Source organism: Perognathus longimembris, chromosome 11 (assembly GCF_023159225.1).
Source record: "Perognathus longimembris pacificus isolate PPM17 chromosome 11, ASM2315922v1, whole genome shotgun sequence".
Taxonomy (NCBI): Eukaryota; Metazoa; Chordata; class Mammalia; order Rodentia; family Heteromyidae; genus Perognathus; species Perognathus longimembris.
In genome coordinates, this window is record NC_063171.1 from 59,114,692 (window position 1) to 59,256,323 (window position 141,632).

Sequence of the window (141,632 nt, forward strand, 5' to 3'; positions counted from 1 at the left end):
TCAGCAGCCTCTGCATCTTCTGTGTCTGGTGTTGAGTGTGAAGTCAGCCATGGAGGGGAACAGAGGACAAGCAGACTGTGATGCAGCCCAGTGGCAGAGCGTTTACCTTGTGTGAACATGGCCTTGGCTCTGATCCCCGTGTGTGTGTGTGTGTGAGAGAGAGAGAGAGAGAGAGAGACAGACAGACAGACAGACAGAGAGAACTGGAGACAGACAAAGAAAAAGGGAAGAGAGCCAGAGATAGAGACAGGAGGAAGAGACCGAGGGACAGAGTTGAAGGAGGACGATGCCTTTCTCCCGCTCCAGTCTGGATAACATAGTTGATGGCAGGACAAGCCCCCACTTTACATAAAGCACAGGGCACTGATGTGCTTGGCCCATGATTCGGAGAAGACGAAGGAGGAGATCCCCAAATCAACAAAAAGAGCCAGTAAGTGACGAGAACCCGTGAAGCCGCGTAACTGTAGCCGCCCTGCATGGACTCCAGAGCATGAAATTCTCTGACTTCACTTCTACTTTCAAAGTCTCATACAAGTGTCTTGACAATTGTAACCAAGGAAATTACAGAAAATGAACTTACAGGATATGTGTCATCTTTACTTGCTTATGTGAACACAGAACGAAAAGCTAAGGATTTATTTAGGACTAATACCTGCAATTCTAGAATGCAGGAGGCTGAGGAAAGAGGATCGTGGGTTCTAGGCTAATGAGCTACAATTCAAAACTTCATCTAAAAAACAAAAAGGCTGGGTTGGGGATATAGCCTAGTGGCAAGAGTGCCTGCCTCGGATACACGAGGCCCTAGGTTCGATTCCCCAGCACCACATATACAGAAAACGGCCAGAAGCGGCGCTGTGGCTCAAGTGGCGAAGTGCTAGCCTTGAGCGGGAAGAAGCCAGGGACAGTGCTCAGGCCCTGAGTCCAAGGCCCAGGACTGGCCAAAAAAAAAAAAAAAAAAAAAAAAAAAAAGGCTGGGAATGTGGCTTAATGGTAGAGTGCTTGCCTAGCATGTACAGGGCCCTGGGTTCGATTCCTCAGTACCACACAAATAGAAAAAGCCAGAAATGGCGCTGTGGCTCAAGTGGTAGAAGCTAGCCTTGAGCAAAAGAAGCTCAGAGACAGTGCCCAGGCCCTGAGTTCAAGCCCCAGGACTGGCAACAACAACAACAAAAATCTACAAAACTGAAGAGTTGTTGGTCAAATTTTCCCTTCCTATTCTCTAGTTTTTCCTTTGAGTGTTAATTCTCATGTTCCCTGCTATTGCCCTGGTTTTTATAATTGGGATAGGAAAAAGTTGTAGAAAAATGCATCTTTCAAAAGCCTTACAGGGGCTGGGGATATGGCCTAGTGGCAAGAGTGCTCGCCTCCCATACATGAAGCCCTGGGTTCAATCCCCCAGCACCACGTATACAAAAAGCCTTACAGCCCAGGCGCTGGTGCCTCACGCTTGTAATCCTAGCTGCTCAGAAGGCTGAGATCTGAGGATTGCAGTTCAAAACCAGCCCAGGCAAGAAAGTCTGTGAGGCTCTTATCTCCGGTCAACCACCGGGAAGCTGGGAGTGGTGCTGTAGCTTAATGTGGTAGAGCACTAGCCTTGAGTGAAAAAACTCAAGGACAGCACTCAGGCCCTGAGTTCAAGCCCCATGAGTAAACAACAAGAATTCCTTTAAAAGCTGGGTGCTGGTGGCTCACGCCTGTAATCCTAACTACTTGGAGGCTGAGATCTGAGGAGCATGGCTTGAAGCTGGCCAAGGCAGGAAATTTCATGAAACTCTGATCTCCAATTAACCCCACAAAGCTCGTAGTGGAACTGTGACTCAGATGGTAGAGCGCTAACCTTGAGCAAAAAGCTCAGGGACAGCACCCAGACCCAAGTTCAAGCCTCGGGACCAGCAAACACACACACACACACACACACATACACACTCTCTCTCTCTCTCTCTCTCTCTCTCCCTCTCTCCTCTCTCTCTCTCTCTCTCTCTCTAAAGATAATTCTGAACTTATTTTTAGACATAAAATAATACTTGTCGTCCTAGCATTTGGGAAGGGGAGACAGAGGATAGCAGGTTCAAGACCAGCCTAGGTGGTCTTGAAGTAAAACCTTGTCTTTAAAAAAAGAATATTTTAAGTAAAGTTAAATAATTGGGAAAGTATATTGGATGGAAAAATATCCTGTTTTCCAAAAAAGAGTTCTGATTGTAACATGGTTCCTTTTGAACTGTGTGGCCTGCCTGGACTCACATATCTTAAAAGGAACAAAGCCGGGATTACTCGGCACGGTCCTGAGCGAGTGTCCTTACTATACGCGATAGTAGACAGGGAATGCAGCGTTCAGGGTGTTTACAAGGCTCACCTGAGCCAGGTGAGCAACTTCCTTCCCCTACTTCCAACTTCCTGCCTCTCCCTTCCCATTCCGCTGCCTCTCAGTCTGCTGAAAGATGCTGATTGTCTCGCTTTCCTCATGAACGTTTATCATCCCTCCCTCTCCCCGTTCCTAAAAGGCACTCCCCACCTTCTGTGGAAAGTCATTAAATGGAGGCTCTCTATGGTAGCTGGGGGAGTCGTTGGGACTGAAATAGAAGTCTCTGACTCTTAGCGTGCTATTCCAAACACGCTTCCACAATACGTAAGAACAAAACCAAAACAAAAAATGACCACATAACAACAAAAAGGAAGAAGCTGAGCACAATCAATTAAAAGTGCTTACCTCCGTAAAACGCACACAGTTTGAACTTTCCATACTCTTCGAATATCTACCAACACAAATAATGGAAACAAAGAGACTTCAGTATCAAGAAGAATCAAAAAATTAAGTCAACAAAAAAGCAGTAGAGGGCCTATAAAGATAACACTATATAGTTCATAGTTATTCCAACCATTCAAATTGACCAATAGTAAGAGACCAAGCTGTTAGGGGGAGCTGAAATTTAATGCCTGCAGAATGTAAGGGAACATCCAGTCTACAGAATTCTGATATGAATTACTAACACCTGGCAAAGATAATCACGTTGCCAAGTAAGATAATTGTACAGGATAAAGAAATGCAAGATAGAGCTGGCAACAAACAGAGACTTAATACGATGAGGAATAATTGAGAAAGATATGTCCAGGAAGTAAGAAATATAGGTAGTGTTTTGCTTTTTGTTTTTTTTCCCCTCTGGGCTGGGAATGGACCCCACAGTCTGAACACACGCCGGGCAAGCTCTGCAACTGAACCATGCCCCTCACCCCTAGACTTGGTTTTGTTTTCTTGATTGTGTGCGCGTGCGTGTGTGCATACTGGTCCTGGGGCCTGGCTGCTGTCCTTGAGCTTCTTTTGCTTAAGTTTCATACGCTACCACTTGAGCCGCAGCTTTACTTCTGACTTTTTCTGAGTAGTTTCTTGGAGATAAAAATCTCACGGACTTTCCTGCCTGGACTGGCTTTGAACTGCAATCCTCAGATCTCCGCCTCCTGGGTAGCTAGGACTACAGGTGTGAGCCGCCGGCACCTGGCTGTTTGTGATTTTTGAGACACCTTCCTATGTAGCCCAGTCCGGCCTCAAACTCAAATCCCTGTCTCCTGCCTTGAAGGGCTGGATTATATGTGTGGTGTGACACCTTTCCATTCAGCCCTGGTGCCTAAAAGAATATGAAAGGGGAAGGCAGAACCAGGTCCTGAGTAAAATGTCTCAAATAATTTGTCTTAAAAAAATAGGTACATTGGGGGCTGGGAACGTGACTTAGTGGTAGAGTGCTTGGCCTAGCACGCGTGAAGCCCTGGGCTCGATTCCTCAGTACCACATAAACAGAAAAAGCTGGGAGTGGCACTGTGGCTCAAGTAGTAGAGTGCTAGCCTTGAGAAAAAGAAGCTCAGGGACAGTGCCCAGGCCCTGAATTCAAGCCCCAGCGCTGGCAAAAATAAATTAAAAAAATTTTTAAAAAAACAATAGAATAAAAAATAGGCACAGGGAGCTGAGGATATGGCCTAGTGGCAAGAGTGCTTGCCTCGTATACATGAGGCCCTGGGTTCGATTCCCCAGCACCACATATACAGAAAATGGCCAGAAGTGGCGCTGTGGCTCAAGTGGTAGAGTGCTAGCCTTGAGCAAAAAGAGGCCAGGGACAGTGCTCAGGCCCTGAGTCCAAGGCCCAGGACTGGCCAAAAAAAAAAAAAAAAAAAAAAATAGGCACAGATGTGACCAATAAAGGGAAAAAGAATTTTTTTCACCTAAAAATTGAGACTGGATGTAACAAGAGCTTCAAGATAAAATAAAAATTAAGTAATAGAATCCATGACCCTAACTTTGGAAAAAGAAGTTAAATTGCTGGCCGTGTATGAGGATGATATAATAAAACGCTTTGAAAGTTGAAAAATAGAGGAGAGGAGGGTGAAAGAGAGAGCAGTCGAAGGGATTAATCAGATATCCAAGTACAATGCATGTGTGTGTGAAATGCAATTAACATTCACAAGTAGAAACAAAATAACACAAAGGTCTGAGGTGGTGGCTCAAGCCGCAGAGTGCTTGCCTAGATTTTCCCTACAAGCTCTAGGCTCTACCTACCACCTACAGACAAACAAAAACCAAAGTCTACATTTTCCTCCTAATACTGTTTTGTTTTTTTTTTTTCCCCTGCCAATCCTGGGCCTTGGACTCAGGGCCTGAGCACTGTCCCCAGCTTCTTTTTGCTCAGGGCTAGCACTCTACCACTTGAGCCACAGTGTCACTTCTGGCTTTTTCTATATATGCGGTGCTGAGGAATCGAACCCAGGGCTTCATGTATATGAGGCAAGCACTCTTGCCATTAAGCCATATTCCCAGACCCTGTTTTGATTTTATTACAAAAAATTTAGACAGTTTTGCACTTTTTATTCTTAAGTAGATAACACAAAAATGACTAACCTTCATCACTAAATTCTTTTGTGTGAATACCGGTCCTCTGGCTTGAACTCAGGGCCTGGGCGCTGTCTTGTTTTTCTAATTCTGCCTTTTCTGTGAGTTTTGTTTTCTTTATATTTTAAAACAATTTGGAAGGGAAACTTACCATTTTAAGTCAATTATTGGTTGAAATATAGAGCATTATTTTACTGACTTTTTGTTTGTTTTTTTGCCAGTCCTGGGGCTTTGACTCAGGGCCTGAGCACTGTCCCTGGCTCCTTTTTGCTGGAGGCTAGCACTCTACCACTTGAGCCACAAGTTCAAGCTCTAGATATCTCTGTCTCTGTCTCTGTCTCTGTCTCTCTGTCTCTCTCTCTCTCTCTCTCACACACACACACACACACACACACACACACAAGAAAGCAAGCAAAACTAGAGCCGCACCTAAGCTAAGCAAGCACAACACCCTGAGTTGTACCCTCAGCCTATATATCTTCTGGTTTAGTTGGTGGTGGTGGTGGTGGTTGTTGAGACTTGACCTCAGGGCCGGGGCACTGTGCCTAAACTTTTCCACTCAAGGCTGGCACTCTACCATTTTGAGTCACAGCACCACTTCCAGTTTCATTGGAGCTAAGAGTCTCACAGACTTACCTGCCCTGGCTGGCTTTGAACTGTGATCCTCGGCCCTCAGCCTCCTGAGGAGCTAGGATGACAGGCGTGAGCCACCAGTGTCAGGCATACCTTCTGTTTTATGTTCACTGAAGACCCTTTAGAGGACCTGTCTTCCACCATCTATGATCAGACACACATCTGTTACAAGCAGCAAGAAGAAAGGCTGAGAGCTTGCCTGAGACTTCTTCCTATTGAATCTGACAGTGACACGATGCTCGGCCCCAGTCCACGCTGGGCATGCGCTATCACGTCACAGCCTCCTTAATGGGACAGGAAGCACCGATGCTGGCCTGCAGTTCTGAAGCAGTGACCCACGCTTGACTCATGATGTTGAGTAAGACTAAGAAGACACTTCGTTTCACCAAATATTTGATTCCTGGGAATTGAAAGAATGTCCCACTATGAGCCTCAAGATACCCTTCCGAGTCACTGAAAGTCGTTGTGCAATTGTTGGTGCTGTTCTTTGATAATGATTCAGGCGCAAGGAAGGACATCTCTGACACGTGACCTGGGTGACGCTGATTGGAGAATTGGTCAGTTGAAGACACACACTGATTTCAGAGAAGTTAAAGTGTGAAAAATGTGTTTCAAATAATGAAACAGAAGTGGGGGAATAAAACAAAATCTGGAGGGAATCTACCCACACTGAAAAAGCTCAAGACTCAATTTTTGTAGCATAATGCAGCACGCATGTTGTAAATCAAAGCCCAGGCTCATTTAAAACTGGGAACACAGTGTCCCACACCAGTGGCTCACGCCTGCTACTCAGGAGCCTAAAATCTAAGGATTGTGGTTTGAACTCAGCCCGGGCGGGAAAATCTGTGAGATTCTTATCTCCAATTAATCAGTACAACACCAGTACTGGAGGTTTGGCTCAAATGGTAAGGTGCCAGCCTTGAGCAGAATGGCCTAATGAAAGCCTGGAGGCCCTGGGTTCAAGCCCTAGTACTAACACACGCACACACACACACACACACACACACACACACACACGGGAATAGACTTTTTTTTCTTTTGGCTAAATGTTGTTAATCAAATCCAGGACCTCTATCACTGGGCTATATACCCCAGCACAAAACAGGGGAACTAGCTGGGGTCTAATCCTAGCTACTCAGGAGGCCGAGATCTGAAGATCACAGTTCAAAGCCAGCCCAAGCAGGAAAGTCTGTGTGTGTCCTATTTCCAATTAATAATCATTAAAAAAAAAAAAAAAAAAAGCTAGAAGTAGAGAAGTAGAGCTGGGGCTCAAGTGGTAAAGCACTAGTCTTGAGCCAGAAAAGTTCAAGGAGCTGGGCGCAGTGGCCCACGCCTATAATCCTAGCTACTCAGGAGGCTGAGATTTGAGAATTGTGGTTTGAAACCAGCCCGGCAGGAAAGGGAAGGAAAACCCATGAGACTCCAATAAAGTACTCAGAAAAAGCCAGGAGTGGCTCCACAGCTTAAGTGGTAGAGTGCTAACCTTGAACAGCACCCAGGCCCAGAGTTTAAGCCTCATAACCAACCAAAAAGGCAAAGCAAAACAACATAACAACAAAACCCTACAACTTAGTTCTGGAGCTAGAAGGGAAAGAGATAATCATCTCTAAGAACCTGTAGGTACAAACCAGTCGTAATGCAGATTTCCAGCCCAAATACCTTTTTTTTTTTTTTTTTTTTTGGCCAGTCCTGGGCCTTGGACTCAGGGCCTGAGCACTGTCCCTGGCTTCTTCCCGCTCAAGGCTAGCACTCTGCCACTTGAGCCACAGCGCCGCTTCTGGCCGTTTTCTGTATATGTGGTGCTGGGGAATCGAACCTAGGGCCTCGTGTATCCGAGGCAGGCACTCTTGCCACTAGGCTATATCCCCAGCCCCCAAATACCTTTTTAAAAAAACTAAAAATTAAAATTCATAATCTAAGAATTAGGTTTCAGTCTCTTTGAAGAAAACTCATTTATATCTCAGGCCTAAAAAACACACCAAACCTCTCAAAATGTAAAAATAAAGTTATTCCGTACTAAGACAGAAACAAAATGCGAATCACCAAGTTGCTGGAGAAAGAAAGCATGAGGAGCAGCAGCCAATGAGAACGACAGCAAAGCCAGAACGACAGGACACCAGATGCTGGAGCTGCCAGGCAAAAATGGGAAAGGAAAGGACTTTTCATAGTCAATTTCTAGGAAAGCAACTGAAGAAAGACCATTGAAAATATGAATAAAAGATAATATATCTATTTCTGGGTGAGCTCAGTAGTTCCATATACACAACCCAAAGCTATCAACTTGAAGACAGATACAAAAATTTACTCACAGTAAGCCGGGTGCCGGTGGCTCACACCTGTAATCCTAACTACTCAGGAGTCTGAGACCTGAGAATCATGGGCAGGAAAGTCCGTGAGACTCTTATCTCTATTAAACCACTCAGAAAACCGGAAGTGGCACTGTGGCTCAACTGGTAGAGTGCTAGCTTTGAGCTGAAGAGTTCAGGGACAGCACCCAGGCCCAGAGTTCAAGCCTCATGGCTGACAAAAAAAAAATAATAATAAATAAATAAAAATACCTACAATAGATAACAAAGAGAAAAAGATGATAAACACACAAAAAAAGGTACTGGAGAACATAATCTAAAGAGTTAACAAAGTACTATTTAAAGTTTCAGAAGGAGGAGAGGAAGAAAATAGGCCAGAGGCAATAACCAAAGAAATGATGGCTAACAATGGTCCAGATCTACAAAGGCCAGCCCAGGCTAGCTTTGAACCGTAATCCTCAGATCTTAGCCTTCTGAATAGCTAACTTTACAGATGAAAGCCACCTTTCCTGGTTAAGAATTGTTATTTTTAAAAAGGAATCGTGAGGCTGAGCATGGTGGCATATCCCTGTAATCCCAGCACTCAGGAGACTGGGGCAGGAGGATGACAAGTCTGAGACCAGCTCATAGTGAGGCCCTGTTTAAATAAGCAAGCAAAAGTTAGAAAGCTTCTTCCTTTTTCCTTTTGATTTCTTGTTGTTTTCTTACTCTGGGCTTTTCTTTTTTCCCTAGCTCTTAAGGTAGAAACTAAAGTCACTGATTTAAGCCACTTTTTTCTTTATAGATAGAGCACGAATGCTAAGAATTTTCTTCGGAACCCTGCTTTACCTCTATCCTACATATTTTCATATGTTGTACTTTTAATTTCGTTCAGTTCAAAATAAGTCCCAGTTTCCCTTTGTGTTTTTGATCCATGGTGCAGGTAGAGGCTCAGAATACGGCCATTCTGATACCCTGAACACTTGGAAGTTAAATGTCAATTGCGTGACATTTGGTGATAGCTTCATTTTAAGTCTTTTACATTGGAATTTTGTTTATCAGTTATTGCAAAGTGTTATTTGTTTTGTTTTTGTTGCCAGTCTTGGGGCTTGGACTCAGGGCCTGAGCACTGTCCCTGGCTTCTTTTTGCTCAAGGCTAGCACTCTGCCACTTGAGCTACAGAGCCATTTCCGGCTTTTTCTATATATATGTGGTGCTGAGGAATCGAACCCAGGGCTTCATGTATACGAGGCGAGCCCTTTACCACTAGGCCATATTCCCAGCCCCTGCAAAGTGTTAAAACATGACTCAGAACTGTTTCTCCCCAGCAGGTCTTGCTTCACACATTTTAAAGCTGTTGTTAGGCATATAAACAAGTTGGTGAAATATGGCCTATTGAATCGACCCTCTGATCTTTCTGAAATGGTCCCATTTTCCCTGATAATATGCTTTGTTCTGAAGTCTCCACTGTTTGATATTATTATTGCCTCTCTAGCTCTTTTATTAAAGGAGGATGGTAGATTCTTTCCATCCTTTTACATTTTCTTTGTGTCTTTAGCAGTTCTCTTGTCAGTAGCACATAATTGGGTCTATTTTTTTTTTTTTTAACTCATTCTGGGGCTGGGAATGTGGCTTAGTGGTAGAGTGCTAGTGTAGCATGCATGAAGCCCTGGGTTCGATTCCTCAGTACCACATGAACAGAAAGAGCTGGAGGTGGTGCTGTGGTTCAGATGCAGGAGTGCTAGCCTTGACCAAAAGAAGCCTGGAACAGTTGCCCAGGCCCTGAGTTCAAACCTCAGGACTAGCAAAAAAAATAAAAAATCCATTCTGATGTGTTTTGGGTGTTTGGGGGTAATTTCCATTATTGTATACAACTTTTTTTCTTTTTTGAGGCCCGGGATTAAACTCAAGAGTTTATGCTTGCTGCGTGTCATTTCTTGATGGACTGCAAAGCATCTAGGAGATTATGAGGCCGTGCCTCTGGGACTGTGAAGGCCTTTCAAGAGAGGATTACCTAAGTGGGAGAACACCTGCCCTGAATGTGTCTGGCACTATCCACTGCTCTGGGGGCTTAGATGGAATAAAAAGGGCAAAAGGAGAAAGCCAGCTAGTCCAATCATTCTTCCTTTGCTTCCTGCTATTAGGTGACCCATGTCCTCCTTCACATTTCATTACCATCATGATTTTCTGATTCAGTACAGGCCCAGAACCCATGCCGTTGAGCAGAATGGATGAAAATTTCTGAAACCATGAGCTAAAAATAAACCTTCCCACCATACAAGATATCAGATATTTTGCCAGTGATGAAAACTGAGTAATGGTCTAGGCAACTGGTCTACCACTGAGTGAAGCCCTCAATACCAAGTGTAACTACGGATAAGGTTGGCTGTAAATGTACCATTTCCCTATGTCTTCATTTTGTTTCAGCTCTTCTCAACTTTTTCTTCTGTTTCCTTTTAAATTGGGATGTGTGGGTGTGTTGGTACTGGGGCTTGAACTTAGGGTCTTGAGTAATTTTGTTCATGACTGACACTCGGTTGCTCAGGCCATACTTCCAACTTTGGCTGTTTTCTGGTTAACTGGAAATAAGTCTTTTGGATTTGCCTGCCTGAGCTGGTTTCAAACCTTGATCCTCAGATTTTAGTATCCTGAACAGCTAAGATGATAGTGGTGAGCTACTGGTACCCAGCTTAAACTAAGGTTTTTGGGGTTTTGTTTTTTAATGATTTAACTAAATCTCTTTCATTGGCTTCTTAGTTTTTCTTTTCCTGGTGATTTCCTTAGTGCTTATCATCTACATTACATATTTACCTTACTACAGTCTACACTGATGATGTGTGTGTGTCATTCCCTCTCATATGCACATTCACCCTGCATATTAAACACGATGTCTTGTCTTCCGCAGAGGGATGCTCCCAGCCCAAGTAATACTTTTTTTTCCTTATAAAATAAGAAATTTTACAGCAATAAAGTTCCATTTCTCCCTTCCTGGAGTTTTTCCTGTTGCACATTTTACACCTCCATATAAACACCATGGTTAATTTTATTATTTTTCTTTTAAGTGGTAGTTATTTTTAGAGAGGGGAAAGCATTTTGCTTTTCTTTCTGTAGATCAATATTTCCATTAGGTATCCTCGTCTTTGTGCCTAAAGTATTCTAACACTTCTTGTCGTAAAGTCTGCTGAGGATGAAGTCTCAGCTTTTGTATATTTGCCTTTACTTCATCTTTATTTTTGGGTATAGGATTTAAGTTTGTTTCTTTTCTTTCAATATTTAAAGACATTACCCTATTGTTTTCACACACGCATTGTATCTGATGAGAAATGCGCTGTCATCCCTGTTTCTCTATAAAAACCTTTTCCCCCTTGCTTTTCACATTTTCTCTGGCTTGAGTAATTTTTTTTGAAGCAGGGTTTCACTATATAGCCAAAGCTGGCCTGAATCATCTCTCTCCTCTCCATTACTCAGACAATGGAGCCTGTATCCATAGAAATGTAATGTATTATTTTAATTTTCTCACATACCTTCCTACCTCCCAGTCCTGGGATTACAGAGGTCACTGTAATGTTGTTTATATTATACACTAATGGCAATAAGCCCTGGCAATGCCTATTCTATGCCCATATCCAGTTGTTCCCGCCTCAGCCTTCCTTCCCAAATTCCCAACATGGAATTCTCTAACTTCAGTCACTCCATAAATCTCACTTTAAACAATGAGTTGTGTGTGCAACATTTTGGAACTGTGCTTTCTCACTTAGGCTACATTATCCCTGGGCCAGTGTTGTCCAATAGAAAGAGAATGCAAGCTACATATGTGATGTTAAATTACCTAATAGACATATCAAAAGGAGTAACTGGTAAAATTAATTTTAATAAATATTTACCCATTATACCAAAATATTGCAAATTAATAAATACAGAAAATGAAGTATTCTGATTCCTACTTTTGTTCATAGTCCTTGAAACTTGTTGTGTATAAGTAGTACAATCAACTGGGATACTAAATTTTTATCAGAAATACTGGACCTTGGGCTGGGAATATGGACTAGTGGTAGAGTGCTTGCCTCCTTTACATGAAGCTCTGGGTTTGATTCCTCAAAACCACATAAATAGAAAAAGCCAGAAGTAGGGCTGAGGATATGGCCTAGTGGCAAGAGTGCTTGCCTCATATACATGAAGCCCTGGGTTCGATTCCTCAGCACCACATATACAGAAAACGGCCAGAAGGGGCACTGTGGCTCAAGTGGCAGAGTGCTAGCCTTGAGCAAAAAGAGGCCAGGGACAGTGCTCAGGCTCTGAGTTCAAGCCCCAGGACTGGCAAAAACAAAACAAAACAAAACCCAAAACTTATAGCGTTAAACACCAACTCTGAAAAAGTAAATGATTCCACAGCAACCTTACAACAAACCCAATCCATACTAATGCATTAAAAAAAAAAAAAGTTATTTAAAGCTGGGCACTGGTGGCTCACGTCTGTAATCCTAGCTGCTCAGGAGACTGAGATTTGAGGATCATGGTTCAAAGTCAGCCTGATAGAAAAGTCCATGACACTCTTATCTCCAATTAGCCACCAGTTGAGAGGAAGTGGCGCTGTGGCTCAAAGTGGTAGAGCACTAACTAGCCTTGAGTGAAAGAGCTCAGGGATAGCATCCAGGCCCTGAGTTCAAGCTCCAGGACTGAAAGTGGCGCTGTGGCTCAGGTGGCAGAGTGCTAGCCTTGAGCAAAAAGAAGCCAGAGACAGTGCTCAGGCCCTGAGTTCAAGCCCCAGGACTGGGGGGAGGAGGGGGGAGGGGCGGGGGAAGGGAAGTCTCCTCCTGCATTGGCTGGATTCAAACCGTTACCCTCAGATCTCAGTCTTCTGAGCAGCTAGGATTCAGGCGTGAGCCAAGGGCACCCAGTGTTCTCTAGCATACTGTTATGACTAAAACCTCAAAAGGCTGACAGTTTGCCAGATGTTGGTAACTCACACCTGTAACCTAGCAGCTCAGGAGGCTGAGAGCTGAAAACTCTGGTTCAAAACCAGCCCAGGTATGAAAGTGCTAGCCTTGAGTGAAAACACTTAGGGATAGTGCCCAGACCCTGAATGCAAACCCCAGGTCACACACACACACACACACACACACACACACACGTGCACACATGCGCTTACCATTTAAAAATACTTAAGTCCTATCTGTCACAGAAATGGACTTTGAGAGGCAGAAAAGAGATACCCCCAAAGATGCTCTCTGCAGAATAATTCACAACGGTGAGAAAGCTGAAATACCTAATGTTTCCTAAATTATTGTTAACCACACACCAGGCCTTAAGGACAGCAGGAAATAGTTATGATAGGAAGTGGGATTATTGGTGATATTTAAAAAAATCTCTGGCTGTCATAAGAAACTGTTTTAGCAATGGAATCTGGAAGGAACAGCCCAGAGCTGGAACAGGGTCTAAGGACTGAAGCATAAAATACCTTTCCTTTTCTTCTGCTGTCTGAAGGACATTAACAATAAGAGGAGAAAAGGAAGTGCCTCACTGACCTGCCCTCCAGCCTTTCCTGCTGTTAGTTCCTTGACACTGAACTCCAGCCAAGACTTCAGAGGCCGCCCATACATAAATGGAATCAGCCCTCAGGTTTCCTCCGTGAAGGGCTGGGAAGGCCATGTATGGAAAGAGCGCGACTGGAAGCCAAGAAAAGATCCATTTGACAAAAATAACTGTGCACCTCCTCAAAAAAGAATGACCTAAAACATTTCCCATCCAAAAGTTGATGTTCATTTTTAAAAAAGAATTCCTAAATGGGACACTTTATTCAATATACAGGTATATTTATGAATCTGATAAACGTCTAAAGCAAAGATAGTAACAATGTATTGTGGGACTTATATCTAAAAGAATGACCAACCCCTCCCACACCTCTGCCTCTCAAAAGCACACGAGGGAGAAAGAAGCTGGGGCCTAAAGCTCATGCGCCACAAGTGAGAGGAGATGACTGAAAGGAAGATGTAGCAAGTTAAAGATGTGTACTGTAACTCCTGGAAAATCTTTTTTTTTTTTTTTTTGAAGGAACAGAGAAGCCAGGCTCTGGTGGCTTCCAATTAGTCACACACACATACACACACACACACACACACACACACACACACACACACACAAAGTGGAGCTGTAGTTCAAGAGGTAGAGCATTAGCATTAGCAGGAGCAGTGCCCAAGCTGAGTTCAAACCCCAGGACCAGCAGAAAAACACAAAAAAAAGTCCCGTGAGGCCACTCAGGACCTTGCATGTAAACCATTCAGGAAATAGGAGACTTTGGGAGAACTGCCTTCCATCAGATAATAGATCCGAACCACTCATATCAAGAATTACCCTGAAGAGAATTAATCTTGGGGCTGGGAATGTGGCTTAGTGGTGGTAGAGTGCTTGCCCAGCATGCATGAAGCCCTGGATTCGATTCCTCAGCACCACATACACAGAAAAAGCTGGAAGTGGTGCTGTGGCTCAAGTGGTAGAGTGCCAGCCTTTAGAAAGCAGCAGCTCAGGGACAGTGCCCAGGCTCTGAGTTCAAGCCCCAGGCAGGACTGGCCAAAAAAGAAAAGGGAGAGAAAGAGAGAGAGAGAATTACTCTCAATACCTTTCCTTAAAGGCAGAGATTCTCAGACTATCTAGACAGCACTTCCAGCCATCTGACCTACTGACCTCACTGGAACCATTCTCCCAACAACAGAAGAACACACAAGCTTTATAAGAAGTTGCGCAACAGTCACCAACCCATACATCACACTGTGGGTTGTAAAACAAAACCTCACACATTTGTAATCATTTAAAGCCCACAAAATCCATTTCTGACTGCACAAGACCTAAAATAGGAATGCGTAAAAATGATTGGACAATCCCCAAATATTTGGAACTTGAACAACACTTTTCTAAATAGCCCATGCATCACAAGGAACTAAAAAGGAGATCGGAAAATACTTTGAAATGAATAAAAATCAAAAGTCAACCTATTAAGTTTTGTGATCCATGGGGTGAAATGAGTGTATTGTAGCTCACAGGTGTAAGCCCTGCTAGTGGAGACGTTGAGGCAGGACAACTGCTATTTGGAGGCTCACTTGGGCAGTTTACCAAGATCCTGCTTCAAAATGTCATGAGAAAGGGTGGGTGCGAGCTCAGTAGCAGAGCCTTTGCCTAGCAAGTGTGAGCTCAAGGCTTGATCCTCAACACTGCCAAAAAAAAAGGGTGGGGCGGGGGGGGAGGGGAATCTTCCCACCTTCCCAACCAATTCACCAAAAAATAAATACCAAACAAAAGGGAAAAGAGAAAATAAAACCATTTTGAATCATTATTCAAAGCTTCCATCTTAGAAACTAGAGAAAGATCCATGTAAAGCCAAAGAGAGGAAATAATAAAGAACAGAAATAAAGTTAGAAATTATAAAATGTTAAGGGAAAGTATGAAGAGATAGTTCTTTGAAAAAAAAATCAATACAAAGATAGACCTCTGGTAAGCTTGACTAATAAAAAGTAAAAACACAAATTAGCAATATTAGAAATGAGCCATGGGGCTGGGGATATGGCCTAGTGGCAAGAGTGCTTGCCTTGTATACATGAGGCCCTGGGTTCAATTCTCCGGCACCACATATACAGAAAACGGCCAGAAGTGGCGCTGTGGCTCAAGTGGCAGAGTGCTAGCCTTGAGCAAAAAGAAGCCAGGGACAGTGCTCAGGCCCTGAGTCCAAGGCCCAGGACTGGCCAAAATAAATACATAAATAAACAAAATTTTTAAAAAATAAATAAATGAGCCAAGTGGCTCCCATCTGTATGCCTAGTTACTCAGGAGGCTGAGACCTGGAAGTCTGTGCTTTGAAACCAGTCTGGGTAGCTAGCAAAATGCTGGACCAGAGATGTGGTTCAAGTAGCAGAGCACCAAGAAAGAAAGCCAGTCAACAGTGTGAGGCTTCCAGTTCAAGCCTTAGTTACTACTGTGTGCACACCCCCCACCTCCCCCCTCCCCCACCCTCACCTCCACCGCCACACAGAAAGGAGCTAAGGGTTTAGCTCAGAGGTAGAATATTAGCCGAGATAACACACATGTGGTTCAGAATCTGATCTCCAGCACTGAAGAGGGAGGGGAAAAAAAGACAGAGATGTCAAATAAGCACATGAAAGGATACACAAAATCACTGGTCGTCAGGAAAATACAAGGTGAACGAATGACCAATTAGTATACTTCTATTAGAATGGAGAGACAATGAAAAAGAAATCTCACAATGCCAAGTGGTACAGGATAACGAATTCTAATCATTTCTAACGGGAATGCAAAAGAACAACGAACACATTCCCTCCTTCCCTGTCTGGCAGTACTTGGTTTTGAACTCAGGGTCTTGATTGCTAGGCCAACACTCTACTGCTTGAGCCCCGTCCCCACTCCTCTTTCTGCTAGACAGGGTCTGACTTTCCAGCCCAGACTGGCCTGGCTCTTACTCAGCCTCATTACACTGCTAGATATTTATCTAAGGAAGTTAAAACAAAGGACTGCACATAAATTTTACAGCAGTTTATGCATAATTGTCCCAAGCTGTAAACAATCCAAATGTCAATTAACTAGTTAATGGATAAACAAGTGGTGGTATAACCATAAAACTGAATAGTTATCTGTAAAAATGGGTCACATTATTGATAAATGCAACACAAATGAATCTGGACACAATTATATGAAGGAAGCCAGACACAATCGGATACACACAGGATCCTGGGAGACTTTACTTACACTGAGATGTGAAAAGTGCAGAGTTCTGGGCTCAGAAATCAGACCTGCAGCTGCCAGCGGGTTGGCGGGGGCAGACTGAGGACAGAGGATCTGTGGCTACAGCAACGCTGCCTTGTAGTAGGTGGCGTGACTGTGCACACTGTCAGATATCATGGAACACAAGCGAAAGCACCAGCCCCGTGCCTGGGAACACCTGGAGAAAAACAAACTCTATTTGCACCACTGGGCACCTTTTACTCATACATTCCTACAAAAATTTTAAAAAAAGACCCACAGAAACAAAAATGTACAATTACTCTTTTTAAATACTTCCTACTTTCTGAGGCCTAATAAATGTTTCATTTGTGTTATTAATTTATTCCAATCACCTACTGGGTGCTGGTGGCTCAGGCCTATCAACCTAGCTCCTCAGGAAGCTGAGAGCTGAGGATCACAGTTCAAGGACAGCGGACAAAACTGTGAGACTCTCATTTACAACCAGGAAAAAGCCAGAAGTGGAGCCGAGGCTCAAGTGGTAGAATGCCAGCCATGAGCAAAGAAGCCAAGCAAGAAAAGGCCCCCAAGCTCAAGACCCAGTACTAGTTTAAAAGAGAAGTAAACACTGTATTCCAACAACCTTCTGTAGCTGAGGCGGAGGCGGGGTGACCGTGCGTTGGGACCGAGACCCAGGCATCTGCATTCCATTTCCTTTCTATTCTTTACCGTGGCCTCAGCTTACCAAGGACAGGGCACCTACAGGTGATTCTTCACTGTGCGGTCCAACCAAGCTCCTGACCTCACCAGGCACAGGACCAAAGGCCACTCCTCAGAACCCCCTCCCAACCCCCGCCAACACACTGCCACCAGGAAGGGCATGCATTTGTCTATTCTCCCCTCCCTCCTGCTATTCCTCCAGGCCAGCAAAACATCACTGACTCCCAGTGACAAATCCAGATATGTCTACAGACCCCAAATCATCTTTCTCAGAAAAATTTTTTCCCTCTTTCCTTTTCTCCCTTCCTCCCAGGAAGTTGTTTCCAGCCCCACCCCCTCTTTTTTTTTTTTTTTGCCAGTCTTGGGGCTTGAACTCAGGGCCTGAGCACTGTGCCTGGCTTCTTTTTGCTCAAGGGCTAGCACTCTACCACTTCAGCAGCCACAGCGCCACTTCTGGCTTTTTCTATATGTGTGGTACCGAAGAATCAAACCCGGGGCTTCATATATACGAGGCGAACACTCTACCATTAGGCCATATTCCCAGCCCCCCCCCCCCCCCCGGCCCCAATCCTTTTCACTTTCATTATTTTTCAAATGCCCAGGCAGGCCTGGTCAGTGGCCCTCTTATTTACACTTGTGTAACTAGCACACAGTTGCCCACCACCATCACTAGCCTTTTATGAGTTTAGGTGAGCTCCTGAAAGCTTTTTTGCCCCAGCGGACCTCAGACTGCAATCCTCCGGACCTCAGCCTCCTAAGTAGTTAGGGTTACAGGCTCTCAGGAATTATTTTCCTAACGAGAGAAGGGAGTAATGTTTACCATTTTACTGAGAAAAATTAGTCACCTCACGTCTTCAATTCCCCCACAAACCCCAAGGTTATCACTTACTTCAACTGTCAACTTTCTCAAATATTCAACACTTCACTATATTTATGAACATCTGATTGATCTTGGAGTTACAATGCTTTAAGCCTGTTAAGTAACAAGAAATACACACAAAACTGGCTTAGACAATAGGGAAATTTATTGCCTCACATAAATAAGTGGCTGTAGGGCAGAGTTGACGAATTCATTGTCTCACAGTCATTAAAGAACAGGTGGTTTTCACACTCCAACTCTGGCCTCCTTAGGAGGCTGGTCATTGTTATATTGGATTCACATCAGGCCTGTTAACATGGAAGAAGCCTCTGGACTGCAATGCTGATAAGGAGGAAGACCATTTTTTTCATTATGTAATTTAGAAGGCAATTTAGAAGGACATACAGAAATATTTACTTAAATGCGCAGTCTTTGATTTAGCAATTCCACTCCTATGGATTCATATTATAAAAATAGATCAAGGGTTGAGAATGTGACTTAATGGTAGAGTGTTTGCCTAACATGCACGAAGCCCTGGGTTCGATTCCTCAGTACCACATACACAGAAAAAGTTAAGTAGAGTGCTAGTCTTGAGCAAAAGAAGCTCAGGGACAGTGTCCAGGCCCAGCAAATAAATAAACAAACAAATAAATAGATTGGAAGTGGAACTGTAGCTCAAAAGTGGTAGAGTGCTAACCTTGAGCAAAATAGCTCAGGGACAGTACCTAGGCCCTGAATTCAAACCCCACGACCAAGAAGGAGAAGAAAAAAAAAGCAGTTCTTATAAGCCAGTCACTGTAATCCTAGCTATTCAGACCCTCAGATTCTACTCAGAGATCTGAGGATCATGGTTCAAAGCCAGCCCGGTCAAAAGAGTCCAGAGGACTCCTATCTCCAGCTAACCACCAGAAAACTGGAAGTGGTGCTGTGGCTCAAAGTGGTAGAATGCTAGCCTTGAGCAAAAAAAAGCTCAGATATCATGCCCAGGCCCTGAGTTCAAGCCCTATGACCGACAAAACAAACAAAAAACCGATGAAGCCTGCTGGGTGGATCTGGGGAGTGGGATGAGGAAGAGTGATGTAGGGGCACAACTAACAAGTGCTAATACGTAAAAAGGATGTGTGGAGGGAGAGGCATGGCTCGGTTTGTAGATCAGAGTAAAAAAGTGTCAGGTACTGAGTTCAAGTCTTGGTCTTGGACCTCAAAAAAAGAAAAAGATGTGTGCATTACAAAATTCTTTCTTTTTTTGGTGGTGCTAGGGTTCAAACTGCAACTGTCGCAGCCCAGGCAAGTGCTCTACTGCTGAGATATTACCCCCCCTGCCCCCAATCCACAACACTTTTTTTTTTTTTTTTTGTCATGGAACTTGAACTTAGGAGCTGGGTGCTATCACTGAGCTCTTTAGCTCAAGGCTAGCACTCTACCACTCGAGCCACAGCACCATTTCTGGTTTTTTGGTGGTTAACTGGATATGAGTCTCAAGACTTTCCTGCCAGGGCTGGCTTTGAGCAGTGATCCCCAGATCTCAGCCTCCTGAGTAGCTAGGATTACAGGCATGAGCTACCAGTGGCCACAACATGCTTTAATAGTTACAAGTTGAAACATCTTAACCCTTCGCTAAGGAAAAGAGTGATACTAAGTACAGCATGCCATAGCTACTTGGCATAGGATTATATCTAAGTTCATTGGCTGGCAAGTAAAAGATGTGGATAAAAACAGAGGGCAGAACAGAAGTCTTAGTCTCCATGGCCACCCACAGAAAACTTCTACCAGCCATTATTCACAGAGCAGAAGAGCTTCTTGACAACTCTACTACTTGGAAACAGACCTGAGACTCGCAGGAGATCTGCAAAGCTCAATGAGAATGGTGTTAAAAGTGTAAGAATCATTTGTCTTTGTGCGCACTGTTCCATCCCTGCCCAAGTCTAGCTGCAGGTAGACAGGATTCCCTGGTGTCTCTGGCTTCTATGGGAGAGAAGCAGTGACAGTCACAGAGCTTCCTGCTTTCCAGGAAGCCCACTCAGTCACCTCCTATCAAACACTGGGGGCGATGGCACAGGCAGACTGCTGGGGAACAGGTACAAAGATCTGTGCGCTCCCAGCAGCTGGAGAGGCTGACTGGAGGGATGAGTTACCATTACGGTCCCATCTGCAACGCAGAGCTGATTCTCTTCAAAAGGGAGCTTCCCTCCTATTACCCTCCTGTGCTTTGGCTTCTGTGTGCACACTTCTCAATTTAGCTTGGGCCCTAGGTGGTGGGTTTCCATGCCTACCTTCAAAGGCCACGGCGAGGACCCCACCGAGGCAGGCAGAAGTGAAGGGACTAGACCGCCCTGACCCAGCAGTCAGGCGATTCCGCCAGTCAAAAACTACCCGATGGCAGCACGGCGAAGCTCAGGGAGACCATCGCCTCCGCACACCTCTGCCCACTCAGAGATGGGGGCACAGACTTGTCGACCTCGGCCAAAACTCGCCCTCGTGGCTCTCCCCTCTGGAGCCCCGTGTGCTCTCCCTCCGCCAGCCCGCAGCCCTGCCCAGCTGCAGATCCCAAAGATCAGCATTTCCCAGCCTACCCAAAAGCCGTCGCAATGCCATGCTGCGCTGGTAGCACTCAGGGCAGTGGGCACAGCCGGCTGGCCCCACAGGGCCTCAGTGCAAATGGAGCAGATTAACCAGGCTGGAGAACCCGCTGCAAGCTCTGCTTCACCAGGAGGGTCAAGGATCCTGGAGGGCCCTTCCTCTTCCATGTTCAGATGAAGGAAGGACACATTAAAAAAAAATTCAAGGGGCTGGGAATATGGCCTAGAGGCAAGAGTGCATGCCTCCTATACAGGAAGCCCTGGGTTCGATTCCCCAGCAACACACACACACACACACACACACACACACACACACACACACACACACACACACACACACCGGCCAGAAGGGACGCTGTGGCTCAAGTGGCAGAGTGAGCAAAAAGAAGCCAGGGACAGTGCTAAGTCCAAGGCCCAAGACTGGCCAAAAAATAAAAATAAAAAATAAAATAATTCAAGGAACCCTAACACCTTAGAAAAAAACTAATAAAGCTCCAGTAATGGACTCCAAAGAAATGGAGATCTGTGACATAACTGCTCTTTTTGTACTGTTGTTGGTTGGGGGGCTTAAACTATGGGACTGGGCGCTGTCCCTGAGCTCTTCAGCTCAAGGCTAGCACTCTGGTTTTCTGGTGGTTAATTGGAGATAAGTCTCATGGACTTTCCTGCCCAGGCTGGCTTTTGAACAGTAATCCTCAGATGTCAGCCTCCTGAGTAGCTAGGATCACTGGCGTGAGCCACAGAAACCTGACACATAACTTCTCTTGGAGAACAAAGCACAGTGGCTGCGCAACAGTGCACCGCTGCAGTCTTAGGTCCTCGGGAAGCTGAGATCTGAGGATCACAGTTCAGGGCTAGACCGGCAGAAAAGTCCCTAAGATTCTACCTCCAAAATAACAGATAGGGCTATCTATATCTTTATTACACAAAATCAATTTTCTAAGTCAAAGTCTGTAAAAAGACACAAGGAAAAATACCTTACAGGATCTCAAGAAGCAAACTGTAACAGAACAATAGTACGGGCTTCAACACCCAACTTTCAGCAATGGACCCATCATGTAGACACGAATGAATAAGGGTATTGTGTTCCTGAATATCACTTCAGACCTGGTGGACTTAACACATACTGAACACTTCACCAGCAGGAGTAGAACAGACATTTTTTGTTGTTTGTTTTGTTTTCAGTATCAGAGCTTGAACTCAGGGCCTAGACACTGTCCCTGAGCCCCTTTCACTCAACTTTTTTGGTAGTTAATTGGAGATACGAGTCTCGCAGACTTGCCTGGCCTGGGATGTCCATAAACCATGATCCTCAGATCTCAGACCGCTGGGTAGCTAGGATTACAGGCGTGAGCCACCAGTGCTCAGCTTAGATGTGTTTCTAAGTACACACAGAACATTCTGCAGGAGAGATTGTGTTAGAACACAAAATGAGCCTTGGCAAACATGAGAATACTGAAATCCTGCCAAGTATCTTTCCCAGTGACAGTAGGATAAAAGTTGGAGGAAGTTTTCTTTTTTTGCAAAGCTGAGACTGACTGATGCAAAGGCATTGCTGTATATTAAGCACATAGTCCCTGAGTTAACCCCCAGCCATTACCAGGAGAAAATTTGAAAAATTCAAAATTTTTGAAATTAAGCAACATGCTCCTGAACAGGATTAATGAAGAAATAAAAATGAAAAAAAAAAGGGGCGGGGAAATGAAGATACAGTTGGCACTATTGAATCATGCTCATAATGCTAGTTACCTAGCTGAGTCGGAGGATCTTAGTTCAAAGTCAGCCTGGGCAGAAAAATCCATGAGACTCTTATCTTGAATTAACTAACAAAAAGCCAGAAGTGGAGGTATGGCTCAAATGGTAGAGTGCCAGCCTTGCGCAAGCATACAAGAAAGACTCTGAGTTTAAGCCCTAGTACAGGCAAAAATGAAAACAAAAGAGAGAAAAAACAAACAAAAATGGAAACACAATGTACCCAAACTCAAATACTACAAAAGCATTTCTAAGAGCCAAGTTCAAAGCAACAAATATCCATATCAAAAGCTGACAGATTTCAAATAAACAACTATTTATTCTTTGGTTAGGGAAAGAAAGTCACAAAGATGAGAGCAGGAACAGATAAAATAGAGCCTAGAAAAATCTTAAAGACCAAGGAAATTTTTCACTTTCTTTTTGAAAGTGCAGTATGACAGCATACACCTGTAAGTCCAGCACTATGGGCTGAGGTAGGAGAATCCTCAGTGTGAGGCTTGAGCTACTGTGAATCATTATGAACAAATTGGGTAATTTGTAAGAAATGAGTAAGTCCTAGACAACCTAACATAACTGAATTGAGAAAAGTCCAGGGCTAGGTTGTAGCTAGGGTAGACATCTGCCCAGGTTCTGGGCAAGGTTCTGGGGTAGCACTGGAAAAAAAAAAAAAAAAAAAAAAACAACCAAGAAAAATCTGAACAGACTAATACTGAATAAAAAGTCTCCTAACAGGGTGGGAGTATAGCTTAATGGTAAGCATGTGCTTATTAGCATGGATGAAGGCCTGGGCTCGATGCCCGAGGAATAGCCTATCACATTTCCTGGCCCATATCTTAATCCTTATCTTTTTTTTTTTTTTTTGGCCAGTCCTGGGCCTTGAACTCAGGGCCTGAGCACTGTCCCTGGCTGCTTTTTGCTCAAGGCTAGCACTCTACCTCTTGAGCCACAGCGCCACTTCTGACCGTTTTCTATATATGTGGTGCTGGGGAATCGAACCCAGGGCTTCATGTATACGAGGCAAGCACTCTTGCCACTCGGCCACATTCCCAGCCCCTTAATCCTTATCTTAATTAGGGAGATCGGAAAGTATGACCCATGGAAAGCTGACAGGTGTGACTTAGTAAGAGTTGGTACCCATAAGCATGAAGTCCTAGTTTTCAGGCCTTTCCTTCCTATCTTCTACTAATAGAGTATCAGGCCACACCACCTCTTCACTTTTTTTCACCCTCCAGTTCCCTCCCCCTCTTTCAGGAATGTTAGGAGTTAGTGGGTGGTTAGCAAGACCCCCTCAGAAACCAATGGCCATTCCAGAAAAATAATTGCTCACATTCCAAGGGCTGCCAACAAGAACAGCTTCCCAGTAGCATGTTTTAGTAACCTTAATGAAGCAGAGAGCAACGCCCCCCTCTGCAATAGCAATTCTGGCTGGAAGAAAGGATCTACAGATTGTGGAAAAGTACAACTTAAAAAGCAAACACCACAGGCGCCAGCAGAGCAGGAAAGCAAGCAGAGATTTCTAAATACAGAGCTCCATTTTAAGACTTCACTGTACCTTACTTCTCACTATCATCGTTTGCTTGTCAAAAATAGAACCTTCCATGTCTTGATCCATTCAGAATAAGCCACAGCAGGCCCAGCTCTGCTTACACAAGACAGCCAGGTCAGAAAGGCCGCACAGGGAAATGGAAAAAGCAGCCAGCAGGTTTTCTTAGGGATTACACTGCTTCGGCTTTTATCCTTCTCTGGGAGCTGAGCTATTCCAGCGCCAAGAAAGCTGCATGGAGGTCTTTGCTCTGCTCCGCAAAAGCGTCAACTCTCCACCAGTAGGGCTGAAAGGGTCTCAGGGTTGCAACTCCCTTTACTGCCCAGTGTTGTCCTTCTGAGCTGTAGGCAGTTCAGTGAGGTTCCTTCATTCCAACATCACCAAAAAGGCACAAGCTCAGAGAGGATGGTAGATGGAGTGCACAGTTCTGACAAGAGCTGGGCTCCTACATTTACCTAACATCTTAGAAAGGGCTTCTTTACTCAGGCTAATAAAGAAAGACCTCTCATAATCATATAAAAAAGCAGGACTGGGGCTGGGAATATGGCCTAGTGGCAAGAGAGCTTGCCTCGTACACATGAAGCCCTGGGTTCAATTCCCCAGCACCACATATATGGAAAACGGCCAGAAGTGGCGCTGTGGCTCAAGTGGCAGAGTGCTAGCCTTGAGCAAAAGGAAGCCAGGGACAGTGCTCAGGCCCTGAGTCCAAGGCCCAGGACTGGCCAAAAAAAAAAAAAAAAAAAAAAAAGCAGGACTGCCAGGAAATGGAAACAAAGAGGTTTTCTCTTTATTGCGGTTTTTGTTTTCTATCTTGTTTGTTCATTTATCTCTCTGGAAGGGCAAAGAAATGGAGAGACAAAGGGTGAACAAATGCAGCAATGATACTCACTGGACACTGTCAAAAATGAACTATAAAGCTTGTAGATGGAGACTGGAGGGAAATACTGGTAGAGAACAAGGGAAGGGGTAACACTGTCCAAAAAGATACAAAATCTTTACCTAACTTACATAACTATAACCCCTCTGTACATCACCTTTACAATATTAAAAAAATGAAAAATAAAAGTAGGAGCTGGACTTTGGGGCTATCTTCACTCAGTTTCGGGTCTATTTGTTCTGCAATGCTGACCATTGAACCCAGGGCCTTGTGCACGCTAAATAAGCAAGCACTTTAACACTGAGCTGCACGTCCCCAGCCCCTTACCCACTTGTAATACGTAGGGAAGAGGTTGCAGCTCAGTGAGGAAAGCTTGCCTAGCCCTGGGCTCCTCCTCCAGCACCATAGAGAAGAAAATAGATAGGCTTTATTCATTTTTTAAGATCAAATAGCATCAGAACACTTTTTTTTTTTTTTAAGCTGGTACAAGGGCTTGAACCCAGGGCCTCATTCTTATTCAGCTGGCACTCTTACCAGTTGAGCCACAGCTCCAGCTCTGCTTTTTGCTGGGTGAAAATGGAATCTTATAGATTTTTCTGCCTGGGCTGGCTTCAAACTGCAATCCTCTGGACTTCAGACTCCTTTTTTTTGTCTTTTCTTTTTTGGCACTGGGGATCGAACCTGGAACATTGCACTTGCTGGGAAAGTGCTTTGCCACTGAGCTACATCTCAGCAAGGGATTTCAGACTCTTTAAGTAGCAAGAGGAGATGTGAGAGACAAACATCCTACAGGTCACAGTAATACTAAGTTAAACTGGGTGTGGTAAGCCTGTAATGTCAGCACATGCAGACTGAGGCACGAAGACTTGGGTTTAGTCAGCATAGGCTGAGTGAGATGCTATCTCAGGAAAAAAGAAAACCTGAAAAGTTAACCTGCTTATTTCACTTCATTTACTTAACTTTGTGCCTAGATAACAGCAGATGCTCAACAGCCATTTAACAGTTTACCACCGTGAGCTACTTGTTCACATGAGTTAGGAAAGAGGGCTGGGCATGTGACTTAGTGGTAGAGTGCTTGCCTAGTATGCATGAAGCTCTGGGTTCAATTCCTCGTACCACGTATACACAGAAAAAGCTGGAAACTGGTGCTGTGGCTCAAGTAATAAGAGTGCTAGCCTTGAGCAAAGGAAGTTCAGGGACAGTGCCCAGGCCCTGAGTTCAAGACCCAGGACTGGCAAAAACAAAAAAGAATTAGGAAAGACACAATCACTGGGAGAGGAACCAAAACTCTGAGGTTAAGAATGAAACAGGTGGGGCTGGAGATATGGTCTAGTGGCAAGAGCGCTTGCCTTGTACACATGAGGCCCTGGGTTCAATTCCCCAGCACCACATATACAGAAAATGGCCAGAAGTGGCGCTGTGGCTCAAGTGGCAGAGTGCTAGCCTTAAGCAAAAAGAAGCCAGGGACAGTGCTCAGGCCCTGAGTCCAAGTCCAGGACTGGCAAAAAAAAAAAAAAAAGAATGAAACAGGTATGCCTCTCCAATATGCTATTATTCTGGATTCCAATATTATTATTCTGGATGCAGTGTGCTACTATACTTTACAATACCATTATACTATCAATTCATCAGCTCTGTGATCCTTAAAACTACCAAGCTCCCACCTTCCTGTTAAATCCTAAGGCCTTACTTTTAATGTACTTTTGTATATGTCATGTACTGGGATCTGAACTCAGGGTCTTGCCTTTTGCTTAGCTTTCTTACTCAGATGGAAGTGCTACCAGGAGCATACTTCCAGTCCAGCTATTTTGCTGGTAATCTGGTGATACGGTCTTGTGGGCTTTTCTGTTCAAGCTAGCTTTGAACTGTGATTCTCAGATAAGTCTCCTAAGGAGTTAAGCATTACAGATGTAAGCCACTAATATCCAGATTTTTAACGTACTTCAAAAAACAACTTATTCTTCATTTACACCCAAATAGCACTTATATTCTGATCTTTTTTTTTTTTTGGTGCCAGTCCTGGGGCTCAAACTTAGGGCCCAAGTGATGTTCCTGAGCTTTTCTTTTGTCCCCTCAAGAGTAGCATTCTACTACTTGAGCCATAGCTCCACTTGTCTTTTTCGGTGGCTAAAGGTAAATCTCACAAACTTTCCTGTTGTGGCTGGCTTTGAACAGCAATTCTTGGATCTCAGCTTCTTGAATAGTTAGGAGGGGCTTGTGCCACCGGTGTCCAGCTGCTGTCTTATTGTATGTAACCTAGTTGTAATCCAACTTGAGATTCTGGTGTTAGTTACCAAGTACTGAGTTTATAGGCATGTACCATCATGCCTGGCTTCTCACAATTCTGTTTGTGTATTTTGGGTGCTGGGGATCAAACAGAGCCTCATACTTAAGCGAGTACTCTACCCAAGCGAGTTCTCCAACCTTTACGCTGTGATCTTAGTTCCCAGAAGACCTCATAGTGTAGCAGTAAGTGGTGAACATACAATGTGAGCTCTCATGCCCTCTGCCTATTTCACTTAGGCTAATTCTGGGATGTGACACATCAGTCAATACCCTCGTTTATTTCTGATCTCTCCCCTTCTGTCACCCAACATTGGAAGCTTACCTGTCAGCTCCAAGTCCCACTCTGCCTCACAAACATGTAGCGCTCTGCTACTAAAACAACATATTCCCAGAACAACTGCCAACCCTTTTGTCACCTCCTGAAAGTGCCATTGTAAAAGTCTTTACCACTGATACAAAGAAACAATACGAACTTAATAAAAACAATCCCAAGGCATTTATTGTCACCTGATGATAACACAAGGTCATCAGAATTGTGCAAACATCTTAACAAAAGGGCTCATCAAACAATATGAATGGATGTTTTCTTAGATTCCCGGCAAAGAACACTAAAAAAAAAAAGACCAAAAATAAAAAAAACAAAAACAAAAAGCAACTGTGTAAGATTCTTAACAACTTCTCACTTCACGGATGATTTCTAGTTGGAGACACTTTGTAGTAGAGTAATATTATCTCCTTTTAGCATGATCCGACCTGCAATGACAAAAAAAGTTATTAATACCACACCCGCACACAGTAATCACCTTTACCCTCAGAAACTTACATGCATTTTTTTTCCCCCAGTCCTGGGGCTTGAAACTCAGGGCCTGAGCACTGTCCCTGGCTTCTTTTTGCTCAAGGCTAGCACTCTGCCACTTGAGCAACAGCGCCACTTCTGGCCATTTTCTGTATATGTGGTGCTGGGGAATCGAACCCAGGGCTTCATGTATATGAGGCAAGCACTCTTGCCACTAGGCCATATTCCCAGCCCCTCAGCACATCTTATCTTGCACTTTTACACAAAACCAAATTAAACTTTAGGCTTAATATTAATAAAAGCACTATTTGACCTCAGTTCTAAAGACAAGAGCAGAGACAAACATATATGGCGGAGCATGCCTGGATCAGGCCAGAGGAACTGAGAATGAGAACTCAGAATGAGGCCAGCTTGGGAAAATACAGGACAGAGCATGCCTGTGATCCCAGCACTGGGGAGGCTGAGGCCGGAGGACTGAGAATGAAGCCGGTCCAGACACATGCCAAGATCCTGTCCAAATAAAACCTAAGACCTGGGCCTGGGAATGTGGCTTAGTGGTAGAGTGCTCGGCTAGCATGCCTTTATAAAGCCCTGGGTTCCATTCCTTAGCACCACATACAAAGTGAAAGCCGGAAGTGGGCGCTGTGGCTCAAGTGGTAGAGTGCTAGTAGCCTTGAGCAAAAAGGGAAGTTCAGGGACAGTGCTCAGGCCCGAGTCCAAGCCGCAGGACTGGCAACAAACAAAACAAAGACATAAACCCTGAAATATGGTGGGGCAAAGAACCAGAGGAAGGCAAGTGTTTTGGAAAGCTCAGAAAATGAGCCAGTGTGAGCGAGATGAGCAAAGGCCGACAAGGCCGTCTGACGCGGGCCCTGCAGAACACACGCATGGGTTTCTCACGGTTATCTCGTCGTTGGCATAACAGCAACAGGAAGCCAAAGAACATTTCAAGCAAAGAGATGCTGCAAAGTGTTTTAAAAGCCTGGATAGTAACATGGAAGGGTGAGGGAGCCGCAGAGCAACCAATGATGCATGGGCTACATGAGAACTGGTGCCGTCCTGTGAGTCGGCAAGCAATGAAATGGCCCCAACAGGACACAAGTAGGAGCTGGATTTGATCCGACTTTGCCTACTCTGGAAAAGTTCTCACGTAGACACGCTAAGTAGGTACAGGGAGAGGCCGGGGCCTCAGACATAAACATGGGAGTCAATACACAGATGACAATTGAAGTGAGGTCTTGAGTGCCCAGGAAAACAATCCTGAGGACCAAGCCCTACGCAATTCAAACATTTACAGGCTTTCTCAAGGGATGAATATACAAATGCCTAAAAAGGAATGAACAAAGATGAAAAATGAATCAAGCCGATCAAAGCATTTCAAGAAGGGAGTGGCCAGCATTGTCACAAGCTGTTTATATAGAGTCTGAAATGAACACTACCATTGACTATCAGACTTAATACCATTAGCCCTTGGTGAGCTTGCTCAGAGTTGTCTGGGTGGAGAAAGAGAAGCAGAAAGAACAACTTGGCATCGGATGGCTTCCCCCTCAGAAGCAATCTCTCAAAGGAAGACTCAATTTACACACTAATTGGGTTCAGGCCATTGGGTTCTCCAGCAAAACAAATACCTCTACAATTCTGTAAAGCCAACTATATACTTACCCAGTTGTTTTCTTGACTTGGTTTTAGAATGAATTTCCTCTGCATCATCTAACACAAGGTTCATGTATTCATCAAAACCCTAGAAAAATAATTTCAATTCAAGTAAAATCAGATCCAAACCATTCTAAGAGATTATATAACCAGATACAGAAATGCCAACTAACTGCATAAGTTGTCCATGGATCTTTTAGCTGAAACATACCTTTTGTGGGTTTTTTTTTTTTGGTCCAGTACCAGGGTTTGAATTCAGAGCCTTGTGTTTGGCTTTCTTGCTGCGCTGGTGCTTTATGCCTTAAGAGAGGTCTTTAGCCAAAGTTTTTACTGGTTAACCAAAGATGGAATCTCCCAAACGCTTCTACCAAGGCTGGTTTAAACTGTGACCCTCAGATCTGAACCTTCCCAGCAGCTGGGATTACAAGTGTGAGAGACCAGTACTTGGCTCGAAGCTTCTTTTAAAGAACAAAACGCAGCAAGCAGGAGCCCCTACCTTCAATCCTCAGTGGAGGGAGAGTGTGGGGTGGGATTGGAGGGGGCTGGCCAGAATGGGGTCCCGATTACTTCTTCAGCCTTTCGGACTTGTACATATGCAAACGACAAGTCACTACCACTGCTCTTGCCGTGTGCTCCACAAACACTAGCACCTCACTCGCCATGCTTTGTTTTCTATCTGGATGGAGCAGGGGGAGATTACCGATGGAATTTCTGACACCAAAGCGTCCTAACATTAATGTGTCTAGCTATGTTTTAATTTTCTTCAAAGCATTAAGACTAGGAATGGTGTAAATGCCTATAATCCTGGTACTAAAGAAGCTGAGACAGAAGACCTACTGCAATTTCAAAGCCAACCTGGACTATATTGCAAGACTTTGCCTCAAAAGGACAACAACAATTCCCGAGCTGGGGGATGTGGGTCAGGGACAGAACAAACGCTCGGCACGTGAGAGGCTGAGTGTGACTCTCAGCAGAAAAGTAAAAAATATAAAACCCAAGCCATAGCGTACCACCACTGTGCTATCCTGGAATTATTACCTAAGTCCTCTACCAGTTCTGTTCAGTAACACCTAGCCCGGAGTCTCTACCTTCTATTGTTTACATATCAAGTTCAATTTCCCTCTCTTCCCCCAATTATCCAATCCACAGCAACCAAAGCAAGGAGAAAAGGTCAAATAGGGGGCCCTGAGAAGCTCCCTTAAAAAAAATAATACAATGCTTAGCCGTTTTCTGTAGAATCTTTTTCTATTAACAAACTGCTTAAAGAAAAACAGTGAAGGTACTTACAATGATGCAGCCCTCTATCCGCATATTCACTTGCTCATAGAGCCACACCTGAATCCGAGATCTCTGACATAAACAAGCAAAAAGAAAGTTTTAAAACAGTACACAACCATTTTGATTAACAGAAAATGACTCCTTTAAGAGTTTACTAAATATAAGCCAAGATATTTAAGTTTATATTTAAGAGTTAGTAACCAAACCAGTTACCTCTTAAAAAAGTTTCATTTAATGAATGCTATCTTGACAATGTCCAAATGAATAATTTTCCTGAGATCTTGGCAGTTAATCATTTCTTCTCTTTTTTTTTTTTTTTTTTTTTTTTTTTGCCAGTCCTAGGGCTTGAACTCAGGGCCTGAGCACTGTCCCTGGCTTTTTTTTTTTTTTTTTTTTTTTTTGTCAAGGCTAGCACTCTACCATTTGAACCACAGCGCCACTTCTGGCTTTTTCTATATATGTGGTACTGAGGAATTGAACCCAAGGCTTTATGTATACAGGAAAGTACTCTACCACTAGGCCACATTCCCAGCCTCCAGTTAATAACTGCTTCTCAACATATTTAAATGAAAATTGGTGGCAGTATGTGTCTGTACAGACACATGCACACTTACATACACATGTATGTATAGGTCACTAAGCAGTAATTCCTTTATTTTTCTTCTGTGGGTCCTGGGGCTTGAACTCAGGGCCTGGGAGCCATCCGAACTTTTTTTGCTCAAGACTAGTGCTCTACCACTTGCGCCAGTGTCGCCTCAAACATTTTCTGAAGTTTATTAAAGAGTTTCATAGACTTTCCTGTTGGGGGTGGCTCTGAACCACAATACTCTAATCGCATGAGCCATTGGTGCACAGCTTAAGTAGCAATTTCTATTGACCAAAGGCTTATTATTTGCTGTAGCAAAATCTAGGTCCAAAGCAGAGTGTGTAGGTTCTGTGTTCCATGACACACACCTAACCAGCTAGAAGAAGACACTCAACTCTGGTCATTAAAAATTGAAATGGCTTAATTTTCACATTCTAAATTTAGGCTGCTAAAATTCTCCCCAAAGAGCAGCTGCAGCTCATTTCTCTGAATCTACTCTTTCCTTTCTTCATTTAAGCTTTCCCACAGGTGGCAAAAACTCATCACTTTACGACCTGGTTTAAGGCGACTGGGGTTTGCTTTCAATGTTTCATGGTAGAGGATCTAACTGGGAAAGTCTCCAGTGATGACTATGGACACCACCCACAAGAGCGCCACTTTAAAAAATGTGCAATTATTCATCGTGGTCCTACAAAAGCAATGACCCGATTTCTTTTTGCATGCTTGGGAGTTGGCAGAGAGCTGCACGTCACTTTATTACATTAGAGCATTCTCTTTACTAATAATATCTTAAGTCCATCAGTTTCTGACCGATCAGGAAAAGTGGATCAACTCGCCAAACTTAAGTTCTACTTCATAAACGGCGGCTGGTTACGCGGTTTGCAAACGTACTTACATTTTGCAGGTATCTGAAGATGAGGTTCTGCATCACAGTGGTTAAGGAGAGAAACAACCCAACAACACAGGAGTTCTACTCCCGGCAACTAAGTAAGGTGCTACCCAACTCTCCTCTCGCTTGCACTGGGGGAGCCCCAAAGCTTGGATGCCACCGCCCCCCATTCTCCCCTGGCCACTAACTCCCGCTGCTGCCCCCCGCCAGGGTCGCCGCCAGCCCGCAGCCCGCCAGGCCCGCCTCGCCCGAAGCCCCCTCCAGGCCCGCACTCCGCGCCCGGCGTCGCGGCCCCGGCTCCCCGGCCACCCGCAGCCCGCCGCCCGCCGGCCGTCCTTTCCCCCGGCCCGCGCTTTTCCCGGGCTCGGCCGCCGCCCCGGGGGCTCACGGGAAGCGGGCGCGCACGGAGCTCCCGCCAGCCGACTCTCCGTCGGACACGCCCGCCCCGCGTTCCCTAGCCCCTGCTCCCCGGCCCCGACACACCGCGGAGGATACGATGGGCTGCACCATCACCTTCTGCACCTTTTGGCCCTGGCCACGGTACGCCATGGTGGAATCTCACAAAGGCCGCACGGACCAGCACGCCACCCCTGAAAGCAACTTCCGGAACCGGGGACCGGAAACGGATGTGCCTGCGCCTCCGCCCCGCCCCCGACCGTGACCAGAGCGGCTCCTGGGAAAATGCCTCTCTAGCCTCCGAGTCCCCTGTTCTCGGTGCTCCCTAAGCATCCGAGGGAGGCCAAGTGGAGGCGAATCGGCGTCGGTCCTGCAGCGCCCCCTGGAGGGAGGTGGGAGGATCGCCGAGGAGCTCGGGCCGCAGGAGGCCAGGCTCCCCGCCCTGGGCTTACCCGGCAGCGGGCAGCGTGGAACCATTGCCCCGCTATTCTCATTTTCCTAAGGGAACTTGGTCCGATCTTGCTGGGCGAAAATCCAGGTCACTTGCAGTTGTGTGAGAAGTTATTCAGCCTCGCCACGTGGGGCTCCCTTTCTCTTCTTCCACCCCACCCCCCCTTGATTCAGGTAAGGTGTATAATGTGGTTTAAAGAACTGACAATAGGATTAGTAGGACATAAGGCCAAGTTTATAATCCTGGCTATCCAGGAGACAGGTCTGAGGATCACCATTCGAACCCAGTTGGGTAGAAAAATCCTCAGGAGTTTATCTCCTGAAAAAAAAAATTAAAGCAAACAAAAAACTGGAGACATGAACGCATGGTCCAAGTGGTTGAGTGCCACAACTCTGAATGAAAAACCAGAGTAGGAGGAGTACAAGTATCATGGACTTTTCTGCTTGGGCTGGATTTGAACTGTGATCCTCAGAGCTCAGCCTCCTGAGTAGCTGGGATTACAGGTGGGAGCCACAGGGGTTGCACTTGGCTCACTTGTTTCTGAAATGGACATTTCAATGTACTTTCTTCCAGAAGTTTGTTTTTTTTGCCAGTCCTGGGCTTGAACTCAGGGCCTGAGCACTGTCCCTGGCTGCTTTTTTGCTCAAGGCTAGCACTCTACCACTTGAGCCACAGCACCACTTCTGGCTTTTTTCTATATATGTGGTGCTGAGGAATCGAACCCAGGGCTTCAGGTATACGAGGCAAGCACTCTACCGCTAGGCCATATTCCCAGGCCTTCAGGGAAATCTTGAAGACTCAATGAAGTCAGTAAATAGATTGCTCCTGGAACTACATGGTGGTTGTACTCAGATAAACACATGGTGAGTGGAAAATGAGTTGAGGCACATCTAACCTACCCACCTCCACAGTGTGTAGCCCTGCACACAGTAGAGTGTCACCCTTTGTCATGATGGTGGAGTTGGCCCACAGCTATAAGTGTCCAACGGCTCCAGAGCATGGTGGGGCACAAGGCTAACCCGGGGAAAGGCTGTGGAAAGAACACGGAGCTCTTGTCATGGTTAAACATCCTTCCCTGGGGAGCACCAGCAAGAGGAGGGGCTGGGCTTCATTAGGATGCTTGAATTTGTAGGTAAGACCACCCAGCTTTCTTTTTTTTCCTTTTCTTTTCTGGTTGGTTCTGGGGCTTGAACTCAGGACCTGCATGCTGTCCCTAAGCTTTTTTGCTCAAAGCTAACACTCTACTGCTTTGAGCCACAGCACCACTTCCAGTTTTCTGGTACCTTAAGAGTCTCATGGACTTTTCTGCTTGGGCTGGACTTGATCTGCAATCCTTCGATCTCAGCCTCCTGAATAGCTAGGATTATAGGTGTGAGCCACCAGCACCTGCCCCCCCCCCCAGCTTTCTAATACCGTAACTGCGGCCTAACTGAAATTACACTGAATTTGAATATCCACTTTATTTTATTTATTTATTGCCAGTCCGGGCCTTGGACTCAGGGCCTGAGCACTGTCCCTGGCTTCTTTTTGCTCAAGGCTAGCACTCTACCACTTGAGCCACAGCGCCACTTCTGGCCATTTTCTGTATATGTGGTGCTGGGGAATCGAACCCAGGGCTTCATGTATACAAGGCAAGCACTCTTGCCACTAGGCCATATCCCCAGCCCCTGAATATCCACTTTATAGATGAGGAAACTGAAGCTCAGGATTGAAGAGACTTACCTCTGGGGATAACACCTAGACTAAATAGTAAAATCAGATTTTGCTCAGCAGAGTTCTTTTTCTAACAGGAATCACATGAATGCGAGCTTTCTGAAGGTATTGAGGGGCTCCGCTCATGGGGTAGCATGCCTGCATCGCCTACGAGAGGACCTGTGCTCACTCCCTACTACCAGACACAAAGACATTGAAATGAAAGCTGTTTTTTGTTTTTGGCCAGTTCTGAGGGCTTGGAACTCAGGGCCTGAGCACTGTCCCTGGCTTCTTTTTGCTCAAGGCTAGCACTCTACCACTTGAGCCACAGCGCCACTTCTGGCCGTTTTCTGTATATGTGGTGCTGGGGAATTGAACCCAGGGCTTCATGTATACGAGGCAAGCACTCTACCACTAAGCCATATCCCAGCTCCTCTGTGTTTTGTTTTTTTTTTGGGCCAGTCCTGGGCCTTGGACTCAGGGCCTGAGCACTGTCCCTGGCTTCCCGCTCAAAGCCAGCACTCTGCCACTGAGCCACAGCGCCCCTTCTGGCCGTTTTCCATATATGTGGTGCTGGGGAATTGAACCGAGAGCTTCATGTGTAGGAGGCAAGCGCACTTGCTACTAGGCCATATTCCCAGCCCCCCTCTGTGAGATTCTTATCTGCAATAAACTATCAAAAAGCCAGATGTGGTGCTGTGGCTCAAAGTGATAGAGCACTAGCCTTGAGCAAAAGAGCCCAGGGCCTTGACGCTGTCCCTGAGTTCAAGACCCATGACCATCACTGCCACAGCAAAGCTTAAGACCTGGATTATCTCGGTTTGAAACCATCCTGGACTGGGCAGAAATGTCTGAGACTCCAGCTGTACCTAACTAGAACATGGTAGAGTGAAGAAGGCACGGCTCAGAGCAAGAGCTAAGGCCCTGAGTTCAAGCACTGTACCAGTTGATTCACAAAAAAATGACTTTTTTCTTTGGTGGTCAGTACTGATACCTCTAGCTCTGATTTTGCTTTTTCACATTATATGCTTATAATTTCTAGATGTCTACTCACAATTACCATTCCATCACCAGTCCTAAGCAAAACCCCAGGGCTCTAAGCATGGCTCAAGTGGTAGGGTACCAGCCTTGAACCAAAGCCTGTGTGTATACGTGTACCAGTACTGGGACTTGAACTCAGGGCCTGAGCATTAGCTTTTTTGCTCAAGTATAGCACACACCTCCACTTCTGGCTCTTTGGTGGTTAATTGGAGATGGCATTACAGGTATGAGTGGCTAGTTCCTGGCTTCTAACACTGACTTCTAATACCATTGTATTCGCATGGTGCCATTCCATTCTGAAAAGGAAGAAAGGTTGGTAAACAAATGTGGAGCCTTGTACTTGGCAGCCATGTGCTCTTCCACTTCAGTGGCGTCACTTCCCAGTGTGAAAGTGAAGAATAGAAGATTCTGGGGTTTTTTTCAGTGTGTGTATCAGCTTGGAATTATGAAGGTACATGTAAACTTGATAAAACCAAAACACAGTTTTTTTCCTATTTTAATGTTACGGGTTTGTAACGGAGCCCAGTTATAAGTCATTTACCCATTGTGCGTGAGGCCTTTCAATCCTAAGCAAATTCCAACATGTTATTAGTAAGAAGTGGATCCAAATGTCACAATTTGTCCATATCCAGAAATAGCTAGGTGACTTTATAATTCACATATTTAGCTCAAAACTAGTACCTGTAAAGTTCTGACCTAAACACACACACACAAAAACAACCCTCTAGCAGATCACTTCTGATACAGCCAGGAGAACAAAATTTCACCCAGACTAGTCATGGGAGCTATGCACTATGACTAGCGATAAAAAGTGAACGTGAATGATTTATCTTGACTAAGAGTTCTATTGCATCACTGTGCCAGTTATTCTATAGTTCTGTAAAATCCACCATTGCTTTAAATTGGGCTGTGATTTAAAATTTTTTTTTTTTAATGTTCTAGTAGTAGTGGGCCTCGTTATTTTAGAAAGCTCAAAAACTTTGAAAATTCTTAACACACGGATATGTGAATGCAGTGAAGATTAAGTCTCTAAACTGAAAATTTTGTGCCAGTACTGAAACTTGAACTTGGGGCTTGAGCATTGTCGCTTAGCTTTTTCACTCATCACGGGCGTTGTAACACTGGAGTCACACCTCTTATCTCCAGGTAACCACCTTTTTCTGATTACTAAAGATACTTTCTTACCCAGACTAGCTTCAAAGTGTGAATTCCTTATTTCAGCCTCCATGATAGAAGAGTGCGCGAGCCACCAGCACACTGATGACATTTTTAACTTGCAAAAATGATGTGAATGGGCATGAACACAAAGAAAATACTTGATCTTGACAACTGTCTACTATAGGATAAAATGGCCAGAATTTAAACAAGATGACAAGACAGCAATCTAGTAGTTTATGTTTTTTTAAAAACTTAAGATGTAGAGTTGGGAATGTAGCTTAGTGGTAGAGTGCTCACCTAGCACTTGATTGATGGTGTGTTTGCATGCCAATACTGGGCCATAAACTCAGAGCCTGTGTGCTACCCCTTGGCGCTTAGTGTGTGCACATGCAGGCACACGTGTGCACACACAAAATACTTTCTCCCCTACCTGAAGCATGTGCAGTTAAGACTGCGCACATTGGTAGACAAGTTTGGCAAGCTCTCCTTGTAAAAGACTTCTAAGGCCAAATGAAAATTGGGGTCTTTACAATAGGCCGACAACATGGCGACCGAAGACTCGTCAAGACATATTTAGACTGAAATGATATCAAACCACTTAACTCACAACATCAAGACTTTCCTACACCAGTTTTATTAAAACACAAATAAGTATTTCTCTTTCTGTAATGGCAAATGGTTCCAATAATGCTGAACATGAATCATTGACTAATAATACAAGGGCTTTAAATATAGAAACAAAAATTAACCTTTCAAAAAGTCGAAGAATAAGGTTATATACAAACAGAACTTGGGATCTCTATGCGGATTCCCAAACTGCAATGCGTTTGTGAACTCTGCATTCCGCCCCTGCTTTCGAGAGGGGCTATCACACAACATTCAGTCGGCTGAAGATGGACTGGTAGAGATGTGTCTATACATATATTTCAAGTCATTTTTGCTTGTGCAGAATCATCCAGATCTTCCCAAGACTGAATGAGCAGTCCTGTGGCTTTCTTCCTTTTCCATATTCCCAACAAGGCTACAATGAAGGTCAGCTCTCGATGAGCCGCTTACAACAGCAGTTCCTTAGGAGCCAACGTGACAGGTGGTTCAGATTTCCCCACGAGAAATAAAACCGGCCACCTACAGCACAGTATCAAAATGGACAGGGCCTTCTTTCCTCTTCCAGGTTATGTACAACACGTCTCCTTTCAAGACCACTACCCCATCATATTTGTTCCTTCACAAGTCTAAACCTTGAGGTGATATGAAGGAGACCAATATCAACAAAAGAGAAGTCAATTGCCAAATTAAGAAAACTGGAAGGCATACAATACACCCCCCAGAGCTCAATATCCCTGCTACAGTACAATTCAGTGTACTGGCGAGGGCCAGAAATATTGGCAGCTTGAGTTCACTGGTTTTCTCCTCCAGTGCTAAAGGGCACCAATGAAATACTGGGCAAGCAGAGTTTTCTGGGAGACTTCAAAATAAAAACATTTATTACTTTTTGTCCCTGTGATGATTCCATGCCAGTAGGAGGCAAGTATTGAAGGGACAGTTCTCATACTAAAAAAGAGATCCTCTAAATCCTATCGCCATCTCTTATAAAGAATCCAGCGGATCTCAGAAGTAGAAAATCAGTTTAGGACCCTGGAGGCACTTTAAAGCCTTTAAAAAATTACAGTAATAATAAGTTAGCTATTGCTCTTCTGGGGCTCTCAGAGCAGCTGACGCATTAGAACCAGGTCATATGCCCATACTGCAGGTTCTTGAGCTGCTCAGCCCTCTTTAAAGCTTGGACGAATCTCCAAATACCTTTAAAAACACATACAATTTAACACAGACTTGGTGTTTTTCTTTCTTTTTTTTTTTTTAGTGGTAGCATGAAATTTGGTCCACAATGGTAGCAGCCATCTTCATCCATTTCAAACTCAGATAACATTAAATATGTTAAGACAACACAAAAAAGGAAAAATACAATGAAGGGAACAGGCAGAACTAACAAACACCTCAAGGAGTCACCAAGTTCTCACACCCTTTTCATCCGGCTTGCCTTCAGGCTGTTGCTGTGGAGAAGGGCACTGCAGAACTTCTTCTCTAAGATGCTCAATGAAATGCTTATCAAGGGACTTGGAAAAACTGACCCCATGGAATTCAGAACACATACAGACAGTTCAGAGGTATACTTCTGATTAGGGAAAAGTTTGAGATTAAAGAAATCATCTCAGGTAAATGATGTAATAGATGAAACCAAGTCCAGTTTTTGGTGACTTTTTTTTTTTAAGCGTCACACACCACCTTCAGCTGTCAATCATCTCTGAGAGCTCCAGCAGAAGGTCATCTTCATCCTTCCCGGGATCCAGGTCAATCTCTGCTTCTAACTTGCCACCAGAAATCTCCCATATCAGTTTCTCAAAATCATCCTCCACACAAAGAGGGGGCTTTCCTGAGGAGGTAGAGCTGAGTCGGCGAGTCTTTGTGGCTACCTGGGATGACGAAGGGCCAGATACTTCTGGGGGTGAGGGCTCTGAAGAAGACTGGGTTGGAGGCAGCACGAAACTGTAAGAAAGAAATGGAAAAGACTGTATTACCTAGCAGTGCACCCCCTTTCCTGGGTGTGTTCACCCAGCTAGTAGTAGTCTCAGTGACACAGTTAACATAATGTTGTTTCCTGAGGACACAGATAGAGAACTGGTTTACTGGCTTGGGGCAAAGTATTCTTGTCATTTAAGGCAGAAGTACGGATGTCCAGCCTGAGGCCACATAAAGCCTGATAAATCACTGGGTACGTGGGACAGACATGAATGCTTCTCCTTGGCTCTCCTTGTATGGCCCTTAATGTTATAAATATCAATGGCCCTTGGCAGAGAAAAGGTTTCCCATCTCTGATTTACGAGTATAGCTTGGGTATCTTTCTGACAGTGTATCAACAAGGGCTCTAAAGGAGAACAGCAGTCCTCAATGCCATGCTTTCTTGCAATTCATCTGAAGGTCAGCAGACTATTTACAGTTGTTAGTTACATTCTAGGTGGGAACTTTGGTGAAGGACAATCAGAAGGCTTTACTTACCTGTCTTTAGGTTTTTCTGTCTCAGGTATGGGGACAACAGTGTCCTCAGGAAGGAGCGGGACAACGGCCTACAAAACAAGTTAGGTTTACAGAAATTCAGTGCAAGACTTGGGCTTCTCATTTAAACATACTCATTTTCTTTTGCTGCCATCTTCTTAAAATCATGGCTATCTTTTTTCTGTGTGTGCTGAAAATAGAACCCAGGGCGTTGCATATGCTAGGCAAGTACTCTTAACATTGAGCTATATTTTCAGGTCCAGAGACTATAATGTTTTAAGCTTGGAAATAAAAAAAACAAGTTATCCAAAGGTTGAGTATGTAAGGAAGCAAAGTATCTTGCTACCAAAAGCTTGGCTTTTTTTCTTTGTACTGATACTGGCTTGGATGCTTGGTGCTCTTAGCTTTTTTTGCTCAAGGCTGGTATTCTGCTACCTGAGCCACAGCTCCTTTCAGTTTTTGCTGTTTAATCTGATACATAAGTTTCTTGGGGTTGGGAATGTGGCTTAGTGGTACAGTGCTTCCCTAATACTCTACCTGGGTTTGATTCCTCAGCACCACATGAACAAGAAAAAGCTGAAGTGGTGCAGTGGCACAACAGGTAGAGTGCTAGCCTCGAGCAAAAAGAATTCAGGGACAGCACCCAGGCCCTGAGTCCCAGGACTGGCCAAAAAAAAAGCTTCTTAAACTGTCTACCTAGGCTGGTTTCAAACTGTGATCCTCAGATCTCAGTCTCTTGAGTAGCTATGATGTGTCACCAGCACCCAGCTCCAAATCTCAGCTTTAAAAAACGCTGTTCCTGGGCTGGGGATTGGCCTAGTGGCAAGAGTGCTTGCCTTGTATACATGAAGCCCTGGGTTCAATTCCCCAGCACCACATATATAGAAAATGGCCAGAGGGGCACTGTGGCTCAGTGGCAGAGTGCTAGCCTTGAGCAAAAAGAAGCCAGGGACAGTGCTCAGGCCCTGAGTCCAAGGCCCAGGACTGGCCAAAAAAACAAACAAAAAAACCCCCGCTGTTCCTGCTGGGTGCCCGTGGCTCATGCCTATAACCTAGCTACTCAGAAGGCTGAGTTCTGAGGACTGCAGTTCAAAGCTAACTTGGGCACAAGACTCAGTGTAGCTGTGGCTCAAGTGGTCGAGTGGTGTCTAGAGCTTTGTGCACAAAAGCTTAGGGATAGTGCTCAGGCCTTGAGTTCAAGCCCTAGTATTAGTACTTGTACATGCATGTGCACATATGTGCATGTAAGCACACACAATGTTTCACAAAGGCTCACGGGAAGAACATACTAACAATCTAAGCAACCAAAATACTTAGGAAATGGCAGCAACTGGCACACACAGATATATGCAGTCAAAAAAGAGCTCTTTCCTCACGTGAGGCAGAGCTGCTTCTTACCACGGCTGCTTTCTTGGCTGGACTCTCCTGCAGGACGCTGCTTGAGGTGAGCGGCTTCACGGCGGCAATGACGGCAGGGTGGACCTCTGCTGCCTTGCGTTTCGGCGCCAGCTTGGGAGGTGAAGTAACTTTGACTACAGATGGCTTCACGTTTACTTTGGGTTTAGCTACAGAAGACAAAATATATCTGATTAATAGCCATTTTTAAAATATAGAAATATAGGAAAAATAAAAACTCAAAGCTGGGGGACTCAAGTCTGTCATCCTAGCTACTCAGGAGGCTGAGATCTGAGGATTGCAGTTCAGAGCCAGCCCAGCAGTAAAGCCTGTGTGACTCTTATCTCCAATTCAGCACTCAAAATCTGGAAGTGGAGCTGTGGCTCAAGTGGTAGAGCCCTAGGCCTTGAACAATAAAGCTCAGGGACAGTGCCCAGGTCCTGAGTTCAAGCTTCAGTTGTGCACATGTGCACACACACACTCCCCCAAAAACGCGGACAGAAAATGATCCACTACATGTGGTTACCATCTATAATACACATTCAGCCTCTCAGATGGCTCTTGAATGTGTTCCCCTTTTATACGTTCTTCTTCAAAACCAGAGGGAAAGCTTCACATTCCTGTAACACCAGCCCTTGAGAAGCTGAGGCAGGAGGACCAAAAGTTTGTTTGGGCTATACAGCAAGTTCCAGAAATATATAGCCCCAGTTCCAGACAAAGCTTTTGTATTTTTTATTTTATTTTAGTGCTGGTTGTGGGGCTTCAACTCAGGGCCTGGGCTCAGGTTCCTGAGCTTTTTCTTCTCAAGGCTATTAGCACTCAACCCCTCAGGCCAAAGCTCCATTTTTGGCTTTTTTGGTGGTTAAGACTTTCCTGCTTGAGCTGGCTTGAACTGTGATCACCAGATCTCAGTCTCCACAGTAGCTAGGAGTACAGGAAGGAGACACCAGCACACCTGGCTCCTTTTCCTTCATAAAAAATTAGGTTAATTTCTTTTAAACTGATAGCCCTATAAGTGAGAGGTCATGATTTTTACACACCGATGTGACTTACTCTGGGAGTAAAAAATTATAAAATTGAGCAACTAAGAACCCATAATAGAGGATCTGAAGGTATTTAGATCTGAAGGTATTTTGATACCCAAATGAAGCTGGGAATATGGCCTAGTGGCAAGAGTGCTTGCCTTGGAGAAAGCCCTGGGTTCGATTCCCCAGGACCACATAATATAGAAAGCGGCCAGAAGTGGCGCCGTGGCTCAAGTGGTAGAGTGCTAGCCTTGAGCAGAAAGAAGCCAGGGACAGTGCTCAGCTCAGGACTGCCGAGTCCAAGCCCAGGACTGGCAAAAAAACCAAAAACCCAAACACAAAAAACGAATGAAACTTACACAGTTTCTATTAATACTGTACAAAGACTGAATGAAAATACCACAAAGAATTACGGTTATTGTAACCGGAGTCAAGCCATTGCTCCCACTGAGTCAAGCATTCTGATTGACACATTTGTAAACTGTAGACAAAGCTTTTGTAACAGCAATTTTAAGTTCTGAGAAACTCATCTAGTTTCATCTTCGTATAATCCTATCAGAAATGTTACTGGAACTGGTTACTGGTGGCTCATACTTGTAATCCTAGGTACTCAGGAAGCTGATATGAGAATCATAGTTCAAAGGAAGCTCATGCTAACACATATCCTAGAGACTCTCATCTCTAATTAGCTAGCAAAAAGCTGAAAGTAGAGGTGTGGCTCAAGTGGTAGAGCATCATCCCTGAATAAAAAGCCTTGAATTTAACCCCCAGTAATAGCAAAAAATAGGCAGTTGGAGGCATGCCTCCAGTGCCAGAGTGCTAGCTGAGTTAAGTGAGGCACGGCATGAGTTCAAACCCCAGGTTCCGCTCCCGCCCCACAAAAAAAAGAGAGGCAAATGTAAGCAGTCACCAAATGAGTAAAACTCCACCTAACTGCGGAACACTCACCTTTACCCCTTTTCTCCAAGGTCTGTGCTGCGCATTTCACATTCAATATGGAGTCCCCAATCCCAGAGGTTTCTACCTCCCCTTTCTGGGATGGCTTTGTGGGAAACCGCTTGGTCAGGTGCCGGCCGATGCCTACCGCAGCAGTGAGCACTGGCTTCTCCATGTGGGTATTGCAAGAGGCGACATCGCCCCGGAGGGGCGTGAGGACAGACTTCTCCTGGTGTGAGGCTCCCCTCTCCTGCTGTTTCTGCACGAGTTTCTCTCTCAGGGTCTCACATCTCTTGGCCGGAACTCCAGTGGAGTCATCTGGTGCCTGTAGACACATTTAAATGACAGAACTGAAGTCCAGTATCTTGCAACAATCTGGGATTATCACTTTACCAGATCATGGGAGAAATTAAGTAGAAAGTATGCTGCCATATACAGATGAGAATCAAAGGTGCATGTCATGAAAACAATCCAGACTCCACAGGATATACAACCATGACCCTCAGCAAAGATGTGTGCAAAGATACTCATGCTGATTTGTACTGTGAAAGAAATCTAAATGTCCACAAAGATGGGAAAGTTAAAAAGCAAAACTCTCAATTGTTTTAAACATGAAAAGGAGTCACACAGTGCATATATAAAAACAAGCTTGACAGAAACCCATGAAAAAACTAATAGCAGCTATATACATCTAAGTTGTAGACTAGAAGGGTTGTAATTTTTTTAAGTTTTCCTTCTTTTTTAGATATATTTCCCCCCAGAGCTGAGGACCAAACTCGGGGCCTTGCGCTGGCCAGGCAGGGGCTCTTCTGCTGAGCTAAATCCCCAGCCCCTCCTTCTTGTTTTTTTTGAAAGATTTTGTTGCATATCCCCGCAAATCCTTAACAATCCTTTTGCCCCCTTGCTTCAACCTCCTAAGTGCTGGAATTATGGTTGTGCCAACATGTGTGATTTACTTTTTTTGTTTTTTTTCTTTTGGAGACAGGGTCTTGTTGTATAGCTCAGGCTGGCCTCAGTCTTGAGATTCTCCTAGCTCAGCCTCCAGAGTACTAGGATCACAGGCACGTGCTACCATACTATTTATTTATTTATTTATTTATTTATTTATTTATTTAACGCATGCCACTCCTGGGGCTTGAACTCAGGACCTGAGCACTGTCCCTAGCTTCTTTGTGCTCAAGGCTAGCACTCTACCTCTTGAGCCATAGTGCCACTTCTGCCTTTTTCTGTTTATGTGGTGCTGAGGAATCGAACCCAGGGCTTCATGCATGCTAGGCGAGCACTGTTGCTAAGCCACATTCGCAGCCAAATAAATAGCTGAGTTTTTGTTTTTTTCTTTTCCTTTTTGTCATCGTGGGGCTTGAACTCAGGGCCTGGGCACTGTCCTTGAGCACTCTTCAGCTCAAGGCTAGAGCTCTTCTACTTGGACCATGGTGACACTTATTTATTCTTTAAAAATAGAAAGTTCTGTGTGTGATGTATAGCATTATGTATAAAGGCAGGGGAAATCTAAGTTTAAAAAAATATAACTTTTAATTTAAAAAAATTAGGAAGGCAACGAACACAGAGAAACACTGCTGAGCTGTCTAAGTATAATGCTGATCACACGCATAACCAGCATTAGGGAGGATCATGGTCAGTCCTTTTCTCTCTTCCCCACCTCCCTCTCACTCTCACACACACCCCTAACAAAACAAAAACAAAGCACAGCAAAATCCCTGCAACAAAAACCTCAAAAACAGAGAAAGACTATTTACTGATCAGGGAAAGGTTTAACAGACACTTAGCTTACAGTTAAAAGGCACCTTTTACCATTCACTTAGCTTTCCTTTGTCATGAACACTACACCGTGATCTTAACTCACCTCATTAGCCTCTGCCACAGTCACACTGCTCTGAGAAGCAGCTTCACTTCCTTCCTGAAGTCTCTTCTCTTCTTTTGTACCTATACTTGCAATGAGAGACATCAAATTATTTCATGTAGACTACACTTCATGAGGATAAGTGACATAGACTTTCTTGTGCTCAGAGTAGTGACAAAAAAAAATGTTGGGGGCTGGGGATATAGCCTAGTGGCAAGAGTGCCTGCCTCGGATACATGAGGCCCTAGGTTCAGTTCCCCAGCACCACATATACAGAAAATGGCCAGAAGCGGCGCTGTGGCTCAAGTGGCAGAGTGCTAGCCTTGAGCGGGAAGAAGCCAGGGACAGTGCTCAGGCCCTGAGTCCAAGGCCCAGGACTGGCCAAAAAAAAAAAAAAAAAAAAAATGTTGGGGCTGGGCATATGGCCTAGTGCTAAAGTGCTCGTCTCATATACATATACATGAAGCCCTGGGTTCGATTCCTCAGCACCACATATATAGAAAAAGCCAGAAGTGGCGCTGTGGCTCAAGTGGCAGAGTGCTAGCCTTGAGCAAAAAGAAGCCAGGGACAGTGCTCAGGCCCTGAGTTCAAGCCCCAGGATTGGCAAAAAAAAAAAACCAAACCAAAAAAAAAAAAAATGGGACAAAACTGTAGGTAAAGCCTACTGGTCCTGTGGGATCTCAAGGGCACCATGCACAGTGTAGAGTGCTGCTGTTAAGAAACCACATTAGGGAATCCAGTGGTTCCCAAGTGATGAGTAAAGAAATTCTCAAAGAACCCCTAAGAAGGCTGTGCTTACAAAGTCCTTTGAAAAGTTCCCCGGGGCAGTGGTAGTACAGACCTGTTCTTTTGGTGATTCGGAGCAGACGCCTGGCTGTGGAGGTGGCCTCCGGTAGAGGTGGGGAGCTGGCACTGCTCTCCGAGTTCTGTTGCGCCCTCAGTGCCTTCTCCAGCTTAATCTCCTCCAGTGTCTTAATGTGCACCTCCTGCATGGACCGTGCTCTCCCTGCAACCTCCTCCGATTGTCCTGTGCTGACAACCACCTGTGGCAAAACCACTGGCTTTTTTCCGTCAGTGTCAGTCTTTAGTTTGATGCAAGTTGCATCCTTTTTGCATTTTTGTCTCTCTGTTTCCTGCTGCCGATGCTTTTTTTCAGCTAGGACCTCAGAGAAAGTTTTAATTCGGACAGCGGAGGAGCTTCTTGTTCCTGAAGTAGAATCATCAGCTTTTGAAGGCCCTTCTGTCTTGAGCTTAGTTTGTAGTTCTCCACGTTTTTGACTGGCTCTTTCAAGAAGAATTTCTTCTAATGTTTTAACATGGATTTCACCAGCTTTACTAACTCTCTCTGTTTGGGGAAGAAACATCATTATAATAGGAGTTATGATGGTTCTATTCTTCTAACAGACCAGTAGGGCTTGGAGCCTTAGGAGGGCCAGTAAAGTGCTCCATTACACAGCTTCACGCTCTACTGTAGACTACTACTACTATACTTGGTTTCCTAAAACTCTAACGAGACAAAACTGATCACCTGCATTTCTATTCAGAAGCTTGTTCTTAATGAATAGGAAAAACATTTCCAAGTTGGAAATGTTAAAAATGTTATAAATCTTATCTATGATAAGATAGAAATAAAATTCTTCCATTCACTAACAGATATGAACTTATGAGCTGGACATCTATTGGTAGAGATCTAATGGTAAGCAAAATATCAACAATGCCCACATGTAGTCTACAGTCTAACAGATCAATAACTAAACAAGCTATAATAAAGTTTATAATAATATACTATATCTAATAAAGTCTATAATAGGATTAAAAACAGCTTTGAAGTCAGGTGCTAATAGCTCACTCACACCTGTAATCCTAACTAAAGATCGAGAGGATCATAGTTCGAAGCCAGACAGGGAAAAAAGTCTGTGAGACTTTTTTTTTTTTTGCCAGTCCTGGGGCTTGGACTCAGAGCCTGAGCGCTGTCCCTGGCTTCTTTTTTTTTTTTTTTTTTTTTGCTCAAGGCTAGCACTCTGCCACTTGAGCCACAGCGCCACTTCTGGCCATTTTCTGTATATGTGGTGCTGGGGAATTGAACCCAGGGCCTCATGTATATGAGGCAAGCACTCTTGCCACTAGGCCATATCCCCAGCCCCTGTGTGACTATTATCTCTAAAATAACCAGCAATAAGTCAGGCTGAAGGCATGACTCAAGGGGTAGACCACCAGCTCAACAATCAAGTCCAGTAAGCTCAAGGCCCTGAGTTCAAGCCCTAGTACCAACAGAAACAAACCCTAAAACTGCCTTGAAAAAGATGCATGATGCTATGGTAGCATACAGCAAGAATGGTCACTATTGTCTAGGAACTGGCAGAAGGTATATTTCAGTGGTATTTAAAGCAGTAAAGGGTGATAAGATAGGAAAAAAATTGGGAAGGCCCAGAAGGTGGCATGATATGTCTATAATCAATGAATAAAAGCTTCCAGTAATCCTAGTTACTCAGGAGGCTAAGATCTGAGGATTGTGGTTTGAAGCCAGCCCAGGTAGGAAACTCCATGAGACTCTTACCTCCAATAAACTACTCAAAAAAACCCCTGGAAATTGCCTCAAGTGGTAGAGAGCTCACTTTGAGCAAAAGCAGCTCAGGGACAGAGCCCAGGACCAGAGTTCAAGCCGCAGGACTGGAAAAGGGAAAGTTTCCAATACAGACTAAACACAAAGGTATAAAACAGTGTAAGGCAACAGTCTAGAAACGTCATACCACTCCATGAATTAGAAGAGAAAGGGTAACAAATCAGAAAACAATCATATTCATAATAGCTGCAAGCAATAAACCTAACCAAGGAGGTAAAAGACCCCTACAATAAAAAAACTATCGAAGCCTGAAGGAAATGAAGACAGAAAATGGAAAAGCCTCCTATGCTCAGGGATTAGCAGAAATATTTAATGTTGTAAAAGTGGCTATACTACTGAAAGCAATCTACAGGTTCAATGCAGTCTTCCTCAAAACCCAAAGACAGACTACAAAGAACTAGAAAAAAAAAATCACGGCAAGACAAAGGATGGCAAATAACCCAACCAATACTGAGCAAAAAAAGCAATGGAGAGGTATCACAAAACCTGACTTCAAATATTATTACAGGGCCATAGTAACAAAAACAGCAAGGTACTGGCACAAAACCAAACACAAAGACCAATGGAATCGAACAGATACAAACTCACACAACAACAGCCACCGATTTTCAAAAAAAGGTGCCCCAAACCCATGTTTTAGAAATGTTAGCCTCTTAACAAATAGTGCTGGGAAACCTGGATGTCCACATGTAGAAAACTGAAAACAGACACCCTCTTACCCTTGATCTCACTGCACAAAAACCAAAAACTAACTCAAAATGGATTAAGGACTTTAATGTCAAACCTGAAACTTCAGAACTGTTATGAGAAAATACATGAAAATATAATAGGCAACAAGTTTCTGAACAAGATGCCTGTAACTCAGGAAATAACTAAAATGTAGGACTGTATTAAACTAAAAACATTCTGCACAGCATTGACTATCAGAATGAAGGTAGAGCCTACAAAATTGAAGAAAGCGGAGTACTGTGGCTCACGTCTTAAATCCTAGCTACTCAGGAGGCTGAGATCTGAGGATGTGGTTTGAAGCCAGCCTGGACAAAAAAGTTGGTACGATTCTTATCTCCAATTAACCAGCATAAAGCTGGAAGTGGTGCTGTGGCTCAAGTGGTAGAGTGCTAGCCTTGATACCATGCAATTAAAAACCATTATTATTGTTCAGAAAACAACTTTAAAAAATGACTTTTTGGTGCTGGTCGAAGCTTAGGGCTTAGGTACTGTACTGTCCATTTTTGATACACATCTCTACTTTTGACTTTTTTGGTGATTAATTAAAAATAAAAGAGTCTCACAGACTTTCCTGCCTGAGCTGGCTTTGAACAGTGATCCTCTGATCTCAGCCTCCTGAGTAGCTAGGATTATAGGCACAAGCCACTGGTGCCCAGCTAAAGAGATAGTTTTCTTGTTTTGTCTTTTTTTTGTTAGTTGTGTAGCTTGAACTCAGGGCCTAGGCACTGTCCCTGACCTTTTATGTTCAAGGTCAGCACTCTACCACTTTGAGCCAAAGTTCTTCTACTTCTTATAATATTAATTTCTTTCAAACTGATAGGCCTAAAGTAAGAATTCATGATTTTTACATTTGTGACCTATTAGCAAATCTTGAACTCAAGGCCTGGGCACTGTTCCTAAGTGTTTTTGCTCAAGGTTAGCACTCTACTACTTGAGCAACAGTTCGACACTGGCTTTCTGGTAGATAGAGATAAGAGTCTTACAGACTTTCCTGTATGGGCTGGCTGTGAACCATGATCCCTTAGCTCTCAGACTTCTGAATAGTTAGGATTACTGGTGTGAGACACAGACACCAAGCCAATGAGACTGGGACTCGAACTTACTATCTGATGCTGTACACTCATTGGCAGACACCCCACCACTTGAGCCAAGCTTCCAACCTCCCAATGACTTCTTTTTATGTGGAGGACTGAACTTGGGGCCTTATGTAGCTGAGCACTGATCTATACTCCTAAACTATTAGAACATATTAAGAGCATATTATTTTACTTGAGCAGTTACTTTAGCACATAGCAATCATAATTTTTATTTAATTCCTTTTTGTTGGATGTCCTATAAACTATGATGAATAAGTTTTGCCCTAATTACAAGAAAGGACCAGCAAGTACCTATCAATAGTTAAAACCAAGAGAACTCACAAAGAACCAAAGCCACAAAACCTAAGTGTAGTAGGCAAATTGAAAAACAGAATAGACATTAAGGAAAATAATACCAGACTGAAATACCTGTTGTCTCCTCGCTGTTTGAACCAGCTGACATGCCTAAACGTTCCTTTAGAGACTTGGAAACTTGAACTATGAACAGAAAGAAAAAAATCAAAGTACAAAGGTTAGAAAAGAGACTTTTTTGGGGGAAAAAAGTGGGAGAGGGCTGGGAATATGGCCTAGTGGCAAGAGTGCTTGCCTCCCATACATGAAGCTCTGGGTTCAATTCCCCAGCACCACATATACAGAAAACAGCCAGAAGTGGTGCTGTGGCTTAAGTGGCAGAGTGCTAGCCCTGAGCAAAAAGTCAGGGACAGTGCTCAGGCCCTGAGTCCAAGCCCCAGGACTGGCAAAAAAAAAGTGGGAGGAAACTGAGGGAGGGGGGTACCAAGTACAACAAGAAATGTACTCACTACCTTATGTAAGTAACTATAACCCCTCTGTATATCACCTTGACAATAAAATTAAATTTAAAAAAAAAGCAAATAAGAGACTTTTTGTTGATCGAAGTGTTTTTTGTTGTTTTTTTGTCAGTCCTGGGGCTTGCACTCAGGGCCTGAGCACTGTCCCTGGCTTCTTTTTGCTCAAGGCTAGCACTCTGCCACTTGAACCACAGCGCCCCTTCTGGCCGTTTTCTACATATATGTGCTGCTGGGGAATCAAACCCAGGGTTTCATGTATATAAGGCAAGCATTCTTGCCATTAGGCCATATTCCCAGCTCTCCAAGTATTTTTTTAAGTTCATAAATTAGACTATATTTCTTCCTTTTATTTTTATTTTGGTCAGTTGTGTCCCTAAGCTTTTGCACTCAAGGCTAGGGCTCCATCTACCACTTTGAACCACAGTGCCACTTCGAGTTTTGTGGTGGTTAACTAGAGGCAAGTATCTCATGGACTTTCCTGCTCCAGCTGACTTCACACCTTGTCCTCAGATCTCAGCTGCTTGAGTAGCTAGGATTACAGGTGCCACTGGTGCCCAGCTCTTTTTCCTTTTGTGGTACCAAAGTGAGAATCCAGGGCTCCTCTCACACCCAGCAAAAATACCACCTACCTCTTGAGCAACCTTTCAGCTCAATGTGTTCTGACATAGTCTCTTCTTAACTTTGCCACATCCAGTCTGAACTCACAACCCTATGGTCCGCATTCTCTTGAATAGTTCAAATTGGGATCACAGGCACCAGCCAGTTTACCCAATTACACTACACCTGGCATGTAAATGGTTTTGCTTTGTGTTTTAATCTTTAAATCTCTTTTCTTCTCTACAGAACACACTTAGGTGAAACATAGATTCTCTAGAGTACTCTGAAAAGCTCAGAAGAACAAACAAAAACCAAACCTATTTAGAGGGGCTGGGAATATGGTCTAGTGGCAAGAGTGCTCGCCTCATATACATGAAGCCCTGGGTTTGATTCCCCAGCACCACATATGTAGAAAGCAGCCAGAAGTGGCACCGTGGCTCAAGTGGCAGAGTGCTAGCCTTGAGCCAAAAGAAGCCAGGGACAGTGCTCAGGCCCTGAGTCCAAAGCCCAGGACTGGCAATAAACAAACAAAAACCTACTTAGATCAGAAACCAAAAATGCATCCCTCACCAATGAAAAGGTTTGGTGTCCTTCCTATATGTTTCCATAGCACTGTGTGCTTTCTCTATCACAGAACTTACCACAACACCTGTAAGATTTCCTACCTGCCGGGAGTCTATTATTAAGCTCTTGAGAGGTAGGATGGTGTTAACTTTATTCAACAGTGTCTAGTCAGAATCTAGCAGAGCAGACACTCAAATGGCTGTCAAATAATAATACAAATTAAAAGATTAACCTAATTTGCATCAACAAAAGAATGATGAACTTCAGTTAACTTAAAAAAAACCCAAGTGTCATGCTTCTAACAGACACACATAGTGTTAGAATAAATGTTAGAACAAACTTACCTTTCTTTTGTGTTTTGTCAGGGTTAGTGTCTGGCACCTCCACTTTCTTCCCAAGCCTCTGTGCTAAGCTCCTCTTTAATGGGGGATCATTGTCACCACCTATAGATATGGGAGACTTAAGTTTAAGACTGTAGTCTTTAGCAAGGTCAAGAAATACAAGCAAAATCAGGACAATGCAAAATAGTCCTGTAAGTTTTCTGCTTCCACACGGTACATCTGTCCACTAGTTTCTTTCTTTCTTTTTTTTTTTTTTGGCCAGTCCTGGGCCTTGGACTCAGGGCCTGAGCACCATCCCTGGCTTCTTCCCGCTCAAGGCTAGCACTCTGCCACCTGAGCCACAGCGCCCCTTCTGGCCATTTTCCATATATGTGGTGCTGGGGAATCGAACCAAGAGCTTCATGTGTAGGAGGCAAGCACTCTTGCCACTAGGCCATATTCCCAGCCCTGTCCACTAGTTTCTTTAGAACTCAGTACTAGTGAGTAAAAGTGCCCTGCCAAGAAGCATACTGGAAGGGACAAAATTTAAATGCACAAATGAGCATTTGTCAAGTTCACTAAAAAACTCCAAATGGAGACCATAAGCTAACCATAAGGTTGAGTTTACAATTAAGAATGTGAAAAATAATCAAACTTAAAAAAGACTTTAACTCACAAAGTGCTGAATTCATGTTACATCTACCCAAAATAACAAAATTATAAAATTTTATGAAATTTACATTTATATAAATATTACCTTCCTTCAATAACACAGGAAATCTAAGGTTTCAATTTTTTTTTTTTTTATCCTGCTAGGTGCTGTGTCCCTTACTGCGGCAGTTGGGAGTGTGCTGGCAGCAGGGGGCATTGTTCTAGCAACTAGCTTACATGAACAAATAGAGATTGTAAAATACTGCTGTCTAAAATTGACAAAACTTTTTTTCTATATATGTGGTACTTGGGAATCGAACCCAGGGCTTCATGTATACGAAGCAAGCACTCTTGCCACTAGGCCATATTCCCAGCCCAGGTCATGGTCATTATCTAGTTGAACTCTAACCAGTAACTTTAATGAAAGGTTTAAGGCTCACATGAAAACCATGAGGAAAATTTACAAGTCAAGCATACCAAGGGAGCAGTGAATCAGTACTGATAGGACGTGTACAGTGTGGAGAAGAAAGCATGTTACTGCACAAACAAGCAGAAACAAAAGGCATGCAGAAAACTTCTTACCTGAAAACTTTCGTTTCCCCAATCTTTCAGTAAGACTCAATCTAACCAAGGGCTCTTCTCCTGAAATGGCAAGAACAGAATTCCTCTATTGTTAGCTATGAGAATTTCCCTATTGTTACATTTCTGTAAGTATTATTGAGTAGAAACCATGTGCTAACACTAGTATGAGCCACCTAGGAAACCTCTTATAATTCAGGTCTTAAGACTACAAATAAGGAGAGGGAGAGAGGGAGAAAGGGAGGGAGACGGAGAGGGAGAGAGGGAGAGTGAGGGAGAGAAATAAAGAAGTCAAAGAAAAGCAATAGTACAGTATTACTAAAAGCAGACAAGTATAAGTCAGTTTATGTTCTTAACCAGCTGGTTATAAAACCCAACCTGTACCTTTTGCACTTTGAGAAGTTACATAACTTTCTTTTATCACTTGAGCAAGTGAGCTTTCTTCTGATTCTTTGTTGTACAAATGGCACATTTAAATATATACAATTTCGGTGGCATATTCCTTATTAGATAAAAAACTAGTGAAATGGCTGACATTTTTAATATGGGTTTAATGTTTATTATTAGTTTATTAGAGTTTATTAAAGTGCTTTACTCACAACAGGCAGCCAATAAATTTGTTGAATGGATGAGTATAAAGAGTACATGTAGAAACTCAATATACACAAATAAGGGCTGCTTGAAAACGATTTCAGCCTTTTCCTTGTCAGTTGTGGGGGCCTGAGCTTGAGGCTTGGGGCACTGTCCCTGAGCTCTTTTTGCTCTACCTCTTTGAGCCACAGAACCACTTCTGGTTTTGTGGTGGTTAACTGCAGATAAGTCTTACAGATTTTCCTTCCTGCTGCCCAGGCTGGCTTCGAACTGTGACCCCTCAGACCTCAGCCTCCTGAGTAGCAGCTAGCATTGCAAGTATGAGCCACCAGCACCTGGCGCAACTTTTTAAACAGAAGAGTTAAATGTACCTACTTTTACTTGTATCTGAACAACTTATTAAAGCTTTCCTGCAAAACCACCAAAGGTTAGACAAGAGACTAACACAACCAATTACGTGGAAGTAGGAATGAAGCCCTGCTCATCCCTCACCTTGTTTGCTTGACATAGTTACTGTCCTCACCACAGTCCGAACATTCTCTTTTTCAGGACCTGGAATGGGCTGAGGCTGGAGTAAAAGACTGGAAACTCCTGAAGAACCTTCTGGATAAGAAAGTCAAAGAACAGCAAATAACTTACAGGAAAAAAAAAAAAGCTATCACAAGTCAAGGGATTTTGTTTCTATAGCTAGTCTACACAAACGGTTCTATGACTACAGTAGATCAATCTTTCTGTATCCCCTTATCTGAAGTGAAGGGGTAATGGCCAGTTTGAAAGACTTATATGAAAACAAGCAGCAAAATTGTTTTGAGTAATTTAGAGACTCAACCCCCTTTTTATTTATCAGGAAGATTAACATTATTCTAAAGAGAACCTTAGAAGTATATTAGCCAAGTCAACTGTCCCTATCTACATTAATCCTGTGTAAAACAAAACTCCAAGGGTCCTATAGAATGACTTTAGTAAAGGCCTTAGAGGCTGGGGGAATGGGTCAAGTGGTAAACTGATGTCTATGAGGAATACAGTCCTCAGTTCAAACCCAGTAATGGCCCCCAGCAGAGTTCTTAAAACCAACTGACAACACAGAGAACATTACATTCCCTCATAATTTTAAGAGTTAAAAATATACATTAACTAGGTCTAGGGAAGTTCCAGAAGAAAAGCCTAGAAGTAGCCTCATGCTACAACTCTACTTTCACAATATGGTTCTTCAACAGGAGGAATGGTGCATACCTATACTGTCAACACCTGGAAGGTAGAGGCAGGAGGACCACAAGTTCTGGGCCGGCCTAAATTGTCTATGTACATGTACACATACAAAGGTTCTTAGTGTTCTGTAGTTGTATTTTGCAAGATAAAATGTTTATCATAGAGCTGCAGGAAGTCTGTATTCACTTCCAACAAGCCACAGAAATCTCTATTAACAAATAGATATTAACAAATCATTTTGGTTGTTGCTTCCAGAAGTGTCTTTGTTGTTCTCTGGTAACATACAACCATGTGTGCCAAAAAATGATGACTTACCACCTTGCTTCTTGGATTTTTCCTTCATTTTCTTTGATTTAATTTCCTCAAGAGTTTTTATTCCAAAATTCAAACATTCACCTGAGAAAACCAAATAAAAGCCACCTGAGGAACTAGAGCCTTTGTAATTTTTTTGCCTTTTATCTGCTCAAAGCAGGCATTTTATATTTTGAATTATTAAGAAAACATATAGGGGCTGGGAATATGGCCTAGTGTTAAGAATGCTCGCCTTGTATACATGAAGCCCTGGGTTCGATTCCTCAGCACCACATATATACAAAAAACCAGAAGTGGCGCTGTGGCTCAAGTGGCAGAGTGGTAGCCTTGAGCAGAAAGAAGCCAGGGACAGTGCTCAGGCCCTGAGTCCAAGCCCCAGGACAGGCCAAAAAAAAAAAAAAAGAAAGAAAGAAAACATATACCTAGATATGTGTGCGAAGCATGAATGAAGCAAAAATAAAATCAGTGACTGTGAACTACATTTCAAAAGTAGTTAAAATGTTCTGGGCAAACTGAATAGTGCTAACTATAAGACTTAGTAACAATACACAGCATCTTTTCTTACCTTGCTTCAAATTTGCTCCAGGTTTCCGGGCAGAAGCCATTCGTAATCCATTATGGACTTCAGGAGTTGGCTGCATGGGGGGTGTTTTGGTTTCATCGCCCTCCTCAGAAAACTGATCTGTATACCAACATTTAGGGGAAATTGAGCATTAAAAAGAGCTTTAGTCTCAACTTTTTTCTATTTACTAAGAGATCCTGTAAGAAGCAAGCTCAAACTTACCATCATCATCTTCATCATCATCTGCAGCATTGATGACCACTGGTGGATGTGTAGGGCTTGGCACATTTTCAGAACTTTCTACTTTCATCACGCTCCTCAGCTGAGGGGAGGGGTTAGACTGCACAGACAGTTTGTTCTGCTGAACTGTGAGCTGACTAGCCTTCACTTCCTCTTCTGGTGACTCTGGCACAGTGGGCAACACAGCTACACACACACAAATCCAGACAAAAACAAAGAAAGCACAATTTTTCAATAAAAATCCATTTCTTAATGGTTGTTTGGTACATTTTCATTATAATCATTTACGTTTTTTATTTAATTTTCCTATTTATATTCTAAATTCCAAGGAGGGAAAAAGTGCTTTTAGACAACCTAATTCTTCATGGTACAAAAACCACAATGGGTCCTCAAAATACAGAACAAACACAAGGCTTTGTATAGTACAGTATCTGCAAATTTAGACATTTAAGTTGTGAATTGTAGGGTTTCTACTCAGCACAGGTGCTTAAAAGTTAGATAATACTCATTTGAACTAAACCAGAAGAGTAACACTTTGTGCATGTATGCCTGTCTTAGGGCTTAAAATGAAGGGCTGAGCGCTGTCCTTGAGACTTTTGCTCAAGGCTAGCATTCTACTATTTGAGCCACAACTCCACTTCCAGCTTTTTTGGTAGTTAAATGGAAAGAGAGTATCTCACAAGCTTTCCAGTCAGGATTGGCTTCAGAGATCCTCAGATCTCAGCCTCCTGAGTAGTTAGATTACAGGCATGAGCCACTACCAGCACCCAGCTTCAGATATGGTTTTCCTTTCCTTTCCTTTTTTTTTTTTTTGGCTCATTCTGGGGTTTGGGACTCAGGGCCTGAGCACTGTCCCTGGCTTCTTTTTGCTCAAGGCTAGCACTCTACCTCTTGAACCACAGCACCACTTTCAGCCTTTTCTATTTATATGGTACTGAGGAATAGAGCCCAGGGCTTCATGCATGCTAGGCAGGCACTCTACCACTAAAAGCCACATTCCCAGCTCCCAGATGTGGTTTTCTAAAGAGCCATAATTCCACTAAGAAATTATCTTAAAAGAGACTTCGGAAATAAATGTTTCTTTTAGAGTACAAGTTATATTTTAGATGATAGCCTACAGTAAGGCTGTCAAATTTTTCTGTAGAGTTAAGACAGTTATGGGCCATAATGGCTTCTCAGAGGTAGCACAAAAATGGTCATAGAATGGGCTAAGGATATGGCCTAGTGGCAAGAGTGCTTGCCTTGTATACATGAAGCCCTGGGTTCAATTTCCCAGCACCACATATATAGAAAACGGCCAGAAGGGGTGCTGTGGCTCAAGTGTGGCAGAGTGCTAGCCTTGAGCAAAAAGAAGCCAGGGACAGTGCTCAGGCCCTGAGTCCAAGCCCATGACTGGCCAAAGAAAATTTAAAAAAAAAAAGGCCATAGAATATAAAGACAGGAATGGGAAGATGCTGCACTTCAATAAATATTTAGTTTTAAAATATGCTAGGGGTAGGGCTGGGAGTATTGGCCTAGTGGCAAGAGTGTTTGCCTCGTATACATGAAGCCCTGGGTTTGATTCCCCAGCACCACATATGTAGAAAATGGCCAGAAGGGGCGCTGTGGCTCGGGTGGCAGAGTGCTAGCCTTGAGCAAAAAGAAGCCAGGGACAGGCCCTGAGGCCAAGGCCCAGGACTGGCGCAAAAAAAAAAAAAAAGAAAAAAAGCTAGGGGCATGACTCAAGAGGTAGAGTACCCCCTTAGAAAATCTAAGTCCTAAACTCCAGGAAATAGGGAAATGAGTCAAGGTACAGTATAATCTTGCATGCCAAGAAATATTTGATTCTATCATTGTACACATATCATTTCACCTTAATAAGGTTTCCTCATCTATGGAAGGAAAATACTACTGCTCTCACTTGAGTGAAAGCAATGTGAAAAAAGTACTTAGTACAGTGTGCAGAGGAAGTGTTCACTTAAAAGCAGATCTCACTTTTGCTTGGAGGTAGGAAGAGGCCTTCAACATAGCGTCCTCTGTTGTGATGGAAAGCACAATTTAATTTTTGACATCCCATAGGCTGATTTTCCCAGTAACAAGGAATTTCACTGCGTTTTTTCTGTAAGAGAGAAAACATGTGTTCAAAATTTAAAAAATGCATTAATTGGGTAATGGTTTTCAGATGTAAAAATCTGAGACATGTGAGGTAATTTTAGCAAAAGGAGAAGGTGGCTGGAGGTGACATAGTTGGGCAAGGTGGGCAAGGTGGAGGGGAGTAGACTCGCTACTATTCTTTCCCCTTTGCCCTCATCCAGAAACCCTAAATGTCTACACTTAGAGAGGCAACATAATACAGTATTTTAGATGATAAGCATCAACAGGTTTTGTTATACTACTTACTGGCTTCAGGCAATTTACTGCCTCTCAGCTTCATTTTCTGTAACTATAAAATGGGTTAACAATAATAACTCTAGTTTTATTACTTATGATACATGAAATACTATTAACAGAATGGACTCAATGAATTGTAGATATTATCTGAAGCTGTAATTCTATGTGTTTAGAAAACGTCTCCCGTTCCTGACTTTCCAAACTAAGGTACAGATGACACCCAATGGTATACAGTTGTCCCTCACTGCATCTTAGTTCACTTAATGTAGCTTCACTGTATCATGGGTAAAAAAAAAAAAAAAAAAAAAAAAAAAAAAATCAACATAGCAATCCCTCACCTATCACCGGGAATTACCTTCCAGAGACCCCCGCGATAGGTGAAAATTTATGAAGTAGCAACAAGGCAATAAGTGAGCCGCAATATAGTGTGGGACATCTATGTAATACCGGTACTTTGTGGATTTTCACTTATCTCGGGAGTCTCTGGAACGTAACTCCTGAGATAGGTGAGGGATCACTGTATGCCCTTCTGGAGCTACCTATTGAGAAATAAAAATGACCTGAAAAATAGGTTTGAAAAGGAGGGAGGGAGGACATCTGTATACATCTATCAGAGGTGGGGCAATTTGGCCTGCAGGCAAAATCATTTTTTACAAGTTAGGACATATATGAGTCTCTTCTTCTTGCTGGCTGCCTGTTTGCCTGTATTTGTATTTTTGTATGATCATGTTAAATAAAAGACCTAAATGGCCCTTGGCAAAAAAAATGACTGTCTTTTCACCTCAAAAGGTATGTAGTATGTAAAAAGAATATTAAATAACACTTGTCTATGTTTGTAATTCTAGCACTTGGGGGGTGAGGCAGGAACATACTAAGCTCAAGGCTAGCCTAGAAGGGTAGAGAAGATGGGCTGAAGAGAGATGAGGAGGGGAGGGGGGCAGTAAGTGCTCTTCTAGGTTTGCTCCCCAGAACACAGAGTACTATCCAGTAATGAGAAGGAACAGGTGATTTATACTTAATTCCACATAGGAGAATAAAAGACTCACAACAGAGGAGACTATATGATTCTAATTATGCAAAGCTTAGAATAATCACAATTTCTCTGTAAACAGGACAGTATGGGCTTTGCAGATGTGGTTAGTGATCATAAAGGGGAAGATACAAATGCTACTCATGTTCTATTTCTTGAACTGGATGCTGTTCAAGAAAGTACATTCACTGTGAAAATCCTTCAAGTTGTAATAAGATTATTAGATATACATTTTTTCTACATGAGTGCTAATAGCTCAATAAAGAAAAAAGAATTCTAAAAAACATTTCTAAAAAGCAACTGTACTATACGGTCCTCATCATGGTAGAGGCAAACTTTGATTACAGAAATGGAAGTGTGGCCCAACTGGTAGAGCTTTAGTCTTGAGAAAAGCAGCTCAAGGACAGCACACACAAAACAATTACGAAGCCGGGTGTGCCGGTGGCTCATGCCTGTAATCCTAGCTACTCAGGAGGCTGAGATCGGAGGATCGTAGTTAAAAGCCAGCCTGGGCAGGAAAGTCCATGAGACTCTACCTCCAATTAACCAACAGAAACCGGAAGTGGCACTGTGGCTCAAAGTGGCAGAGCACTAGCCTACCACTATTTTACAAAATAGCTGCCCTATAACCACAAATGTCAAGTCCACTTGTACCTGGGCTTGTTCCTTTGTATGATAAAAAGTATCACTGGGTCTGTTGGCAACAATATCTGCATGGAATCTGAGGATTAGTTAACAAACCACTGTTAGTTGTCCAGTTGTGTTCTGTTTTTGGCCAGTCCTGAGGGCTTAGAACTCAGGGCCTGAGCGCTATCTCTGGCTTCTTTTTGCTCAAGGCTAGCACTCTACCACTTGAGCCACAGCACCACTTCTGGCCTTTTCTGTTTATGTGGTGCTGAGGAATCGAACCCAGGCCTTCATGCATGCTAGCCAAGTACTCTACCACTAAGCCACATTCCCACACCTTAGTTGTCTAATGTTGGTGGTTGCATTATCAATATGTAGAAAAACTTCCTTCTTGAGAAGGGGTGAAGGACAGTGCTAAAAGATGAGGTTAAGCTAAGTGCTGGTGGCTCACACCTGTAATCCTAGCTACTCGGGAGGCTAAGATCTAAGAATCCTGATTCAAAGCCAGCCCAGGAAGGAAAGAAAGTCCCTGAGACTATTATCTCCAATTAGCTACCAGAAAAGTGGAAGTGGCTCAAGTGGTAGAGTGCTAGTCTTGAGCAAAAGACTCAGGTACAGTGCCTATGTCCTGAGTTCAAGCTCCGTGACAGAATAAAAAAAAAAAAAGTTTAAATTGGGATGCATTGTATGCACATATGGAAATGTCACAATGAAACTTCCTTATACAAGTAACATATGCATAGTGAAAGATAACATAACAAAAAAGAGTATCTTTCTTATTGTAGGAAATACTTAAGCTGGATGTCATGGTTTATGCCCTTTAATCTCAGCATTTAGGAAACAGAAAGAAAGAAGTTTGAGGTCAGCCTGGGCTACAAGGACCATGTCTCAAAAACAGAAACAAATAACAATAATCCGCACTCCCCCCCGCCCCACATACACAAAAGCAAGCTTACATCAATCTCCATGTGGCGAAACCTGCACACCTGTCGAAAACAGCGCCCTTCTTGCCATAATGTGCAAACAGTTTCATTTCCTAATGCAGCTTCACAGTGACGGAACGGGCAGCTGTCACCCTGTTAACAAAGAAAACACAGAAATGAACTGTGGCACTGAAATATAGCCAAGGTAAAATGTTCACAGTAAGTTTCCTAGAATCTGGATAAACACAAATTAGCAAGGAAAGGGTAGAGAATCAGTGAGATGCAATAACAAGAAAAATCTGGACCAACAAATTTACAATATCCTGTAACCTACTTTTTTTTTTTGGCCAGTCCTGGGCCTTGGACTCAGGGCCTGAGCACCATCCCTGGCTTCTTCCGGCTCAAGGCTAGCACTCTGCCACTTGAGCCACAGCGCCCCTTCTGGCCGTTTTCCATATTTGTGGTGCTGGGGAATCGAACCGAGAGCTTCATATGTAGGAGGCAAGCACTCTGGCCACTAGGCCAGCTATTCCCAGCCCTGTAACCTACTTCTTGACAGTATGCTTCACCTGATTGAACAACATGAGTGACATAGCTGACAGGTGTGGAAAATACAATGATTGCCAAGTAGATATTCTCTAAGAATGTATTTTACTGGTCATCTTCATAACTGCTTCAGACATGCTGACTTCTGTAATTCCAGCTTTTGATAACCAAAAAGTTAATTAAGTCTTAAGTGCAATTAGTGTGTAACTGATTATGATTCTCTATATACTTTATCTGAAACACATTATAGTGAAAATCCTACAGGCAAAATAGGTAAAAATATCGGATCTTTAGTTAAAACTTAAAATATATATATATATTTTTTTCCATCAGTAGTTGGGGGTTAAATCCAAGGTTTCTCACATGCTAGGTAAGTGCTCTCTGCCACTAAGCTACTCGCTCAAACACAAGCATCAATTTTATTTATTTATAGTGCCAGTAACTGGCGCTTGAACCCAGGAACTAGGTGCTGTCCCTTATCTTTTCTGATCAAGGCTGGCACTGTATCACTTGAGCCACCGTTCCACTTCTGACTTTTTGCTGGTTAACTGGAGATAAGAGTCTATAAACTTTCCAGTTTGATTTCAAAATTTGATCCCCAGATAACAGCCTCCTGAATAGCTAGGATTACAAGTGTGAGCCACTGGTGCCCAGTAAGACGTTATTACATCAAGATAATTAAAGAAAGTTATTGTTTGCTACACATGCCTATAATCATAGTCTGAAGGTAGAAACCAGAAGATTGGAAGTGGGGCATAATGATAAAACCTGTCATCCTACTTATGTAAAAAGCATATAGAACTGTGGTTCAGCCCAGATCAAGCATAAATATGTGGGCTATTAAAAAATGAACAAGAGTGAAAGTGAACAAGAGTAAAAGTAGGGCTGGTGGTGTGGCTCAAGCAGTAAATAAAGCAAGGCCCTAAGTTCGAAACCCAATACCAGCCCCCCCCACACTTTAATATACAAAGTCATAGAATTAGCAACAAAGTAACAGGGTCTAAGGATGTACAGTACTTACCTAGCATGTACAAGGTAAAAACAGAAAGGAAGGAAAAAAAGGGAGACAGGCAGGCAGATATACAGGTAGGCAGGCAGATATACTAAAACACAGCTTAAGATAACTCAATCAGAAATACGGGGCATCTTGACAAAGAAAGTAAAAAAGCCACAAAAGCATACTTTTAGAAAGGCAGAAACTAGAAGGAATTGATTTAGTGATACCAAGTCTTACTTTGGTACACGTCGAATAGAAAAAAAAATAGCAGTCTTCTCCTTGGTTAGGCATGCTGGGTACAATCTTGACCAGAAGTGGCTCCTTGAAATAAGCCACTGCTTCCAAAAGTAAGGACCAGCTCAAAGTTCTCTTGAAATGGGTTTAATCTTCCGAATGACAACTCAATCACAGAAATCGTCTTTAAACATAACCCTAAAACGAGAAAACAGTGAATTAAAGTATTTTAGGCATACAGTTCCAATTTCCTCCTCCAAATCACTGAGGTCACAGTTGAAAAATACCTATTAACATGCACCTGTCTATACAAAGAGTTATGAACAAGCTGACTGTGAACAATGTACAGTGCCATTTACAAAGTAAATTTCTGTTAAGGACAGCCATGCCCTTTTTCCTTCTGTATTCTCTGCGTGGCTTTTATGCTGTCTCAGCATATAATCTAAAGAGCATTGCTAAACATAATCTATATTTTACTTTAGTGGAACCTGGACTGTTTTACACACGATACTTGCTAAATGAAAAAATTCAAATACATTTGTTATAACAAAAGAACTCAAAATATTATTCAGCTAGAATAAAACTGTTAAAACATTATGGAGCTAGATTATATACTAAAGCATCAATTATAAACAAAGAACAAATGAAGTCTTCAGGGCTACTCCTGTAAAACAGTAATTCAAGAGAATAACCAATATTGAATAGCCTGAACACTGCACTAAAACCTTGAAGAAAGCCTTAAAAAAGCAAATACTTAATAAAAACACATTAGCATAGAGATGGGTGACTCAGTTTCATGAACAGTGACCTACCACTTGAAATCAATTTAACCAAATCCAATCTCATCTTCTACTAGTAACTCCTAATCTTAGTAATTCCTAATCTAAGAATTGTATGCCTTGAAGTCAACATCTTAAGTAGGAGTAGGAATCCACAACTAGCCTTGCACCAAAATCTTTACTTTTTGATCCAGTTAGCCCATTTTATAACTTATCCTAAGGTAAACTATTCCAGACAATAATGCATAAGCTTATCACTATCTTATTTTTAATTTGACTACCCAGAAACCTCAATGTTGAAAACAGAATTTTAAAAAATAGCACTTATCATGTAACTTGACAGTATGTACATATAGCAGTCTGGTGGCTTAGTGGTAGAGTGCTTGCCTAGCATGCATGAAGGCCTGGGTTTGATTCCTTAGCACCACATAAACAGAAAAGGCCAGAAGTGGTGCTGTGGCTCAAGTGGTAGAGTGCTAGCCTTGAGCCAGAGACAGTGCTCAGGCCCCGCATTCAAGCCCCAGACTGGCAAAAATAAATAAATAATTGTAATAAAGTATTACGATTGTATTATGTTGCATGGAAGGTAGAACTTGTAATCAAAGAATATGGACTTTGTTGTTGCTGGTCGTGGGGCTCGAATTCAGGGTCTGGGCACTGTCCCTGAGTTTGGTTGTTTTTTTTCTCCTCAAGACTAACGCTCTACTATTTTGATCCACAGCACCACTTCTGGTTTTTCTGATGGTTAACTGGAGTTAATAGTCTCACAGACTTTCCTGCCTGGACTAGCAGGACTCGACCCTCGATCTCAGCCTCCTGAGTTGCTAGGATCACAGGGGTGAGCCACTGGCGCCTAGCTAACATGAATATTTTTACGCAAGGAATTTTTAAGCAAAATGTGTAAGGAACAGTTTGGTTTCTCCTTGCTACTTACAGCAAAATACAAGAAGAGATAAACCAAGAAAAGAACCATTAGATACAATGAAGTAGAATTAAATACCTTAGAAATTCTTGCTGGGGGGCTGGGAATATGGCCTAGTGGCAAGAGCGCTTGCCTCATATATGAAGCCCTGGGTTCAATTCCCCAGCACCACATATATAGAAAATGGCCAGACAAGTGGCTCTGTGGCTCAAGTGGCAGAGTGCTAGCCTTGAGCAAAAAGAAGCCAGAGACAGTGCTCAGGCCCTGAGTCCAAGGCCCAGGACTGGCAAAAAAAAAAAAAAGAAGAAATTCTTGCTGGGTGCCGGTGGCTCAGCCTATAATCCTAGCTATTCAGGAGGCTGAGATCTGAAGACTGTGCTTCAAAGTCAGCCCGGGGAAGCAAAGTCCATGAGACTCTTATCTCCAATTAACCAACAGAAAACCAGGAGTGGTGCTGTGGCTCAACTGGCAGAGAACTAGCATTGAGCTGAAGCTCTCAGGAACAGCACCCAGGCCCTGAGTTCAAGCACCACGACAGGAAAAAAAAAACTTCAGCATACTGGGTCACATTCAAAAAACAAAGAAAAGAAAAAGAATGTTCTATAGAGAACATCAACAGGATGGCTAGACAACAGCTGCTGAGATAAGGTGTATGCCTGTGGATACAACCAAACACCTCAGCAGAGATGCTGTCAGCTTGGACTGAAAAGTGACAGGCATACTCAAAAGGACAATATGAAGATACAAGGGAGAAGATAACCATATATGCATTTACAACAAGGAGTGCCAAGGACTACCAGCAAACACCAGAAGCTAAGAGAAAAAAGAAAGGACCACTCCCTTAAATACTTCAGAGGCAGTAGAGCCCAACTGACCCCTTTCAGACATCCAGCTTCCACAACTGTGAGATTATGGTAAAATTGTTGTTCTAAAATACTCAGTTTGATGAAAGCCTTAGGTTACTAATGCAGATTATAAAAATGAGTCAAATGATCTATGATTTAAAAAAGTAAACAATGCTGGGCACCAGTGGCTCTATCTTAGGATCATGGTTCAAAGCCAGTTCATACAGGACATTCCAATCTCCAATTAACCACAAAAAAAAAAAAAAAAAAGGCAAAAGGGGATCTGTGGTTCAAGTGGTAGAGTGTCTTGAACACAAATCTCAAGGACAGTGCCCAGACCCTGAGTTCAAGCTCTAGGAACAGAACTAGCACATACACATAAAAAAGTAATCCGATGGCTCATGGCTATAATCCTACCTACTCAGGGGACTGAGACCTGAGGACCATGGTTCGAAGCCAGCTCAGGGACTCTATCTCCAATAAACTTACTGAGAAAAAGCCAGAAGTGGCACTGTGGCTCAATTGGTAGAGTGCTAGCTAGCAATGAGCACAAAGAGGCCTATTAGGGACAGCACCCAGGCTGTGAGTTCAAGCCCTAGAACCAGCAAAAAAAAAAAAAGGAACAAAAAACCTTCTTCAAATGGAACTAAGTCTCTAAAGGACATTCAAATAATTATGATGACAAATAAGTGAAAAAGGGAAATAAATTTTAATAGAAAAATATTTTAAAGATAAAAAGATTTAAGGTCATTTTCACTCAAGACAAATATCCCCCCCAAACTATATTAATGGAATTTGCTAGCTTCAGAAGTCACTCTACAAACTGGTTAAACAATAAAACAGGTATGAAATGTCAACTAAATAACATGAATTCTAATTGTCTGTGGGACTCTGCAAAATTCCCTGGAGTTTTAGGGAGAGGAGAAGATTTTATCCTCATTGCTGGTGCTTCAACAGAAAAGATCCCTCACACACAGGGCTTCTAGAATTATAAGTAGGAGACAAAGACCTACAAAACCTAGAAATTAAATTAAAAACTACCCCAGAGCTGGTGGCTCAAGCCGTAATCCTGGCTACTGAACAGGATTTCAGTTTGAGGCCAGTCTGAACAGAAAAATCCAGAGACTCAGTCTGTATAGTGGGAAGCTGAACCTGGCAGCACACAACTGTAAACTCAGTGATAATGTGAAGCCTGAAGTAGGCAGATCCAGGCTCAGGCACATTACACCGAGAAACCAAGATTCTGTCCTAAAAATAGCTGGAGGCATGCATCAGCAGTAGTGTACTAACCTTCTTTGTGCAATGCCGAGTTCATTCACACCCTAGTACCACCATACATACATACACGCACACACACACACCCTCAAAAACAAAACAAAAGCTGTCCCAAGCAAAAACCCAAAATCAGATACATGCCAATAATTTACTTTTCTTTCCTTTTCCTGTTTTTGCACCAATTCCCAGGCTTGAGGTCAGTACTTAAGCCTTGCTCACCTTGACACTACCACTTAAACTATACATATAGGACAGCTTTTTGCTAATTAGAGATGGAGTATCAAGACTTTTTCTGCATAGGTTGGTTTTAAACCACTGAGATTCGCTGATCTTAGTCCACTGAAAAGCTAGATTACAGGAGAGCCACTAGTGACCCACCCATAACTTAAGTCTTAAAAGGAAAAAAAAATGTACTCAGGCACCACGTAAAACCTTAGATTACTTTTTAAAAGAAAGTAGCTTGTTCAGGGCAAGGCACTGGTGGCTCACACCTGTAATCCTAGCTACTCAGGAGGATGAGATCCAAGGATCACAGTTTGAAGCCAGCCTAGGCAGGAAAGTCCGTAAGACTGTTATCTCCAATAAATTACTCAGAAAAAGCCACAAGTGTCCCTGAAGCTCAAATGGTAGAGCACTAGCCTTGAGCAAAAAGGAGCTGAGGAAAGTGCACCCAAGCCCCTGAGTTCAAGCCCCAGGATGGGCACCCAAAAAACAACAACAACAACAAAAATAGCCTCTTCAAAGTAGGAAGCCAAGACAAGCAGCTGCCTCCTCTTAAATTAATGTGAGAAAAACAGACACTCTTTCAAGGATATAGAATTGATACATGTGAAATCACTACTATGCCAAGAGTGGAAAGAAGAAAAACATTACAAAATAAGCAAACTTGGGCTGGATGTGGTGGTACCTGCTTATCACCCCAGCTATTTGGGAAGTGGAGATCAGGAATATTACAGTTTTCAGACAACAAAAAAAAAAAAAGGCCATAAAATCTCTTTCCAACCAAAAAACCAGTGTTTTGGTGTTGTGGTGATCTGTAGACCCATCTATGAGGGAATTGTGTAAGTATTTGGATTATGGGCCAGCCCCAGGCAAAAACATAAGATTCTCTGAAAAACAAAGCAAAAAGGAAAAACAAAGCAAAAAGGGCTTGGAGTACAGTGCAAGTGGTAGAGTACCTGCCTATATGCATGAAGTCTTCAGTCAAATCCAGTAATGTAAGGCCAGGTGCTGATGATTCACACCTGTAATCCACTCAAGTGGCTGAGAGCTGAGGACTGGGGTTCAAAGCTAAGCCAGAGCAAGAACAGTCTGTGAGACTTATCATCAAATAATCAATAAAAAGTCCCAGAGAGAAAGTGGGGGGGGGTAGGGGGAAGGAAATCAAGGACGAGAGATACAGACATAAATATAGCATATAAATAGCAGAACGAATGAAAAATACAATTGGATTGTAAAAGAGTCATTGACAGGACATCTTTCAGAAACTGAAGTGCAAAAAGATGTATTGATATGAAAGAAAAGGTGTATGACAGGAAAGTAATACAAATTCAAAAAAGTAGCAATGGAATTGATAAATATAAAGAAAACAACACAAGAAATTTTCTCTAAGCTGGATAGCCTTGAGTCTTCAAATGCCCAGCAGAAGAACTTGTCTTTAAAGACATTACTACTACACATAGATATTTAGCAGTACTGGAGTCTGTAAAGCAAGAGTTCTATGACTTGAGCCCAGTCCCTTTTCCTTCTTTTTTGGGGGTCAGTAAAAATGAGCCGAGTGCTGGTTGCTCACGCCTGTAATCCTAGCTACTCAAGAGGATGAGATCTGAAGACTAATGTGGTTCAAAGCCAGCCTGGGCAGAGTCTGTGAGACTCTTATCTCCAACAAACCACTCAGAAAACCGGAAGTGGCACTGTAGCTCCAGTAGCAGAGCTTGAGCTGAAGAGCTCAGGGGCAGCACCCAGGCTTAGAGTTCAAGTCTCATGACCAACACACACACACACGAAAATAAATTTTTTTCACATATTTAAAGACTAATCAAAACATATCAAAATAGTCTAGGAGTTAGAGATGAAAACCATGAGAAACCTTTTTTAAATGGCTTAAAATGGGGCTGGGGATATGGCCTAGTGGCAAGAGTGATGCCTCGTATACATGAGGCCCTGGGTTCAATTCCCCAGCACCACATATATAGAAAATGGCCAGAAGTGGCGCTGTGGCTCAAGTGGCAGAGTGCTAGCCTTGAGCAAAAAAGAAGCCAGGGACAGTGCTCAGGCCCTGAGTCCAAAGCCCAGGACTGGCCAAAAAACAAACAAAGAACAAACAAAAGGCTTAAAATGCTACACTAGACTGTGACCCTCTTATTTATATTCCCCACGTAGGTTTCAAGATATGTATATGTAAGCCACCATACCAAGCTTCTCATTGATGAGAAGAGTCTCATGAATTTTTTGCCTGGACTGGCCTTGAACAGCAATCTTCCAAATTACTGCCTCCTGAGAAACTAGGTTTGTAAAAAACTAATACCAATGGTAAAGATTTCCAGGAAAAAGCAGAATGATGAAAGAAAAAAAAAATCAGGACTTTATATTATTAGACTTCTCATCTGAAACTCTACCAAAAGACAAAAGTCCACATATCCAGTGCCAGGAACCCAGAATTAAAGGAAGATTATCACTCAGTTTTAACCTTTCAGTTTAGGACCTGGAATATGTTCTTAGACAAGAGAAGTCTCAAAAAGTGTACCATTAGCTGGGCGCTGGTAGCTTGCACCTATAATCCCAGCTACTCAGGAGGCTGAGATCTGAGGATCATAGTTCAAAGCCAGCCCAAGCAGGAAAGTTTGTGAGACTCTTTATTTCTAATTAACCACCAAAAATCCAGAAGTGAAAGTTGGCTCAAGCAGTACAGCATTAGCCTTGAATGAAAAAGCAAGGAAAAATGCCCAGGCCTCAGTTCAAGTCCCAGTAATGGCACCAAAAGAAAAAAGAAAGCAAAACAATGTAATGTTTATGTACTCCTTGCATTCTGGGGGGGGGGGGGGTTGGGGGGGCGGGAATCACTCAAGCAAATATTCTAACCTGTGAAAAAGTATTTAGAAAACTCAGTGAAAATAGAAAAAAGAACAAACCATGTCACTGATACTATGATGCTTTTTCAATAAGTTGTAAACAACTGCTTCAGACAATTGTGACAAAGATGAAAAATTCCATATGCAATGGTAGTTCACACCTATAATCCCTAGCGACTGAAAAGGCTGAAATCTGAGGCTCTTCGTTCAAAGCCAGCTAGGTCAGGAAAGGTGGCTATCTCCAATTAACATAAAAAAATTACAAGTAGAGCTGTGGCTCCAAGTAGTAGAACACTAGCCTTGAGCGCAAGGCCCAAGGACAACCAACCAGAAAAATAAAATTAGAGGTGTACCTCAAATGGTAAACAGTGTCGGCTTTGACTGAAAAGGATGAGAGAGCATGTGGCTGAGTTTTAGCTCCAGTACTAAGAATTCACATGAGTAAATCCTGATACACCATGAAACAGAACATTAAATGTTTGTAGTAAGATCACACATACCTGAAAGAGAAATTGCGAATTCTGCTTCCTCTAGCAAGTCTGAATAAAGTTTGAATTACACAGAGCACATCCTCAGGCCGTAAGACAATTAAAATCAGTAAAAACAGCTGAGATCTGAGGAGTGTGGTTCACAGCCAGCCTGGGCAGGAAAGTCTGTGAGACTACAATAAACCACTGAGAAAACCAGTCCCTAATTAAACCACTCAGAAAACCGGAAGTGGCCCTAGCCTTGAGCTGAAGAGCCTCAGGGACAGCACCCAGGCCTAGATAAGAGTTCAAGCCCCAAAACCAACCAAAAAAAAAAGAGCGAGAGAATTTTTTTCACATAGTTAAAAACTAATCAAAACATATAAAAATATTCCATGAGTTGAAGATGAAAACCATGAGGAATTTTTTTTTAAGGCTTAAAATGCATTTAAGTTTCTTGGTTTCTCAAAGTCGAAAGAACTAGGTGCTTTTGTCACTCTTGAGGCACTGTGTGGGGAAAACAGGTGCCATTACTGGTAGATAAGGGACCGGAGGGGAGAAAGGAGGAGAGGGAAGAGAGGAAATGGAAGCCAAGGGGGCAGTGCTAGGACACACACAGATGGGAGAACCACCAGGATACAGAACAGGTTCTACTAAGGCTCTGCAGGTCACCTTGTGATTTCTACCAGCTCCATCCTGGGAATCCACAGCCTTTCTCACTGCTCCGATTAGATCTGGTATAATAGTTTTATGCACTGATTTCACCCAAATCTAAAACTTAGACTGAACTCTTTGAATTTAAGGAGCATATATTTTGTGCTGAAGTACTAACCATTTAAGAATCTATTGTTTCCAAGTATAGTGGAACATGACTGTAATCTTAGCACTCAGGAGGTTGGAGGCAGGAGGATCTAGGCTAAGATTATAAAAAGCAACTGCCCAGAAGCTGGGTATGTTTCCAATACAAAGTAACAAAGTAGGATGACTAAAAAGAAACAAGATAAAATGCAACATATACTCCAGATAACACAAACAAAACCCCTCTGTAAATTTCAAAGAACTCAAACCACTAGCATATAAGAAATACAATGTAAGTTCAGTCAAAACAAAGACTGTTTCACTATCATTCCACTTATCCAGTGGCCCTAAGTATGTGCAGTAAGGGGGGAAAGCATAAATACTAAACAGAAAAAAGAATCCTCTTATCTACAAATAATGTATTTGCCAAATACAAATCTAAGAGTCAACTAAAAAGTACTTTAAGGCAGAAATACAAAAAAAACCAAAACAGTAAATTCTACATCACTTGGGTAGTGACAGATCACACACACAATAAAACTACAGAATATGAAGGAAATGCAAGAGCCACAGTTAAAAACAAAACTGAAAAACTATGTAACAACAAAGTCACACATGGACCCATGGAGTACAGAGTAAATGAAGCTACTTCTTTTCAGCCAATAATGTACACAATGAATGCCATTCAGGTCAAAATCGCAATGAATTTCTAAGTGGAATTTGACAGACCATAAAATCTTCTAGAAAAAAATAAATGTTTGAGAAAAATATACTTTTAAAAAATAGAAGTTTTTCTCTACCTGACTATAAATATTGTTTAAATATTTGCAAATGAGTAAACACATAGATTAGCAACTCAAGTGAACTTACAAGTGTTATTTGTGAAGGTGACATTTGAAATTGGCCAGCACCTAAAAAAAATCTTTTAATATGTAAAGGTTCTAGGGGAATATGCAATCATAATTGTGCTTGCATGAGGACAATACTGATTTGACAACATCTCCTATGTCTGCATGATGATGGTGATGTCAGATTAATCACAATGCTTAGCATTTTCAAAAGAAAATCACACAGATACTGGAGGGGTGTGTGTGTGAAGCATGGTATTTTTCATAAGCTCAGAGTAAAAAAGTCCTTCCCTATGACACAGGTTAAAACCCTAACAACAAAAGTGACTTTATAGAGCAAAAGCTCTACCTTCAACATGACCAAAGATTTGTAGTGGCCCACATATGGGGACATAATTGAGACCTTTCGCCAATTTGTTCAGTAAATTGTTACAACCTCTTTAGAGTAACCTAAATGTTTATCAATGAAGGATACATAAAATTATGGCACATCAATACAATGGAACATAATAACACGGGCACTAAAAAGATGAAGCAAAGCTACTGTGTACGGACAAGAACTATGTATTTTTCTCCAAGGAAACTGAATTACAGAATTTCATCTTGGATGTGTATGTGTGTGTGTATACGTTCTTACTTTTTTTTAAACTTTTTTTTTTTACAATGTGTATGTCCTATTACTCAAAAAAAGGGAAAAGAAATCATATTTCCATCTCCAAGCTTTTTCTAAAAGCTTATGAACAATAACCTCTTATGGTTATCTGATGACTGAACGGTAGCTTTTAAATTTTTACTAGTTGAAGAAAATTATGCCTTTCATTATAAAACATGTTTATTTCTTTAATAAGAAAAAGCCCACTTCCCCACTTACATTAGCTGGTTGCTCTCAACAGGAACATCTGTGTCTTCACTGAGTTCCAATCTATTACGCCTGTAGGTCGAACCAACACTCAATCCATGAATTAATAATAATGAGGCAGAAAGCACTTTCCTCGTCACACTGCCAAGGACCTCTCAGCCACAATTGAAACACAGGGTGTGTTTTAAAACATCTCCCAACTACTGGAAGATTAAGTCCATTTGAATAACCTTTGTCAGACTGGAGACAGCTACCATTAGTTATCTCCTCAAAAACAAAAACAAAAAAGTTCATTCAAAGATGAACTTGCGATTCAAAGCATTAAAAAAAAAATCCATCTTCCATAGCCGAACAATATAATTTGAAAAGAAAAAAAAATGCAAAAAGAAAAGGAAAAAAAGGGAAGAAAAAAAAAAACACCAAAATTCAATAAGATCCAATTTCTGGTCTTCAAGATTTCTTCACCTATTAAGAAAAAAACAGAAACCTTCCCCCATCTTTATTATCTGTATAATAAGAGCATACTATATGTAAAAATATAAAGCTTTTATGTATATAATATACACACACACTAATTGGCTTGTACACACGCACACATATACACACAATTGTGTAGAAATAAAACATCTGGGTTAAGTTTCCTCCTTTAAAATATATTCTAAAAGCCTTTAGATTTGGATTCATTATAAAAATAGTGAATATAGTTTTATACCAAAGTACCATAAGGTTAATGTGACACTAAATTTTGCCCAGCCCACAAAATAAAGGAAAATCCCCCACATCTATCAATGTGCATGACACAGATGGATGTACTATCACTATCATCATCATAATCATCACCATCATCATTGGGTGTTTAACCAAAACAGATATAAACGTATAGTTACAGAGTAACTACAGAGTGGTGCAGTCAACTGGAGAAGGCAGAGCAGCGTTATAGCCATTCTGAGGAGACACTGTGAATCTAAAGGAAGGTTTTTCCTATCTGTGGGACACCTTTCCTCTTTTCTATCAGCATCAGCATCACTGGCATGAAATTTGATACTGGCCCTGCAAAGGCCTGTCTATGAGGTCTAGATCCAAATTCTTTACTATGGATGGCTATAGCTAAAGACTTGGAAATTATCCATTTACTTTAAGTTGGTAAAAGGGTAAACTTTGTGATTGAAATTTCACTTTATAATGGTACAACTACCATTTAAGAATCAAAAAATTTTTTAAAAATTAAGGTATGATACACAGAAATTACTTTTCCAAATTTTTGAAACCAGCCCAATAACAAAGCAATTTTGATTTTTATGTAATAATTACTACATAATTTCTAGGCTAAATCTTGCCAAATACTATCCAAGACAAAACTAAAGTCAAAACTTAAAAAAAGTGGACACCTTTTACTCACACTTAATACTAGTCAATTTTCCAGGAAATTTTTGGGCAGGGAATATCCCCAAATCTAAAATGAAAAACAGGAAAAATTGGGATCTTATATTAGTTATGCAGTCTGAAACTTTTAATAGACCTTACTAAAAAAGTCACCATTTTCTGGCCTCCACTCAATCACAGAAACGTAACTTTCAGAGCGGTAGGAACTTTATAGGTCACTGAAATTAGCTCATTCTTTTCACCATAAAAATACTGACTGCTTATTTTTAGTTAAGACTACAGTGTTCAAACAACTGCTAGCTATGAATATAGTATCATGAACCAAGTATGCTTTTTAAAAGACCACCTAAACTAACGTAGAGAAACCTTTGGGAATTCATACTGGGTTTGTCAAAGTATGCTCATAGGGCTTACATTTCAAATCTCACTGAATCTTTTTCAGTTGTACAAATGTTTTATTGCATTATTAGCCATAAAACTATACAAAGAACACCTACATAATCTTTATTACTCTATATTATAAGGGTTGAAAAAGGCAATTCAAAGACTAAAATTCTTTTTCCTGTTTTCTTTTTTTTTACCTTTTATACAGACCTAATCCTAAATATAAAGGGTAATTCTACCACACTCAGCAATTAGATATTATAAAGCTGACCAGTATGAGGAGGTAATTCAAAATTTCCAAATACAAAACAATTTCATGGATTTTCTTCTTGCAAATTTGTAAGCAAACATGATGGTTTTCAAAGAGCTTAGTAAAATGAGGAAGGGGAGGAATAGCAGCTTAGTATGGTTTCAATTCATTGATTCTAATAATCAACCTTCCCAGTTTGGGGTAAAGTTTTATTTCAAACTAATTCAGCCTATACCACACGCCAGGAACAAAGCCTTTCAATGCTGCACTATATTTTTTAATAAAAAAAAAATATTTTCTCTCAACTGATATAAATATTTGTGAGTGCTACCTTCATTGAGTTATAACTGAAAAACTTAGTTAACCTTCATTTGATCAACATTATACTGTCTCTGAGGAATTTTCAGGTTCCCCCAAGCTTTTGTCTTTTATTTTACTTTTATCGCTATGTTGCCCAGGCTGGTCTCGAATTCATGGGCTCAAGTAATCCTCCTGCCTATGCTTCCCAAATAGCTGGGACTATAGACATATGTCACCATGTCCAGCTTTATTTTTAAATAATTAGTATACCTATACATTGGAACTATAGTAATAGGGATATAGTAATATAGCAAAAGTTGCCCATTTTAAATAGAGAAAGGAAAAAGAAATTAATGTACTATTTCTTTTTCATGGCTTTGAGCAACCTTATTCTCTGGATAGCAGCTCAGAACCAATGTAGAGTAATCATAGCTAACATTTTTCAAGTTCATTTTCAGAAATATCAGCTGTTCTACATTGTCAAAGTCCATACTCACGATCTGCTTTGGATGAAAGTGGCTATTTGTAGTAAACATACATTCAGACTGCCAACTACACATAGGGCAACTTAGATATTGAATGGCAACTTGAGCCAAAGCTGGCCATATGCTCACCTTCCTCTGCCAGTAAATCAAAGGGTCATCACCTCCTGAGAGTTCTGAATACTTCTCTTTGAAGTACTCATCCACTACTGCTTTAGCAGAAGGGAACATGAAGCCTTTGCTTCCAATGGTAACACTGGCTGCAGCTGAGCTATCCATGGAACCTGAACTGGAGGTGCCTTCTTTTAAGGATGAGGTAAAGGAATCAGCTCCTACTGTAACTAATGGACCAGATGCTTCTGAAGTTGCAATTTGGCATGCCTCTGGTGAAGATTCCATATAACTGCAAACCTCTTCTGCAAGAATCTGTTTGTATGTTTCAAAATCAACACCTTGAGGAAAAAAGTCTTCAAAACTGTTTTTAAAACAAGGGTCTAACAAAGTAGCCAAGATACAGGGCTTGGATTTGAGCATGGCACTTAGTAGGGTATCTGTCTCCAGTTTCAAAGATAAACTGTCCACCAGACTGAGGGCCTGAGTAATACCTCTGACTTGAAAATCTTCTCTGAGTTTCTGCAGAGCATGGAGTAGATGGTGGATTAGGGGTAACACCTGATTCAATCCTGTGGTCTTTACACTCACTTTCTGGGCAGCTTCCTCAAAAGGTTTAAGAATATCACAAACATATGTCATTAGAGTCCACTGAAGGGAAGTGAGAACAACTCCACTAGCCCTACCAAGACTGTGATGAACTGAGTAGCAATGCTCCAAGAGCCATTTTAACATATAAAACGTGGAAATCCAGTGGCCAGTTTCATCCTGCTTCAAATTCTTCCACGGAAGCTGGTGATCATTTTGAAACTCTTGCAGTATCTGACGGGCCTTGACAGAATGACTAAAATGGTGACAAGTTTTCCTAGCAGCCACTAACATATTCTCAATGCTTTTGTGCTCACAGAAAAAATCCTGAATGACTATATTTAAACAATGCAGGAAACATGGCACGTGAGTAAAACCACCATCTTTGATTGCATGTACCACATTAGAAGAATTGTCAGAAACAATGAAGCTAGGAATAAGAAAATTAGGAGAAAGCCACAGACCAATCTGGTCATTTAATTCTTGTAAAATGTTGGTTATCAGGCAGTCTTTGGCCAAACCTGTGACACAGAGCACTGCCCACTTTCTAAAATCAGGGATCCCACCATTACTGGGAGATGAAGCTTCTAAAGAGACCCAGTGTACAGTGACAATAAAATAGTCAGTAGATGGGTCATGGGTCCATATGTCAACAGTGAGATGGATCTTTTGACTTTGAACATTCTCCAAGGTTAAGAAAATTTTTTCTCTGACACAGTCATACAACCGAGGCACAGCCTTAGTGAAAAAATAAGTCTCTGATGGCAACCTGTAGTCAGGAGCCACAATCTGTAGGAACCTCTGAAAAGCTGGAGTTGAAAAGTAGTTGTAAGGATGCATATCCTCCACAATCATTTGAATAATTGCCTGACTTATTTGACTGGAGGTTGAATTTTCACATGCTGGCTCCCTTTCTTCTGTACGCATCAGATTATCTTGCTCTACAATGGGAATAGGACTCTCAGATCTATTTTCAACTTCTAAAACAGGAGGTTCGTCTGAATCAGAGTCACTGAGGTCCTCAGCTGTCAAATCTTGGCTGCCGGTAGACTTTTCTCCATGCAAAGTGTCATTCAAGAGCTCATTGCTCTCACTCTCAGTGTCATCTAATCCATTTCCAATAGCGCCATTGTCTTTGTTGGCAACAGCCCAGTGGATGGGATGTGTGGCCTGCAGGTGTCGTTGAAGTGTTGAAGTTCCTAAGTGGGAACCTGGCCTACCCCGGCTCACGCTTCTTTTACATATATTGCACACAGCTCTGGAGATATGCTGAGGATCGGTGTAAAAAAAATTCCAAACTGCAGATGTCTTGGCTCTGGTTCCAGGAATTAAGGCATGTTTGACAATGTTACTTTTAATGAGAAATCTCCCTCTTTCTGCCCTTAGGGCATCGGATGTGGATTTATCACGTTTCTTACCCATTCTATTATCATCTAATGAATCAGTAGGAATATATTCAAAGCTTCCATTGCTTCCAGGAGAAGAGGGAGATAAAGACAAATCCAATGTAAAGTCCTCTTCCCCACTAGTGACTCCGAATTTGTTGGCCCTGGTCCAGTGAGGTGAATGCCTTGCCTGCAGATGACGTTGAAGAGTAGACGTACCAAGATGGCTGCCAGGCTTACCCCTGCTGACACTTTTTTCACAGAGGTTACAAATAGCCCGCCAGGTGTACTGGGGGTCCACATGAAAGAAATGCCACACAATGGAGGTCTTGGCTCTGGTACTAGGAAGGTAGATCTGCTTTTCGATATTGCTCTCAAAAAGACTCTCTTCATCTGGCTCAGGAGCACTGGAAGCTGTCAAAGTAGGGGTATCGGCACCAGGCTTCCCAGATCCCAAATCCTTATTAAATTTTTTGGCAAGGATCAATTTTTTCCGGCGCCTTTTTCCTTTAATTCGAGAACCCTTCTTTCTTTTCTTTTTAGCAGGCAATTTTGCCTCTTTATCCACTCCTGCCACCATCTTTTCCTCTACCTCATCTTCTTCATCTGTATTAGAATTAATGGAAACACAGCCCAGAACCCCAGCACCACTAAAAGATCTGCATTTTCTACCAGGAGAGAGTGAGGAAACTGGGACACTTAGAGTGCATATACTCATTCTCTTTGTGGCTCCAAAATGCAGACCAGAATCTGTTAGTGGCTTTACTACTCATGCAGAAATACAGTTGTTCCTGTCTACTTGCATCACCTTTTCTCCAACTTCTAGGGAGAGTCGAATTCCCTTGGGACCAATGACTTCCAGGGCAGGTTATTTTTGGAGGAAAAATAGCAGCAATGGAGAACATCCCTAAACTCTTTCTTAGAGGGCTTTAAGATCCCTTCTAACTTTCTGAGTTCTGAATTTAAGCAGTCCAGTGCTCTCATGTTATAGAAAGAAGAACCGAAGCCCACTTTCCCACAGTCATAGAGTTGGTTAGAGGCAGCTAGAAAAGCCAGGTCTTCCAAATCTCAGGTTCAAGTGTTCTGCTTTACCAACAACTCTTATCTGCTTGAAATGCCTTCAGTTCTTAAAATACATTATTTTTATAATCCTCCTGACAGCAATATTGATTTTTCCTTAAATCCGAAAATTAATTATTTTCAGGAAATTTCATTTAAACAAAAACATAGTGCATCATTCAACATTCATCATTTAGGACAGTGGTTTGCCAATACAACTCAAAAGTCAATTCTGGAAAGCTAAATCAGACTCCACATACTGGTCATTAACAGTAACTGCTAGCTGAACCCTTTGAATTCTGACTACAAGTAATACAATTAAAAAATATAAATGGCTGAACCAAAGTTCTTTGGAGATAAAAACTTTACAAGGTCACAAGCTGCATTAAAAAATTCATTCTATCAAGTTAACAATACTTTAGACTGAAGCAAGCTTTAAAACCTGTAAACAAAACCTGTAAATAAGGTAACTCACAAACTGACCATTAGATGAACAGCAAGAACTGAAATAGAAGCTTCAACCCACCTCCATTTCTCTTTCATTGCTCCCTCCCTTCTCCCCAATACCTACACACGTTTACCCTAAAAAGCATGGCTATCTCTAGTTCCACAGGCTCTTTTCTCAAGGTCCAGAACCAAAGTCTGGAAGATGTGGACCAGTAAAGGCCTTCCCCATAGAAATCCGCACCAATCTGAGTTTAGGGGGTGTTCTTCATTACCGTCTCTCCAATCCTACAAGGAGAACCAGGTGTCCCCCGTAGCTCTCGACTCCGGGGCTGGGGCTGGGGCGGGGGCGGGAGGGGGGGGAAGGGATGCGTGATTAGGGTGGGAAGGGGTGGAGGGCGCTGGAATAAGGTAACTTTTTATCAGGGAAGTAGGAGAAGAAGCTGCTAGATGGAGGAACCTTGGGAGACCAGCAGGTCAGAGTGGACCAGGCCCTGGCACTAGGAGAATCTGCCGCCCGCGAGTCGGCCACACAGTGCTAAATCCCCTCCGGGGACCGGGAAGACGCGGCTTTCCGGGGCTCCCCGCGGGGCGGGAGCCGGATGTGGGGGGAGGGGAGGTGGGGGCTGGGGCGGAGCGGGCGACGCGGGGGTGGGGGCGGGGAGGGCGGGAGGGGCGGGAGGGGGGGAGGGGGACGGGAGCGGGGTCTCGGGCCCACCCCGGCGGGGGGCCGCGGCCGAGAGGGGGAAGGATCGCTACAGCTGGGGCCCAAGGATTTCCCCGCCCCCCCCCCTCGCCCGCCTGCCCTGACTTCCCGGGCTAGGCCGAGACCCAGGGACCGGAGGGGCCGCGGCCACTCGCCTTGCCCCCTTCCCACCTCCCAAGCCAGCCGGGAATCAAAAAACGGGTCTAGTTACCAGAGAACAGAAACTTTACCGAACCGAGGACACTATCTCCGATTCCCGGCCTGCTGCCACGTCTCTCTTCTTTCCTCGGCCGCGGCTGCCCGCCGTCCTCACGCCAGCCGCAGCCAGCAGAAATCCCGGACTGCCAGCGTCAAAGATGGCGCTCGGCTACAGGTTGAGGTCTAAGGCCCCCGCCACGAAAAGTGCCAGCGCGACGCGGTGCGCAAGGGGTTCTGGGAAATGTAGTTTCGTCTCGGGGTAGACGATGCTAAAATGGCTGCCTGCAGGGCGCGGAGTCACGTGAGCGAGCGGGGCGGCGCCGGCGCCGGGCCCGCCGGGTCGCTTCGGATGACGTTTCGTTGTTGGTTTAAGTCAAAGGAGGGGGGGGGGGGGTGGGAAAGCTGCCAGGATTTGTCAGCCCACAGCCTCTCACCAGAGCTTCTTTAAGGACTACATCTCCCAAGCCGTGTGTAACATTTAACTTAGAAACAAACTACTTCTCCCCCTGCGGTACGGTAACGTGGAGGCATTCGGTTGCCTTCCGGGACGTGAAGTGGAGCTTTTTTAGGCATTCTATTTATTCCTTAAAGCAAATTTGTGCATTAGGAAAGTTGCTGGAAAAGGGGGGAAAAAAATGAGCAGTTGCCTCTGGATTTCATTGTTGATATCCTGTAGTTTCCGATGTGAACGTTCTCATCTTTTTTTTAAAGAAGAAAGGGTTATTATTATTACCTCAGTTGTTATTATTACAGCCTCATGCTTGGTAAAGGCAGGCATTCTACCTCTTCAGCCACACCCCAGCCCGTTTTTAATCTTCCTTTTAAAAAATAAATGACAGATCTACAGAGATTAGAAACTTAAAATCTGTATTAAGCTCATTCGTAGGGAACGATTTCATTATTCTCAATCTCAGTACATATCCTTTCTTAACTTCCTAAACTAAAACACATTTAAATATATTACATCGCTGTATTGTGAGCCTAAAATATTCCTGGAATAACAGAAAAAGAACTTGCCTAGGAGGCAACATTAGACCTAATTTACCTACAGAATACATTCCTGCTGAGAAAGGGTACGCTTGACAATAACAGAGAGAAGAAAGTCCAGGCACCTTTCATTTCCTCTTGTTTTCCTTACCCTAGTCAGTGACTGGGCATCTGTCAATCCGAGGGGGTCTCCGGTCTCCTTAGAAGTAGGCTTTTTACCTTCTTTGGAAGTGAGAAGCCACAACTTCAGAATTCTAGCAGTATCCTGCCTTACACGACAATACTCTGATCGCTGTGACAACTGTACCTAACAAGCAGGCTCCAGGTAACCAGGTTCTGACTGTGCCTCACCTGAGGATTTTTAAGTATTGCTTTCCAAACAGCTTAGGAATTTTATGGCCTAGGGTTTTCCAAGCTGCAGGTGTGGCCTGAATTAGCACTTTATATAGTTGATAGAATGATTGGGATTTAGTAGAAAGTAGGCAGAGAACTGAAGCCAATCAAGCTGCCCGCCTGGCCTCAGTTAGTACTTTACATTGGATTTAGTAGAAAGTAGGCAGTCAGAGAACTGCAGCCTGTCTAGCTTACAGATGGCAGCATAAAATGATAAGCCAAAATTTGCATGAGGGATTGAGGCTACAAAAAAATAGGGAAGTAAGAAGGACTGAAGGTTTGTCACCTAGACCCTATAGGGAACTAGAAGGAGGCCTACCAATCAGAAAGCCATCTTCAGAAACCCCACTTCTTCTAATTTAACCCAAGGCCAATCTCTGTAACTGGGATGATCACACAAAATGGCTGAGACAGGCTGGAGAATTGTATTCCTTTGGTACAACTATTCCTCCTGCTCACGTTCTCTGCCATATTTCTATTCTGTTTTTTTTCCCCAGTCCTGGGGCTTGAACTCAGGGCCTGAGCACTGTCCCTGGCTTCTTTTTGTGCTCAAGACTAGCACTCTACCACTTGAGCCACAGCGCCACTTCTGGCCCTTCTATATATGTGGTGCTGAGGAATTGAACCCAGGGCTTCATGTATACAGGCAAGCACTCTACCACTAGGACATATTCCCAGCTCCTGAATTCTTTTTTTGCAGGTTGCAACTTAGCTGCCTTAAACTTTTGGTAACAAAACCATATTTTATCAAATGTAAATTATCATTGTAAAATATACTCCGATTTTATGGACCTGGTGTGTGTGTGGGGGGGGGGCTGCTAATTTCTGATAGGCTATTGATCCGAGATGCTAGAATTGGAAGGGGAAAAAGCCAGAAGTGGAGCTGTGACTCAAGTGATAGAGTGCCAGTCTTGAGCTAAAAAGCTAAGAGATAGCACCTAGGTCCTGAGTTCAAGCCCTAATATTAACACAAACAACAACGAAAACCTGAAATGGCTTACTGATACACTTAGAATTAAACTCTATCCAAGATACCTTTATTGTGGGCTATTGAATACTGCGTGAGCCTGATGCTGGTGGCTCAGGCCGGTCATCCTAGCTACTCAGGAGACTGAGATCTGAGGATGAGGTTAGAACCCAGCCCGGGCAGGAAAGTCCATGAGATCTCCAATTAATCACAGAAATCTGGAAGTGACACTGTGGCTTAAGTGGTAGAGGGTTAGCCTTGAGCAAAAGGAGCTCAAGGACAGCATCCAGGCCCTGTGTTCAAACCCTAGTACCCCCCCGCACCCCCCCCCAATATACTGCCTGGCCTGGTCACCCTCTCATCTTTCTCTCCCCGTTATTCTCCATCATCCATCATACGACAGCCACAGTGGCCTCCTTTCTGGTCTCCAATTCAGTCTTCAGTCTTTACAATCTACCCACTTTGCAGTCTTTGCAATCTACCCACTTTTTTTCTTTCTTTGAATATATCTTTTTTTTTTTTTGGCCAGTCCTGGGGCTTGAACTCAGGGCCTGAGCACTGTCCCTGCTTCCTTTTGCTCAAGGCTAGCACTCTGCCACTTGAGCCACAGCACCACTTCTGGCCTTTTCTATATATGTGGTACTGAGGAATCGAACCCAGGGCTTCATGTATACGAGGCAAGCACTCTTGCCACTAGGCCATATTCCCAGCCCTACCACTTTTTTCTTACATTGTAATCTATTCACATTTTTACATTGTAATCTACCCAATATTTTTACATTGTAATCTATCCACTTAAAAGATTTTGTGTACCTGATATCTCTACTTCAGTTTTAGTAAAAAAAAAAAAAAAAAAAAAAAAAAAACAGGGCTGGGGATATGGCCTAGTGGCAAGAGAGCTTGCCTCGTATACATGAGGCCCTGGGTTCAATTCCCCAGCACCACATATACAGAAAATGGCCAGAAGTGGCGCTGTGGCTCAAGTGGCAGAGTGCTAGCCTTGAGCAAAAGGAAGCCAGTGACAGTGCTCAGGCCCTGAGTCCAAGGCCCAGGACTGGCCAAAACAAAAACAAAAACAAACAAACAAAAAACAAGCCATTTAGAAATGCACAATCCTTTGAAAGTAGCACAGTTGTAAATTAGCAAGTAGCAAGATAGAAATTGCAATTACACTTCAATGTTTTCTTTCCGTTTTGACTGGCATAGACAGGCTTGCTTTTAGCTTACTGATACCCATGACTATGATTACTTTGGATATGTCATACTTCCACAGAACCCTAATTACTATCTGGTTTTCTCTTTCTGAACAGTCCAGAAAGGCAGTTGAAACAAATTTTCTCTAGTTGACTTGAGAGATAAGAGGCCCCTACTTGAGAAGAACTCCATTCTGGATGTCCCATGCCTTTGCTTTGGGTTGGCCTGTCTGCTTCCTACTTTTCTAAGCCTACCTGCTTGCATGCCTGCCTTTCCCCTTTCTTCCTCCCTCCCTTCCTTGCTCCCTCCCTCCCTCCCTCCCTCCCTCCCTTCCTTCCTTCCTTCCTTGTCCTGGAGCTTGAACTCAGGGCCTGAGCATGGTCCCTGAGCTTCTCTTGCTCTACCACTTGAGCCACAGCGCCACTTCTGGATTTTTCTGTTTTTGTGGTGCTGAGGAATCGAACCCAGGGCTTCATGCAAGGAATCTACCACTAAGCCACATTCCTAGCCATCTAAACCTCTACTTGACCTAAACCATGAAGCCGCTGGGCCACTAGAGTGCTCAAGGATCTTCACTAGGCTTTGCAGTGGCCGGGGACCCAGCAGAGTGTGTCACCCCGTTTGGCTTTCCAGCTGGGTACTTGGGCGCTCCTTCATGCTCCTGGTTCCCGCCTTCTGAGTCTGCAGCTAGTACATTCTCATAGTCATGAGAGTTTTCATCTGACATCTTTCCCCCACATGTCACCTGACTGTTCCCATTCTTTGTGGGTGGCTGAAAGGCCATATAATTCCCTGGAGACAGGGATCTCTTGGAGACAGGTTGGCTGTGGGTCCCTGGACCTGGTGTGTGGTCCTCTCTGTGGTCCGTTTGTGCACAGACAACTTCTTCCACGGCCTGCTGCTGGCTTCCATTGGGAGTTGCTGGTGGAACATTTTCATAATCTCCATAGCACTGAAAAGCCACCCAGGGCTGTATCTCCTGGGTATCTCCAAGATCTAAGCCTGTCACATTGACATAGTCATCTGACGACTGAGAGGAATCTTCTCCACAGTTGTGTGGGTCACTGTCTTCAGTGCTTGGAGCCTCAGGGCAGCCATTGGTGTCCCCATGGCCTGCATACCTTTCCTCAGTCAACTCCCGCTCCAGGGTACAGGGAACAGCAAACAGATTTCCAAGCAGGTTGTTGGTGGGAGTTAGCGTCTCAGCAGCTTCTTCTGCAGCAGTGACATTGACATAGTCATTGGACTCCTCTGAAGAAATGCTCACGCTGCCCCTGGATGCTGGGATGTAGTATGTGGAGGGAGCAAGGTGTCCACACCTCTGGGGCACGGTGGTATTGTCATAGATACCCACCGTGTACCCGACAGGGGGGATATGGGCTCTGTCCAGCTGGTGGGCGTCATCCTCTTGGGAGAGCTGTCAGGAAGAAGACAGAGTGACTGGATGGGATGCAGTAGAAACAAAGCCTGTCCTTTCCTGCCTGGTTCAGCTACTGGAGCTCATTCATTCAGCTTCCTCCCTACAGCAAAGCTCCATATCCGGTCTCAGACCACAGCTCTTGAGACAAGGTAGGGTACAAGGCTGTGAGTGAAAGCGGGTGGCGATTAAGAAAAGCAGTCACGGTCCAGGTACCATGGATGCACACTTGCAATCCTAACTGTATTAACCGTAAGTTGAGCTCAGAAGACCCAAATGTGAAAGCAGCCGAGGCAGACAGATCTGTGAGATTCTTATCTTTAATTAATCAGCAAACAGCTGGACACAGAGGTACAGCTTTCATGGTAGCATCAGCTTTGAGCAGAAAAGCCACGTAAGAGCACGAGGCCGTGGTGAACGCTAGCTCCGCAGAGCTCACTGAAAAGCAATAAAACATGGTAGCAGGGGCTGGGAATGTGGCCTAGTGGTAGAGTGCTTGCCTCATATACATGAAGCCCTGGGTTTGATTTCTCAGCACCACATATGTACAAAAAGGCCAGAAGTGGTGCTGTGTCTCAAGTGGCAGAGTGCTAGCTTTGAGCAAAAAGGAGCCAGGGACAGTACTCAGGCCCTGAGTCCAAGCCCCAGGACTGGCCAAAAAAATGTTAAAAACCAACCAAACAAACAAAAAACCCATGGTAGCAGAAGGTAGAGGTTCAGGGCTGGAGGCATGGCTCAGGTCCTAGAGCACCAGCCAATGAGTAAAAGCAAAAGTCAAATACTGGGTTTGAGTCCAGGTCTGGGACACACAAAAGGTAGAGGTTTAGATTCCAAGCAGGGCTGCAAACCCCAGCCTCCCACCTTGAGCTGAATGTGTTTGAGCCCTTTACCTGATCTCTCCACCCTTCTGCTTCCTGTCTAAACAGGTTTCTCATGAGGAGCAGATGGACTGTGTACTTAGGAAGTGTTTAGAACAGCAAATAATGCTCACTGGTATTATGAAAGGACAGCTTTTATACACAGAATCAGGTGATTCCTACCATGTGGGGATGTTGGACTACCCCTCCCCGAATTCCTGAATTTTCTGATATGGACGGAATGAATGCTCCCACCCTCAAGCCTGGGTCCTCAGATCTCAGCCTCCTGAGTAGCTGGGTGTGAGCCACTAGCACCCTGCTTGGAGCCAACTTTCTAACTGGGAGTTTCCTCTGTTTGCCTCACAGCCACTCACATCTAGCACCCCTGGAACAGAGCCAGGCAGGAACAGAGCCAGGGAATGGAAAAGGGAGGAGGAAGCAAAGACTGCAACCTGAGGTGACTGGACTTAAACCTCTGGGTAGCAGGGGATTACAATAAGAACAGCATCTCCATCTCTGGCAACACCCACCTAGGCAAGGCTGAGGGACTTTTTACCAATCAACCAAACAGTGAAAACCATCTCCCTCATCTTCTCTGTACTATCCCACTCCAACGCCTCTGCACCCGGCTGTTGCTAGACTCAACTTGGGCTCTGACTTCAGAGCCCATCATAAGACACACACAATTATTAATTATTGTTCATTGTAGCTCTTCTCTCGTAGCCTAGGACTTGAATGAATCTCCCCAAATTCATGTGGTGGAATGATCATTGAAGTAGGTTTGGTATCCTCCTTCCCTCCTTCCCTCCCTCCCTTCCTCTCTTCTTTTCTCCCTCCCTCCCACCCTCTCTCCCATCTCTCTTCCTTACTCTCCTTCCCTCTCTCACCAGGTTATGATGTAGCAAAAAGACTCTCCCAGATGTAGATCCCCTTGATTTTGGACTTCTCAGCCTCCAACATGATGACCAAAATAAGTTTTGCTCATTATATAGTACCCTAAATGGAGCTCAACATTCATCAGTGCCCTTACACCTTAGCTTTGGTGCTAAAATGACTCATGGAGTGCTCCACTACTAAGGATAATTGGGATTTGACACAGCCCTAGAAGTAACTGCGGAAGCTGAATTTTCATTGTGTTTTGACCCACAGTAGAGTTGCTAGAATATTTGTGTCCTCTCCTGGAGTAATTACTGACAGCGTGGTTCCTGCCTTATTCCCCCAGGTCAAGCAAGACACCAGGCGCATACGAACAGGCGTGACCACATACCTGTCTGCTGGCAAGTTATTCCAATCTGGAGGGGGCCAAGAGCACCACCCTTGGTCCCCAGGGGACAATAGCCCCTCACTCCAGGTGGAACATTCATTCCACTATGGGCCTGGCCAAGGATATCGCCCTGGGCTCCCAAGAGACCGTACCATTTTCTATTTTCTGCTTCCTTGTTAAGCCCTGTATAAGCCCACCCCAAAACCCAGTCCCTCGCACAACCTCCAAACCCACAGGGAGGTCTGTGCCCCTTCCTGTTCCTCAATAAACAGTCCTTGCCTGTTGAGGATCGAGTCCGGCCTATTCCTTTTCAGTTCTCCATTTTCCTAACCATTACTTCAAAGGGAACAGCATTGATTTGAATAGGCACTTTATCATGTCTCTGCTAAAATGACCCATTTTGGGTTTTGATATCATGTGCTTGAATACACGTGCCTTCCTAAAAATCTTAAGCACGTGGCTCCAGTTCTTCTTAATGTAAATTAAATTCTTAAGTATTTCTCTTTGGGAAGTAGGGAGGTCCAATTTATTAATAGGCTCTGCAGGGTGTGGGCCCCAGAACCCATGGCTTATCTGCTGTGAAGCCAGATCTGAGGCCTCGAGTTCATTCCCCCCAGCTCTCCAGCCAGGGGCCCTGTCATCCTCTCTTCCCTGGTGTCTTACCGTGTGCTCAGGGCTGGGGGAGTTTCTGGAGAGGAGGCTCTCGGCACTGAACACACGGCTACTTCTTAACTGATGTCTCCCTGGAATGACAGAGATAGCTGGCCAGTCTTCAGAGCGCTTCGGGCTGAACGCTTGCTGCACGGTGGGAGACCTGGGTTTGCACAGCCCCTGCTATTTCCAGCTTGGTATTTGATGATGAGAGTCAGGGCTATAGGTGTGATGTGCTCTGAGATCCAGAAGCTTCCTTGGCACTTTCTGCTAAAGACTCCCCCCATCCCTTGTCAGTAGTCCCCAGTCCTAGCCATACCTGGCTTTTCCTCTGTTGTCTTAGCGTCAAATAAAACCAAACCCCTTTCAGAGCTCTCCAGCCCCACACTGGAGGTATGGCCTAGAGTCTATCTAGTCTCTTCTCCTTGCCACTACCAACAGGGAAGAACCATCTGGAAGCTTAGAAGAAACACACTTCTGAGCGGCGAGAGGTGCATTGTGGGAGCAGAAGTTTAGAACATGAGGAATCTGTGGTTCAGAAGGAGAAACCTACCTAGATCATCTTGCTGCCGAGGCAAGAGGTCATAAATATTTTTGGCTCGTTGTCTGGCTGGAGGCAGAGTCAGCGAGCGTATGTCAGTCACTTGGAGGTAAGGAGATCGCCCTGAAAGGCAGTCAGACAGGCTCATGACAGAGACCAGAACACCCAATGTGGAGACTGGTAGGGCCAGATGGGCCTTGGAAACATTCCCCAGGCACCATAAAAAATCTAATTTTAGCCAGGCATCCGTGGCTCACGCTTGTAATCCTAGCCACTGGGGAGACTCAGATCTAAGGATTGTAGTTCAAAGCCGGCCCAGGCAGGAAAGTCCAGGAAACCCTTAACTCGGAAGAGCAATTCAAGTAGCAGAGCACTGGCTTTGAACAAAAATGCTCAGGAACAGGGCCCAGGCCCTGAGTTCAAAACCCCAGGGCCAGTGTGCGTGCACACACACACACACACACACACACACACACACACACACACACACCATCTGTTTTCCAGACTTGAGCAGGGGGAGCAGGGGCTTCCGAGTGGTCCCAGGACCTGCACCGCGGCTGAGGTTCAGGATCAGTGTGTCAGTGAGGAGTGCGAACCCAGCACTCCCCCGGGCCTCACCCCATCTCAACTGGGGACAAACAAGTGACTCACGTTTCTTCCACTTGCGCCTGCTCCACACGATGCAGAAAGGAGTGACGACCAGGAGGACAGCCAGGACTCCCGCATAGCCAGAGAAGATGCTGCCGCTCTGATCTTCATCCCTAGGAGGAAAAGCCAGTGTCCTGTCTCAGGTGACTGCAGGATAGTGGGGGACAGAGTCAGAGAAGACATTGCCTTCAGGAGTTCGAGCCCAAGGAAGGAAGCTGATGTAGAGTGGACCAAATGACGGAAGAAAAGACAAGGTTGATGTATCTGAACGGCACTGACTTCCTGGACAGTGGGATTTGCACGTGGGCGAAGGGAGTTAATTCTTTTGAATGTCAACCGCATGTTTGGGGTTTGCATGTAGAACTTCCTTCATTGTTACAGTAATCCTATCTCATTGTGTGGCCCAGGAACCTGAGAATTAGACTCAGAAAGGAGAAGTGACCTGTCTGTGATGGCCCCGGGCAGGAAGGCAAGGCGATGGGATGTGCGTCTAGGCTGCTCTGAGCTAGGAGCTCTTTCTCTTCCTGTTCTACCACACTAGACTCCATAACTTGCCAAGTGCAAGCCATCTGGCTCTGCGGCCCCCTCCTTCCAGCTTCCTAGCTTGCTGGGAGCAGAGGATTACTCAACTCGCAGTTAGGGTGTGACTCTGTGACCAAGTCCAGCTTGCATGAACTTGAGTAACCCCAGCTGGTCTCCTAGCAACACTCAAATGTTGCGTGGAATTTAACCAACGTCAGCGCTGAGCCACCTTGCAATTCCCTGGCAGGGGCTGGAGTTACTGCTTGCTTGGTGTTGAAATGCATCCAGATGATTGCAACCGGGGCAGTGGTGCCCATCATAACAGGAAATAAGGGTGGGAGTCACCCGATGGCTTGCTACCTCTGTATATTAGAAACCAGGTCATCTGTGAGGAAGGCCTTTGCCCTCCCGAAGCCTAGGCTTATTTATATAGCTTTCTATTGGATGTGTCTACTAGGCTGCCCGACAGATGTCTCCAATGGAAACTGAACTCCGATAGCTTCTTCTCTGGAGTTTCTATCATCTGCTGGCATTGGAAAAGCCACTGTGGGGGCCATTCCATATACATAAGCACATAAGCAACTTTCATAAACCCAGTGGCATTGACTGATTGATGGGTCGATTGGTTGGTTAGTTGTGCCAGTTGAACTCAGTATTGGGGCTTGATCTCAGGGCCTTGTGCTCTCCCTTAACTTAAGAGTGTCAACTATCACTTGAGCCACAGCTCCGCTTCTGGTTTTCTGGTGGTTAGTTGTAGACAAGAGTCTCACAGACTTTCCCGCTCAGGCTGGCTTTGAACCACAATCCTCACATCTCAGCCTCCTGAGATGGAATCCTGGAATGACAGGCATGAGCCACTCACTTCCAGCATCATTTATGTTTTATTTTTATTTCAGCACTGAGCTATAAGTTCGTAAAGCTTCACTTCCTCAGGGACCTTTTACTTTCATTTGTAAGAAGTTGAAAACAGTGGCAGAGAATTTGTATTTGTGATGATTTGTATTATGATTATTTCTGTGAGATTTTTTTTTTATGTCCTAAAGACAAAGCTTTATTACATGTACTATCACAGTTTTCCTCAGTGGGAAGGTTTTAGGATCTAAAAATACAGGTCATTGGGAAAATGGGCCTTGCGTTTCTATCATGGTGGGATCTGATTTAGCCAAGGCTGGAGACGGAGAAGATCAAAGCATGTGCAAGGAGAGCAATGCGGCCTTCCTCCATCTCCTGCCTTCCCTCCCAACCACTGCAAGCAAATGCCTAGAGTTTGGTGGTCCTAGTGGACCTGAACCCGATGTGAGCCGCAGCAGGGCTGGGGGGGTTAGCAGCTGTTTGGACTGAACCAGGGTGCTCTGTCTGACCCAGGGGAAGTAGAGTTCATGGCCCCCGGTCACTCACCCTTCCAGGCTGCCGAGGGTGGCTGGCGCGGGCTCTGAGGTCTGCCTGGCCGCCGCCGGGGTGGGGGAGGCCGCCATCCCGCGAACCTGACCGCAGCATCCACGCCTTTTCAAAACCATCACCAGCCAGAGGCCACTTTCCTTGGCTCTGCGTTGCTTGAAGAGAAAAGGCAAACTGCTTTGTGTTTTGCATGAAACACTTCTTTTTTTTTTTTTGGTCGTTGAAAAGTATATGATTCAGGAATGACAGAAAGCTTCCCAATCTCCATGTCTTCCTGCCAAGCCGCCACCTTCCACTCACAAAATTCATTTCTCCTGGATATTGATCAGGAAAGGCCCTCACAAAAGCCAAACCAAGCCAAGAAAGCAAGAAAACAGAGCCCTTTGCTTCATCTTTGTAGTGCTTCTAAGCTTTCTTTCTAGAACTTTTATTTCCTTGAAACTCCCTACCTTGTGTCTTCTTCCTGGACCAGTAGCCGAGTCCGGTGGAGACAGAAGCCCCTAGGCTGGGCTCTACCTTGGGGGGCTGCAGTGCCCTCTGGGGGCCCGGAGCTCTCATCCGGGCCCTGGGGCTCCAATGGGAGGCGTCTCGGCCTTCGGTGGAAACAAGAGGGGCCCAGCGCGAGAAGCTGCCAGGAGGCGCGGTGAGCAAGGCCTGCCTTCCACCTCCGGAGCACAGTGAAAACAGCCAAGCACTCTGGCAGAATGGAAACATAGAGTCAGGGACAGGAAGCAACTGCACCAGGGTGCAAAGCAAGCCCGGGGCACAGGAAACGCACCCCGGCTGGTTCCATAGAAAGAACCTGTGTGCCCCCTGCCTCCTGGGGCGCCACAGGTGCTGTGGGCAGTGCGGTCAGGCCGTGTGGGAGGAGCTGGTTCCTCACCCCAGGTTCCCAGGACATTTAGAGAAGCATTGAATTACCCTCCTGGGGCAAAGTGGGGTGTTTTTTTTTTAGTTTCTTGTTTATTTGGTCTGAATAACACTAGAAGATGCTTTTTAGAGAACAGTGCAGATCTCTGTGGGTGGAGGGCATAGACGGGATGTGCTTTTAATTGATTCATTGACTCATTATTTATATTAATTTTTGTAGTGGTCCTGGGCTTAGAACCAGAGCCTTGCACTTCCTAGGCAGGCACTTTGCCATTCGAGCCATACTCCCGGCCCTCTAGTTTGCTTTTAGATAGGGTCTCGTGCTTTTTTTCTTGGCCTTGGACGGTGACCCTCCATGACTCTCCATCTCTTGAGCTGGGGTTATAGGTATGTACCACCTTGCCTGGTCTTGGGATAGGCCTCCTCTCTGCTTTTTTTTCCTTTTTGTGCCAGAACCGGTGCTTGAACTCAGGGCCTTGAGATCTCATTTAGCAATTTTGCTCAAGACTGGCATCCCACCACTTGAGCCATACCTTCACTTCCGGCTTTTGGATGGTTAATCGGAGATGAGAGTCTCACAGACTTTCTTGCCCTGGCTGGCTTCGAACCATGATCCTCACATCTGACTCTCAGATCCCGAGTAGCTAGGATTGCACTGTGAGCCACCGGCGCCTGACTGGGGCAGGCTTTTAACGTGGGTCCTTTCCCAGCGACATCGATGGGGATAATCTGGGAGACCCTCTGCCCCTCTAACTCCCCTCTTCTCTGTCCCCTCCTCACTTCCAGAAACACCGTGCTGTGGGGAGAGTCCAATGGGAAGGCCTGGCTCGCCCTGTCAAGAGGACGCCCTGCTGGGCGCCTGAAACCCCAGCTCCTTAGGGGGCCTGAGGTGTGAAGATCAAGGTTCAAAGCCAGCCCAGGCAGGAAAGTTTGTAGAACTCCTATCTCCAATTAACAAGCAAAAAAGGTGGCAGTGAAGATATACGGTTCAAGTGGTAGACTGGCAGCTTTTGAGTGAAAAAGCCAAGGGAGAGTCTGAGGCCCTGAGTTCAAGTCCCAGTATTGTTTGACTGCACGCTTCACAGGCAGGTAGAAGAAGACATGGCACAGGACTATGGACCTTTGGGCCTTTCTCCCATCCCTTCCAAGTGCGCATTTGAGATCCTCAGTCCCCGAGCCCAGCCAGCCCTTCCCCCAATGCCCCCAAGTTCTCCCAGGACCCAAGGGATTTACAGACTGGGGCTGGGGCTCTCCCAGGAGCCTGACCCAGCGGGAACTACAGATCGCTCGGTGGTAGCTGGTTCTAGGCCTGGAAGGAGGGCCTCTTTTGTCTGAATTTCCGCTGGATGAGGTCTCAGGAAGCTGAGATCTGAGGAAAGCCACCTGGGCAGACAGATCCAAGAGACTCTTATCTCCAACTCACCAGCAAAAGCCAGAAGCGCTAGTGTGGCGAGTGGTAGAGCGCCAGCCTTGAGTGAGAAAGCTAAGGTCCCGAGTTAAGCCCCAGCACTCCCTCGTTTAAGTGACCGTCCTAGGGTCCCACTGCTCTTGGGTGCCTGCCACCTCCCATGCCAACCAGCTCCCCCCTCCTGCATTCCCACTGTCTGCTGCCCCACCTGAGGGGCCCCACCTCCCGAGAGGGGCCCCCTTCTCTGGGTGCAGGCAGTGCCCTGGGGGTTTCTATGCCCCTTCTTCCATCGCATCCTCCTTCCCTCCATGGTACAAACCCAATCCAGGCAAAGAAACCAACCAAACAGGACAGGGGAGGACACCCACTCATTCCACCTGTGAAATGGCCGCATGTCCTACACCTGATTGCCAGGGGCTCCTTCTGAACCTTTTTTTATTTTGATTCTTTTGTGCTGGTCCTGGAGCTTGAACTCACTATCCCTGAGCTTTTGGGCTGAAGGCTAGTGCTCTACTGCTTGAGCCATAAGCTCTACTTGTGGCTTTTTGGTCGTTCATTGGAGATAAGAATCTCATGGACTTTCCTGCCCTGGGTTGGCTTTGAACTGTGATCCTCCGATCTCAGCCTTCTGAAGAGCTAGGATTGCAGGTGTGAGCCACTGGTGCCCAGCCTATTTTTTTCTTTTATTTAAAAGATTTAAAATCATAAATATGCCATTGTTGTTACATCATGTGTGATGCCATGTGTTATAACACATTTTGAAAAAACAACTCCGTTATCACTGACCCACAGGTGCTGGGCTCAAGCCCAGGACCTTGCATGTGTATTGATCTCCATCCCAGTTTGGACCATGTTTAAACACTCTTGGCATCGAAGGTGACATGTGATTACATGGTATTGAGGTTTGTTTATGGACTCAGTTTCTGTATACAGATGAGCAATGTCCACAGTCCTCAGATCTCAGCCTCCTGAGTAGCTAGGATCACAGTGTGAGCCACCGGCGCCCAGTTCCCTGTGTTATTCTTCTTTAAGCAAGAATCTAAGCCAGGCATGGTGGTGCATGCCTGTAATCCCAGCCTTTAGGAAGCGGAGGAAGGAGGATTGCCTGTCTGAGGCTAGCCTGAGCTACACTGTGAGATCCTGTCTCAAAAAAGCCCCAACTAACCAAAACGCCGCCCCTGTTTATGGGAGGCCCCCAGTGTGGGCTCCAGGCACTGGATTGGTCCTTGGAGCAGGCAGGGCTGCAGCAGCGGGGCACAAGGGCCAGTCCTGCTTCCTGGCTACCCGCTACCTGGCTACCTGGCACTCCACACAGATGCAGGCGATGGCTGTTTTGTTTGTGTGTGTGTGTTTTGCCAGTCCTGGGCCTTGGACTCAGGGCCTGAGCACTGTCCCTGGCTTCCTTTTGCTCAAGGCTAGCACTCTGCCACTTGAGCCACAGCGCCACTTCTGGCCATTTTCTGTATATGTGGTGCTGGGGAATCAAACCCAGGGCTTCATGTATACGAAGCGAGCTCTCTTGCCACTAGGCCATATTCCCAGCCGCGATGGTTGTTTTGTATTTTGAGCTTTTGCACAAATTCCTTTATTTTCTCAGCAGTTTGTTTTTCTCTGGTGAAATCCCAATCAAGTTATAGTTTGTACTCAATGCTGCCCATTTCTGGGTTGTAGGGCTTGAGGTTTTATTACTTTCTTTTTTGGATTCTTAATTTAAAAAAAATGTCATCATCAATTATAAATGCTCTGTGTGTGTGTGTGTGTGTGTACCAGTCCTGGGGTTTGAACTCGGGCCTGGGCGTCCTCCCTGGGTTCTGAGCTCATGCTCTACCTCTTGAGACCACACTCTACCTCCTCTCCTTTGGAGTCCTGCTGCTTCAATTGTTACAGATTCCATTGTCAATTTGCTTTTCTTAAAGCAGCATTGTTATTAGAAGGAACATGGTGGACTAAGAGCTGTGAGTCTCCAGCCTCCCTCTGGGTAGCTCTGAGCCTTTCTCTTTTGTGTCCCTGAAGTATTGTGCATGCCCGGTGGGCATAGTTGCACTCATATTTGGGGGAGCTCCTGGCTCCCCCGGCTCCGTGGCTGCTGGTCTCATAGCCCAGGTTTTAACAGCAGCTCTTGCATTTCTGGGGGACAAACAAATAAACAAACAAAACTCCCAACTTGTCCCTGTGAAGGACAACCCTAACCAGGCTTCTTCTTCTGGAAGTGTGGTAGGATGACATGGAAGTCCTAATGGAGACTTCATTTTCCTGAAGCCCGGAGGCCTCTCCAGTCCAGACAAGTCTGAACCAGACTGGAGGCAGCAGGAGCTAAAGCTGTGAGGGGAGGATCAGGACAGATATTCCTCTCCCTTCTCTGGCTCCAGTCCCCACTCCACCCTCAACTGATTGTGTGTGTGTGTGTGTGTGTGTGTGTGTGTGTGTGTGTGTGTGTGTGTGTATGCCAGTCCTGGGGCTCGAACTCAGGGGCTGGGTGCTTTCCCTGCTCAAGGTTAACACTCTACCACTTGGGCGACTTCTCTACTTCTGGCTTCCTGCTGTTGAATTGGAGATAAGAGTCTCACCAACTTTCTTGCCCAGGCTGGATTTGAACCATGATCCTCAAGTCTCAGCCTCGTGAGTAGCTAGAATTTCAGGTGTGACCACCAGTGGCCTACTCTTGAGTACACGGGAGCCTGAGTATGTGGAATCAGGCTAGGTGAAGTGTCTGCCCTTCCCGGTAGACTCAGCCCTAATGGGAGGAAGGGGGGGGGTTGCTGCTACACGAGGGGGGTGTTCTGAGGGCAAGCGAGCGTGGCCTCCTCGGTGGTCCCGGTTATTTTGGAGCGAGCAGTTTCTTGTTGCTGTTTCGTGGGTCCCAGGACAAGAGCACAGCGCTGGGGCTTGGCTCCACCTGGACCCCATGCGTTCCACCGGGTGCATGTGTGCTTACGCTGTATCGGCTCTGATCCCCACTCCCCCCATCCCCCATCGTGACCCTGTTGAACCCTACGCTAGATCACTGCAGGCCTCCGTTAAAACCCTCCGACAAGTTCGTGTTCCATGAGTGCCACACTTACAATGGCCTCCAGCTTCTGAGTTCATCATGTCCGCTTTCCCACTGTGTTACTCAATGCCAGCCCTGGCCTCTCCGCAAGGCCTCCTGCCTCGAGGCCTCTGCAATTGCTGTGCCCTGTGCCCGCCCCCTCCCGCCCTCCCCCCCCATCCTCCACCGCTTGCCCTCACTCTCATGCCTTCTCCAGGCCTCTTCATGAATGCCGTATCTTACCCTCCCTATTCCCCTCACTCCACCTTCCTTCTTTCCCTGGCCCTTATCACCCCTCAACTGGCTAGGGATTCGCTCTTCTCCATGACAAGAGGTAGGCAGGGCTTTGTTATGTGTGTTCCAGTGCCTGGAACAGCAAATACTGTGCATGTGCACTGAGCAATGGGCCAGCGTCCAAGGGTAGGAGACAGGGTGCTCTCACAGGCCTGAGTTCAAGCTGCTTCAAGGCTGGGTCTGATTTAGGAAAGAACCGTATGTCTTACGCTTTATAGGCATGGAGCAATGTCTTTGTAGCGGTTACAAGCAGCTCATCTGTACATGTAGTAGAGCTTAGTGCATGCGCAATTGTGCAATGTTCCAGGGGGAGATAAAGGAATGAAAGAGAAACTCCATTTAGCCAGTTTCCTCTGGTTATTAATAGCAGTTAGACTCTAGAGCAAGACTATAAACAGGGAAAGAGCCTGAGGTGGCAGCAAATGGACAGCAGGGTCAGGATTACAACCTGGTCTTTCTGCTTCCCAGGCCGGGTTCTTTTCTCCGTCGGGCAAATGACACACTTTGCTCTTCCTCTCCTGTTTCATGCCACGCCACAGGTTGGATCACATTTCCAAACTTCTGCTCATCCAATAGCAAATCCACAGCAGAAGGGTTTCCTTTCTCTGCAGTTAGATGAGTATTTTGGATGGCTGGAATCCAATCACTGTTTTATTATATTTTATTTCTGCATATGTTGGTAATCAAAATGGGAGGTATTTGAGATGGGGTCCAAATTGGGCGTGCGCGCGCGCGCGCGTGTGTGTGTGTGTGTGTACACTTTAAACTCTCAGCTTTCTTTCTGGGCTCTACTACTTGAGCCATGCTTCCATATCCTCTTTGTTGAGATGGAGTCCCATGGACTTCTCTGTCTGGGAGGGATTCCAATCACAATTCTCTGGTCTCAGCCTCCTGAGTGGCTAGGATTCCGAAAGTGAGCCAGATAGGGTCTTGTGTTTCCACTTGGGATAGGCTTGTAATATAATCTTCCTACCGCTGCCTTCCAAGTAGCTGGGATTGCATATGTCAATCACCATGCTTCGCTTGCTTGTATATTGAAACATATGACTTGTTACAATATCACTCAACTTTGGAGCATTTCAGCACTGATTTTTTTTTGTGTGTGTGCTAGTCCTGGAGCTTGAACTCAGGGCCTGAACACTGCCCCTGAGCTTCTTTGCTCAAGGCTAGCACTCTACCACTTGAGCCACAGCGCCACTTACATCAGCACTGATTAAAAAATATTGCGTGCGTGTGTGTGTGTGTGTTCACTAGTATGGGTTTGAACTCAGGGCCTTGCATCTTTCTTGGCTTGTTCATCCAAGGCTGGTGCTCTACCGCTTGAGCCCCACCTCCCTTCCAGCTTCCTGCAGGTAAGCTGAAGGTAAGTCGCTCATATTTACCTGCCTGAGCTGGCTTTGAACTGGATTTTAGATCTCAGACTCCTAAGAAACTAGGATTACAGGCATGAACCATGGTGCCTGGCTCATTTTTTGATTATGATCATAGCATTTCAGCTAGCAGGGGCCTTAAAGAGGCGCATGCTCAGTCCTTAAGTCATTCTCATTTTCAAAAGCTACAGCTGATCTGGTAGTTGGTGACTCTTTTTTTAAACAAGTGCTATTTTCGTCCAACACCTGTAGGCTCTGAATCATCTCCGAGGAGCCTCTTTCCGAGCTTCAAAGTGTGATCTGAAAATCATTTCCCTATGTTGATGGTCCTGTATGGAGGGGAAACCAAGCCAGGAAAGAAGCAGAGTGGGGATCAGGGCCTGCGGGCCCCCTGTGTAACAGCGCATGCTTCCATTTCAAATTGGGCCATCTCCCCGGCCCCCCGCCTCTTTTCCCAAGGGTTCCAGCCCGTCTCTTTCCTTCCTGGCCAATGACCTGTCTAGGAAGATGCTGGCAGTCTAGACTCAAATGAGGAGGCTTGGTGACCACTAATATACTTGATCTCCCTCTTCGATATGGCTGAAGGAAGCTGATCATTCTTCACCTTACTCCCTAGACATAGTTCCTCTTTCAAGGCTTTTTTCTTTTCTTCTTCCTCCTTTCTCTTCCTCCTACCTTGTCCCTTCTCCTCCTCACCGTTTACCTCCTCCTCCTTTTTTTTTTTTTTTTTTTTTTCCGGTCCTGGGGGTGGAACTCAGGGCCTGAGCACTGTCCCTGGTTTCCTTTTGCTCAGGCTAGCACTCTACCACTTGAGCCACAGCGCCACCTCTGGCCTTTTCTGTGATGAACTGGAAATCGAGAGTCTCACAGACTTTCCTGCCCAGGCTGGTTTCAAAGCATGATTCTCAGATCTCAGACTCTTGAGTAGCTAGGATTACAGGAGTGAGCCACCCGGTGCCCGGCTTCCTTCTTCTTCCTCTTCCATTTCCTCCTCCTTCCCCTCCCTCCATTCTTCTTGATCTTGTTTGGTTCTGTTGAAGACAGGTGTCCAGGTTAGCCTTAAACTTAACACCTTCCTAAATTCTGGGGTCACAGGCATGCCCCACGACCTCTGGCTCAAGTAAAATGTCAATATATCCTCACTGTGAATATGCCTATGGATTTGGAGATGTAGTTCAGTCTAACGCACTTGCATAAATAGTGAGATGCTTGGGGTTCCTTTCTCAGAATCTCAACAAGAAACAAAAAGTAGGTAGGCCAAGATATGAAAGTCTGGAGTTTACAACACTAAGTCCAGTGTCATATTCCTGGGTCTAACATGGCAAGAAAATTTAACTGAGCCAGTCAGAAAAGGCACATGCTAGGAGGAGATGGTCACCGATGTGGTTTTAGAGGGGACTTGTCAGTAGGCGCTGGTGGCTCACACCTGTCATCCTAGCTACTCAGGAGGCTGAGATCTGAGGATTGTGGTTCAAAGCCAGCCTGAGCAAGAAATTCAATGAGACTCTTACTTCCAGTTAACCACCAAGAAAGCTGGAAGTAGAGCTGTGGCTCAGGCAGAGGAGTGCTAACAGTGAAGGGGGGGAGGGGGGAGAACTCAAAGATAGCACCCAGGCCCTGAGTTCAAGTCCCAAGACTGGCACAAAAGATGGGACTGAGAATATGATAGAGTGCCTGCCTAGCATGCACGAAGCTCTGGATTCCTCAGCACCACATAAACAGAAAAGGCCGCAAGTGGTGCTGTGGCTCAAAAGGTAGAGTGCTAGCCTTGAGCAAAAAAAAAAAAAAAAAAAAAAAAGTTCCAAGATAGTGCCCAGGCCCTGAGTTCAGGCCCCAGGACTGGCCAAATAAAAAGGGATTTTTGTCCAGAGTGGCCAGGTCCATTCCAGAGGAGAGAGACACATCCCTGGGAATGTGGTGGCGCTTGGCCTTGCTTGGATTTCATGAGAGGTTAAACTTGCGGTTGATTTCTCCAGTGGAAGGAAGAGTGGGAGAGCATTTGGGTGTTGACACTGTTTTAAAGATGGGGCGGAGGTTATTCCAATGAGTGTTTCCCTCGATGGACTTGTCTTCTAGGGACAGGAAAATAGTGCTGGCCAGGGAGATCTTATTTGAAAAAAAGATTTAAAAGCAAGGACTCATGGCTGGCCCACCCTCAGGATTCAGAACCAGAAACCTCTTCCCGCCACTTGTGTTTAAGATGAAAAAGCTTTTGGACCTGCTCAGCTAGCAGGTTATCGTTATTACTCACGGCTTAGGTCCATGTTGCGGGAACCACGGTTCACGGTGGTTCATGCGGCACAGAGACGGCAATTATGACGGACTGCCAGAGTAATTGGCTGGAGAACGTGTCGTTCTCGTCTCCCTTCCTGCTTTCAGTGACAGGAATTGGCGATGCCTGCACTGATCCAGGTCAGGGGCCGGGAATATCTTCTTGATACCCAATAGTGATCAGTTAGGGAGTGGAGGGCCTGGCGTGTGTTTATATGGGAAGGAATCAGGCTGGACTGGTAGAGAGCTTGGGATCAATCCAGTGACCCCACGGGAGAATCTCAAACCATTACTAAAGGTGGCAGGCCAAGAGTTATCTTTACAACTGGGGCTAGGGAAAAAGATGGGAGACAAGGGCATGCCTTTTCCACACTCACCGGGGTGAGGAGCAGAGCTGGCGGTCCTACCCTATTCCACAGTGATCTCTGAGATCTCAGGATCACGGTTCAAAGCTAGCCTGGGCAGATCAATAAAAAAACAAAACCTCTCATCTTCAATTAACCAACAAAAAGCTGGGAGTGGAGTTATGGCTTGAGTGGTAGAACACCAGCCTTGAGCAAAAAACAAAAGCTGAGAGAGAGAGAGAGAAAAAAAGAGAGAACACACTCTGGTTTTGATTTCAAGCCCAAGTACCAGCACAAAAATAAAGAAAAAAAAAAAAAAAGTAAGAGGAGAGTGGTTCTCCAGGCCGCCCCTTTTCCATCTCTCCCGAAGCTCTGGTTTCCACATTTCTGAATCGTGGGCTCCGCTTACCTCAGCGGGGCCGCACAAAGCTTGTTCTCTAATGGATGCAGACCGGCAACGTGGGCAGTGAGGCCCCAGGAAAGCAGGTCAGGCTGAGAGAAGGCTGGGGTTTGCTTAGTGCTGGTACCAATCGGTGACTGTGGCAGTGCCCAGCTCCGAGAGAGAGAGAGAGAGAGAGAGAGAGAGAGGAGACACAGAGGACAGCACGGGCTCACGTGGACATGGGCTTTTATTCTCAGTGCATGACAGTATTGGTTTCTGCTCATCAGCAAAAAGCTTTATTTGGTTCGAAAAAAAAAAAAAAGGTATCCCTTTGAAAACTCCTCTTCTTCTGTCTCAGTGGAACAGCACATTAGAATTTCAGATTTGCCCTAAGAACCATATAAATACATGCAAAAACATTGTACACAGAGCTTAAATAATATCAAAATGCAAATACAGGTTGGGCGCCCTGTTAAGCTGAGCTGCGAATGACGGCCACACACACAAGGATACGCACTACTCTGTTATCACCATTTGCCATGCGGACCACAGGAGTCAATCTTCTGAGGCTGGGTTTTTTTTTTTGGCTTCTTATTTTTTTGTACAAAAATACCAGTGCTTATTATATTAGTTACCGAAGAGAAGAAGAAACTCAAGATTCCTATCTGCGTGCTAATCTGAAAAGAACAACGTAGATCGATTTGTTGGCACATATATATGGCATAGACAAATCCACATATGGCATATATACATATGGGCAGAATAGCAAGGGCCAGTTCAGTGGCGGGGAGCTCATCTCCCTCTGCCTCTCTGAATCCAGAGGAAAGGAGATGGGCAAGCCTAACTGCTGAGTTGGGAAGGCAAAAATTCTGGCACTGAATTAAGTGGAAGAGGTCTGGTCTATTCTGAGGAAGAGGCTGGAATGGCTTAAGAATCAGAGCAGGTATTTATAATGCCCACCGTCACCGGTGCAGTGGGGTGCTACCGAGACAAGAAAGGTGAACAAGCATGCGCGCGCACTGCGATGGTACCATGGGTGGCTTGGATCATAAGGCAAGGGAAGCAGGAAAGAGGGCGGTGCGTTAAGAGGGTTTGTGTCCCTCTGGGTTCTTGGCAGTAAAGGAAATCACTTGGATTTATCTGTACAAATCCCCCCCCCCCCCCCGCCAAAGTTGGAAGAGAAGAGGAAACCCAAACCTTGAAAAACCCATAGTGCCCAAAGGGGTCTCTGGATGGTCTTGCTCTTAACACCGCTGGGGTTGGGGAATCACCTAAGGGCAAGACCTTGTCCTGAGATGATCACCCAGGACTGGAGACTGGAACCAGACATTGTCCCCTCCCCCCCACCCCCCTAACTCTGTTGTCCATCTAATGTAATTGCACAAAACCTTCCTAGGGGAGGGAAGGAATCACAGACCAGATTCTTGCACAAAAACTCATGAATGGAAAAGTCTAAGAGGAACAGGAAGTGCAAGAACCATAAAAAACAAATGCAAATCCAAGATCAGAGTATCCTTGAAGATCCAGAAAGAATGTCTTTAGTACCCGTCTTCCTGCTAGTTGTTTAAGAAACATAAATCTAAACACAATGCCCCCGATACTAACCACTGTTTACTAAAAAGTCTGGGAATCTATCTCCAGGGGGTTGAGACAACACATCCAGTTCCTGACTGCTGTCAACTTTCTTGGTCCATGTTCCCTTCCTACCAGTCCTTCACTCCCTGTTTTTTTCTAGGTTCATCAAGCAAGGGACCTAGGATATCTCCCCCATCTCTCCCACTGGACCCTGCAAATCCAAAGCACCATTTTGGGGAAAAGCATTATTTAACTTATGCTGTATTCACTCACCACTAGTTGGATCACTGATACTGAATAGAAAACAACATCAACACCCAACTATATATTAAAAAAACAACATATGCATAGAAACACAAATTGACTCAACCTCATAGCAACAAAATTTATATTAAAAAAAAGTCTAGAACCTAACAAAATGTTTCCCCCTAAGTATAAAGATGGCTGTTTGGGAGAAAAGAAGTGTGGTGTCTTGGCTTTTAAACCAATGACAAATATACTAACAAAAGTCACCTATCCTGTCCAACGTTCCCTACCACAAGGCTACGTGGTATGCAATGACAGTATTTTATTCTAAATCCTTTAAACAAAATACATATGGCTGACTCAAAAGTATCAGTTTCTGAGCTAAAGTAAACTATATGTTTTTGCATAATATTTCTATATTTTTTTCTCTTACGATAGAAACTAGGACACACACACACATGCACGCACACATACACACAAAACCGTTGACTGGAGAAAAGTAGACCCAAGCTGTGAGGAGTAGCCCGGCGGGCTCTGCGAGGGTGTTCTGGGAGCAGAAATGGTAAAAACCGCCTTGGAAGCTTGCTATTGGCTTGCTTTTTTTTTTTTTTTTTCTTTAAATGATCTGAGGTAATAAGACTTGACAGAATCCAATCTTCCAATGTACTTAATAAACACACGTGTGAACGCGGAATGCCCGGGTGAGCTGCTTTTCCCCTCGCCATGAGTATTTAAGACAGAGAGCAGATCGCTGAAGCAGGTGACCGTGACAAAGCCCACCTCACAGTGGGCTTCCTGTTTCTTACCAATGGGTGTAGGGGTGATGGAGAAGGGGCAGGAGAAAGGGCTGGAGTAGACAGGCCCAGGTCACCTTCCTCTCCCAAAGGGGAAGCTGGTAGTTCTTAAGGAGCCTCAGGCGCTGCCCTTGCTCTGGGCTGCGGGGATGGGCTGTGCCTCACTGAGCTCATGGGAGATGGGGGACCTGGGGACAGGAGAGCGCCATTCAGCATCAGTGCGATGAAGGAACAAACCAAACCCAAAGGGGTGCTCCTGTGAAGGTGGACGGGGCTCGACCCTGTCCTGGAGTCAGGAACGCTTGCAAGGTCTCCTAGCCAAGTCCTCAGCTCCCGAGAGGCAGGGGTGGGGGTGAGGGGGAGGCACGGGGTTTCCCTGGGCAACTGTCAGAGTGGGGGATAAGAGCTCGTGGAGGATGGGGTGGGGGGGTAGGGAGTGGGGTCTTTGCCTGAGGTCAGCACGAGGTCACCCAGGCCTCTCCCTTTGTATTTTCCAAAGCAGAGTATCTTTGGGAGGCTGGAAGCGTCCTCATGAAGATGTCCTGGGACACACAGTGAAGGGGAGAACTAGGAGAAGTGGGAGGAATGTCGGAGCTGGTACCCAAGCACCTAAGCTCGGGGTTTCTGGGACCTGTGGGGCGGTCTGCTCAGGTCCTGCTGGAATGGCTCTCTGGTTTTACCCAAGGTTTCTCAATTCCTTGCTCTCCTGGGCATCAGGTTCTGTGAAGAAGAAGAGCTATGGAAGATGGCTTTGAAAGCAGTAGGGGGCCCCACGGGAGTCCCGCCTCGATGGCCTGCCTGCTTCTGGCCCCAAACTCCCAAGTGCAGCAAGGAAGCAGCTTTGCTTCCAACTCACTGCAGAGGGGGAGGAATGGCAGGCCTACGGGAATAAAACCCACGGATCACACATTTGCAAGCCCCACGGTCAAGGCTGGTCTCTCTGGCACCGGACGTGACGGCAGTTTCAAATTAGAAGCCAACCTGGTAACAAGAGGGAACCCTTGCTGTCCTATTGGGAATCGTGCCTTATGGCAGAGAGAACGATTTACCTCTGGAACCAGTCCAAGGGGTCAGAGGAGCCAGGAGGGATGGCCGTGGACTCACCCATCCACGTCCTGTCCATTCTCTTAATTATCACAACTTAAAACGAAAAGAAGTAAAAGGAAGAAACCAACAATGAAAGAACAGAGTGAAGGGAGGGAAGGGTTGCACCAGACCAACAGAACTTGGAAAAGAGGCTGAGTGGAAGGGTAGAAAGAGCTAGACGTTTTCACGTGTAAGTTTTCAACATGGGAACAAAATTCCTTCACTACAATCACTCCACTGGCTGATTTTATACATTCCATCTGTGCCTGGACACACTTCATCTGTGTAGATCTGTCACCTTCAATATAGCTTGTAAATGACAGAGACTTTTAGGATTGATCCCAGATGTCAGGAGCTGGTGATGTAGGTAGAAACACCATGAAGAGCTTGGTTGGAGAGGGGCCACGAGGACTGATGTTATTTCTTTAAAAGTGACAAGTGATCCACCCAAAAGAGGTGGATTCTACCATTACCTGCTGGGGGTTTGACTGGGTCCTGCTACAAACCCCAACTCAGAGTGCAATTGAAATCCTTGTCGGTGTGTGCGCTTGCTTCTTGGTGGTCAGGTGAGGGGTTTTCACACACTCGGGAGCAGCTGACATGACAGTGACAAGTCCCATTGTCTCCTCCATCGATGGGATGGATGAGAAGGAACTAGAGACCAAGCAGGGATGGGAGTCAGACAATGAGAAGTTCAGACGGAAGTCTCCAGGCTTTGGAGAGGGCTGTCCAAACGGGAGGCCACGATGTGTACTTGGCTGCAGTCCACGGCATTGTTGTTTTTGTTGGCGTTTGGAGAGGCCTCGCCGTCCAGCAGGAGCACCCTGGTCCCAGACTTCGAACCCTTCTCAAGATCTTCCTCTTGGATATCCAGGAATGGTGTTCGTGGCGCCTCATCCTCCGCGGCGAATTCGGGGGTGCTCATGAAGTTGTGGATGGACTCTTGGTTCTTAGGTTTAATGGCTTCGTGGAAGGAATTATGGAATACTTTGACCACTCTGATCTGTAGCCGGAGAAGGAAAAGGGTGATAAGAAAACAAGGTGAGAATTAGCCAGCAGAACAAAGAAGGAGTGGTGTGAGGAGAGAAATAAAACCCAAGTGTAAAACACAATTGCTCCACAACCCCAACCAAACATGTCAGAAGCAATCACGGGGCACTGACAAGTTGCACAGCTCAAATCTCAAGCACAAGGGCGGGGTGAGTGACGAGGGAACACAATGAGAATGTTTCAATGGTTGCATTCACAAACAAGTAGAAAACCCAGGGCAAAGTTAGCATCCTCCCCCCCCCCCCCCCCCGCCCCGCCAAAGCACTCTTAAAACAAAACGGAAACCAGTGGGATTCATTAGTTCTTTTGGATAAGAGGGCAGGATGCATTGGAACTTGGTGCAAATTAATAGCCAAACGTAAAAGAGGATTCACACGGTGGATTTCTATGTCGAGGCCAAACATTCTGTGCATGTGGAGTAGAAAGATGACACACTGAAAGTTCTGTTAACTGCTTAAAACTCTCCAAGAGCCAAGAGCTCCCTGTCTTCACAGAATCCACAACGGGTGACACACGACCAAAGATAACTGTGCAGCCAGGCAGACGGACCGATCTTCATGCAGGAAATTAAAAACCAACCAACCAACAACTGTCCAATGTAATAATCTGCCTCTTCAGTCACAAGTCATGCATGTATTTATAATCCCCAACCTCCACGTCCTCTCCCCTCAAAGGAAGCAGAATTCCGCTCCATGTCCTCTGCTAGGAGGGGTGCACCCAACAAATAAAGGCGTGGCAAAAGGTGGCTGCCCTGCCCATGCGGGAGACCAGTTCTCAGCTCCAGGGGGAGCCCGGGGCTCTGATGCACTGCCGTGGCGTGGCAGCTGCCTTTTCCAGCTGTTTGCGTGCTGTGAACAGGAGCACGGCTTTATGTGGAGGAGGGAAAGTAAGGAACCAGGAGAAAAACCTAGCGTGGGAGGCAGGCTATGAACGAGTGCTCTCTCCGGTGGGATAGGGGGAAAGGGTGAAGGAAGGGAAGAAGCTACAGTAACACTGGGCAAAGGGAAAAACGCTTTGTTCTGTGTCAAAGTCCTTGATCTATTTCTATTAGCACTGAACCCTATCAGTGTGGATCAGAGCCGCCTTCCCCCCTCTGTGGCTCCCACGGACCCATCCCGCCACCTGTGCTCCAGAGCTCGGGTGCGCTCATCTCAGGAGGTCCCCGGTTCTGGTGATGGACATCCTATCTCACAGAGAGGCGAGGTGGGCGGAGGGAGTCTGAGGGCAAGGCCGTCTCCCTTGAGACACAGGTGCTGGCCACGGGAGGGGTTCAAGGCCTACCCGCCCCTATATACGTGATTATTCAGTCTGCATTTTTAGATATTACAGTTTCTAATGACCCCCCTTCCCCCCACAAGGACCGTGGGCACCTGTGCACCTGCACTTCACCGGCTTCCTTTTCCCTCGGTGATTTTTAAATTTCCCGCTTCTATTTTTTTTTTAAAGCAATTGAATACTCGACTGAAATAATTATATATGAAATCCATTATAACAACAGATTTTTGAACATTAGGGTTGGAGTGAGGGTCTGGAACGCTGCTTGCTGGCTTTTCCCTTTTCCCTGTTGCGGTGACTAATTACACTGTTATGAGATAAAGGTGAACTGAGGGACAGGTAGCTTCAAAAAAAAAATAGGGAAAACTTCTTGAGGGAGGGCAAAGAACAACCTCTCAGCTAGACTACAGAGAGAGGAGCCAGCCACCTGTAAGGGAGGCCCAAGTGAAGAGGAGTCAGTGGGTTAGGGATGGAGAGGAGGGAGAGGGGTGGAGGGCATGGGGGGGGCTGCACTAGAATGTTCCTCAGCACCAACATGGGCTCAGAGAACACACACTGATGACAATCACATCAGGTATTGCCAATAACCCTTCCTGCAGCCTGGGGTCTGCTGTGAGCAGTGGGCGGGCTCAGGGCAGGGCTACGGAAGCCGTGTGGGGAAAGCCACAATTGCCATCCGCTCAGCCAACGAGCCCTTCTCTCCTGCAACAGCGCTTTGCAAAGCCTCTGGGCCATGAGCAGGGGGCCTGACAAAAGGGCAGCTTCTCCTGAGTGCAGGCTCTCTGCCTCCTGATATACCAGGAAAGGAGCTCAGTGAGTGGTCCAATGAAGAGTCCACTTTCCCCAGCTGGGATTCAGTCGTGTTGGGCTTCCCTTTTGAGAAGCCAGGGGAAGAGAAGAAGGATTAGGGTTCCCTCCAGAGGAAAATCTCAAGCAACTATCTAACAAAGGCTGGACACATGACTGAATCCATCTGGAGCTCTGGAATAGGAAAGAAGGGTTTAAAAACTCATGACTACGATTCCTATGATTGCCAGGTAAGAAGCCACCACTAGACGAAGAGCCGGCGTTGGCTTGCCTCTCTCCCCATCCGCTGGCCTATGAAGACTCAGGGCATACCCTCTTTTAGCGCCTCTGAAAGAGCTACTGACCTCTGTTGCTTGCGTAGTTGCCTTTTACCATCTAATCACTGGGACGTGGGACTCTAAACCTTCCCACTGGAGAGGGAGGACACACCAAAGACAGAAGCCAAGTAGAAGGGGATGGCAGAACTAGGAGAAAAAGGAATTTAGCGAGGAATCTGGAAGGCCTACCATGAGGGGGTCCTGGCTATCTTGGCTGACTTTGGGCCTAAAGACAGAATGTCTTCATGAATGCCAAGCCCATACACTAACCACAAGAATGTCTGTCACTAGCTAGAAAGAAAAGAAACAAATCTAAATCTGGTCATTCTGCCCAGTCCATAATCATGTGCACTATAAGCAGTGTACCTGCTCCTTCCTTCCTCTGTCCCAGGGCTGGAGGTGGGTGCACAGGAGGGGACAGGTTAACCACTGAGTATCTGAGCCTCACAACCTATTCAATACAGTGGAACTCCTTCCTCATCAGATACCTTAGTGGCTGCCTCTGTGTCTCCCATTTGAGAAAGGTAAAACGGCCAGGAATAGCAAGGTATCAGCAAGAGTCCAACGGCCTACCAACGAATGCCAGCTCTTCAATTGAGAGTTGGGTATACCCACTGAAAGGCTGGCAGGGAAGGGGCTCTAAAACTTGACATGTGAAATAGGATATAAAGGGCTGGTTAGGCTGGACGTTGGTGGCTCTCGCCTGTAATCCTAGCTACTCGGGAGCCTGAGATGTGAGGATGGTGGTTTGAAGTCAGCCAGGGCGGGAGAGCCTATGAGACTCTTATCTTCAAGTAAAAACCACCAGGAAGCTGCAAGGAGAGCTGTGGCTCAAGTGGTAGAGTGCTAGCCTTGGGCACAAAAGCTCAGGGACTTGAACCCAGGCCAGGTCCTGAGTTTTGGCCCCAAGATTGGTGCGCGCACGCACGCACGCAGTTAAAAAAGGCTGGTTGGTGAAATAAGCTACAGCTGAGGAGGACCAAAAATGAGCTGCTCTTAGACGCCTTAAAAGTTTTTTTTTCTTTTGAGATGGGGTCTTGTACAGCCCAGGGTCATCTCAAATTCTTTTTTTTTTTTTTTCCAGTCCTGGGCCTTGGACTCAGGGCCTGAGCACTGTCCCTGGCTTCTTTTTCCTCAAGGCTAGCACTCTGTCACTTGAGCCACAGCGCCACTTCTGGCCTTTTCTACATATGAGGAATCGAACCCAGGGCTTCCTGTGTACGAGGCCAGCACTCTTGCTACTAGGCCACATTCCCAGCCCTCACCTCAAATTCTTGATCCTCCTGCTTCAGCCTCCCAAGTCCTGGGATTACAGACATACTCTACCATGCACAGCCTTAAAAATTTTAATAAACTAAAAAAGAGAAGGTGATTTTGAACTTTTTCATGTAGTTCTTACACCCATATGTGAATTAATTCTTTTTTGGGGGTGGAGGGGCGAGACCAAGACTTGAACTTGGTATCTGACACGTTCGCTTACTGGATGGCACTCTACCACCAGAGCCACGCCTCCAACCCCTCATTAATTCTTCAAACACGATTTGAAGTCCCTGAGAGTAGTGTAACATGCATGCTCATCTCTCTACCTTTGAGCTCCAACTTTTATTGCCAGCAGTGCTGGCTAGAAGGATTGTTATTACTGAGCAAATTCAACATTGGCTCAATTAGGCTAAGTCCCCTGGCCAAGGCCACATGGGCAGAGAAGTCCCTGCTACCTTTCTTCAGGAGTTCCCAAACCTGGCCCAGGTAGAGCTTTAGGATTTCTATTTGGCCTAACCTTACCAATAAGCTTAGGAGGTAGAGTTTAGATTCAGAGGAGCAGGAGGAGGGGAGGAAAAAAAAAAGCAACAAGACAAAAACAACAAAGCCAAAGCCAAAAAACCCCAAAAAGATAAAGAATGAAAAGAAAAAAAAAAGCAACAAAAACTCAAAGGGAAGAAACAAGCAATGCAGAGGAACATTCAGAAAACAGGATTATTGAATTTACCACGGTTAAGGTTTAGTAGCTTTCCAACATGGGAAAAAAAAATAATCAAGAGCCTATGGCCTGGTTTTTAGAAGTTGAATTAGTGCCTTTTCTTCCCTTAAGTCAAAAGATTGAAGAGAAAAAAAAAAAGAAAAAAGAAAAGGTAACTACAGTCGTTTACAAAGTGGATGCCACGTGCTCTCTTGTGGTCATTCTAGGAAATCATGCAGCACAACAGACTATCACTCACTGCCCATAGGAGATGAGACAGCAGCAGAGGTGGTGGGGGAAGGTTTGACGGGTCCAGCTGCTGCATAGGCCGAGCTAGGACCCATGGTCTGTCGCTTTATGACGCCCTTAAAAGTGGCTCCCGTCTGGAATGTGTTAATTACTTCGATCTGCAAAGAACCAGAGGGTGAGACAGCTTTGCTCCGCAGTTAAGACAGGAGAGGGGAAGGCAGAGGAAGGCAGGACTGGAGGGCTGGGAGAGGGGGTGGAAAGCCACAGAGATTCCCTCATCCACAACTGGAACATGAATTGGGTATCACGCTTCCTTTAAAGAACCATTCACCGTGGACTCCAAAGGGCCAGCCACAGTCTTGTTTTCTCTCTCGGCATGTCCGAGGGTGGACATCTGAGGTGCGCAGGTATTCAAGGGTCTTGAGAATTTTAAATCCTATCTTCCAAGTAGCAGCGTATCTACTGCTTTGACCCATACCCTTCAAAATAAAGCATGTCCTGGGTGCTGGTGGCTCATGCCTGTAATCCTAGTGACTCAGGGGGCTGAGCTATGAGGGTTAGGGTTCAGAGCTAGAGCTTGTGAGACACTTATCTCTAGTGAACTACCAAAAAGCTGTTGCTCAAATGGTAGAGCACTGGCCTTGAGCTTTTTTTTTGCTCTGAGTTTAAGCCTCAGTGCCAGCACCAAAAGAAAAATGGTAAAGAGGCATGTAATTTGAGATTCCGAAGGGCAAGGTTCACGGGGTTGGATTTCAGCTCAATCAACTACATGCTCTTTCAGGTTTTCTAGGAGTATAATATGTGCGGCCCGTGTACAGTGTCCCTGGTGGAAGGGCAGGGGACACAAGGCGCTTGGCTCACCCTCTGCGAGGGGTCTCTCCTGAGGTAGCCTTCCTCTGGCTAGCGTGGAGTGCAGGGACGCAGAGCCCACTAGAGAGAAGGCAGCAGCCCCGTGCCCCGCGCTGGTGGGTGGGAGAACCTGACACCTGACACATCTGCTGCCAGAAGAGGAGGCGGGCGGGCGGGTGGGCGGGCAGGGCCCGGGGATGGCGGTGCAGAGCGGCTAGCCCAACATTCTTACCAGAGACAGGCAATGCATCCCCATCTATTTCCAACAACGGCTGTGATCTGGGCCTCCACTAAATCCCTGACCCCTAAGCAACGAGGAACACATCAAAAGAGATCCCGGGGTCCAGGGCCCTCATTTGCACAGCCTCCTCAGCTCCTGGGGTGAGGCGCCCTGTGGAATGGGGTTTGGCCCAGTGACATCGTTAACAGGTTGTTCAAGGCTGTTTGAATTTGGGCGGTCTCAGGCTTCAGTGGTGGGGGAAGGACGGTTGCCTGAAGCCATGCAGGCAATGAGAGCAGATAGGAGAGCCGAGGGGCTGGGCAGTGGGGGAGAAGCCGACCCATAAACCTCTGTTCCCGGAGGAGAGCGCACTGGCATAGGAGGAGGCACTACAATGGAACGAGGGGAACCTGACTAGGAAAAAAAAAAAAAAAAGAAGAAGAGGACGCAGATGATCCTGAGGGGAAGAAAAGCAAAAAGGTTATTTGGGAAAGAGCAGACCCAAGGGAAAGCACTGGGGCTTTAGAGGCGGAAGTTGAAGCCCCAGCTTCTCCAGGCGCCCGATGGACGCAGAGGCCTGGAGGGAGTGTGGGAGGGGGAACTCTCCACACCACGAGGCAGGGTGTGCAGGCCCCCTAGGAGGAGGAACTCAGGACAGGGGAAGGAGCACCAGGGGAGATGAGTTCCTACTAGCTGAGTGGTTTGGCACACTCACTGCACCTGTCTTCCTAGGGAAATTAAAAAAAAGACAAAACAAAACAAAACAATTTGCAAGACCAGTTTTGGGGAATGGAACGTTTTAGGGATCACCAGCCAATTAGAAGAGAAATAAGCCTGGGCTCTTGGAGCAAACCTTTGAGATGTTAGAATGGACAGTTATTTTATTTTATTTTTTGCCAGTCCTAGGGCTTGGACTCAGGGCCTGAGCACTGTCCCTGGCTTCTTTTTTTTTTTGCTCAAGGCTAGCACTCCGCCACCTGAGCCACAGCGCCACTTCTGGCCATTTTCTATATATGTGGTTCTGGGAATCGAACCTAGAGCTTCATGTATACGAGGCAAGCACTCTTGCCACTAGGCCATATTCCCAGCCCGTGAATGGACAGTTTCTTAAGATGGGGAGCCTGGGACTACAACAGTAAAAACAAGGGGTGGGAGCAGGGGAAGAGAAGTAGCAATGCCTAAGCCAACGCATCCACCCAGAAGGGAGGCACAACGGATGCAAGGAAAGGGGGAAAGTTACCGCAGGGCCACAGGGAGGGGACTTAAGAGCGCCTTCTACCCCAGTTCAGAAAGCACAAGGAGGTTTGAAAGGGTCTGGAGAAATAACTTCTTCTATTTCAGGAAGCAAGTCTGAACGATGTCAAGGATACTCAGGCATCAAGAGGCTGCCATTGTTTTTTTATACACTTTAACGATCAGATTCCCCATCACTGCAGTAAGCTGCAAGAGGGCACATTTCTGTTACAGAGCCCTCCAGAGAGTACCTGTTACCATGACAGCAGCACAGGCGGTCACACAAGTGATTACTAGGGCCACCGGCAGAGGGATGCTGTCTACTCTTTCCTTTTTTTCCCCCTTTGGGACAGGGTCTGGTTCCCTAGCCTAGGCTGGCCTCAAATGTATACTTCTCCTGTCTTAGTCTCCCAAGTGCTGGGATGACAGGTACTCTGTTCCTTTAGGGCTAGTGGGAGCTGGCTCAGCCAGCAGTAGCTGGGGTGTGGGCTTCAGAGCCTGCCCACAGCTGAAGGGCCCTACTGACAGTGGCCCACGGGTCAGGTCTGCTGTCTCAAGAGGACCACACACACACTCTTGGCCCTGTTGTCTGAATCTTGGGGTACAGGGCTGCTTTGTAATGGGGAGCCTAAGGAAGGCAAGAGATGTAGGCCACCAAAAACCCTGCTGCCCTTTGCACCCCTCCCAGGATGGGAGGGGTAAAGCCAGGCCAACAGCTTAGTACCTGAGTCTGGATACGGCTCAGGCCCCGGAACCAGAGGATCTGGCCACGGCGCAGCTCCATCTCCGCGAGGTCAATCTCTTCCATGCCCTCTGTGTCCTTGGTCATCTCCTCATTGGAAGTGCCATGCCCGGCCTCCTTCAAGAACTTCAGAGACTTGGTAGGTATGGCAGAGATGATCTGAGCAAAAGGGGAAAGTAGAATTGGGGAAGAAGAGCTGTCAAGCTGGTGTATGTGACATGGGTCAGAGCCTTGAGAGATTCCCTTGCCTGCCACCCTTCCCGCCAGAGAGGAGAGGGAGAAGTGCTGGTGTGTTCAGGAGCCAATCAGCAAGCGCCTCTGTTGCTCAGTTCATAGTTATGGATGTATAGGAGAGACTTGCTTATACCACCTGCCTGGATGGATACTTCTTTTTCCTACCTTAGTTCTTCTTTTCCATTGCACTGTCTTTTTTTGTTTGTTTTTGTTTTGTGCTGGTCCTGGGGGCTTGAACTCAGGGCCTGTGCTGTCCCTAAGCTTTTGTATTCAAGGTTAATGCTCTAGCACTTGAGCCACAGATCAATTTCCAGATTTTTGGTAGCTAATCAGAGATAAGAGACTTATGAACTTTCCTGCTCAGGCTGGCTTTGAACCATGATCCTCAGATCTCAGCTTCCTGAGTAACTAGGATTACACGTGTGAGCTACCAGTTCCAGGCATACTGTCTTTTTTTAAGGGAAACAGGACTATAAAGCGTAGTACAGAGTGGGAAGGGGCAGAGACCAGGAATGGGTTGGGGGAGGAGACAAATGTAGGGAGAAGCTACTGCATGTTAGTTGGCAAGGCCTGTTGGTGGCAAGAATGGACGAGAGGATGGGAAGAGTTTCCCCGGGCTTGGGTAAGGAGGTGGGTGGCACAGGCCACAAAGGAAGGGGTGCCTGGCTATTATCAGAACACACAGAGGGCTAAGCTGCACTTGCAATTCAAAATGTATCACTGGGACCCATCAGTGAGTGAGAGAGTCTCAAACACAAGGTGAAGCAAGAAGAAGGGTAAAGCTGCTTTAAGGAGCCCCTGGGTATCAAACTTTAGCCAGGCAGAACAGGGAGGGCGAAGTGGGCTGGGCACGAAGAATGACTGGGACCAGTTAGGGCAGAGCCTCCAAGCCCCAGGTGGTGGGGCACTAAGAGGTTATCGGCTGAGATACGAGGTTGACAAAGAGAAGCATAGCCCGGGCCGGAGCTGAGTGAGGATGAAGAAGAATGAAACTCTTACCAGACCTGAGAGTCTGAGAACAATATTAATACCCATCAAGTACTTACCTGGTAGCAACAAGTAGTAACTAATTCAGAACAGCCCAGTTTTTCTAAGTCGGGACAATGAGGCACAGAGAGGTTAAGTAACTTGCCCACCGTGATCGAGCTGGTGAGTAGGAGAGCCGGGATCGGACTCAGCCCTTCTCAGCCCACACTCAGAACCATGTGCTATTTATTCTGCTTCTCCTGAGGCCCTGAAACTCTAAACTTATCTCAGGTGAGTGTCACAAATTCAGCCCTGGCAACCCAGCAGAAGAAAGCTGGGGAGCCCTGAGCTATGACTGCCTGGTGACCTGTGGCTATACTGCTGCTTCATTAGAATTAAGACCCTTTGTGGTTTTTAGCAAAAATCTGTTGAAAAATCTGAGTCTGTCTCAGAGACACCAGCAGGTGTGAGCAAAAGAGACCCGAGTCTCTTCACAGACAGACAGGTAGTGATCATCCACTGCAGGGTCTCGCGAGGCGGAACCAACTTGGAAACTTTGGGAGGGAAGGCGGGGAGGAGAAGGTCCAGGCCCAGGGCTTGGTCCACTGCACACAGAGGGCAGAGCTCTGTGGGCGGGGCGAAGGCCCTGGAGGGCGTGCCACACTCACCTGGCCCCACAGAAGCTCTCCAATCCCGATGAACAGACACCACAACCACTGCGTCAGGTTGAGCTTCGTACAACTGAAGGGCTTACCCCCAAATTCCACGATGAAAATCTACCACAGAGAAAAAAAAGCAGCTAGGCCTCCAGCCATGGCCACCAAAGCCACGCCACCTCCTGGCCCCGGGGGTCCTTGTGTTCCCGATTTACTTAGTGAAGCATGGGAAAGAAGCAATCTTGAAGGGGTCAAGGGGAAGCAGAGCTAGTCTTTGTAGACAGATGGGAGTCTTTTTGTTGTTGTTATTGATCCTGGGGTTTGAACTCAGGAACTGGGTGCTGTCCCTGGGTTCTTTTGTTCCAGGCTAACACTCTACTACTCTGAACCACAGCTCTCCTTCTGGTTTTCTAGTGGTTCATTGGAGATAATTCTCACAAGCTTTCCTGCTCAGGTTGAATTTGAACTGTGATCCTTAGCTCTCAGCCTCCTTGGTAGCTAGGATTACAGGCACGAACCACCAGCACCCAGCTGGAACAAGGCTTTATATAGCACGGTGACTAGAAGACACACAGTCATTTTGACCGTGATTGATGTGAAGTCTGGTAGGCAGAGGGAACTGGAGGCTTCCTGAGACTGTGGGTGACAAAGGCCAGAGAAGAAAGATGGAGACTGGAGAAGCTGCCTGGGGAAGGAGGAGGCAAGAATTCTCCTGTGGCGTGGCCTGTTCATACTCCCTTGTATCCACAGAAATCTTTCTGCAGCTCTGACCAGAATAGGAAAGAAGTGGCCTGGTGGTTTCACCTCTAGGTAACTGTGCTCTTGACCCCAGTTCCCACAGAAGGGGCCTAAGCCAAGCTGGGTGGGTGCTTACACAAGCTCCTCCAGAATGCAGGGGGGCAGGGCTATACTACGGGCGCGTGTGCAGGCTGGGAAAGGGACTGAAAAAGGTTACCCTTCTCTTAGGCACTTTATGGGACTTCTGTATGTTCAGAAAGCTCATGAGAGGACTCGAGTCCTTTCACATTCAATCAGAACAAGGCCCCGCACTAGCGTGCTTGATGAAATGGGCTCAGTTCTAAAGCCAGGTCCAAGGAGAAGCCCCTGGGCTCCCATGAGGAACCCCAGTGTTCACCCTTAGCTTCATTCCCCGTTACTCCTGCACTCATTTTCCTGGGTTCTTAGGGAATCCTGGCCCCTAGCTAATAAGGGCTTGCATCTTTCAGACCTCTTTTCCCAACTGTGGATCGAATCTTACCTGGGCAATAAACGTGCCTAAGACGACAGAGCAGAAGATGGCGTTTCGGTGGATGCCCGCGAAGACGTTCTTTTCCCCGTGGATCTTTCGGGAATTGATTTCGTTGAAGAGCTGCATCAGCACGAAGGTGTTGAAAACGATGGTGTAATGCTGGCTGGGGGGCGAGTGGAGAGGCGCCTTCCTCCCACTGTCCACGTCAAACAGCTTCTCACCTAGGAGGAAAGGCAAGTATGGAGGGGCGGTGTGGCCTTAGGCATGAGCTACCAGCGCCTGGCTTCAGGTTCACTTTAGAATGTGTGGAGATAGCCATGCCAATGGCTTATGGATATTATTATTATTTTGTGTCAGAACCAGGGCTTACACTTAGGTCCTGGGCACTTTTTTTTTTGTTGTTGTTCAAGGCTAGCATTCTATTAGTTGAGCTACTAGCTCCACTTCTGGCCTTTTGGTGGTTAATTGGAGTTTCACAGACTTAGGCTGGCTTTGAACCTGGATCCTCAGATCTCAGCTTCCTGAGTAGCTAGGTTTATAGGTGTGAGCCACCGGTGCCTGGCTGATGGGATATTTTTAGTTTTAGCCCTGGCTTCAACTGATCTGGCGTTGTGTCTTGGTTTGCTCCATTCATATTTACTTTCTTGCAAAAGGGTATGGCGGAAGTCTGTGCGGTGGTCATGCAGTGGGCATGCACAGGGAGCTCCTGGCAGTGGGGTGGGGAAGGAGGGGGAGGAGGTGGCCGCCCTGCCTGGTCTCCACCGACCCCATGTCACCTTCTTTCCTCGGGCTATTCTCTGTCCTGGCACCATCTATAGCAAACCCAGCTGCATGGCTGACCTCTGTGGCTCACCAGCAAAGACAAGGACAAAGATGACAATGAGCTGGTAGACCGCGTGCCCCAAGATGTTCTTCATCATAGTGCGAGAGATCAGGGGCTTATTTCGGCCGTAGGGGCGACGCTTCAGCAGGGACTCTGTAGGGGGCTCTGTGGCCAGGGCCAGCGAAGCAAACGTGTCCATAATTAGATTAACCCACAACATCTGCACGGCTTTCAGCGGCGAGTCCTGGTGGGGAGAAGAACCAATCCTTTAAGCCTCCCTGGGAAGCCCCCCTGCCCCCCTCACCAGCCCCGTCCTTCTCTTCGGCTGGCCTGGATCCTGGGATCCCCCTAGATTGAGAATCCGGCCACCTGTTGGCTGAATGATTTGAGAAAATTACTCGAGGTCTTCAAGCCTTGAGTCTCTCACTGGTAAAATGGGGACAATAATATCTACCTTGCAAGCTCTTTTTTTTTGGCCAGTCCTGGGCCTTGGACTCAGGGCCTGAGCACTGTCCCTGGCTTCTTTTTGCTCAAGGCTAGCACTCTGCCACTTGAGCCACAGCGCCACTTCTGGCCGTTTTCTGTATATGTGGTGCTGGGGAATTGAACCCAGGGCTTCATGTATACGAGGCAAGCTCTCTTGCCACTAGGCCATATCCCCAGCCCCCAATATCTACCTTGCAAGCTAGCTTTTTTGTCTTGTGCTGATACGGGGGCTTGAACTCAAGGTCTCGTGCTCGGCTTAGCTTTTTTGCTCAAGGCTGAGGTTTCTGCCACTTGAGCTATACCTCCACTGACAGCTTTTTGCTGGTTACTTTAAGATACAGTTTCTTGGATTTGTTTGCCCAGGCTGGCTTTGAACCACGATCCCCTCCAATCATAGTCTCCTAAGGAAGATTACAGGCGTGAGCCACCACTGCCCAACTGTAAGCTTGCTTTTAAAGACCAGGGATAACAAACACATCAGCGTGGCTGACACCAGCATGTGAAATGAATGCAAATGCATTATTGTCGCTCCGCATAAGCAGGTGGGCACAGTGGAGCTGGTTGAGGTGACTCGCACCCCTGTCCTCATGTGTCAGTAGATAACTGAACATCTCCCCAGAATCCTCAGGCCCTGCTTTCCCCACGCTGCCAGGCGGGCTCCCGCTCCCTTCACCTGGGTGATGCAGGCTCCAGTGAAGGCCACGATGACCGCCACCACGTTGACCGTGAGCTGGAACTGCAGGAACTTGGAGATGCTGTCGTAGACGTTTCGTCCCCACATCACGGCCTTCACGATGCTGGTGAAGTTGTCATCGGTCAGGATGATGTCTGAGGCCTCCTTGGCCACATCTGTGCCTGCGATACCCTGAGGGGAGATGGGGAGGGAAGACCGTGAGGCGCAGACAGAGCAGAGCCCGTACACTTGCTCAGAGCCCAGACTCCCATTTCCTGACCCACAAGAAGCCTCAGGACCGGGCGCAGCCACTAGAGGGCTCACCAGCCACACAGAGGACCACCAAGCTACCGGGGTTCCTACAGAAAAGAGGGCTGGGCCCTGGGGCCATCCATGTCTTGACTCTTGCACACGGGTGGGGAGGCCCGCATCTCTGACCCGCCTTTTCCCCTTGCCCTCTTACTTCCCCTCCCCTGGAAAACTAATCAAAAGGGCAAAGCCGAAATTCCTAAGTTTCTTTGGCTGCTACTAGTATCTGACTCAAGGTCACTTTGTTCTAGAAGTCCAGTAGTGCTCTCAGAATGTTCTATCCTCCTTCAAGATCCTGCCACCGGGGAACCATAAAAGGTTTCTGAATCAACAAAGCAGTGGACACAGTAAGATTTCTAGCCTGGCAGTCCACGCCCTTGCAAGGGAGCCCTGATTCATTTTCCAGCCTGCTCTTACATAACCTTTCTGCTCAACACCTCCTGGCTTATTTAAAATCTCCCCAATCTCCAGCTGGGTGCTGGTGGCTCATGCCTATAATCCTAGCTGAGATCTGAGGATTGAAATTGAAGCCAGCCAGGGCAGGAAAGTTAGTGAGACTCTTATCTCCAATCAACTACCACAAAGCGAAGTGGAGCTATGGCTCAAGTGGTAGAGTGCTAGTCTTGAGCGAAAGAAGCTCAGGGACAGTGCCCAGGCCCTGAGTTCAAGACCCAGGACTGGGGGAAAAAAGAAAGAAAGAAAGAAAGAAAGAAAGGATAAAGACAATCATACTCATTACCTGACTTATGGGATGGTAATCCCTTTGTACAACACCAAAGTAATAACAATAAAATTACATAAAAAAAACAAAAACACACTACGAGCACTCATTCCAGCTCCATTTCCAAATGGCTCCGATGCTCTTGGCCTCTCAAGGGAAAAAGCAGAGTGACGAACGTCCCTCAGGCATGGCCATGTCTGGGCAGACATCACCACCATGCTCAAGTCTCCGTGGGTGAGGTGCTCCAGGATTTCCCTGCCTGCCTCCCTATTCTATCACACATACTGTGGGCCAGAGGAGTGACAAGGAGTTGGAGAAGAGCTGGGAAGGCTGCGGGGCCATCAGGCTACCTGAAGCCTGTCCTGGCTCCTGATGGAGAAGATGTTGTGCACACATGGAGATGTGCTGTGCTGAGCTTACCATGGCAAAACCAACGTCGGCTTTCTTTAGAGCGGGCCCATCGTTCGTGCCATCGCCAGTGACAGCCACCACCTGCCGCTGCTCCCCAACAGTGCTGTCAATGATGCCTGAGAACAACAGATGCACGTTGGAGGGCACTTGGGTAAGGGGCAAGGGCTCTGTTTCCCAGGAGAAGGCGCTTTTCCTCTTCAGTTCACATTCTCTACCCTCCCCCTTCTACTTCTTTCCTTCCCTCTTCCCTTTTCCTACAGTAATTGCCCAGGGCAGCAACTGCTTCCTGGGTAGCACTCTGAACTAAGTAAGTTTAGTCCTTGGCAGAGTACCAGTGGCTCACGCCTGTAATCCTAGCTATTCAGGAGGCTGAGATCTGAGGATCACAGTTCAAAGCCAGCCCAGGCAGGAAAGTCTGTAAGGCTTTTATCTCCAGTTAACCAGCCAAAATCTGGAAGTAGAGCTGTGGCTCAAGTGGTAGAGCTCCAGCCTTGAGTGAAAAAGCTCAGGGATAGTGCCTTGGCCCTGTGTTTAAGCCCCAGTACCCTCACAAACAGTTTTTTTTTTTTTTAAAGTGCTCAGGCAGGGACCTGATAGTGTGTGTGTGTGTGTGTGTGTGTGTGTGTGTGTGTGTGTGTGTGTAGATCAGAGGGTGAGAGTGGCACATGGACATGAAGGTAGATACCTGAAGGTCAACTGTATCACCTCTGCCTACCTACTGGGTAATCTGAATACATTACCTGTCTTTCTGGCTTTCAACTAACTTCCTTATTGAGAAGTGGGCATGGTCTTATCTTCCAGGCTTAGTTCTTAGTACCTTTGGCGAATGTTTTATTCTTAATTATTTTTGTCAGTCCTAGGGATTGAGCTCTGGGCCTGGGGACATTCCCTGAGCTTTTGTGCTCAAGGCTAGCACTCTTACCACTTGAGCCACAGCTCTACTTCTAGCTTTTTTTTTTTTTTTTTAATAGTTTAGTAGAGATAAGAGTCTCATGAACTTTCCTGCCTGGGCTGGCTTTAAATCATAATCCTCAGATCTCAGCCTCCTAAGTAGCTAGGATTACAAGCATGAGCCACTGGTGCCTGGCTGGTGAACACTAAAACCCAACATACTCCCTACCAAGGCTTAGACGTTGGCTAAGCGGAATCTCCCCATTGGCCTGAGAGCTCTCCCAGGGCCTCCTGATGTGGGACAGGAGGGCTGCTTTGGCTCTTACCTGTCCCCACCCCAGCCTGCCCTTAGCTATGGCAGTCACCCACTCAGGAGCCAACCTCACCTTTCACCAGGGTGTGTTTGTCCGTGGGAGAAGAGCGTGCTAGTACCCGAAGCTTAGGCCAGATCTTGTCCAGTTTGTCTTGCTCCACCTGCCAATACCAGACCACACCTGGGTCAGTTAAACTCAGATCAGTTCTTCGGTGAAATCTCACTTGGTCCACACAAGCCAAGCTTGTGGGAGCGCTAGAGCCCCGAACCCAGAGGGAAAGGTATCCTGGCCTCCGTGGGGACAAAACACACAAGGGGCAGTCTCCCAGGGGGCATCCGCTGACTGTGGCCACTTAGAAGCTGCTTATTTTCTTTTTTTCTTTCCAGTTTCCTAGCTGGGTACCAAGTCCTTGTTCTTGGTGCCTTGCCCAAGAGGAGAGCCAGGGCCAGCAGTTGGCTCCAGTGGTTCTGGTGACGTTTCTATGGTCTTGCGTGTGTGTGGTCTACTCGACACTTAACGCCACATCCAGGTACAAACTGGAGCCACCAATTAGCCACAGGGCAGTGACATGGGAGGTGTTGGGCACCAGGGGGAAATCCGTACAAAACCATCCCATGGGCTGGGAATGTGGCCTAGTGGTAGGGTGCTTCCCTAGCATGCATGAAGCTCTGGGTTCTATACCTCAGCACCACATATACAGAAAAAGCCAGAAGGGACACTGTGGCTCAAGCGGTAGAGTGCTAGCCTTGAGCACAAAAAAGCAAGAGGCAGTGCTCAGGCCCTGAGTGCAAGCCCCAGGACTGGCAAAACATCCACAACAATACACAAAAAGACCATCTCATGACTGAAAGGTGGAAAGGCTTGAAAAAAAAATCAGTGGTTCTGTCTCAGACGATAACTTGTGAATGAAGAGAGACAACTCCCCCCTTTCACCATCTGGGCGGCTTTTGTAGCAAGAGATGTTTCACTATGAACAGCTTTCTGTTTAGAAGCCACCCACCTGTCCCAGACGCCCCGCCCCCGGCAGCCCAAGGGCCTGGCTCCTCCCACCCAGGACTTACATCTCCCTTCTCATTGCGGATGAGCCTATTGAATTCTTTGCCTTCTAAGCACAAGAAGTCGTCTCCAGGTGTCAGGATGCCACATTTGGTGGCAATGGCCCGAGCAGTGTTGACATTGTCACCCGTCACCATTCGGACAGTAATGCCAGCTCGTTTGCATTTGGCAATAGCTTCTGGTACCTATGGAGAAAGAAGAGAGGTGGGTGAGGGGGTAGTGATACCTAACCTAAGTAGTCATACCTAACCTGCCACTGTCCAGCTACCAGCTGGGCCGTAGGGCGCGGGCTGCATCTGGTCATTTTTATAGCACTCAGTGCCACCTTATTTCTGTCCAACCTTGTAACAGTCACATCGGAATTGCTCTCACTGTCTTGCCAGTTGAAGGGAAATCTGCTTCAGAAGCCAGGTGTGAACCAGGGTGTCCCCTTAGTCCCGCAAGCTCTTGGCAGGGCAGGACGGCATCTGGGGACCAGGCGATGGCTTTCCTTCTGAGTAGAATCTGACTCTGTCCACTAGCCCAGGTGCCAACACCTTATCAGCTCTTCGCAGTCTCCTCAATTCAGGGTACCCTTGCCGGCCTTGGCCTTGATCGAGGCCAGCCCATCTATCTGTCTGCATGACTCGTGGTATCCACAGCAGCAGTGGGAGGTGAGAGGCACAGAAAGACCTTTCTCTATGCTGGAGCAGCAGGCAGGCAACTTCCCTGGGGTCACAACTCAACTCAGAACTAGCTCCCACTTCTTGGGACCCCCCTAAATGGCTTCTCATTAGGCTTGTGCTTAGGCTCGCAGCCTTTGGGACAAGGTGGTTCATTTTTTTTCTTGCTCTTTCTCCATGACCAAGACTCACCTCTGGGCGCACAGGGTCCTCAATGCCCACCACGGCGATACAGGTCAGCTCCGTGAGGATATCATTCTCGTTCTCCCACAAGGGCTCTCCATCATCGAAATCCCGGTAAGCTATGCAGATGGTCCGGAGTCCCTCGCTGGCCATGGGCTCAATAACACTGTGGACCATGTCATCTCGGTCCTTGCTCCTGAATGGCACCGCTTCTCCTTTCTTATCAAAGATTCTATTACACCTGGAAAAGCCCGCAATCAGAAATCATTGTCTCCCTCTCTTCCTACTGTATCGGCTCACATAATCATAGACATTCTGACAACTCTGCGCTCTCCCTAAGAACTGTCTTTGGTCAAAGTTCTCCTTTACCCATCACCGAGATGGGTCCCTCTTTCTAAGGCGGTGGGGGAAGGGCGCCCCAAGGATTCATGGGGTCTAGGTGGGCAGGGAGCATGAGCACAATGCTAAGACCATTGGCTCTTCTGAACTTCTTAGAAGCAAGAGAAATCTTTTCAGCCAGGTACCTGTGGCTCGTGCCTGTAATATTAGCTACTTAGGAGGCGAAGATCTGAGGATCACAGTTTGAAGACAGCCAGAGCAGAAAAGTCTGTGAGACTCTTAGCTCCAATTAACTACCAAAAGGCTGGAAGTAGAGCCGTGGCTCAAGGGGTAGAGCATTAGAACAACAGAACCTGGGGACAGAGCCCAGGCCCTGAGTTCAAACTCCAGGACTGGCATGTGGTGTGCGCTCACATACACACCCCCCACACCCACACCCACTACCCCCACACACAGCAAAAACAAAAACACATAGGGGATACTAAACAGGAACATGCTGATGAAAAGAGGGTGGTTGCAGCCAAGCTGGGATGTTGAAGTTGGGGTGCTGATTAATAAGCTCTACTGGACCTATACTCAAGTTGGTTCAACTAGCCACTTTGTGTGTGGGGGGGTGGTCTGCTGGTACTGGGACTTGAACTCAGAGCTTCATGCTTTCTTTTTTTCTTTTGCTCACAGATGGCACCCCACCACTTGAGCCAACACTTGCAACTTTGGCTTTTTGCTGGTTGGCTGGAAATAAGAATCCTGAGGATTCTTTGATGGGGCTAAGATTTCTATTCTCTGGATTTCCTTGAGCAAGCTGCACAACTGCCCTGAACCTCTGTTTTCTTATGGTAACACAGGGGCAATTGCTACGTACCACAGAGAGTTGTGAGGATTAAGTAAAAGGAGCTACCTCAAGTCCTTAAAATAAACGCCTGGTCTGAGTCAGTGCTCAGCATTAGTGAGATGTCTCGGGCTGGCTGGGGGGGGGGGGCTTGCTCATCATTTAGAGTGGCTCAGTGTGGAGCCTGTCACTTGACCTTCCACCCTGAGGGCAAGGAGAAAGGGATGGGTGCTCACTTGCGCAGGATGATCTCAGAGGCGCCCTTGCTGAACATGCGGAAGCCCCCCTCGGGCTTCCTGATGACGGTGCTCATGGACTTGCGCACGGAGTTGAAGGTGTACACCTTGTACAGCGTCTGCTCGGGCACCTCATTGCGTATGGCCTGGTAATCCTGCTTCAGATCCGTGACGAAGCCCAGCAGGGCACACTCGTCTTGTTGCCCACCTGCCGTGGGAGGCCTCCCTCCTTCTCAGGAGGCTGACGGGAAAAAATAGACACGTGATGAATGAAGAGATACTGGGAGACACAGGGACAACTCAGGGAGGTTGAGGATCCCAGACAGACCCAAACCCACGGGGGAGGCAGAGTTTGCTTATGTCTTTTCAAAGGTAAGCAGATGGTGAGGAAATCTCAATCCCAAAGCCATCCAAGTTCAAAATTTAAAATCACTCCAGTGGTAGTGCAGGGTTAGTTTTGCAAAGTGAGCAATTTACTGCAGATAAACCAAGTCTGCTAAGAATTCGAGCTCCCCTCCCTCAGAGACACTGCCATGATGAGGTAAATGGAGGGCCCTCAGTTTCTTTCTTTTCTCTGTCTGTCTGTCTCTTTCTGCTGGTCCTGGGGCTTGAACTCAGGGCCTGGATGCTGTCCCTGAGCCTCTTGGTGTTCAAGGTTAGTGTTCTACCACTTTGAGCCACAGTTCCTCTTCTGGCTTTTTGAGTAGTTTATTGGAGATAAGAATATCATGGACTTTTTCTGCCTGGGCTGGTTTTGAACTGTGATCCTCAGATCTCAGCCTCCCGAGTAGCTAGGATTACAGGTATTAGTCACTGGTGTCTGGCGGGGGCCCTTGATTTCTACAGGTGTTATTCCCATCCCTCCATCAATTCCCATAGGCCGATGCCCAGTTTCTCCTCATACACATTCAATCAAGAGTGAGAAATGGGACACGGGATGGCGATGCAAGAAGAATAAACAAGAAGAGATATGTTCTCCTCCCGGTGCCCACTCCTGGTGCCCAGGCGGAGGTGGGACTTACCAGAATCTTGGAGGTATAAGCACTGTTGATGGAAATGCCATTGGCAATAAGGTCCAGGACCCTGGGCACAATGATATCAGGGCTTGGGATGTGACGGTAGTGGGTCTCCCCAACATAGACTTGTACCACCGTCATGCGATTCATGGTCAGTGTGCCAGTCTTGTCAGAGCAAATAGCTGTGGCGTTGCCCATGGTCTCGCAAGCATCCAGGTGTCTCACCAGGTTATTGTCCTTCATCATTTTCTACAAAAGAAATGAGAAAGGACTTGAGAGAGGGCCTACCAGGAGCACCCAAACATGGGTCAAAGGCCACGTCCTAGCCAGCATCTCTCCACGTGGCCAGATACTCTTTCTGTGCGTTTTTTTAAAAAAGAGTTTACTGGTTTATTTAACCACTGAAGAAAGGAAAGGCCATGCAGCGCGTCCCCATTGCCAGGGATTTGTGTTCCTGTGAGACGCTGCCCAAAGTTTGTGCCAGACAGAATAGATTATCCTTAAACCGAAGAACAGAATTGTTCCCAGAATTATTCTGTAAGTTTAGGAGACACGTGCCTTTTCTTCTAAAATTTAACCTTAAGAAATCACTACAGAAGGAATCCACAAACTCTAGTGTAGCAGAGTTCAACCAACATCAAATGTCAAAATGCTACCTAGAGACAGACCTTGTTAAAGAAGATGTATTTCAGAGCCCAACTCTTGCCCTATAAAAAGCATCATCTTTGGGGTTAACATTATGGAATTTCTGTTTTGAAGTCCCTCAACTGACATTTTATTTGTGGTCCCCATCTTTTGGGATACAGGCTCTGAAAGGCCAGGGGCGTGGGGTTGTTCCATTTGCTGTGGAATCCTCAATGCTACAGTCAGTGGCTGGTACACATTTTACGGCTCATTGTTGGCTAGTCGATGGGACAAACTTTCTTTGGAAAGTATTGGAAACAGAAAACAGTTGGTTTGAATATCAACTCTGGAAATTATTAGCTATTTGACCTTGGGCCACTCCAAGGTATGTATGTATGTATGTATTTATTCATTTATTTTTGGCCAGTCCTGGGGCTTGGACTCAGGGCCTGAGCACTGTCCCTGGCTTCTTTTTGCTCAAGGCTAGCACTCTACCTCTTGAGCCACAGCACCATTTCCAGCCTTTTTCTATTTGTGAGGTGCTAAGGAATCGAACCCAGGGCTACATGCATGCAAGGCAAGTACTCTACCATTAGGCCACATTCCCAGCCCAAAGGATACTTTTTAAAAAGTATACACACACACACACACACACACACACATATACACACACACACACACAATCTTTCTCAATAATGTCATCTATTATTTCTATTTTTTAAAAAAAAAACAAACAGAATTGTTCTAGTCTCACCTTCACAGAATAGGCCAAAGAGATGGTGACAGCCAAGGGCAGTCCCTCTGGCACAGCGACCACCAGTACGGTGACGCCGATGATGAAGAACTTGACAAAGTACTGGATGTAGATGGGCGTGCACTCACGGAGCCATGCCCTGCCCTGGATTATGAAGTTGTCGACCACAAAGTACAGAATCAGGATGAGGACTGTGATAGCAGACATGAGCAGGCCTGTCCAGGAAAACAAGGCACGCGTGAGCCAGGCCTGAGGGTCGTCCCAGGCTCCAGCCAGAGCGAGACCAGCCCAGACTGTAGCCCACCTTTCAAACGGACTTTAAGACCATCAGCTTTAGGGAGTCAGACTAAAATCTTCTAAGACAAAAGATCCTGGATCTAAACACAATGGGTCTAAAGACAGATTGTATTCTGCATCCTGCATTTGTGACTCATGGCTTTGGACTAGCCATTGACTCTGATGGGGACCAGGTACCAGATCACATTTCCCATTCATTACTAAGAGGACCGGCCTGCTTTCTCAAACAGTATCTGGTGAGTTCATTCCACAGTCCCTAATATAGACACTATATTTGTCCATTTACTGATAGCTTATCAATTCTGACTTGTCTTCTCTTAGCTTACAAATGTGAGACAATTTACAATGCTGGTGACAAGCACGCCCCTGCAGCGCTAGCACATCATCCATATAGGTCGATCCTTCTCTATTACATCACACAGGAAAGTGTTAGCAGAAATGTATATGGTGCTTACTGTGGGCCAGACATGTCCTTAATCACCACCTCACAACTGCCTGCTAAGGTGGATTACTGTTTGGTCCCCTCTCTGGATCCCCCACCCCTCTGGGATATTGGGGATTGATTCCAGGGCCTAGTGAATGCAAAGCAAGAGCTGTACCACTGAGCTCCATCGTCAATCCCATCATTTTCCCTTTCAAGGTGATAAAATTAAGGCACAGAGAAGCTTCTGGTAGAGCACACTGGTAGGTAACTATCATCCTATCTTGTCAGGTTTTGCCTTGGCTTTTCCTGATAGCCTGATGATTCAGGGTCCCCAGAGCAGGCCTGGGAGAAATGATACCGACAGAAACATATTTGTTTGTGCTTGGCTTTGACTAAGGCCAGGACTAGGGCCAGGACAGTCACCTGCAGCACAAAACTTAGGGAGGTGCTCACGTTCTGGGTGGGGGAAGGCACTCGCCGCCCCAAGTCCTAGCCTGACTTGACATGCAAAACAAAGCAGTAGAGACTACCGGTCAGTCTTCAGAGAGCTTGTGCCCCAGAGAATAACGAGGAATGGATAGAATAGGGTTTGTTGAGGTCTCTTTAATGTTTCAAACCTGTGGGCCAGATTCAATAACTTGCCTCTGTGCTTCATCTCATCCAGGCTAAGTTTATAGGCAAAGAGTCTTCAAGGCAATCAAAATTAGCTAGAATGAAGAGGCTGGGACAATATACACTCCTACAGAACTTTCTATGGTGCCCAAAATGTTCAGTACAGTAGCCACCCAGGAGCCTCTGCCGCTTTCTTTCTGCCCGCCGTGGCAGGTGCAGCGCAGCGCAGGAGATGGAGGCTGGCCATCTCCAGAGACAGGCAGGCAGGCCTCGCGGTCTGACTCACCGGCTTTCCCGATCTGCACGGCCAGGCGCGTGAGCTTGCCCTGCAGCACCGACTTCTCCTTCTTGGTCACCTTGGTTACCTTCTTCTCCTTCTCCTCATTGTCCACCCCCTCCTGGCTGTTGAGTGGTTGGATTTCCAAAGCTACCCCATCCTGGGTCTTTGCTAGGGTGTACACAGAAACAGATGAATGAGCAGACAAGGTGATACAGCTCTGAGCAGCAGAGAGGTAGAAACAAATAAACAAACAAACAACAACAACAAAACCCCTATCTTGTTGTGCCCCTGACATTAATTCTGAGACCACCCTTCTTCCCAATGCTGGACATGGGCCTGGCCTGCAACTCTTCGTTAGGGACTCTGGAATGGGAGGCTAATAACCAGAGCTGAAGGAGCATCTCTAGGGCCTGGACTTCCTCTTCACACTGGCAACTCCCTGGCGCCATCTCAGAACTCCAGGCCAGGTTTATTCCAGCAAGGGGATTTAGCTTGCCACTAAGCCTTGTTACCAACACCATCCTTCCTGGAATCCAGTGTTTACATAGTCAAGGCTCACTGCAGAAAAAGCCTAAAAGGGGAAGGCTGGCAGAAGCTTCTAATAACCTACTTTGTTAAAATGTTTCTCCCTCCTATTTCTTCCTCTGCAGCCTCTCAGACCCAAGACATTTTCTAGTTTCTCCTTATATAAAAAGTTGAAAGATGCCGGATGCCAGTGGCTCACGCCTGTCATCCTAGCTACTCAGGAAGCTGAGATCTGAGGATCACGGTTTGAAGGCAGCCAGAGAAGGAAAGTCCGTGAGACGCTTATCTCCAATGAACCACCAGAAAACCAGAAGTGGCGCTGTGGCTCAAAGTGGTAGAGCACTAGCCTTGAGCTGAAGGGCTCAGGGACAGTGCCCAGGCCTAGAGTTCAAGCCTCCCAACTTAAAAAAAAAATGTTGAAGGATAGGGAAAGGGAATCCCCTTTCTCCACCAAGGTGGGGTGGAGGAGGGTCAAGAGTAGGGCCTGGGATTACGTATTCTGGGGAGGGGAAAGAAGCTGATATAAAAGGGTCCCCAGAATAGGAGAAAGCAGGGATTTTTGCTTTTAGAAGAATTAAAGAGACCTAAAACTAAGGAACTGTTCCCGTTTAGTCCTGGTTCTCTAACTGGGCGAAGGATTGACTGTGATATGCTAACACAAAGGGAACAGGTCTCTAATCGCTGCTCAAGAGAGTGCTTCCCGCTGGACTACCAGGGTCCCTTTCTGAGAGGCGGTCTGTGGTGTCACACACACACACAAACAAGACAGAGACAGGATGACAAGATGGCCACTCAAAAGAGAAACACATACCAGACCAGGAGGGGCAAGACAGACTGTGGCAGGAAGAAAAGAAAAGAGTGGGAGAGAGAGCCAGAGGAAGGGCTCTCTCTGAGCACCCGTGAGCAGACCAGCAGAGAAAGAATCCAGACAAGAAGACACAGGTGAAGTGGCTGGGAGGAGGAGGGTGCAGGACTGTCCGGCCCACTGCCCTCCGTGGTAAGGACTGCAAAGACATCCACCCTAGAAACCAATGACCGCGGGCACCCTGGGAAGAGCAGATCCATCCTCACACCCAAGAGAAGCAGAACATTATTGCTGCGAGTCACCAGCAGAGGGTGCTGCTGTCCTGTCTTCTATGGGACTGGGACCTTCAGCCCACCCCCAGATCTCTGCACCTTCCTCAGAATAAAGAATCTGGACCAGGGGCAGCAGAAAACATGATGGGGAGGGAAGGAGAGAAGGCAGATGACAGCTTGGAAAGGAGCTGGTTTGAGCGTGGGCAGGTAGAAATGGTGAATGAGTGGGTGGAGAGGTTACCTTTGTTGCGATTTTCAGAGACTCCTTGTTTTTTACCTGTTTGGACAAGAAAGAGAAAGGTGGGGGTGGAGATCCAAAAGAGATGGGGCTATGCAATTTGTTGGTCCTGCTGGCAGCCCAGAAGGGCTACAGCGAAGGAACAGATTGTAGGACAGGGAAATAAATGTAAAAAGACTCCCACATTTCTGCTTGCTCATTCTTCCTAAAGGCTCCAGTGAATCCCTGGGACGGCAGGCGGCGTGCTCGTAGGGGCGCTCACGCTGCGTTCTCCTGGAGCACGGCTACGGCTGGGGAGGGAGGATGCTTGTTGGGGCCTGGGTCCATTTTTCTTGGAAAAAGAGGAAAGGCTAGGGAGTGAGAGGTGGGCACTGTTTCTGCCATGCGGCAAAGGCCCTGAAAAGCGTCTTCCTGTCAATTCCACAGCACCGGGCAAACTTCCTCCTCATTCACCTGCAGGCAGCGGCGGTGGAAACGAATCGTCTGCTTCTGGGAGAAAGTGTGCCCCCGACTAACAGTCCAAGATGGTGGTCTGGCCTCAAGTGGCAGCAATCCATCTCTCCCCAGGGGAAGATGGAAGGCTCAGACAAAGGTGTTGATTTGGGTTTTTGTATCTTTTTCTTTCGGCTGTGATTGCTACTTCAGGAAAAACTGACAGGCAAAGCCTGGGCTAACTTTTGGGGGGAGATGGGATGATGCTATCCGTCTGTTCCCACTCTTCTAGCAGCCGTGTCTCTCGGCCTCAAGAGCCCAAAGCTTCCGCAGGAACCAATTTGATCCTTCGAGTCAGTTTCCCCTTAGTTATGATGCCTCATTTACTCCCTGATCTTAGAGGAAAAGGAAACCCAGAGGGCACTTTGGTGAGAGCGCCTATCAGCTCACTTTGGGCAAGGTTGACTCAGCCCTTCACAACACACCCAGAACACAGGAATGGAGGCTCGAATGACACCAGACTTGGAAGCCCTGAGCCCCGGGGGGGGGGGGGGGGGGGAGGGGGAGGGGCGCGGGGGGAGAGGGTGTTGGGTAGCTCTGCCTTTTCATTCTGTCCGATGTTTCCATCTAGATCTGCTCTTTTGCTTTCAGTTCATCCATGGGGATGAGAAGAAAGAGCATCTCATTCCGCATGTTCCTTACCTTTCTTCTTCTTCTCCTCCTCTAAGTCCTCATCATCGCTGGCCCCTAAGAGGGTGAAGATGATTCCTGTCTGGGAGTTGATCCCGACAGCAGTTACTACCATTCGGCCAGAACCTTCCATTACGTGGGTCCCTAGAATGGGAAAGATAAAAGATAAGAAGGGGCGTTGTTTATTCCTAGACAGGATTTTGTACGAAGCACAAATTTAGAAGAAAATATCATCCCTCCCTCCCTACTACCATGCCCACTTTTCTTAGCAGATAGTAAAAACTAAAGGTCACACACTGAGCCCGTTTAAAACTGGAGCAAGTTGAGATGAAGGGAGAAAATGTATTTAACTTTGCACCAGCCTCTCAGACAGAGAGACCCTCGAAGGCCTCTACAGTGCCCGCCTGTCTCATAGAAACCTATTGTAGGTTGCCTAATACCTTTGTGATGAACCTTCTAATACACTACGGCCCGACGTGGGCCCAAAGGAAGGAACAGGAACAGGCTAGGAGAGATAGCAGGGGCCAGGACTCATGGCTGTCTGGCTGCGGAGTGGGAGAGGAGGGGTGAGGTAATGAGAGCTTGGGCAGCAGGAAGAGATACCTGAAAGCAACATGGGGTCTTTCTCCAGTGTCTTCTTGACATGGTCCGATTCTCCTGTCAGAGAGCTCTCGTCTATCTTCAGATCGTTCCCCTGGATCAGCACCCCATCTGCTGGAAGCAGGTCACCTGGCACACAAAGGAAGGAGACAATGACGGACAGAAGTGTGGGGATCTCGGGCTTCTGACCCCATCTCGGGCCTCCTCCTGCCAGCCCTCCCACAGCGCCGGCCCAGCGAGGACTCGGACAAATTTCAGAGGTAACTCCATGCTTGAAGGTGGCACACTGTCAGAGTGCTTGCCTAGAGTATGTAGGTACTGGGTTCAATTCCCAGATACACATGAGAGAGAGGGAGAGGGAGAGGGAGAAAGAAGGAAAGAAGGAAGGAGAGAAAGAAAGAAAACAAAAGAGAAAAAGAGGAGAGAAAAAAGGAAAGAGAAAGAAATAGAGAGAAAGAAAGAAAGAAAGAAGGGGAAAGGAAAAAGGAAGGAAAAAAATAGAAAAAGAGGGAAAAAGGAGGAAGGAGTGGAGGGAGAGAGGGAGGGAAGGGGACCTGAAGGGAGGGATGAAGGGAGGAAGGGAGGAAGAAAGGAAGGAAGGAAGGAAGGAAGGAAGGAAGGAAGGAAGGAAGGAAGGAAGGAAGGAGGGAAGGAAGGAAGGAAAGAAAACAGGTAGGTTCAGCAGGTGGGGACAGATTTCTTTCTAAGTACTAGAAACTCAAATGATTACTTTTTCCCCCTACCCTGCTATTACAGAGCACACAAGTCTGACCAATGTGAGAGTTTCAGTTACTGCTTTCTTTGAAATTCCTTCTATTACCTCCTTAAACTCTAGCCTAGAAGCCAACACAACTTCATGCATGGGTTTTGAACTCAGGGCTTGAACTCAGGGCCTGAGCACTGTCCCTGGCTTCTTTTTGCTCAAGGCTAGCACTCTACCACTTGAGCCACAGCGCCACGTCTGGCTTTTTCTCTCTCTCTATATATATGTGGTGCTGAGGAATCGAACCCAGGGCTTCATATACATGAGGCAAGCGCTCTACCACTAGGCCATATTCCCAGCCCAGTGCATGGGTTTTTATTTTATTTTTTAAATCTTTTTAAATCTCCAGTGAAGTCCAGCATGCACAATGGTCCTACTCCTCAAGCGTGTGTGTGTGTGTGTGTGTGTGTGTGTGTGTGTGTAGTTGATACAAGACACGTGGCACTCTCACCGTACTTGACCTGGGCAATATCCCCCACCACGATCTCAGCCACAGGCAGCTGGATGAGCTGCCCATTCCGGATAATGGAGAACTTTTGCTCCTGTTCAATGCGGCTCTGTAGCCCCCGAAATTGCTTCTCTTTGCTCCAGTCGTTGAAGGCGGTCACTAACACCACGATAATCACCGAGGCCAGGATGGCCGCTCCCTCGATCCAGCCAGTTTCTGCCTCCTCCGAATCTTCTGGGCTGGCAACGGCTTCACCACAGGCTATCCAGGAAAGGGAGAGAAGGAGTCACTGAGGGGCTTTTGTTGACATAAAGAACTGTAAAGTGGAAGGTCAGAGGAACAAAGCACAAAACTCCAAGGAAATCAGGGCAGCAGAGTGAAGCACCGTCTCTCCACCAACACTACAACTGTTTATGCTAATCGGAAGGAAGCGAATGACTAAGCAGCAGACGGAATATCAAGGCTGGCCCTGGGAATGACTGAGGGACTCCTAACATGGTCAGGCCCTTTCTGCTCTTTCCCAGAGTGCCAGGCACAGTGGGAGCCCTTGGAGAAGCAGGGTCTTGAGAGTTAGCTAAGAGCAGAGGACAGATTTGATGGGAGGAGGGCCATAACTTTTTTTTTTTTTTTTGCCGGTTGAACTCTGGGTCTGGGCGCTGTTGTCCTCTGGACTCCTCGTACTCCAGGATAGCGCTTCACCACTTGAGCCACAGGGCCACTTCTGGCTTTTTCTGTGATGAATTGGAGGTAAGAGTCTCATCGACTTTCCAGCCTGGGCTGGCTTCAAACCACGATCCTCAGGATCTCAGCCTCCTGAGTAGCTAGGATTACAGGCGTGAGCCACCAGCACCGGCTAGGCAAAACTTTTATGCGATCACCTGCCAATTACCAATAGAGAGAAGAGCCCAGAGCGGGGAGATGGGAGCTGCTCACACACTCACCTTCATTTTGTCCACTAGGGGGGCGATAGAAGGACAGGACCAGCGAGATGATGGCTGCGATCTCCAGGATGATGAGTGTGACATCTTGAAGCGCTTCCCACACTAATTCTAAGAAGGTTTTGGGCTTTTTTGGAGGGATCAAGTTCTTTCCAAACACACGTCTACGTTTCTCCAGGTCTGCAGGGTTCCCTGATAGACCTGAAAAGGAGATGAGATAGCAGATGAATGAATAAATGGATGAAAGAGAAATGATAACAGAACGTGATTCAGAAGAGACCCCTTAACAAGACCCCTTTAAAGAAGACCTCTTGGTGCTGGGTGTTGGTAGCTTATATCTTTAATCTTAGCTTCTCATACTCAGGTGGCTCAGATCTGAGGATTGCAGTTCAAAGCTAGCCTGGGCAGGAAAGTCTGTGAAACTCTCATCTCTATTAAACTACCAAAAAGCCAGAAGTGGAGTTGTGTGGCCCAAGTGGTAGGGTAGTAGCCTTGAGCAAAAGCGGCTCAGGGACAGTGCCAAGGCCCTGAGTTCAAGCCCTAAGACCAGCACATGCACAAAGACCTCTTGGCTTTCTCATCGGGCTATGGGATTGACCCAGTGAGGGTGGCCACCCATCCTGATTTGGCCAAGACTCCACAGGTAAGGAACTTTTAGTTTAAAAAAAGGGGCCAAGTTCAACAAATTGGCCTCAAGACAAGAGCCTCGTTTGTTTTAGTCACCAGCATAAGCTAACGCAGACTCAAAATTTCATCCGCTCCCATGGGTTGTGTTTCAGTGAAGAACATGAATGCCAAAACGTTCCTTGGAGGCATACAGAACTTTCCATCAACACGGAAAGGCTGGTAAATGCTGACTAGCTCCCATCCAAGGTGTACAAAGGCCAGGAAAAAAAAAAAAAAAAAACAAGCCACCTGCTCCAGACCATACCAGGTAGAACGGGAGCCTGCCCACAAGTCCTGATGCCAGGTACCTGAAGCTGCAAGGGATCATGGGAGCAGAGAGGCAGTGGACAGGAGAGACTGCAGGCTTTCTCTGTCTCTCTCACACATTAAATAGTGTGCAACTATTAACTACTAAATACTAAGTAGTTCTAAGAGAAGTACTACTACCCAGCTTGAATAAGAAGAGAAGGCCAGGCACGGGCGGCTCGTACCTGTAATTCTAAGTACTCAGGAGGCTAAGATCTGAAGATTGTGGTTCAAAGCCAGCTCAGGCAGGAAAGTCCAGGAAACCCTCTTATCTCCAATAAACTACTCCGGAAAAGCCAAAATGGCGCTGTGGCTCAAGTGGTAGAGCAATATAGCCTTGGGCAAAAGAAGTTCAGGGATGGAGCTCAAGCTCAGAGTTCAAGCCAGTCCAGGATGGAATGGCAAATAAATAAATAAAAATGAAAAAAGAGAGAAGGCAAGGCTATGCAGATTGTACGTGGGGTGTGTGTGTGTGTGTGTGTGTGTGTGTGTGTGTGTGTGTGTGTGTGTATGTACACACACGTACCCCAGTACTGGGGCTTGAACTCAGGGCGTCTTTTTTCATTCAAGGGTGGTACTTTCCTTACTTGAGCCACACCTCTTGTTTCTGGCTTTCTGCTACTTAATTGGAGATAAGTGTCTTGGGGATTTCTCTTGCCTGGGTGGCCGTGAATTCTGATTCTCAGATCTCAGCCTCCTGAATAGCTAGGGTTACAGGCGTGAGCCACCAGGCCCAGCTCTACACCATGGTTGATTACCAGCTTCCTCTCAATAACAAAAGTGTACTTAGATACGTGCACACTCACACCACACACATATCACAGTCACACCCACACCCTGTCACCTGCACTCACCACAGATCCTGCAGGCACTGCCACACACAACACGTGACCACACACCTCGCTCACCCTGTACTCACAGTCCCAGAAGGACAAGAGACAGGCAGAATTGTTCTCAGTTGCCTTCCCGAGAATGGAAGCCTCTGAACTGTACCCTGGAGAGGGATAGGGCTTCCTCCAAGGCCCTCAGCGCCAGATGGCATTCATCAGGTTGTTTACACACTGCAGCAAATTAGTCCTGGCTTGGGCGCTGGAAGCCCTAGGCCGCCTGTGTGGTGGTTCTGTCCCGTTCCCACCCCCCCAACCCCCCCCCCGCAGGCAGGGTGGGGTAACTTGGTCTTAAAAGCAGGTCAGCAGGGGCGGGTGAAGAGCAGGGGAGGGGAAAGTTGCTGAGCTTCACCAAGAGCAGGGTGGAGAAGGACCCCCCACCCCCAGTGGAAGCTGGAAGCGGTGGGGCCTGGGATCCTCTTCCCGCTTGTGGACATGAAGGGGGCTCTTCCACTTGTGGGGAGGGGGGCAGGGTGTGAGGGCCACCTCTCCCTCTGCAACAAATATCACCCAAGGGCGTGACCCGTCACAGGATGAGGAGAGACCTGAACTGGACCTCACGAAGACAGCTCTTGATGATGGGAAGTATTGTTAGCAGGGTGTGCGATTGCCTCCACTTCCTACCAAGAACAGAACTGTTGGTCAGGCCCTGGTGGCTCACGACTGTAATCCTAACTGTGCAGTTAGGCTGAGCTCTGAGGATCCTGGCTCAGGAGAGTCCATGAGACTGTTATTTCCAAGGAGCCACCCAAAAGCTGGAAAGACGGCTGTGGACCAAGTGGTGGAGAGCCAGCTTGGAGTAGAAAAGGCCAAGCAAGAGCGGAAAGCCTGAGTTTAAACTCTCAGGCCCCCCTCCCCCACTTGCCAGGTATTCCTGGGTCTGAGGGAGAGGCTGGGGAGCTTGCTTGGAGGTGTACAGGGGGTGGGGTGATCCCCCCTCCATACTGTGGGGAGGGGAGAGGGGCATTCTCCAGAAGGGAAAGATGGTGCCTAAGGCCATACATACTCCAGGCCCTCTGGCAGCGCAGCAGGGCCAGGCCCCCCTCTCTCTCGGTCTCCAGCTGAGTGGCACAGCTGAACTCAGCAGGGGAGCAGGGTTTGGACAAAGTCCTAGAAGCAAGCTGAACAGCTTTCCAGATGTTTTCTGCGTCCTCCCCCATGCCCTGCACAGTCAGTTTCCCAAAGGAAAGGAAAGCAAGGGCCTGGGAAAGGAGAGTTCAGGCAGGGTATCTGGATCCCTAAGCCAATGAAGGGCAGCCAGGGGCGGGTCCTTGCTGGCTCTTCCTCCCCGGTGACCAGACGGGAGACTTCAAGGCTGCCTCAATGGGGGACTGCTGTGCTGGAGGGAAACAGGAGTTCTGATGATGTCTTAATCCACTTGGAATGGTTTTTTTTTTTTTTGAAGAAGCAGAAGGATTCACCACATAGTGGGAGAAAAAGACCTTCTTTTCTTTCATAAGAGATAGCATATCTGGGCAGGCCTATCAACCCAGCTATTCAGGAGGCTGAGACTCTTAACCTCCAATTAACTACCAAAGAGTTAGTAGAACATTCTGAAGGAAAATCTTGACACCCGATATGAAAATCATTTACAGGGACATCACAATAGCCTGATATCTGGAAGCGACCCACTCTGGGTGTAGGAGGCAGGGCTGTCTTCCCCCTCTCAGCTCCATAGCTTAGAAGCATCTGTGTCTCCCACCTTCTTTCTCGTCTGTTCCACTCTCGCTCTCTGGTTGTCTCTTCTCAACACAGTAGCCAGAAGGATCTCTTTTAAGACCTGACTTTAGCACATACCACCCCAGGGCTTTCACTTGGAGTCACACAGTGGGCTTCAGGCCCCCACAAGCTGCTTCACCAAGTGCTCACCCGGTTCCGCAACTTCTACTCAGAAAACACCCTCTGCACTTGCTTCCACTCCAGGCCTTGGGCTCCAGGTCTTTTTGTCCCAGCGTCCTCTGCTCAATCCTCCTCATTCTGCTTTGCTTTTCCTCCGCAAACAAGTCTCCTCGCCTTGGTGCTAAGGACTTACTTATTCTTTGTCTTTCACCCACCTCCACAAGGGCACCATGTAACACACACAAGTCTATTGAATTAACTGAACAAAGAATAAACAAGGCTGCGAACATCCGGGGTATTGCTGTGAGCCTTCTCAAGGAAACATCACAAACCCCAGGTGTTACTATGTACCCATTCAACATATAGACAAACTGGGGCCTGACGAGGTGACGGGGCGCCCTGAGCTAGGGGACAGGGCCTAAATCCCCCACAGGAGGTGACTGGATGTCAACCTACACCCAGCTGAGGCTTCATTCTGGGATGAACAACCTGTTCCGGTTTTCTGGGACTTGCTAGGTGTCAGTGGAGTTCTGGTCTCCTGAGAACAGCCCTCAGAGCCGGCACACAGGGTGCTTGGCCATCCTACTGCTTGCATCACGGGGCAGGGCCATGTGAGCCAGTCAGCCCAGCTCCCAGGCTCTATAATTGGGGTGATTATTAGTCCTGGTGTTTTTCCTGTCCTCAGGGATGGTGACATCAGATCTGTTAAGAGTCCAATCCATGAATCTCCTACTTAAGGCATTCTGGGGGCCCCAGCAAGGGAGGCATGACATATTGCGGTCCACATAAAAGCTTAGGCCTGCTCCTGCTGACATGCAGTTAAAGTGACAGGTTGTTCCCTTTTTGGCCATTTTCTCCTCATCTGTCTGCTCAATCTTAAGTCACCTTGAGCTGGGAGAATAGCTACCTTAAGTCAAGTGGCTCCCCAGTTCCCAGCATGCCTTGCAGCAGGGTGGGGCAGGCTAGGGCTGGGAGCTGGAGTAGCCTTGGGAATCCTCTCTGTCACAAAGGCCGCACCGGAAAGCCACGTGGGCTGGGAACTCCGCCAAGCCCCAATTTTGGGGCTCTCCGTTCCATTCTTTTAGCTGGAGAGGATTTGAGACCCTGCTAGCAGCTGTAATTTCACACCAATACCGTTTGGGGCCCTGATCTCTGCAGGGGTTTCTCAAATGCTTCCATAGCTTCCTGGAGCCAAGAAGGAAAGCTTGGCAGGAGAGAACGCTGCAAACACAGGAAAAGGGCTTCCCCAAGAACTTCATGAGGAAAACGAGAGGAAATGTGTCCCTAAGAACAGCAGAGAGAACACTCCACCCAAACCACAAGCTCTCTGGCCCCAAGAACCAGACTGCACCCTATGCTGGAAAGGCAGAGAGAATGTTCAGCCGTGAAGTCATCGCCCCCGCCCCCAGGCTGGGTGCCACGGTCTGCTAGAGTGAACATCTGTGTCTACTGTGAGAAGTAAGGGAGAAATGGAGCCCCCGGGAAGGAAGAGCCTGGGCCACCAGCATCCCTCAGACAGCAAGGGCAGTGTGGGCAGAGGCACCCTTTATCAGAAGCCACTCAGCCGCAGGAAGGGTGGAGTTGCTAGGGCAGACAGACATCAGGAGGGACTTCCCAGGTGTCTGGGTTATGATACCTTGCCTTTCCCGCACAGACAGTATACGGCAGACGTTTCTCAACTGGCAAGCAGTCCATAGGAACAGGGATCAGGATACTTTTCAAGGGCTGGGGGTGCAGCTCAGAGAGCTCGCTTTAGCGTGCAAAGACCCTGGGTTACATTCTCAGTACCCATCATACACCTCCCTGATACACATGTTACATGCATGTGCACGCACATAACTATCCATACATATACGTATATATAATGAATGCGTGTGCATACGCGTGTATATGTGTGTATATGTTCACACATACACCCACACCAAAAAGCACTTTGCAAGTCTTGCTTTAAGGTCCTCAATTAGGCACAAAGGGAAAGGAGTAGATCAGAGGACCTGTGAAGTGGAGCCAGCTCCTGCTGAACGCTACCCTTTCGAGGAGAGTGGAGCCTCTCCCCTGTTTCAGTATCACCAGGTTGCTCTCTCTCTGCTAGAGCCCCATTAGATAAAGCAATGGATCCAAGAGCACGGCAGGAAGGTGCTGGGCTGGACCGGGCTCCTTCCTTTCCTTTTTTGGCTCTCTAAAGTCTGGCCTGCCCAAAGGTCGGCTGCTTCCCCAGGGTGTGCCTCCCTTTCTCCAGCCCCCTATACCCTCTGCTTTCTTTTGGAAACCTCCAGCTCTGATCCAGGGAAGAGAAAGCTCCTGGTGGCTTTCCTCCTCAGCCCTCTGCTCCACCACCTTCTAGACTGCACGCATGTCCTTCCTTCCAGCAGTGGCGCATCCCCAGGGCTCACACTTTGGAGCTAAATAAAAAGAGTGAAAGCTCCACTTCTGAGGGAAAGCAAAATGTCAGCCTCAACACGGGAGGCAGCTATGTTCTTTCCTGCCCCCAAATGAGGGTTCAACACTAGGAGGAGACAAAAAAGTAATCAAGCCAGGAGCCAGGCACTGGTGGCTCACACCTGTAACCCTAGATACTCAGAAGGCTGAGAGCTGAGGATCGGAGTTTGAAGTCAGCCCAGGCAGGAAAGTCAGTCAGAACCTTAACTGCAATTAAACAGCAAAGAGCCAGAATTGGAGCTAGAGCTCAAGTGGCACAACACCCGTCCCGAGCAAAGAAGCTAAGGAACACAGTGTCCACGCCCTGAGTTCAAGTCCCGGTACTGGCAATAAACCAATCAATCAATCCAGGGGCTGGGGATATAGCTTAGTGGTAAAGTGTCTGCCTAGCAGGCACAAGCACCGGGTTCCATTCTTGGCATGGTGGTAGTGGTGGAGATCAAAATAAAGAGAACACTGTAAGAGCTGCCGAGCTGCCAAAAAGAAGCAGAAAGGAGGGCTCCAGGCCTGGAGGGAAGAATGGAGAGAAGACTGCCAGGTTCAGAAGACTTAGCCACACTCTCCCATCAAGATCTTTCTCACCCCTGCCTGCCAGTATTATGCCAGTGACTCCAGAAGCCAACCATGGCCAAGGAGGGGTTGGGTTGCAAAGAAGAAGGAACAGCTTGGGGTTGGGTTTGGAAGAGAAGGCTCACCCTGACAGCCTAATTCAGCCCCAGGCATGAAGCTCAAAGCAGACAGGGAAGTTCCAGCGTACCTGGGAAGTTCCCTTCTGGGGAGGAGGGACGGAGGAAGGGGGGGCACAGAGGGAGAGTACTTTCACTCAGCATCTTTCCCATTAGCCACCAACTCCTCCTCCAGGTGTTACAAGACCCCATCCCCCTTCCAAGTATTAGGAATTTCTTTCCTTTTCCGAAAATTTCCCTTCCCTCCCTTCCCATTAGAGCTTTTTTTTTTTTTTTGCTCAATGTTAGCTCTCTACCACTTGAGCCACAGCTCTAATCTGCCTTTTTGGTGGTTAATAAGATAAGAGTTTCAGAGACTTTCCTACCCGGGCTGGCTTCAAACTTAAATCCTCCAATTTCAGCCTCCTGAGTAGCTAGGATTGCAGATGTGAGTCACAGGCACTGGGCATTGTTGTTAACAAATTGAGTATACTAGAAATGTCAGGTCTAGGGAGTGTAGCAAAGTGGTAAAAATAACTTGCTAACATGTGTGAGGTCCTGGGTTCAATCACAAGAACCGTACACAAAATAAAAAAAAAAGTGAGATAAGTATCCACATTTTGTTCTGAGGAAGAGCCCAGTTCCAGTATATCTCAGCTAGTTAGTGGCTACATGGACAATTCTTGATAGAGTATGTCATTGTCCTCAAAAGGCATGGTGGCAGAACACAATAAAATCCCAGGAATCTTAAGGGAATGAAAGACA

The 141,632-nt window shown here is 45.9% G+C and overlaps 5 protein-coding genes and 1 long non-coding RNA gene across 7 annotated transcripts in view; all 6 read right to left on the reverse strand.

The window, feature by feature from the left end:
- Nucleotides 1–27,600: 27,600 nt before the first annotated feature.
- On the reverse strand, nucleotides 27,601–32,949 carry Snrpe (small nuclear ribonucleoprotein polypeptide E). The gene is made up of 5 exons (XM_048357660.1): nucleotides 32,829–32,949; nucleotides 32,340–32,366; nucleotides 30,868–30,930; nucleotides 29,590–29,668; nucleotides 27,601–27,884 (listed from the first exon to the last, which is right to left on the reverse strand). Exons 1-5 carry the CDS (start codon nucleotides 32,880–32,882, stop codon nucleotides 27,829–27,831), a joined length of 279 nt encoding a protein of 92 aa, XP_048213617.1. The 5' UTR covers nucleotides 32,883–32,949; the 3' UTR covers nucleotides 27,601–27,828.
- A 4,733-nt stretch (nucleotides 32,950–37,682) lies between these two features.
- Nucleotides 37,683–80,246, reverse strand: Zc3h11a (zinc finger CCCH-type containing 11A). Its single transcript, XM_048357172.1, has 18 exons — nucleotides 80,117–80,246; nucleotides 72,826–74,266; nucleotides 62,953–63,147; nucleotides 61,206–61,325; nucleotides 58,197–58,320; nucleotides 56,205–56,408; nucleotides 55,986–56,102; nucleotides 55,424–55,504; nucleotides 54,392–54,502; nucleotides 53,312–53,371; nucleotides 52,103–52,201; nucleotides 50,197–50,265; nucleotides 46,181–46,684; nucleotides 45,343–45,422; nucleotides 43,491–43,803; nucleotides 41,521–41,687; nucleotides 40,126–40,193; nucleotides 37,683–39,615 (listed from the first exon to the last, which is right to left on the reverse strand). Exons 3-18 carry the CDS (start codon nucleotides 63,004–63,006, stop codon nucleotides 39,357–39,359), a joined length of 2,430 nt encoding a protein of 809 aa, XP_048213129.1. The 5' UTR covers nucleotides 63,007–63,147; nucleotides 72,826–74,266; nucleotides 80,117–80,246; the 3' UTR covers nucleotides 37,683–39,356.
- On the reverse strand, nucleotides 51,161–52,092 carry LOC125359433. Its single transcript, XR_007212554.1, has 2 exons — nucleotides 51,730–52,092; nucleotides 51,161–51,511 (listed from the first exon to the last, which is right to left on the reverse strand). It is a non-coding gene; the product is annotated as an uncharacterized LOC125359433 (long non-coding RNA).
- Nucleotides 75,230–80,237, reverse strand: Zbed6 (zinc finger BED-type containing 6). 2 transcript variants are annotated; one of them, XM_048357170.1, is made up of 2 exons: nucleotides 80,117–80,237; nucleotides 75,230–79,487 (listed from the first exon to the last, which is right to left on the reverse strand). In XM_048357170.1, the coding sequence occupies exon 2, from the start codon at nucleotides 78,412–78,414 to the stop codon at nucleotides 75,481–75,483; it is 2,934 nt and encodes a 977-aa protein (XP_048213127.1). In that variant the 5' UTR covers nucleotides 78,415–79,487; nucleotides 80,117–80,237; the 3' UTR covers nucleotides 75,230–75,480. The 2 variants fall into 2 exon arrangements, with proteins under 2 accessions (XP_048213127.1, XP_048213128.1); XM_048357171.1 differs by having other exon boundaries at nucleotides 80,136–80,219.
- A 3,832-nt stretch (nucleotides 80,247–84,078) lies between the features above and the next one.
- Nucleotides 84,079–91,210, reverse strand: Lax1 (lymphocyte transmembrane adaptor 1). The gene is made up of 5 exons (XM_048357173.1): nucleotides 90,943–91,210; nucleotides 89,026–89,135; nucleotides 88,387–88,497; nucleotides 87,846–87,925; nucleotides 84,079–85,061 (listed from the first exon to the last, which is right to left on the reverse strand). Exons 1-5 carry the CDS (start codon nucleotides 91,059–91,061, stop codon nucleotides 84,207–84,209), a joined length of 1,275 nt encoding a protein of 424 aa, XP_048213130.1. The 5' UTR covers nucleotides 91,062–91,210; the 3' UTR covers nucleotides 84,079–84,206.
- A 9,928-nt stretch (nucleotides 91,211–101,138) lies between these two features.
- Atp2b4 (ATPase plasma membrane Ca2+ transporting 4) overlaps nucleotides 101,139–141,632 on the reverse strand; it is a 47,360-nt gene continuing 6,866 nt past the window's right edge. Inside the window, 20 exon segments of the mRNA XM_048357180.1 lie at nucleotides 101,139–105,613; nucleotides 113,292–113,468; nucleotides 115,178–115,285; nucleotides 116,424–116,635; nucleotides 117,268–117,481; nucleotides 118,397–118,588; nucleotides 119,847–119,953; nucleotides 121,115–121,202; nucleotides 122,104–122,283; nucleotides 122,953–123,184; nucleotides 124,348–124,543; nucleotides 124,546–124,588; nucleotides 125,370–125,612; nucleotides 126,742–126,956; nucleotides 128,361–128,522; nucleotides 130,198–130,233; nucleotides 131,329–131,460; nucleotides 131,920–132,045; nucleotides 133,131–133,388; nucleotides 134,069–134,266. Of these exon segments, the coding sequence (XP_048213137.1) occupies nucleotides 105,305–105,613; nucleotides 113,292–113,468; nucleotides 115,178–115,285; nucleotides 116,424–116,635; nucleotides 117,268–117,481; nucleotides 118,397–118,588; nucleotides 119,847–119,953; nucleotides 121,115–121,202; nucleotides 122,104–122,283; nucleotides 122,953–123,184; nucleotides 124,348–124,543; nucleotides 124,546–124,588; nucleotides 125,370–125,612; nucleotides 126,742–126,956; nucleotides 128,361–128,522; nucleotides 130,198–130,233; nucleotides 131,329–131,460; nucleotides 131,920–132,045; nucleotides 133,131–133,388; nucleotides 134,069–134,266 (3,428 nt within the window). The 3' untranslated portion in view covers nucleotides 101,139–105,304.

Coding starts and splice junctions, on each gene's coding strand:
- Lax1 (XM_048357173.1), bottom strand. CDS start 91,061: ATGGTTTTGAAAAGGCGTGGATGCTGCGGTCAGGTTCGCGGGATGGCG. Junction 88,498..89,025: donor CAGGCGCAAGTGGAAGAAAC/GTGAGTCACTTG, acceptor ACTGCCTTTCAG/GGCGATCTCCTTACCTCCAA. Junction 85,062..87,845: donor CCCCCAGCCCTGAGCACACG/GTAAGACACCAG, acceptor TCTTCCTGACAG/CTCTCCCAAGAGGATGACGC.
- Snrpe (XM_048357660.1), bottom strand. CDS start 32,882: ATGGCGTACCGTGGCCAGGGCCAAAAGGTGCAGAAGGTGATGGTGCAG. Junction 32,367..32,828: donor AGGTGATGGTGCAGCCCATC/GTATCCTCCGCG, acceptor ACTGTGATGCAG/AACCTCATCTTCAGATACCT. Junction 27,885..29,589: donor CAAGTCAAGAAAACAACTGG/GTAAGTATATAG, acceptor TTGTCATTGCAG/GTCGGATCATGCTAAAAGGA.
- Zc3h11a (XM_048357172.1), bottom strand. CDS start 63,006: ATGCCTAACCAAGGAGAAGACTGCTATTTTTTTTTCTATTCGACGTGT. Junction 54,503..55,423: donor AAAATCCAAGAAGCAAGGTG/GTAAGTCATCAT, acceptor TTTCTTATCCAG/AAGGTTCTTCAGGAGTTTCC. Junction 39,616..40,125: donor ACAGAAAAACCTAAAGACAG/GTAAGTAAAGCC, acceptor TCTTTCTTACAG/TTTCGTGCTGCCTCCAACCC.
- Zbed6 (XM_048357170.1), bottom strand. CDS start 78,414: ATGAGTATATGCACTCTAAGTGTCCCAGTTTCCTCACTCTCTCCTGGT.